Source organism: Sciurus carolinensis, chromosome 2, assembly GCF_902686445.1.
Source record: "Sciurus carolinensis chromosome 2, mSciCar1.2, whole genome shotgun sequence".
NCBI lineage: Eukaryota > Metazoa > Chordata > Mammalia > Rodentia > Sciuridae > Sciurus > Sciurus carolinensis.
Window position 1 is genome coordinate 5,697,559 of NC_062214.1, and position 124,419 is coordinate 5,821,977.

Below are 124,419 nucleotides of genomic sequence, written 5' to 3' on the forward strand. Positions count from 1 at the left end.
CCAAGTCTGCTCAGAAACAGACAGTAAGCATGAAAGCAGTAAACAACCTTCCAGGTACAGATCTTCCTTGTGAGAGCAGGACAGAGAGAAGCTTGAGTGTCTTGTGTGTTTGGGGTCTGGTGTGCTATTCAGAGAGGGCTGAGAAGCTAGCCTACTAGCTAGGACTAGGCAGGAAGAAGCAGCGGGTGCAAAGACCAGAGACCTGAAAGAATCTGTCCAGTCTGTCATACTGGCACATGCCTACAATCCCAAGCATTCCAGAGGCAGTGGCAGGAGATTCCCAAGTTCAAGACCAGTCAGAGCAGCTTAGCAAGACCAGGTCTCAAAACAAAGAGTGAAAAAAGTAAGGATCTGAGAATCTTGCTCAGAGGGGAAACGATCCCAGGTTCAATCCCCAGAACTGAGGAAAGAAAAGAAAGGCAGGAGGGAGGGAAGAGCGGGGAGGAGGGGGGAAAGCAGTGAGCACCAGGAGGAGGCCAGGTGTCTGCAGAGCAGGGAGCAAGCAGGTGAGTCCAGAGCCGTGCAGAGAGCTGAACGTGGCGGTCTTTGGGGCCAAGGTGGGATGCTCGGGTTCTGCTCTCTGAAATGGGATGTCACTGGAGGGTTTTAACTTTTCAGTGATATGACCTGGTTGACTGGAGTGCGGAAAAGCTGAGCAGTTTGCATACGAAGACAAGGACAGAAGACTGGTTAGGACCCACCAGTCCAAGTTAAGAGATGAGCGTGTCAAACCCAAGGTTCGGGGTGGGCGTGGAGAGCAGTGGTCGGGTGGGGGTCGCATCCACACGCAGCGCTGGAGGAATCAAGGGTCTGCCGCAGACGGGGGTGCTACTGGCCAGCCCGTGATAGGGCCACAGATCTGGGGTGAGCTGGCGAGGAGGGACCAATGCTCTGACCGGATCCTGTTGGATTTGAAGCACCTTCATTATCCTGGTGGAAATACCATGGTGTGAGATTCCAGAGGAGATCCGGGTAGGGGATCTGCTAGAAGGCCATCTATCTAGAGAGGGGCTTAAAGACCACAGGGCGGGGACTCCCCAGGGCCCATAGACACAGCAATGAGAAGGGCTTGGTCATGAACTCCAGGGTGGAGAAAGAGCCAGCAAAGGAGGCTGTGAAGGAACAGCTAGCGGCCTAGGAGGAGCACGGGGTAGGTGGGACACAGGAGGTCCCTCAAGGAGGGACTGCCAGTCACACTGGCTCTCCGCGAGGTCGGGGCACTGAGGATGGGGAGCCAGCTCTAACCAGGAGTGCCGCCTGCGCCTCAGCCGTCTCGGCACAGCGACGGGACTCCGGGAGAGAAGCAGGTGGGAGAGAAGCGGGCCGGTGAGCTCAGTCACTCTTCCCCAGGGTGCCCACGCTGTGCGGGGAGCAGGGAAGTGCCACACGGGGTGGGGAGGGGCCTGGATGCGCGCTAACTCCATGGCAGTGGTCTCCCAGTGCTTTCGTCCCAACGTCTGGAGACGCTTGTGGCTTCACCCTTGAGGAGCAGCACTGGCAACGGAGAGGGAAGCTGCTCGGCACCCACCACCCCAGCACGTCCACCACCCCGGGACGTCCACCACCCCGGGACGTCCACCACCTCAGGCGTCCACCGCCCTGGGGCGTCCACCACTCCGGGATATCCACCACCTCAGGCATCCACCACCCCGGGACGTCCTGCCACAGACGCAGCGTGGGGTGCCGAGCACAGGGATCCACAGTCTGCAGCAGCCGAGGGGCCTGGGGGACAAAGCAGAGAGGAGAGGAAGGGGCATTTCTGGAGTGAAGTCCCCAAAAGGCGACTGGCAGCACAGACCAGGACCAGGGCAGGGGTGGGGAAGGAGGGAAGTTGCCCTGTGCCTTCCTGAGAACCGAGGCCACTGCTCCTGCAGGGTGACAGAGGCCACGTGGCCTGCCAGCCGGCCTTGACTTGTTGGCTTGGGATGGACCCTTATCCAAGCTGGCCGGGTTCCAGGCTTCCTCCTGGGAACTGGAGGGGCCCATAAGCTGGTTGCCTCTGGGGGCCCGTGAGTGACAGGCTGCAGGAGCCTCGGGTGGCTGTGGCCCATCTCAAGCATAGAAAGCACTGGAAGAGGGGAGGGGCTCGCCACCTGCCCTTGACCCCAAGTGACCCTTAAATCCTTCTTTAAAAAACGTTTTTGTGCTGAAGCTAATTTAAGTAGGTGTCATTGCTTGCAACCAAATGATCCCTGACAAGACCATGTTCCTGTTGAAAGTTCGGGGAGGACTAGAAAGAGGAACTTTGATGAAAAGAATACAAGCACACTCGTGGATGTCAGTTGGTGGAATAGTGACAAACAGCAGCAGTTTGGCCTGTCCAATTGGCACTGGGTCTGGACTTCTCAGTGATGAAATAGAAGCTTGAAATTGATGGTGGATGTTTCACAGGGATCTGCCTTAGAATGAGGCCAAAAGAGGAAAGCGATATTGAGAAAGAGAATGGTTCCTGATGGCTTCTTTAAGCCCCTGGATCTAGCCATGCCTGAAGTCACTGACATTTTCAACAATAGGAGCAACAAATTCCCTCTTTATCTAACTCAGGTCACATGGGGTTTCTGCTCACCTACAGTTAAACTTCATGAGGCTTCGGGAAGCCGTGCTAAAGGATCCTAACAGGCTCCTTTTCAACTCCGAGCCGGGGCTGGCGAGCTGAGGGCTGCCGGGCTGTGCGGGCCTGGCCCCTGTCCAGTTTGTCTGTGGAAAGAACAGGTTGCGTTTTACCTGCACTCCGAGGATCAAGAGGGGGCCGAGAGGAGAGCCCAGGAGGAAGACAGAAGCTTCTCTCTGAAGAATGGGGACATTGCTGGCACCAGAAAGGCCTGGTCAAACAGGAGGGCCGCGTTGACGGGCTTGCTTGCGGCTGCTGCCCAGACCAGACGGCAGAGTGCAGGGCCCGCGGCCGCCAGCCCAGGTAGGAGGGGCGGAGGCGGGACCTCAGCCTGGCCAGCCGGGCTCCCTTCCTCCAGGCCCCAGGTAACATCCTGCTTCCAGAGGGAAGGGACCTCGTGAAGGACAAGTGCCGTGCTCGCTGGACGGCAGGCTCCTCCCACAAAGCACTGTCCTCCCGCATGCAGTGGGGACGAATCGGACGTGGGCAGTTCCAATATAAATATACCAAACAGGGTCCTGGATGACACGGATCTGGGCAAGGGTGGGACATCACTGAGCATGGAGTGGGCGAATCCTTCCAAGACGCTGGACAACTCCCGCGCCCCCCGTGTCCACTCGAGGCTGGCTGCCGGTGGCTGTCGGCTGCCTCACTGACCACAGAGCTGCTGGCTCAGGACGGGCCCTCTGCACACGGCCCTCTGGGTGTGGTGGAAGTCCTGCCTTCCACCAGGACTCCACTTCCTGCTCCCCCAGACTCCCCTTAGCTGGAGGGGAGTGTGCCTCACAGGGGAACTTTTATTATTTTATTTTATATTTTGGTACCAGGGATTGAACCCAGGGTGCTTAGGCACTGAACCACATCCCCAGACCTTTTTTTATTTTGAGACAGGATCTCACTAAATTGCTTAGGGTCTCACTAAGTTGCTGAGCCTGGCCTCAAACTTTCAGTCCTCCTGCCTCAGCCTCCTGAATTGCTGGGATTACTGGCATGTGCCACCGCATCTGGCAGGAATATTCTCATTTGTAGAATTTCTAACTCATGGGCCATATTCCATGGGCATTCCTGTAATGCCAGCCCAGTGACTAGGGAGTTGAGTGAAGCAGGAGTATCACAAGTTCAAGGCCAGCCTTGGCAAATTAGTGAGACCCAACCTCAAAATTAAAAGAGGGGAGTCTGAGGAAGTAGCTCAGGGGTAGCATGCTTGCCTAGCACATGGAGGCCCAGGATTTAATCCCCCGTACCACAAAAAATAATGATTCCAACCTGTTCCCCATGGTCAGTTCTGGGCCAAATCCACAGACGTGGTAGGCATCTAAGTGAGGCCCCCCTCTGTCTGACGGAACTGGCCGAGGAGACCGCCCGAATGCTCTCAGAGCCCTCCTCCTCTCTCAGGTCGGCTAGTCTAGAGCAGAGCTGCCCAGCCTTGGCACTACTAGGGCCCTGGCTCAGCCCAGGGGACTCAGGATTTGCACAAGGGTTTCTGGCAAACCGCAAGGCTCGCAAGAATGTCCTCCATTCACATGGATGTCCCATGAGCATCATCCTGGCTGAGAGTGGAACTTGGCCAAGAGGACCTGGACACAGGAAAGACAGACTGGTCGGGGAGAGGGTCACCCCAAACCTGGTACACAGTACCAGTCTGTCTGAGGAGTACTGCTCTCGTCCCGTGCTTCTTAACAGCAGATGGCCTGGGGACTTGGTTGTCACAACTGGGGAAAGGGTCACAGGTACCTCTGGGTAGAGCCAGGGATGCTGCTACCATTCCACCAGGCACAGGACAGTCCTCACCCAAGGGAGCCATCTAGCCCGAATGTCAGGAGCACCACGGCTGAGAAGCCCTGCCCTAGCCATGAGCTGGGTCTGCGGGGAGGGCCCAGGTCTGCTCCTCTTCTTCTCTCAAGAGCCCAGCAGTGCCCCCAAAGGCCACGGAGGAAGCCAAACAGGGGGCATAGGGTCTCACTGGCTCAAAGCCTTGCACCCTCTAAGACTGGTAAGAGTGCTCAGGGCCCTGGGCTGTGCCAATTAGGACTGTTTGGGGCTGCGTTTTAAGAGAAGACCTCTCTGAGCGTAACGTAAAGAAGGCTTGTTCTTTCCCCATAATGGGAACCTCTGAGCTACATGATGACGTCAGAGGCTAAGATTATCGGGCTCTCCTTGTTTCTCGTGGCTTCTGCTCCTGCTCACAGGACGGCTGCCCCACGCCCCTGAGCCTCGCTCAGCAACTTCCCAAGCTGGAAAGAGGAGGGCTCCTTACCAGCCTCTCTGCTATTGCCAGCAAGGGGCGTCTTTGCCAGAAACCACCAGCGAACGTCTCCTCGCCTCTCACCGGCTAGGTCTAGGCACTTGGACTTGCGGGGTGGTGGGCTTCTGGTGTCGGTCATCTGGTGGAGGGGCTCTGGCTGCATGAGACCTGGGGAGGAGCAGAGGTAGGCTGCCACCAGGTCTGCCACTTCTCCACGGAGAGACCGGCTCTGTATTCCCGCCTCCTGGGTCGGGAGGCTGGGCGCTGTTTCCATAAATTGAGTGAGGTGTAGCTGGCACTGCTGGACTCTGTGACCTGCAAGAAGCAGTAAAAGGCCAGGCAACTTCTGCCTGGTTCCCTCAGGACGGCCCCTCTTGGGAAAGTCAGCCACTCCTAAAGAGTATCAGCACCTGAGACCACGTGTAGGGTCTCAGCGGTCACAGCTCACTCAGCCGTCCGGCTGTCCTCAGCGAGGACCACGTAAGTGATGGAGCACCCTGGGCCCTCCAGTCCAGCCCATCTGCCACCTGAGCACCAGTGAGTGCTCTCAGCTGATGCCCAGGAACAGAAGAGAGGCCCCCTGAGCCCTGCTTAAAGCCCCTCCCACCTCATCCATGGGATGTGATAAACCAGCCTTGGCCTTAAGCCTCTGTTTTGGGGGACTCTGTTTGGCAGCAGCAGATTCCTGGAGCAGTAGCCAGCAGGTCCATCGGTCACAGACCACCCGGGGGAGCGGAAGTGTTGCCAGGGCTTGTGAGGTAATTCCTAGCGACTCTCAGACACAGTGCGGGGAGAGGGCAGGGGCCCTTTGGGGAGCCTGCTGAGTGTGGGGGACAGCACTGGAAGTCCGAAGCGCCTTGTCCAGGACGACAAGACATTGTATGTTAAATAGCCCGGGGAGGCTCCTCTCTGTCAGAAAAAAAATCAAAGAAACTCTTTGGATACCTTGAAGAGCAGATGGAGATGGGTGATGCTCAGTGCCTCACAGAAGAATGGTGTTCACCCCAGGGTTGAGCCTGAAGCCACGCCAGTCTTCACTCAAGAAAACTCTGAACCAAGAACTCTCTGTAATGACCACTTTCTACAAGTTTTGGGCAAGTGATTAAGAGAAAAACCTCCAGAACAGACCCGCCTGAACTCAAAGCCATGGCTGACCCTCCAGTCCTGGAGGCCCTCGGGTGAGAACCTGCTGCTCCGTCCTGTTCCCTTCTCCTACAAAGGCACCTTGATTTATTTCTTTAGAGAATGTGGTTGATCAATCACAAAAGCGACCCCAAATCTTCAGGCCATTTTCTACGTCTTTTTGCAGAGTGAATTGACATCCCTCCCCGCAAAAGTGGAGCCAGCTTCCCTTCCCCTGGCCTGGGCCTCACTTTGGCCAGCAGATTCTGCCAGCAGTGGGTGCCGAGTCAAGTCTGTTCTCCAGGGAGTTGCTCTCCCCCCCACTCTTGGACCTCGGAGTGACGTGGAGTGAGCCGGGGCTGGCCTGTGGAGGATGGAGGCCCACAGCCAACCAGCCCCAAGAAGACCACTGCGGTGATGCGGAAATCACCCAGCCCCCAGCTGGGACCAGAAGGATTCTCCTGTTAAGTCCTGCCTTAGTCACCAACTCACAGCATCATGGACTCAATAAGCAGTCACTAAGTTTGGGGTGGATGGTCACGTGGCAAGAGTCATGCCATTCAAGGAACAGCTCCTCCGTGTCTTAGCTCGTGTGGTGCAGGCATGACCCTAGTGCCACAACGTCACGCCTGCCCATCAGAGTGAAAGACAAGGCCTTGGCCACTCCCATCAGGAGAGAGCTGCTCGGATTGCTGAGCTGCCTGCCCACAGTCCAGCCGCCTGGGTCCCCTGCCAGCATGTGGAGGCCTGAGACTGGAACCGTGCTGGAGGAAAGTGCCACGAGTCAGAGCCCCAGCTTTTATTTGAGCTCCTCAATCCAGCCAAGCCCGGGGCCAGACCGCCCTGGTCTAGTTACTCACATAAATGAACACATTCCACTGGGTTTCTGCCACTCGTAAGCAAAAGATGGCTGACACACAGGCAAGTGATCTGTACTACCCAAGCCTCAGTTTCTCCCTCCATGCACTAGGAATAACAGGAGGAGCCACAGCGCCCAGGATGGACACGATGGGTACCTGAGCCTCAAGGTGGGCAAGGCCTAGTGTGGAGTAAGCACTCCGTGGACGTCATTGTCACTGCCGAGACCAACACTGTTGATTGTATTCTGTGTCTTCAGGGGGTTGTTTTGTTTGTTTTCTACCAGGGATTGAACCCAGGAGTGCTTAACCACTGAGCTACCTCCCCAGATCCTTTTTCTTTTTTATTTTGAGACAGGGTTTCACTAAGTTGCAGAGCCTGGCCTTGAACTTGCTACCCTACTGCCTGAGCCTTTCAGCTCACTGGGATCACCGTGTGCACCACCATGCTCAGCTCATTGCTTGCAATCTGAATGTAGGGACCCCAGAATTGGAAGAGGGCCAGGCTTACCTCTGGGCCGTTGTCTGATTATGTCTTTGATTAAACCACCCACACACAGAGCAGAGGTGGGACAGGTAGATTGGAGGCTCTGAGCCCTGATCTTGAACCTCTGACATCTTAGAGACCTCTGGGATAGAGAAGGTATGTGACCCATGGGTAATAAAGGGTCCTTTCTCTAGCTGCAGGATCTTCCAGCAAAACTCTAATCCAGTAGCTCTCAAAATGTTTAAGACCTCAACAACTTGTGGCCCAGTGCACAGGGACAAAAATGAAAGCTAACAAACCTATCCCCCTTCCCAGGAGAGCTGGGCTGTCCTGAGGACGTATTCTCCTCCCTTTACTGTCATGATATTACTGTCCATCATAACACCTTCTCAGATTCCATGAGCCATGCCAAGTATTATGGTTTGGGTCTGGAAAGTCCCCAAAGATCCATGTGTTGAAGGTGACCCCAAGGAGGCCACATTCAGAAGTGGGGCTTTGGGGAAGCGACTGCATCCTGAGGGCTCCGACCATCGGTGGTTGGTCCGTGGCGGACTCCTGATTGACAGCATCATTGGTAAGTAGTGAAAACTGAGGGGGCGGGACCTGGTTGAAGGGAGTGGTGTCCCCAGCTCCTTCCTGTCTCTCTGCTCCTGGCCACAGTGGGGTGAGCAGCTGTCACATGCCCTCTCAGCCACAATGCTCTGCCTCACCCCAAGGCTAAAGCAATGGGTGCAGCTGACCATGGACTAAAACCTCTGAAACCACAAGCCAAAATAAAGCCTTCCTCCTCTGAGGTGACCTTCTCAGGTGTTTTGTCACCAGGAGAGAATCGTGACTAACAACACGAGTCCTCACTTTCCGTTTGAAAAACACCGCGCTCATCTCTGGGGTTTTTAGCACCGACGATGGGCAAACCCCAGGAAGGACTGTCTTGGCCTCCACTCAGAGAGTCGGGTCCTCTGACCGCGAAATGCTCCTTGGCGGCCGGGCATGCGCTGCGTGGGGAGAAAGGCAGGTGAAGCCACACCTGAGGACTTTCCCATCGGCCCCAGGCATTGCCTCCCACGCGGAAGAAAGTCTTCTACCTCTAAAACCCAGAGGACTAGCTGGAGCCAAAAGGCAGGTTTGTTCTAGGCAAAGAGACTTTCTGGAACCCAGTGGGTAACCAGGACTCCTAGTCTCTTCCCAGAGGCCCTGGGGATCCAGCTGGCGCCAGTTCATGGACGGAGCCCTGAAGCCCCGTCCTGGGGACCTGAGCTGTGGAGAGCGCCTCGGCATGGCCGGTGCTGCCTGTGTGACACGGGCCAGGGTCAGCCTCCATCTGCGCTGGGGAGCGGGAAGTAAGGTGCCAGCGGAGACACACACGCCTGGCACTCAGTGGACACTGGACACTATCACTTAAAATAGTCACTCATGTGACGGGGGAAGGTCAGGGGAAGAGCAGCCCTGGGTTCCACCCCCAGCCCCGCAAAACGAAAAGCACAGGCACACACCCGGTGCGAACGCGTATTTCTCCCTTGAGCTCGTGGGTGCCGCTGGAGTGCCAAGGAGGTGGAAAGAGGGCACCTCGCCACTCGCCCCACTTGGGGGCACCTCCCTGATGCACCGTAAAGTGGGACTTTGCTTTTCCCACTGGTCAGGACACCTACCAAGGCCCAGCCCCGTCCTTGTCATTTTCAAGGATACTGGGTCCTTGAAGCCTCGCATACTTGCACTACCACGTGGAGGGAAACCTGGGTCTGCAGCTGTCCCCCTGGGTCACCGTGGGGAGCTGTGGTTTGCTGGGAGAGGCAGTTCCAGGCAGGAACAGCTGCCCCTGGGCGCTTCTGCCCTTGCATACTCCACCCACAGAGTCCAGGCTCCATCCAAGTGCTCCTGAGTTCACATTTGTCCTTTTACAACCCCTTCAACGCGGCAGCCAGAGAGATCGGCTAAACCCGGAATCCGAGGAGACCACTCACCAGCGCATCTTGAATAAAATCCGAAGCCCCACCTGAGGCGAGCGGCCAGGCCCTGCCTGTCCCTACAGCCAGGAAGGCTCTGCCCGACATCTGTCTCAGCTCCTCTGGTCACATAGGTCTGAGCTCGGCTCCTGTCCTCAGAGAAGCCCTCCTGACTGTCCGGCTGATGCTGCACTCCCTGCGCAGGCGCACTGTTGGATCTGGACCCACCTGAAGCCATCTCGGCTCTGAGAATGTCAATTCCAGCAGCAGGGGGAGCCAGGACCCCAGAGGCCTGATCCAGGGACGTGGCCCGGGCCTGTGTTTTCCTAACTCCTAAGCCGAAACGGGCCGCAGTCACGGTGGGTATCCCAGCATTTCGCAAACCTGCATGTGACCTTTGAAAATGCAGCAGAGGTGAAATTTAAACTCTTTGAGGAATGTAGAGTCTTGCCCTGGAATTTATTTTTTAAATAAATTTGGGTGTTTTGGCTAAAACAGCGTGACAGATGAAGAACCCGACATCTGTTCCCAACAGGATTGGTTTCCTTGGCTCTTGTTAGACTGACAAATCACTGAAGTAAGACGTCATGAGTCACAGAGGAAACCGTGGGAGACAGAGACAAGGAGATGGAGAAGCAGAGACAACGCGAGAGACACAGAGAGCACCCAGCACCCGCCCCAAGCCTCCGCGGGCCACCAGCGCCTGCTCCCCAAGGCTGCTCCCAGCTGGGCGTCCAGGGTCTCCGCAGGAAACGGCTTGTGGCCCCTGGTGTGGCAGCTCTCTCTTCCAAGAGGACCCCAGTCATCTTGGGAACTCGTGGGAGCCATCAAAACCGTAAGATGATCAAACCCGCAGACAAGTAGCCGCACCGGCCTGCCTGGTGTTTGTCTAACCCAACCCAACAACCTAAGCCCCTCGGTGGAGGCGAAATAGTAAAAAGCAGAATGCCAACAAAACAGGCCAAAATCTGCCCCAGCAATCACCAGGCTTTCGACCTTTAAAAACAACAGAAAGAAGTGCTTTCTGTCTTTCAGCTGAGCTGCCTTCCAGCCCTCGAGGTCTAAGGTGAGGGGTGCAGGCCAAGACCACAGGGCGCCTCCCGACCCGGGCAGCACGGGAGAGGCTCTGCCGAGGCCAGGGCGGTGTGCGCCTGAGCTCTGCTCCTTCGGAAGGCCTGGCCCTCTGTCCATGCTGAGTGTCCTCTGTTCACTCAGGTGCCTGAAGTGCAGTTCTGCTCCATCAGCACGCATTTCCTGAGACCCTACTGTGTGCAGGAGGCCGTGGAGCCAAGGCAGGTGAAGAGCCCGGACAGAGCAAGGATCCTGGGCCAGGAGGGCGGGTGTGCCACCCCACTTGGTGACCTGGGCCAAGCACTCGCCGTCACGGCCTCTCCGCCTGCCTGCCTGCACCTCAGTCTCCCCTGCCCCGGGGTCATGAGGATGAAAGGAGATGATGCCCGGGAAGCACCCTGGACCACCGGGGAAAAGCCTCTGTCCCAGGCCACCGGCTGAGGCGCCTCAGGCCTGTCCTCAAGCCCCAGTGTGCCCAAGATCCCCTGGGACCCGGCCGCAAGCAGATCCCCATCTGGTGGCTCTGGGTGGGGCCTGAGGTTCTGGATTTTTATGCAGTTCCTGGGTGACGCAGAACCTGCTGTCTGAGGACCTTGCCTAAACAGCAAGGGACTGGGTGACAGGTGGATAGTGCTGAGTGGACACCGGAGTCAGGCAGTGGGCGGGACGGACGTGGTCTCCACCCTCGTCCACGCAGGGGATAGATGTCATCCTAAAAGCATGCCTAGGTGGGGCTCCGTGTGCTTCACCACCTCTGAGCAGGTGGCAGCGGGGGCTCAGACAAACCCAATAGGTGGCTTTGGTCACCAGCACACACACGGGTCCCCACTCAGCTCCAAACCACGCAACAGCATCACCAGCGCCAGGTGTACAGCTCACCAGTCCACACCGGCCTCAGCGAATTTCCTAGGTGGACACACGGTCATCCCCTCGGCCCCTCCCACTCAGGCCTGCCTTCAGTGGACGGTTCTGAGTCACTCCCACATGCAGAGAGCCAAGTGCCTTCCAGGGGTGAATGAAAGTGGAAGAGCCCGGCAGAGGCCCTGCAGGAGGGACGGTCACCTCCCGGGCAAGGGCTTCCTTCCTTCCTTCATTCTACCAGGAGGAACCCGACATCTATTCCAAGGTGCCTGGACCCCATGCCCAGCAGACAGGCCGGCTTCCTGCTCTCCCCCTGGGGGCGCCTCAGCAGGCAGGTTCAGAAGGGAGCCCGTGGGCCTGGGTGTGAAGACACTTTCTAGCTGTGTCTTTGGGCACCTTACTTAACCTCTCTGTGCCTGAGTTTCCTACACAGGAAACAGGACAAGATGACAGTCCCTCTGTTGTAAGGGGTTGTAAGTCTATGTAAAGTGTTTGGAACAGAATCACCGTGATAAACGTTAGCTTGATTATGTCAACCAAGTGGAGAAGACAGATATTAAGCAAGCAGGTGTCTGATTCCAAGCAGCCACCAACATGTGGCAGGTCAGCAACCTCCCACCTGCTTCTCAGGAAGCCCACCTGCTCCCCTCTCCTTCCTTCCCTGGTGGTGCTGGGATTGAACTGGGGATCTACCACTGAGCGACAGCCCAGTCCTTTTTAATTTTATTTTGAGATGGGGTCTTGCTAAGTTGCGAAGGCTAGCCTCACATTTTAGATTCTCCTGCCTCAGCCTCCTAGCTGAAGTCACAAGTGTGTGCCTTGGTACTCAGATCTTCTTCCTTTTTCTTTCCTGTTCTAGAAGCTAGAAAACTCCAACATTTTATCAGAAGGGAAGGACAGCACCCTCTCCCAGACATGGTCACCCCTTGAAAGGCCGACACTGTCCCTTTCCTTAAACACAGCCTCTCCATGCCCAGGAAAGGGAGCCCAGGTTTTGGGTGGCATTGGCTTGGACTTTGCTGTGAGTGGACCTTTCTGTCTGTGGCACAAGACACTAGAAGTTCCTGGCATTTGTGGAGAGCTGGGGTGGGGACAGGCAAGGAAGGGATGACGCGGATGGGGACTGAAATGGCTGGTGGCTGTGATTCTGTTCCAGGGAGGCCTTGCCCCAGAGGGCCCCTCTGGAAGGGCCCAGTAGGTGGGCCTTCGCCGGCCCTGAGGACTGACGAGTTTGTGTCCATCAAAAGCAGGCCACGTGAAGTCAGCAGGGGTTCTTCAGAATGCCACCCACCTCCACGAATGCAAAGTAAGTGAAGTGCCTCAGTTTCCCTTCCTCTCCCCCTACTTTTCTGAGTGTGCGTGGGTGCGTGGGTGCTGCATGCGTGCGTTGCAGATTCACCTGCCCTTCGTGGGCACAGTGCCCTGCTGGGTTACCCAGCGCGGATCTCCATGGGTCCCCAGCCTTCTCTGGGAGAGACCGTCCCACTCTCCTCCCACGTGGCGTTTTATCTTCTGTCAACTTGAGACACACTCAGGCGAGGAGCCAGAAGACCAGGCGTGGTCTCTCGCCCGTGGCTGTGTGCAGGTGGTCACGGCTTGGTGTGTGGTTGCAACACAAGGAGACAGTGGGCGAATGGGTAGAGAAAGCGCTGCCAGCCCCGGGCCTGTGCCAACACAGCGGAGATGCAAACCCAGGGACTCCTGGCAGGTGTGGTGGGAAACCCTTTGTGCCAACCGGTCCTGGCTAGCAGTGCCCTGCAAGGTGTTCAAGGGAGGGTCCCTGCCTGCCAGGCCCTTCCACAGTCCCACCATGGCCCCTTGGGCAGTTCTGGGTACTGTCACATTTTACTTCTAGAAGTTTCTTCTTTCCCATCTCAGCACCCCTGCAGTTAGCCAGCACCTCTTCAGCCCCTCTTAGATTTAGCCCCTAAAGCACTGGTTACGAGCTCTTGTCCCCCGACTGAATCCCAGCTAGGAGCAGAGCAGTGCAGTCCAGGGTCAGGGCAATGCCTGGCTCTCACGGCCCCAGAGGCCTGGCTGAGGCGACTGCTGTCATAGAGCATGCAAATCAGTGGTCCCGGAGGACCCGTGCACATGCATTACAACAGTCACTCGGCTGTTGCTGAAGACGCTGCTGCTGTTTGTCACCCACAATTTAAATTGGAAGAAATCGCGTATTAAGTTCCTTTTTTTTTAAGGCAGGGTCTCCTTAAATTGCTCCAGCTGACCCCGAGCTTCTGATCCTCCTGCCACAGCCTCCCGAGCATCGAGGATCACAGGTGTGCTCCAGTGTTTGAATCGCTTGGAATTGCCACTTTGGTGGGTCAAGAATGGTCAACTCTTGGCATCTTCACAGGCTCACATGGTGCAGTCGGCTGGGCCTCCGGTGACCAAACATTGAGCTGAGCAACTTAAGAGGAGGATGTTCAGCTCGGCTCGCGGCGTCAGAGGGTCCAGCTCATGGTCATTTGGTCCCATTGCTTTGGTTCTGCGCCAAGGGGGTTCATCATGGCGGAGGCCCCTGGGGGAGGAAACCGGTCCACCCCATGGAGCCGGGAAGCAGACAGAGGGCGGGAGGGGATCACCCCACCTGCTCACCTCCTCCCTCAGGCCCCCCCCCTTGAGGGACCCACCCCTCCTGGAAGCACCGCAGATGGGGGGCCGAGACTTTAGCATATGGGCTTTGGGGGGCTTTAAGGTCAAAAGCAGAACATTATACTAATGTCCATTGAGGTTTTCTACTCAATCTGAGGAACTGGAGGCCTGCGGCAGTGGACCAGAGCAGGCAGCGGTGTCCCCTGGGGATACCACGAGCCAGGTCACCCCAGGTCTCCCTCTCTCTGCTGTCCCGGCCCTGCCCATGCCGCCCTCCGGCTCTCCTTTGTCTTTCTTTCTTCCTCTTTTCCTCTCTGCCTTCCTTCCTCTCTTTTATGTGTCTGAACGTCTGTCTGTCCATCCATCATTCTTTCCTTCCCAGGGCTCAGTTCCATCAGGCCCTGCTCGGCACCGAGGGGCCAGCGTGGAACCGACAGCAGAAAACACGAGGACAGACAAGAAGACACAGGCACTCGAAGCCTTGGGAAGTCAGGCTGGCCGGGGAGGGGAGGAGTCCCCACCGAGAGGTGGCCTGGGGACCTGCGGGAGGTGGAGGTGGCCAGGGCCCCCGGGGAAGAGCTCAGCAGGAAGAGGGCCCAGCAGGGCAAAGCCCTAGGCGCACCCGTCTGCTTGGTGCCAGTTAAGGGCACAGGAGGCTCTTCCTCGCACTCCGGCACATGTGCAAGTGCAGAGGCCGAGGGGCTTGGACACGCGTCTCAGGCGAAGGCAGAGAGCCTGTTCTCCCTCCATCATCCCATCCGGCCACCCTTGGTGTCCCTGCAGTGTGATGACCTTTCAGGTGGGACGAGAGGCTGGGAGGCCAGAGGGAATCGAGAGCCCCTCTTCCCCAGGTCCTATTGGTAGGGTGATCAGGGACCCACTCCTCCAGGCCAGGACACTCGGCCGCTGAGCCCTTGCCACGCAGCCGACCACCACGTCCAGGGGCCCAGCTCCTCTGCACTCGACCACTCCCTTTCCACACTCAGCAGCCCCAGTCTGAGATGAGCTTATGGGGACAGGAGTTCCCCTTTAAGAAAGGGGGCAAGTGCTCAGGAACCAAGTCCCCCACATCAGTCAGACACATTAGTCAGGTAAAAATCAGGACATTGCTTCTAGTGGGAAATCAGGCATGGGGCCTCTCCAACCAGAGTGACTGTGAGCCACTGGATGCAGGGAGTCTGTCCTAAGAAACGAACCTGGAGTGGCTGAGGCTGAGGGGCGGAGCACTGGTGTAGCAGGCATCAGGCCCTGGGCCCAGTGCCTGGCACTGAAAAAGAGAGGAGAGGGGGGAGGGGAGGGGAGGGAGGAGGAGAGGGGAAGGCAGGGGGGGGGGAGGGGAGGGGAGGGGGGGAGGGGAGGGGAGGGGGGGAGAAAGAAAGAAAAGAGCCTTTCTATAAGCATGCCGATGACTCCGAGGATATTGGCACGACATAATTCAAAATAAATTTTAAGTGGAAATAACCTAAGCTGCAGGCGGTGGTTAGATACACCCCCTAACTGAACTCTGTCCCCAGGCTGGAGAATGGGACAGCACATGGAGACCCTTTGACAATACCTGGGAAAAACAACTTGGAAGAGGAAAAGTTTATTTTGGCTCCTAGTTTCAGAGGCTTCTGTCCATGGTCAGTTGGCTCCATCGCTTTGGCCAGGGTCAGGCAGATATCACGGTGGAAGGGTGTGGCCCAGGAAAGCTGCTCAGCTCACAGCAGCCGGGGGGCAGAGAGGAGCCTGGGGACAAGATGTGACCCCCAAGGGCACGCCCCACACGACCTGCTCTCTCCAGCCGTGCCCGCCTGCCCAGGTTCCATCGCCTCCATTCAAACTATTAACCCACCAAATGGATTAATCCAGGACGAGCCAGAGCCCTCATGACCCAACTGTGGCCTGAAAGCCCCGCCTCTGCACACGGCTGCCTTGGGGACCAGCCTCCAACACGTGAGGACTGGGGGGACATTCTAGATTGAAACCATCACACAGGACATTCTGAAGAGTGGGGAAAAAAGCTTCGAAGGGCCCTATACTGTATAATTCCATTTTTTTTACCTTTAATACTCATATAATAATATAATTTGCTTTAAATGACAAAGTTGTAGAGAGGGAGGACAGAGTAGTTTACCAGGAGTGGGAAGTGTGGCTTGGCAAGGGCAGCGTCGGGTCTCTGGGTGGACTTGCCGTGGACTGATGTGCCCGCGCTGACCCTGCCCCACAGGTGAGGGGTTGGGAGGAGGGGCCTCTGGGAGGTGAGGGCTCCGGAGGCCAGAACTTCATGTGTGGGACGGGGGCCTCCTGAGAAGAGGTGAGAGGTGGGTTTTCTCTCACCGTGTGAGAACGCACCCAGGAGACAGCCATCCTCAAGACCACCAGCAGCCGGTCCTCAGCAGGCGCCAGAGCCGCCTGCACCTTGGAGCATCTCAGCCCCCAGGTGAGGAGTCAGTGCGGGAGCCACCTAGTCAGTCATCTGCTTGTCATCACAGCCTGGGCTGAAACAGGACAACTCTCCACCTGGCGATGGGGACACAGGATCCACACAGGGTTCGCTGACAGATACTGGGTTACACACAGGTGCACAGCCCAGTGCAGTGGAGCGGGTGACGTCCGCCAGGGCGTGGGGACGGCATCGTGTCCGTTTTCCGGTGTGACACTGCACGCTGCTTGTGCACCTGCTGCTGGTGGAGACTGGAAGAAGGTCCACGAGGTCCCTGAATTATTTCCTACAACCACATGAGTCTACACTGATCTTAAAATCTTCTAAGATCACACGAGGAAACAGAAGGCCTGTCATCCAAGTGTGCACAGAAGTCAGGGTGCCTGGAGCCGGAGGCCAGGAGCCGGCGAGGGGCCCAGGGGCGTGACCACACCTACCGGTCAATCCACCGCCAGGCCGTGGAGGTGGGGAGGGCCGCTCTGTGTCTATGCATATTTTCTTCCAATGAATTTGTTGTTTTACACAAAGAAAAATGTGGTCTTTATACAAAGGAAAGAACCACATGTTTTGGAGAAGGAAACTCGTACAGGTCTGATGGGAAGGAGGACCACCACCCCGCCAGACTCCAAGCCTGTCCCAGGACACGCCGTCCACCTCGCAGCCACCCCACCTCTGTGCACCCCCATCTCTTCATGGCTCAGCTCAAATCTCACCCCCAGGAAACCACCTCAGGCCTGGCCCCAAGTGGCCCCCCAAGACACCCCCGGGAATTCCTCCAGGGTGGGCTGATCCTGCAGTACCAGGGAGGAGGGCAGGAGGGTGGGCGAGCCGATGACGAGACTCGCTGGGGACTCCTGACGCCCCGGGGCTGCGGGACTGGCAACGAGAGCCGCCCTCTGGGAGAACCAACCCAGCCACCGGGTCGTGGAGATACCACGGCGTGCGACGTAATGGTGATTTCATTCGTAATTGCTGTAAAATTTGAAAGCAAGGCAGGTTCCGTGCCAGTGCCGTGGCGTGCTCGGTAATAGACTGTTTTTATTAATAACACGGTGACTGAGAAGCAAGCGGTGGGTGTGGGCGGAGACGACTCCGCGCCACGCGAGCCTTGCTGGGCTCCACAGGGCTGCCTGCAAGGCCGAGGCCGCAGCCTTGGAAGCAGGACAGCCCAGAGGAGGGGACGAGAGGTGGGGAGGTGGAGGGAGGGGAGGGAAATGCTCCTGAGCAGGTTTGCTACAGGCCTGACCCAGGCAGCCTGTCATTTCAGCTTCCAAAGGCTGTGGGGCGGTGGCCTCCCTTCCCAAGTCACCTTGCGGTCCCACATGGCTGCTCAGTCTGTCTGTCCACAGTCTCCCGCCAGCATGGAGCAGGGGAGAGACACCACCCAGGACACACGCCAGCTCCTGCATGTGTCCCACTGGCTGGAGCTTAGGCACGTGGTCCCGTGAAGCCCTGGGAAAGAGTCCTGGCCCAAGGGACCCTGTGGACAGCTAAAGGTGGGAGCGCCTTTTATTGAAAAGTAGAGTCTCAGCCAGGCGCAATGGTATATGCCTGTAATCTCGGTGACTCGGGAGGCTGAGGAGGAAGACCCCAAGGGTGAGGCCATCCCCAGCAATTTAGCCAGACCCTGTCTCAAAATAAAAATTAAAAAGGGTCTGGGGGTGTAGTTCTGTGGTAGCACCTCCCACTTCAGTGGTTCAGTCCCCAGTACTGCAACTTAAAACAAGATAGTAGAATCTGTGTGGAACTGAGGCAGAGAAGACAGGTAACTCGTCCACACGACCTGTAAGTAAGAGTGGGAGAGGGGCCCCCAGAGACAGAGCAGCTCACAGTCCCTGGAACCTGTGCAAGTTACCTTATCAGGGGAAGGGGTCTTGGTCTGGGGTTGCCCACCAGTGGTTGAGCACTGGGCTGGCAGGCATGAGGCCCTGGGTCCCACCACAGCAACACCACAAGCGGGCACCTTTGCAGCTGTGATCAAGGACCTGGAACCCGGAGCTTATCCTGGATTTCCTGGATGGGCCCTAAATACAATCACACGTGTGGAGGAGACGGGGGCGTAGGAGAGGCAGGCTTTGAGGGTCGGAGCAGCGAAACCCTGAGTCCCAGAACCGGAAGCTGGAAGGAAGGAGCAGATTCTCCCGGGAACCTCTGGAGGGAGCTCGGCTTTGCCCAACCACACTGACCTCAGATTCCAGCCTCCAGAACTTCGAGAGAACAACTTACTGTCGTCTGAGTCTCAAGTCCATTTTCCTGTGTCACAGCAGCCCCTGGAAAGCCATGCAGACTCAGCCGCCCGAGCGGCCGGGCCCCAGCCTCGCGCTCTGCAGCCGTAGGTGTGCCAAGGGGAAATGCCATGCCGGGAAGCCGGGGCCCTCCCAGCACTTTGGGTCAGAGACCTTGACCCTGAACACCTGCCCTGCCCCCAGTGCCAGGCAGTGTCCTCAGGCAGCGAGGGGGACACCTTCCCCCACTGCAAGGCAGTCCCTGTCCCAGGGCCACGGGAGCTAGGCAAGCAGGGGGGCCCTGACCCAAGAGCGCCCCCTGGGAAGGCTACTTATTCTCCCGCTGGCCATCAGCAGCTGCCCAGCAGAGCCCACGTGCCCAGCTGAGGGGCTTTGGAGCATGCCTGGCGCCTGTCCAGCCGGGGGCAGAGCTCCCGTGGGGTGAACAAGCCCCCTTTCTTCTCTCTCTCCTGCAGATGTATTTTCAGTCACATCCTAAGCCCTGGGGAATCACATTCCCTGACGACAGGCCCTGGGAGTACCCCCCACGCCGCCATTCACCCCACGTCCGTCCAGCATGGAGTCCTGTTGACTTTGCCTCCTGAACATCTTCCAGCTCCACCCACTTCCTCCACTGCCACCCCCACCCCCGACCGGTCTCCTCCCCAACCGGCCTCCTCCCGGCCCTCCAGCCTCCAGCCTCCATCTCCTTTCCACTCTGGCCTCCTTCAAGCCCTTCCTCCTGCGGCCAGGTAGAAATCTCATCAGGCCGCAAGCATGGATTGGACAACTTCCTCCCGAAATCCACATCCACCCAGAGCCTCAGAAGGTGGCCTTATTTGGAAATAGGGTCTCTACAGACATAATTAGTCGAGATGAGTTCGCACAGGATTCAGTGATTCTTGAACCAAATGGCTAATATAAGAAGAGAAGGGGGGACCAGTGTTGTGGCTACACCCTGTTATCCCAGTGGCCAAAGGTTGAAGCGGGAGGATTGCAGGTTCAAGGTTAGCCTTAGTGAGACCCTGACTCCACATAAAAACTTTTAAAATGGGTGGGGATATAGCTTAGTGGTAGAGCATCCCTGGGTTCCAACCCCAGCACTCCCTCCATCCCCCAACACAGAGGACCATGGGAAGATGGAGGCAAAGATCAGAGGGATACGGCTAAAAGTCAGGGCATGTCCAGGCCTCGCAGGGACAGCAGATACTGGACGAGGCAGGGAGGGCCAATCCTTGAGTCTTCCAAGGCAGCATGGCCTACCCACACCTTGATTTCCAACTTCTAGCCTCCAGATGGTGCCAGAGCCCACCTGCACCCTCACATCCCTGTCCCCAACATGTCAGGCCTGGGAGACAATGACGAAGCCCTCTCCCCAGCCTCAGACTCCCTCAGGCTGGGCCTGGCCCACCTCCCTTCCCCAGTTTCCTCCTGCCGTCCCTCACTCTCTGCCCAGCCTTGTTTCCACAGTCTTGTCACCAGCTGCTCACTCTGCCTAGAACTGTCCCCTGAGATGGGGTCCTGGTGGCAGGGGAGCAGGGCACTGGGGCTGAGTCCTGGTGCCTCAGGTTCAGAGTCCAGTGGACCCCTGCAGTGACGTGAAAGCTGGACAGGAACCTGGCTTCCCTCAGGAACCGATTTTTCTAGAACCTTCCATGTGTGCTCGTTTTCAAGTACCTAACCAGCGTCCTTCACTTCAAAACAGTGCACGGGGAACGCCAGCCTTATATGGCCCTTCAGAATGCCTGCTTCAGCTCCAGCTCTGAACACGGCCTGTTGGGTGCTTTCCATCTGGCACCTCGACAAGCAAATTCTGTGACTTCCAGGCCATCCCGCAGGTACTTGCTTCACTTTCTCCCTGTGAAAGGCCCTTTGTTGCTCCCAGGAAGTGTCACAGAAACAATGGACAGTTAATTCCACTCCTCTCCTTGGGCTGGACTCAGACCAGGAGAAGGAGGAGACTGAGGCTCCAGCCTCCAGGGGAAGGAGGAAACAGCCATCAGATAAGGGTCCCCCTAGGAGGCCAGCTTCACGGGGCCCAGGCCCCGCCTGCCCCCGTTGCCTCCAGAGTCCAGCACTGAGGTGTGGAGCCGATGCACATGGTGGGCTTCTCTTGCTCTGTGCCCAGCATTCACTAGGCTATCAGTGTCCCTTGGTTTCCTTGACTTACTGACCCTCACTTCACCTTGCCCCTAATTTCTCTCGCTCAGCCCTTGGAGAACATAGCCTGAGTCAACTGGACCCTCTGCTCCCCACAGAGGGGGTGAGCAGGTGACCCCATCAGAGCCAAAGAGTCTCTCCCAGGAAGCACGCGGGGCTCCCTGTACTGGAATCAGGGGGCCCTCGCTGTCCTAGGGTGCTGGTGCCCTCTCATCAGACTGCAACAGAGGAACGAATAGGGGAGAGAAACTCAGCCCTTTTGTACTGGTCCAGCCTGGATCCAGCTTTCCCTGAAGGCAGATTTCCTCTAGTACCTCGATTCCTATTCTGCAGTTTAAGGCATCTATTTCACTTCTTCTTGTCTGTAAATCAGGTTGACAGACACTCGAAATCAGACCTGCCCAACCACATGAAGACCTGACTAAGCTCCTGCTCCAATTGACAGATGTGTCCAGCTCCTGCTCAGATGCCCGGACACAGTGCTTCTCACAAGAGAGGTCTAGTGTCCTGTGTGAGTTAGATGTCCAGGGTCCTGGGGAATTCCAAAGTCCTCGCCTGGATGTCTGCAGCTCCCAGCGCAGGTGAACTTCCTGGGGTCCCTCTGATTCCAACCCCCTCCCCTGAATTAACATGGCAGGTGGGTCCTCTTGCCACCTCCGTGTGCCTTCTCTCCCACTCCTCGGAGACCCAGATGTGAAGAGCAGCCCCTCCCTCCACTAGCAAGCACTGCTCCCTTCTCCAACCTCCAGAGACAGGGAAGCCAAGTGGGTGGGGAAGAAGCAGGCTTAGGACTTGGGCCTACAGCTCAGAGCTTGATGCACACTAGTTGCTCAGGAAAAAATTGTCAAGTGAATGAAGCCATCAATCAAGCTGAAGAATGAAAGTGCCAAATGCTGAATTCTCTACAGCTCCCCTTGGACCTAGATCATGGGAGCCCAAAATCTTTCCTTAAGGGGTCAGGGTAGTAAAATGTGAGCTTTGTGAACAACACAGTCTCCATCATCACTACTCAGCTGTGCTATAATAAGCAGCCTTAAATATGAACATGAACGGGCAAGGCCAGGTTTCAATAAAACTTTATTTAGGAAGATAGGTGGTGGGCCACTGAGCAGTTTGCCAATCTGGCCCAGACCTGCATGGGGACTACCGAGTGGAGGCAGCGAGGTGGGTGGTGCAGACCTCAAAGGCTCGGCGCCCAGGGGGAGGACGACCAGGCAGCTCCTGGGCTCTCCATCCTCATGTCCCTCTTCCAAGAGGAACAAAAGGAAGCTTCCTGAAGTGGCAGAGCTCCTTCCTCAGATTTGGGGGGCTGCTTCACCAACCCAAGGAAGTGGTAGAGGAGCCCAGGTTCCCCCGGCTTCCAACCCTGGCCAGGGCACTGAACCAAGCCCTGGAGCCAGGAATTCGTGCCCACAATGGAACCCATTGATGGGGAACAGAGTGGTGTTGAAGGCTGCTGCATTTCTTGTCACAGCTCACCAAGGGGATGTGGTGAGCCGGGCCGGCCCCACATCCTGAGTGCGCTGAAAGCTGGTGAGAGGGACCCCGGCCCTGCCGCCGGGGGGAGAGCCCCTCGCGAAGCATTGAGTCCCTCTCTAGCCGAGGGAGTCAGGAGCTGGGGGGCACCAACTCTAAGAGCCTCTGGTCTGGAGGGACCCCAGGGACATCCCCTGCCCAGCCTCCCTACCCCAGTGAGAGGTGCGGGATTTTTTAGAAACGCTCCCTGGGAATGGGTGTGCTTTGCAGCTGTCTGTTTAATCGGCGCGTCTGGCTTGGTGTTGGGTAAGGGGACTTTCTTGGTGGTGAAGGCAGCTCTTTGTTCCACAGGTTGGCATCAGAGCAGCTTCCACTGTGGCCTTGGAGGCACGCGACCTGAGGAAGGGGAGAAGAGGAGAGAGGACCCTCGGCACTGGGTCCTCGGTCCTCCCCTCCCTCAGCCAGCCCACCCCCAACCACTGTGATCCCAGCCCGCAGAGGATGCCCTCAGTTGTCCTGGGGCAAGAAGGTCAAAGTCAGGGGCTTCCCTCCAGAGGGGTGGAGTTGCAGCCCCATGCAGACACAGGGCGCGGCAAGTTGGCAATCACCCCGCCCGGTGGGGACTCTGGCTCAGCCCTGGCGGACCCAGGCAAGTGCCATTGCCTCCTTGAGCCTCAGCATCCCACTTAGAGATGAGGACTCTCATGAATGCGGAAAAATGCATGCCGACCTTCCTAGGGAATGTCCAGTGCGTGGGGTCCTTGCTCTTCCAAGGGCCTTCCGCTATCCTTACTTCTCTTGGCCAATCGGTTTTACTGTCTCAGATGTGTCTCCCGAGGCTAGCACCATAGCCACCCTGAATTCAGCCTCGCAGTCTTCACCAGAGATTAGGGGAATCCCAGGGAAGGACTCTGACCGGCTTAGCTGGGGTCAAGTGCCTGGACCCTGGTCATGCAGTTGGTGCAGCTTGGTCCCCTGACCAGCGCTAGGCTTAGTGAGACCACTGTGAGGGGCCAGCCCTACCAGAATCACAGACATCCGTGACCCAAAAGGATGGCAGCACCATGCAGGGAAGAGGACGAAAGGTGCCCACCACAGTCCCCTGCGGACACCTCGTGGTGGCCTGGGGGTGGGACAGCCATCCTCCAAGGACGTTAGGACAAGCCCAGGGACAGCAGGAAGCTGCCCTGGTGATGATTCAAGCGACACCTGGCAGGAGGGGGCGGAGATTGGGGGCTACACTGAGGCTGTCAAAATACCCCTGCAAGTTTTAGGTCCATGGAATGATACACACCTTTTTATTTTCCCTGCTAAAAGTGAATCCGAATTTAGGTTCTGTCATTTGAAACCCAGATTATATTAAAGTTCAAAAATCTCCAGATTGCAGAAAGACAGAGTGCACATGCTACTTAGTAGACGTCACCCGTGAAATCTGCAGAACACCCCAGGCTCAGCTGGGCCACGGCTGCTAGAGCAAGACGGGGCACTCACGCCAGCTGGATGGATGACAGCTCTAAGGTGGCCATGCCAGGGTGATCCCAATTACAAGGGACGCTGAGGCAGGAGGATTACAAATCAGAGGCCAGGACAGCAGCTTAGAAAGACTGCCTCAAAATAGAATTAAAAAAAAAAAAAAATTTAAAGCAGTGCAGAAGTAGTTCAGTGGTCAAGTGCCCCTGGGTTCAAACCTCAGTATTAAAAAAAAAAAAAAAAAGACTTTTAAATAACATGGACGTCTCTGGGGATAGCATGGGGCAGACCAGCAGTGGCCCACCCGATACTCCCGAGCATGCAAATGGAACATCAGGAGCCTGCTCCCTGGTGAACTGATTCAGCAACTGCTGCTGGTGACAGACACAGCAGGATTGTGACAGACATCCCTGTGGAGAGCGCTGCCTTTGGTGGGAGCCACGGGGGGACTGGCTGGGCTGGAGTGCAGACGCTTGCACCCCATGAGTCTCTGCCTCAGGACCACTGGGGATGGGAGCAGGAGCAAAGGCCCTGCAGGGTTCCCTGAGGACCTGGGTCCCCACAGATGCCACTTCAGCTCCATGGAGTCCGGCTTTCTGGCTTTCCCGGGCCAGTGATGCCTCTCACCTGCGTCGCGGAAGGGAGCAGTGAGGTTACTCTGCCGTGGGGGCAGCTGGGGAGTCCACTCTAGGGGCAGGTAGGCCAGAGTTATCCTGGGGATTTCAAGGGAGGGAATCCGTGAGGCCCCTCCCAGGGCCCGACAGGAGCGCAAGGTGAACGCTCCTCTTGTTCTCCCGAAAATCCGCCCCACAGCGCCGTCCTCATAACAGAGACCTCGCAAGTTAGATGGGAGTCTGCTTTGGTCTCTGTCAACAGAGAACTGTTACAGACAGAGGTTCACTCGAAACCACCTGAGCGATGAACACCCCACCAAGGGGCTGAACCAGGAGGACGGAGGATGTCCCCGCGGTGAGGACACGGAGCAAGTGGGACACGGCCTGGGATGGGAGGGCGTGTCGTGCACTTTAGGAAGCCATCTGTCCACTCAGGTGAGGCCCGGGTGCTCGTGATTCCAGAGGTGGACACTCATGCCCACCCCACCATGTACGCAAAACCTTCAGGGCCACATGAGTCATAAAAGCCGGAAGCGGAAACAAGCCAGGGTTTCCCCTATAGGAGGCAGGCCCTGAGGGAGGCTGGCCAGGGGCTGCAGCCCAGCCCTGGCTCCGGATTGAGGTACCAGTTCCCAGCTGGAGAGGGCGGGGAGGCCTGGGGAAGAGGCAGCACGTGGCAAGGTCAGCAGACCCTTCTCTGTCCCACCAGGTTGGGGTGGGGAGGCAGGGCGCTCCGGCATCGAGGGCATGGAGGCCGGGCACGCAGCTGAGCCCTGTGCAGTGCAGGGGCGACCCCTGGACAGAGCACTGTCCAGCTCAGCGTGTCGACGCGGGGTTGGGCAACCCAGCTGCGAGGGGCGGTAGGCCGAGGGACGGTGGTGGGCACGGGGCTGTGTCGTGAGGCTCTCTTCCGGCAGCAGCATGGAAAATGAAGCCTCCAATCCTGAGGACGAGGCCGGGAGGGAGAGGGTGAAGAGGAGGGTACAGCTGCCCTCCGCTGGGCACCGGGGTGTGCCAGCGCCGTGCAGGGTATGGAAGGAGCAGCACCTGCCCCGCCCACAAGGCGCCCTCACAGATGGGCAAGGTGAGGGCCGGCCACGGGGCGAGTCCAGCACCTGCAGCCTCTCAGCTGGAAAGCCAGGCACGTGGGGCTGGAGCCTGGCTGACGGGCTCTGGGCCCCGTGAGGCTTCTGCAGATGACGGCCCTTCCTCCGGGCGTGCAGCAGGGACAGGACCCACTGGCCTGGCCAGGGCTCAGAGATGCGTGCTTCGCCCTGAGGACCCAAGGGCGGGCTCCTGGGCAGCCTCATGCCGCCCAGCCACAAACTGTTCGGACACCAAACTTCTCCCCCACAAATGACGTGAGGATGACATGAGCGATCACCCCTGCCTCGCGGAATTACTTTGGAAAGTAAACAGGTGGAAACCCACTCCGTGGTCAATTAGGACTGTCCTTTAATCCCGCCGGCATTGTCAAACACGCTGTATTAAGACCACATTTTTTGCAGGCACAAAAGAGGGCACCACGTGGTGGACCCCAGGAAAGGCTCCCGCCCTCAGGCAGGCCCCTCAGCCCTCCCCGCCTCCTTTGTTCCCTTTCTGCAGAGGGAAGGCGGCCCCAGCACCCACCAAAGGCTGGGAGGCTCCCTGGATGGCGGCCCAGTGGGTGAACTTCTCCAGGGGAGGTCAGTGCGCTGAGGACAGAGTTCTGGAGAGATGTGGGGGCCTTCTCTGCGATGGTGACACCTCAGGAGAGAGGAGGAGGAAAGCCGTTGGGGCGGTTGGGGGTGGCCCCTGACGCCCCCTTCTGATGACAACACCCACATTTCCACCTCTGCACCATTTCAGCCCTGACCTCTCACTCCAGGGGTCACCAGACCTCATGTGGCCAATCAGCACCTGCCATCCCAGGCTGGGGAATCCCGGCAGCCACGGTTCCTGCCCAGACAGCCGCTGGTCTGCCATGATGCTCGATCCAGATGGATTGTTTGTTTATTGGAGGAATAAAAAATTCTTCACTCTGGGATTCCTAATTGGAGGGTCTTTGTTTGATCAGGGATCACTCAAAAGACAGGCAGCCTGGGAGCGAAACAGAGAAGCCAGTGGAGCCCAGAAAGTAGAAGCCACAGCCTGAGAAAAATCCACCTGTGCCTGAAGCCCGTGTATATTCTTGGACTTTACACACGCACAGACAATAGATTCCACTTTGGGCTTAGGCTACTTTGAACTGGGGTTCGGACACTCACCACCAAGGAGTTTCAGTAGTGATCCCAACCAAGTCCTGGGTACCTACTGCATGCCTGTCAGGCTCAATCACTTCAAGACACTGGGGATCCTTCAAGTGAAGTCAACTATGGGGTCCTCATCACGAGGGTGCAGAGGGGTAATAAACCAAATCAGAGGGAGAAGAGGAAGTGGTCCAGCTTCTTTGGGTGGTGGTGAAAGTAATCTGATTCCCACGTGCTTAAGAAATTAAGGATCTTTATAGGCTCATCTAACAATAAAGTCGACTTCAGGAATGGCTGAACCCAGGTGCTTCAGGAATCTCTCTCTCCTTCTTCTCCCTTTTCCCCACCCTGCACATTCTCTTGCTTGCACACATAATACTCTGATTCTCACATTCTCTATCTCTTTCTCTCTCCACCCATCCATTTGTCTACACATTTCACTGATTCTTTTTCTTATGGTATAAAAAATAGTATCTATTTACATTCCATTTGCTTCCAAAAAGAGAAGAAGCTGAGAAAAATATATTTACAAAGGAAGTCGTCTCACTTTCCCTAACCCACTTGTTTTTTCACAAAAACTTCAGCGAAAGAAATTATGTAACAAAGATTCAACTCAGAATTAGAGGTCTAAGGATACCCAAAGAATGTTTCCAATTCAACCTTACATCTTTAGATAATTCTGGAACTATACCATTGCAGGCAGATGAAAACCTTCTTTGCCTAGAGGTAAAAGTCACTAACACGTGCATTCTGAAAGACCCAATTTTAGTAAAATCTGTCGTAGCATACAAAGAATTGTGCAATGAAAGGAACAGCCATCATAATACAGGACGTTAGGAATGTCTGAGCAACAGTGAAAGTGGAATTTGCACAGGAGGAATGACAGTGGCTTCTAAGTCATAGTATGAGAGTAACGGTACCCACGTCTCCTACTCAAGCACGTAGGGTCTCGTGGTAACAAAGATAACTACATCGTACACACTGTTATTTTATAAACGTCATGGAAAACAACAAATAAAAAGATAAAAAATATACTTTGCTCTTAAATTTTGTAACAGTGCCAAACCTGTTACCGTCACCACCATCGATTTGGTTCATGATTTCCTGCTGATTTGCACAACTTCAAAGGCGGCCTGAATGTTGCGAGCCTGCTGAAAGCGGCTTGAGGTTTGGGTCGGCGGGCCTGAGTCTGCACTCAGGGCCTGGATGCTGTGCTCTGCTTTCTTCTGTCACCAAACACGCCCACCACCAGCACATGGGCCCCTAAGAAACGCCCCCAGAGGAGCACTGCGTCCGAAACCTCTGGTTCTTCTCAACAACTGGAAGGACGTTCTCCGCGTCCACCTGAGCCGCCGTGGTTTCGGCCTGGGTCTTTCAGGGAACAGGAGTGCTGGCTGGAGAGTGACATTGCTTCTGACTCCCACGAGGCCACCAGAGGCTCCTGAGAGCCAGATGCTCTTTGCCATTCCAATTCCTTGGGACTAATGCGATGGCAAAATGGAGGAGCCGGTGAAGTGACACCCACGTGGGCTCCTGCGTGTTTTATCTGGACCCCATACGGCTCTCCTCCACAGAGTCGGCAAGCCCAAAGGGACTTGGCAACCTCCTGTAACTGTCCATCAGGAACGTCCCCAACCAACAGCTGAGAGCTTCTCCGAGTCCACTTTGCCCCTGGAACAGAAGATGCAATGGGGACATGTGGGAATACCAGTGTCCGGGGCCCACGCCCATCACACAGGGGGGACATCCCTCTGTCCAAGCAGATCCCCGTGTCATCCTCCGCAGCTGCAGCTTCCTATTCCAAGGGGGCAGGAGGAGGCAAGGAGGGTGGAAGGCGTCAAAGACACCTTCTCTTTCCGTAGCCCACCCGACGCACCGACAAAAGCATCCATGAAATGTGAGCAGTGACTCTTTCGAGCGACCGTAATGACCTGCTATGGCTTTAAATGCCTCTTTTCAAACCCAGATGCACAGGCTGTGTGGGATCTGAGCAGTTGGGCCGCCGGACCAAGCGCTGCGTAGCTGAGGGCACGGCCGGGGATCTGCTCCCTGCGTGCTAACACCATTCACTCATGGCTGAGGAGCTCGGAGTTGGAGTCCAGTGTCTGAAACTTCTCCCAGGGAACCAGGCCAAGTGTTTTTGGTAAACGCGACAGCTCGCAGACTCCGTATCCCTTCTACATCAGCTGTCTGTGGGGGAACGGCCAGCAGGCGCCGTTCCAATAGCTACGCTGTGGCGCTCTCTTGGAGGGGCTCTCTTGCAGGGACCTGATGGGGATCGTTCCATCCTGGAACTTCAACGGGAGTTGGCATGGGGGCTTCTTAGGGCGTGGTTTCAGGTGAAGAGGAGGAAACCTGTATAAGTGCCCTTTGTCTTCATCTTCCTGACCCCATTTCCCCTTTATGTCTTCAATGATATGATTCTTCAGGAAAATTATTAGCAGTTAATGGCTGGTGAGTCGGTTCAGGGCTGAAGTTTTGACTGCTCCTGAGGAGCCCGTGCCGCCAATCCACAGCTTCCGCGGCTGCAAAGTGGTGCACCTGTCTTGAAACCACATTTCCATAATGACATCCTGGCACCAAAAAGCTCCACTGTTTTACTACAGGTTCCAGAGGCTGGGCAGTCCAAGACACAGCGCCAGTGCCAGGTGAGCTTGGTGCCCGGGAGGGCATGGGCTCCACGATGCCATACCTCATGTCTGCACGCAGCCGTGGCTGTGGCAGAGACAGCCCTACCGCAGCGTCACACACCTTTCATACTTAATATCTCTGAAATCAGGTTGTCACTTACGACCAAAGGCATGTCATGCTTTAACTGGTAAATGCTTCCCTTTCCTTTCTTTGGGGTCTTGTCAGGATTCTCTGGAGACACAGAACCAAGAGCCTTATAGGACTGGCTCACACAGGAAGACCCACGACCTGCCTCAGGCAAGCTGGAGCAAGAGGGAACTTAGTGTGGCATCCAGGGTCTGAGGACCAGGGGCTCTGGTGACCTGGCAGCTGGATGCTGAAGCTCAAGATCAGAGAGAAGGGAATCCATCTTTCTCCCAGAGTTCTGTTTGGACCCCCGAAGGCTCAGATGATGCCTGCCACATCGCTGAGGCAACTCTTCTTGACTTAATCCACTAATTCAAATGTTAATCTTTCCCTGAAACATTCACAGAGGGAGTGTTTTACCAGCTACATGGATATCTTTCTGCCCAGTTGACACCAAAACGTAAGGATCACAGTTGAACATAAACTAACGAAGTGTAAGTTTTGCAACCACAGGGACTCTCAGGAATCCTCAGGGACTCTCAGGCATCACAGATGCCTGAAAGTGCAGATAGTACCAAACCCTACCTACGCCATGTTTTTTCTGCAATTGCTTACCTATGACAGTTTAATTTATAAATTATGCACAATGAGACTAATGACAACAACCAATAATAATAAGATACTCCGTTATGGTTCAGATCTGAAGTGTCCCCAAAGCTCACATGTTGAAGGCCTGGAACCCAAGCCAGGAGTGACCAGGGGTGGGCCTTGGGAGGTGATGGGTCACAAGGGAGCTCACCTCATCAGGGGATTCAGCCTTGATGCATTTATAATATATCAAGCTATTGGGAAGCCATGGAAACTTAGGAGGTGCCCCAGCTGGAGGAAATAGAGCTTGGAGGTTGGTCCTCAAAAGCTTTATGTTCCCCCCTGGCCCCTTTCTCTTTTTCTCTTTGCTTCCCAGCTACCATGAGCTAAGCAGCTTTGCACCACCGTGAGCTCTGCCATGACGGTCTGCCTCATCACAGGCCTACAAACAATGGAGCCACCTGACCGTGAACTGAAACCTTTGAAACGGAGCCAAGATAAGCCTTTCTTCCCTTTAAGTTATTTTCTCAGGCATTCTGAGGCAGCAATGGAAAGCTAGCACTTCAATGTTATATGAATGCAGTTCTTCCCCTCCCCACCAAGATACCTTACTGCAATTTTACCTTTTCAATTAAAGGAAGTGTTTTATGGCTTCTCTTTGGTACATCCAATGCCAACATCACTACTCTTGCACTTTGAGGCCGTTATTAAGTAAAATAAGGGTTGCTTGTTAGGCATCGTAGTGCACACCTGTAATCCCTGCTACTTGTGGGACCAAGGCAGGAAGGTCAGAAGTTCAAGACCAGCATCAGCAACTTAGCAAGACCCTGGCTCATAATGAAAAATTTTGAAAGGACTTGGGATGTAGCGCAATGGTAGAGCACTTGCCTAACATACGCAAGGACCTGGTTTGAACTCTATTATGGAAAGAAAAAAAAAAAAGGAGGGAGGAGGCCGGGAGGGCTACTTGAACACAGCAGCAATCTGTGGGACAGCCTAGGCCGCTGCTAGGTGACTACCAGGTGGGTAGCATATGCAGCACAGATACACTGGACAAAGAGACAAGGCGCGTCCCAGATTTCACCACACTACCCAGACGGGTATGCAATTTAGAACTAAAAAACCGCTCATCTATACAATTTTTCATTATGATTTTCAGACCACAACTGACCACAGGTCAACTTAAACCCTGGAAACTGAAACCACGACAGGGGCTGCAATATTTTCACAGCTGGCTGTTTCTCTCTCCTCCACCGCACCCCTCCAGCTTCTCTGGGTACCAGTCTCTCCCCTGCATGGGGTTTCTCCCACGTGGCAAGAGGGAGGCGGCGACAGCACCTGGGAGCAGAGGAGGGCTGATGGCGGTGTGGGCAGAACACGAGGCAGAGCGGTTCTGATTGGCCCAGCACGGTCGTGGGACAACCCGAGGTCTGACGGTGCGGTGCGTGTCGGGGTTCCCCAGGGGGCAGCTCCATCGCAGCTCCCTCCGCGCCGAGAAGCAGGCTGCACCGACGCCAGCGACCCAAACGAATGCGCGCTGACCGGAGAAAATGCGCGGAGGCCAAGGGATGGAAACAGAAATCCCCGGCCCTGCCCTGCGCCCTCGGAAGACCGCCCGCTCTCCAGCTCTCCAGAGCGCGGCGGGTTGGCTTCAGACCAGCCCTGCTTCCAGGGGAGCCACGCGCATCCCTTGTCGCTCCAGCCCGGCCGTGGCCCCTTCCCCGCAGCCTGAGACGGGAGGCCGACAGGGGGCGTCGCAGCCTGGCCCACCCAGCGGAGCGGCGGCGTGGCGACCCTGCCTCTCCGCCACGCAAGGAAAGGCCATCTATGGGAAGGGAGCGGCCTCAGGGGCACCGCAGGCAGCACCCCCTAGTCTTTGCCTTGCCCTGGTGGGTGCGCTGCCCCGGGTGCTCTCCTGAGTGTCCACACCTGCAGGGACGTGCTTGTGCACCCACAGCCTGACCGGGTTGTGGCTCACCTGGGAGGCTCTCCCTCAGCCGCCTGCCACCAGGCCCACCCACCTGTGCGGATGGATTACATCGCCCTTCAAAGACTCCACCTCCCCATCTCATGATGGCTGGATTCCTAACCCTCCACGGAGGAGAGCTGAGAAGGTCGCCTGGGCGCCTCTATTCTCCTTTACAGGATGAGGGAGCGACGGCCCAGAGAGCCGACTTCAGGGCTGCTGCCCAGCCTACATCACAGGGTCAGTGCTGCTGGAACAGGCCTGGTCTCCAGACTTCTGGGCCTGGGATCTTCCTGCAGAAAGTGCTCAGACTCATTCAGATGACAAAACAAGACAATTGACTATCTCAGTCCTCACAACAGCCCCTCTATTTTGTGCAAGGAAGACTCAGAGAGGTTAGGCAGCATGCTCAAGGTCATCCAGCTGCCGGAGTGGAACTGGGGTTTCAGATCCACCCTCCAAGACTGAGGTGCTCCATCCCCTAGCCATTGGAAGTAGGGACATCCGCAGGTGGTAGCTGAGTCCGCCCAAGAACTGCCCTCAGCCTCAGAGGGCTGCCTCACCTGATCCCAAGGCCCCTTGCTGGGGGCGGGACAGTTTGCTTCCTCTGATTGCTAAATACTGGCCTTGACTTGCCTGGGGACATCTCTGAAGAGCCTGGCCAGCACAGAGCTTCCACTGGGGACGGACTGAGAGCTCAGCATCACAGCTGAACTTCCTCTATCCGGGTCAAAAGCCCACCCTCCCTCAGGTGTGACTCCTGGAGTCCTGCCCCCCTAAACTGCCTGCACGTGAACCTCAGGTGCAAAGTGTTTCCCAGGGATCCGCTGAAGACAGGCAACAGATGCATGTTGGGAACACTGAACCTGAGCCCAGCGACCTCCAAGATCCTGGACTCCGCCTGCCCTCAGATGCCCATCTGGGGCTGACCACTCACTCACCCTCCGGGGAGAACTGCCTGGCGGTTAGGGGAAGTGGCGGGCTGTCGTGGAACACAAAGCTGCCTGGAATTCTGGCAGAAGGCCACTCATTTTCCTGGAATCTTGACTTGCCAGGCTGATTTAAAGCTTTGGGGGCCACACTGAGCTCTCCTCCTGCCTCCTCCCACTCTGCCCTGGCCAGCTTCACCTCGAAGCACCTCAAGTCCCTCCTTGAACCCCAGCACCCCGGGTTCTGTAGCTCCCAGGGTCTCCCCAGCTGGGCCCTCACAGGGCCCACTCCCTCAACCTTGAATTCTCTTCCATACACTTGGAGGCTGACCCCCCTGATCCTTCGGGTCTCAGCTCAGGTCTCCCTGCTTTCCCGATACCCCGACAAGGTCACAGCACCTTGGACTCTCTTTGCCTGATACTCAACACTCTTCATCTGAACTCCCTGCCGTGGCAGGAGGTCACCTGCTCCACAAAGGCAGGGCCTCCATCCACTGCCATATCCCTGTGCCTTGCAGCAGCTAGTAGCTGCTCAACAAACACTTCCCAGTCTACAACCTCCACTAACACAGGACGCCATGCTCTGGCCTCCCTGATGTTCAGGAGCAGCTCACCTGGAACGAGGGTGGAGGAGGTGCTTTCCGCCCTCAACCCCCCTTGCACCCCCCACCCACACAGAAATGAAGCCTATGCTCTGTAAAGAGTCAGCCTGGCCTTTGCATCAAAGTTCTGTGCAACCTGGAGCCAGTCCCTGAGCCCCAGGGAGCCTTCCTTTCCTCATTTGTAGAGAGAAAACGGAATCTAGCCCCCTGAGGACTAAGGGGGACTAAACGAGCTAAGCAATTGGGCTGAGTCTTCAAGTTCCATTTTAAAGTACATCTCAAAACCATTTTCAAAATGTAGCAAAAATTAGCACCCATGTGTCCTCTCTCCAGGTGTAAACCCTGGAGGTCCCCCAGGTATTCCCTGCTGTAGGAAGGATGATGGGTGGCACCTCAGTCCTGGCCTCTCGCACCTTCAGCCCTGTCATCCCAGCGCTGGCCCTGTGGGGTCACCTCAGACACTCCTAACACCCCGTGCCAGGCTGTGAGGTCAGATCTCCCAGGAGGGGGCGTGGGGATTCCTTTACACCCCCAGGACGGGGGTCAGCAAGCTTTTTCTGCAAAGGGCCAGATGCTCAGTACCCTAGGCGTGAGCCCCTACGTTCTCTGGTGCAGCGATTCAACTCTGCCCAGACACAAAAGAGCAGTCACAGACCAAATGTGGGCATGTTGCTGGGCCAGTAAAACTTTATTGACAAAAGCAGGCTGCTTGGATTTTAGTTCTCCACGCCTGCCCCAGGGGAGCCGAGACTGAACTAGTGTTACAGACAAGCTTAAAAAGACCTGCTGCCGCTCTGGGTGACTCCGGACCACCAAAGCACAATTAGAAAGACGTAGAGCAGGACAGGGCAGGGCAGTGGGCCTGCTGGGTGTCCCAGCACAGGGAGCCTGAGACCACAGCATCCCTCGAGCCCAGGAGTTCAAGACCAGCCTGGGCGACACAGCGAGAGCTTATCTCAAAAGAAAAGGAAGGGAGGGAGGGAGGGAGGGAGGGAGGGAGGAAAGAAGGAAGGGAGGAAGAGAGGGAGGGAGGGAGGAAGGAAGAAAGGGAGGGAGGGAGGAAGGGAGGAAAGAAGGAAGAGAGGAAGAGAGGGAGGGAGGGAGGAAGGAAGGGAGGGAGGGAGGAAGGAAGGGAGGAAGGGAGGGAGAGAGGGAGAAAGGAAGGGAGGAAGGATAGGAGGGAGGGAGGAAGGAAGGAAAGGAGGGAGGGAGAGAGGAAAGAAGGAAGGAAGGGAGGGAGGGAGGGAGGAAAGAAGGAAGGAAGGGAGGGAGGGAGGGAGGAAAGAAGGGAGGGAGGGAGGGAGCGAGGAAGGGAGGAAGGGAGGGAGGGAGGGAGGGAGCGAGGAAAGAAGGAAGGAAGGGAGGGAGGGAGGAAGGAAAGAAGGAAGGAGGAATGGGAGGCGGAGTTCCAGACACCATGCGTCGGCGGGCGGTCACGTGCTCCAGTTGTGTGGGACTGTCCCTCTTTCTAGCTGTTTTTCCAGCATAATTCCTGAGAGTGCTCAGTGGGCCGTCCAGAAACGCACTGGCATCTATGGTAAAGGAATGAGCTGGTCACCCTCGGGAAACTGCTCCTGTCTTGTGCTGCTTTTGCAGAACTGGGAACTGAGTGCAGGGTCCCTCGTGTTGGATGAGTGCTGTATCCGGTCCCTGAAAACTCCTATTACAGTTGTTCGTGCAGCCAAAACAACCTCGCTGTTCTTTCTGATCAGTCAATAAAATGAGTGAAACTACCCATGGGAACATATCAATTTATACTAATCACCTAAGAAACTTTAAAACGCAGGCAAAGGAAATGCTCTTTGGCTGCGGGTCTGGTGAGCGAGGGGTGTTGGGGAGGCTGTGGGTACCTGGACGGGAAGGCATTGACCAAGATTCTGGAGAGGAGCATGAGTGGACATTGCCTGGCTCGGCCAAGCCAAGAGAGGGCAGCGGCGAGGGGCACGTGGAGGGAGGGGTGTGGCGTCCACTTGAGAAGGGTCCAGCTGGCTCCATCCCTGGCCCCAGGCCAGCTTGGATGGGGACTATGGACAGGCCCTGGCTCCGGGACATGAGGCGGCTACAGCTGCCAGGGTCACTTGGCAGAAACCCCAGGTCAGCTGCAGCTCCAGGGAGGCCAATTCCTCTAAGCTGCCAGGGACAGCAGGACAAGGAGCCAGGTCCCGATATTCTCCTAGGAACACAGAGCCCTTTGGTCCTGAGGGAAGGAAACCCTCGGAATGACTTATGCACCCAGCGTCCGGGGGCCGTAGGCTGTCCTCTGCACCCAGAGGCACAGCAGGAGGGCTCCGTCAGAACTCGCGGGGGACCGTCCCTTGTCCCTGCTCCTCTGTGGCTCCCCTCTGCTCTTTGCATTGTTTCTGCCCCTCTGAGCTCCTCTTTCCACGTGAGATCCTGAGGCTCTGCAAGGCTGACTGGATGCTCAGGGCATGGCCGTAGCTTATGCATCCCTGGGCCTCCCTGGGCTCAAGGGACCAGGCCATTTCAGTGGGGACGGAGCCAGGGTTGGCACCCCAGGACTTTCCTTCAGCCTATTAGCCTCTCATGAAGGCATTTCCAGATTTTACCAATAAGAAGTGGCAACATTTGGGACAAGCTTAGACTAAAACAAACAAAACAAAACAAACAAGCGTCTGTTGCTTCTCTGAAATGCAAACACTAGTGTGCATCCTGTATTTTATCTGGCAGCCCTACCTGAAGAATCCTCCAGTCTTGGGCCCGGTTGCCAGCTTCTGGAAGCTGGGTTGGGAAGAACCGGCTTTACACTGCTTAATTAACAGACTGTCCCACGATTCTGCTTTCTGTACCAGGTAGGCTGGAACCTCTACATTCAGGTCCCCAAGTGCCAACCTGCCGAGGAACCCCATGGGTCTCTCCCCAGATGGAAAAGGGAAGATGTCCAGTCACCCATCACCCCAAGTGATGGAGGAAGATCTGGGGTCCACCTGCCCACTGGCAAAGATGCAAGGAATCCTGTTTTCCCTCCTACCCCAGAAGTTCCTGATTACCTCCCCCCATTTCTTGCCATTTCTGGGCTCTGTGGCATGAGAGCCCCCACCCGCCCACAGACTCAGCTGTGGAATGATCTAAGTGCCTAACCTACTGTCCTCTGTCTGCCAGCTTTCCTGCTTGCAAGTGTCTGGACATCTGTGGGTGCCATGGTCGCCCCTCCAGCTCCTGCCTAGGGAGCAGAGACCGCTTTTCCTCCCCTCGGCCGCCTCATTATTCGTGATGACCATGTGGGCTCCGGCGGCTGCTGTGCCTGCCGTTCCTGCTGTCTGTCCAGGAACTTCCCTGCCCCATTACACATGGCACCGCATGCCACTCAGTCCACAGGCCAAGCCAGGTGCGCCCGGTCCCATAGCTAACCGACCCGGGTCTCCATATCCAGACTCCAGATTTCCAGGAAAGAGGCTCTGCTCCGTGCCTGGGGGACAGGAGACGGCACCTGCTCCAGGCAGCCATGCAGAGGCAGGCTCAGCAGGCATGAAGGAGGGGTCTGTGAAGCCAGCCAGAGCGGTGTTCTTTTAAAGTCCCAATCTGACCCTGTGGACATTTGCCTCACACCCCTCCGTGGACTTCAGCTGCCCACAGGAAACTGCCCAACTCCACCACTGGCCCCCTCCCACCACGGCGCACCCTCCTGGCACTTCGGCTTGGGGGCAGGAGGGTCTTCACGAAGCTTCCTGCCAGCACACCCCCAGTCTCCAGGACGCTCTGCCTACGACGTGCTCTGCAGGGACGCCCCTCCTCCACCTGGTCCCGAAGCCTCGTCTTCGCACCACCTCCAGACCCACCCAGGACTGTGGGCCTCGCCTTTGCTCCTCTGTTGTTCTGGGAGTGTCTTTATCACACACTAGGACCCTTACCCAGACTTGTGGAACACTATGTGGTAGGACCAAGAAGCCACTGAGCTCCTTTAGATGAAAAGCCCTAACCCATCAATATCTTAAAAACACATGATCAGTCAGGTGGTGGCCACACCTATAATCCCAGCAATACAGGAGGTTGAAGCAGGAGGATCACGAGTTCAAGACCAACCTCAGCGTCTTGGAGAAACCATAAGCAACTTAAGGAGACCCTGTCTCAAAATTTTTAAAAAAAAACATTAAAAAGGGCCGGGGAAGTAGCTCAGTGGCAAATCACCTGGGTTCAATCCCTGGTACCAAAAAAAAAAAAAAAAGAAAGAAAGAAAGAAAAAAATCCAATAGAGAATAGAAAAACAAACCACAAAGAATGTGAATAAGAAGCTCACAAAGATTAAAAATATATATGAAAACAGTCCCGAGCTCATAATCATAGAAATGTCAATGTAGGCGCTGGGCTCAGTGGCGGAGCACCTGCCTAGCGTACATGAGAGCCTGGGTTCAATCTCAGTGCCGTGAAACACAGGAAGGAAGAAAGAGAAAGTCTGATGGGCCGGCACAGTGCACATACAGTCCCAGCTACTTGGGAGGCTGAGACAGGAGGATCCTTTGAGCCCAGAAGTTGGAGACCAATTTGCTGGCAACATAGCAATCTTGAAAAAGAAAAAAACAAAAACGAAAACAAAGCATCTGATAATGCACAACCTTTATAAGGATATGGGGAGTCACATTCATGAGATTTTGGCAATAAGCACTGATGCCATCTTTCTGGAGGGTACTTTGGCAATAACCCTAATAGTTTTAAGCAGACAGGCCCTTTAGCCCAGAATCCTATCTAACGTATCAGACTCTACAATAGAAAGCACACGTTCCGAAAGACAAGTATGTGTCGGATGCTTTGCAGCATATTTTTTTTTTTATTTCATTTTATTTTATTTTTTTTGCGGTGCTGGGGATTGAACCCAGGGCCTTGTGCTTATGAGGCAAGCACTCTACCAACTGAGCTATCTCCCCAGCCCCAGCATAATTTTTGTTAGAAAAGGAAAGAAACAATGACCAGCATTGACTCGGTCTTCACACACATGCACAGTGGGCCAGAAGGCAGCCGTGAAGACGGGCGCTGTCGATTCAGGGACCGGAAAGCACGGCCACTGGCAGAGGGGGAGGACCGGGTGCCACGCCCGGAGCCCCGGGATCCCTGGAGACGCGGCCTGCTCGGGGGAGAAGGCCAGTCCTGCAGGAAGGGGAAGAGCTTACTTCCTGGCAAATGTGTTCCTTCTGTTCCACTGGAATGATTTTATCAGGCTGATTTTTTTAACCTAGCAATTTTAAACATTCGAAATAGGGACCCAGTGTGGTGCCTCCCAGTCCAGCTGAGAGCTGCCCTAAAGGTAGAAACACTCTTGCTCTCTGCGCCCACCCGCCATGACCTCAGTTCCCAAGGACCCCCGCCCCAGCCGGAGGTCCCCGCCCACACCCTGCCTCCTCTGCGCCCAGGTCTCTGCACGTCTCAGGAGTGTTAAGCCAGGAGCTGGAGGGCGAACCTGGCAACCACGGCAGCTGGCAGGCTACCCTCCGGCCGCAGCGCCGGGTTCTCGGGCACTCCTGCCGCTGCCCTCCTCGCCATCCCCACGTTGCCTGGGAAGACCTGAGCCAGCCCAGAGAAGGTCTGAGCAGACCCTCCCCTTCTGCTGCTTCCTGGCCTTGCGGCCTTGGGTGGAATGTCCCTGGAGGAGGACATTCCTCCACATAGGGATGTGGCCTAGTGGCGGTGCACTTGCCTGGCACACCCAGGCCCTGGGTTCAATGCCCAGTACCACCAAAAAATTAAAGAAGCAGCGCTTCATTTGAAGAATATCGACAGAGGATCGTCCACCCCTCTGGATATGTGGGCCCGCCTGACCCTCCAGGCACGTCCTAGGCACAGCTATGAAATAGCCCCATGCCCCGAGCTCCTGGTGGGTGCTGGAGGATGGTTCTGGCCCTGGGTTTGTGTGGAAGGAAATGAAGTAAGAGACTGTGTGCAAGAGGCCTGGCCTCACGCCTGGCCAGAGTGAGCCCCAGCAAAACCCAGGTCTTTAATAGCACTATGCCTAACTCAAGGTGGATCAGGAGAGCTTTGACAGCGGGCGCCCTGGGCTGCTCTTCTTGGACACTATGGGCAGGCCAAGGGCAAGGACACCTGAGCTCCGGCGACCTCCTCAGGCACAGGAGAAACCTCCTGATGGACGTGGATACCGCATAAACCGGGAAGGGACTCGAGGGACTGATGGCCGCAGCGGGGGATGGTACAGGGAAAGAGCTTCCCACGCTCCTGGCACACAGTCAGCTTCCAACCAAGGATTTCTGTTTCTATTTGTTTTTCTTTTAACCCACAGGGTCCCTTGGTGCCGCCCGCTGGTCCGGTCTCCTAATTCCAAAGGGAAATCTCTGGCAGGATTCATTCACAGCAGCAAGATGCCGCTTGCTCTGTTGGCCTGAGAGAGTCCTCCCTGCCCCTGAGGCACAGTGGCCCTTAGGCAGAGGGAGCGGGGAGCACAGGCTGGGCCTTCCAGCCCTGGTGAGCAGCTGTGCTCCAGGCTCGCTGGCCGTGCACTTGGGGTGAGCTGGGAGCTCTGGGCCTCGGTTTTCACCCACTGGGGAAGCAGACAAGTGCGCAGGGTTCTGGGACGGCCCGTGTGTTCCACACTTAAGGCAGACTCCCCTCCTTGCCCACGGCCAGCCTGCACCCGCGCCCACCCTCAGGTGCCTGTGACTGAGATGAGGTCCTGAAACCTGGGGTTCCCTGGTGCCCTTGGCGCCTCAGAGGGAACAGCTCCCGGAGACTCGCCCTGCCTGCATGGGACCAGACCTCGTCCTCCTCGTGCGTCTTACACGGTGCCAGGAGCTGCCCGTCAATACCTTCCAGCTGGTCAGGGTGGAGGGGACCAGGTTCCTCCCTGCGACCTTACTGTTTCCTGGGGGAAGCTTTGAGACCCCGTCACTCTCCACCTGGGGCTGGTGGCTGAGCACAACAGGAGCGTGCGCTCTCACCGTCGGCAGCATCCCGCATCCAGGTGTCACAGGGCAGGCGCCCTCCTGGGGCTGCAGGGACAATCCAGCCTCACTCCCTCCGGCCTTTGGAGGCTCCAGATGTCCTCATTTGTGGCCACATGGCTCCAATCTCTGCCTCAGGGCCCTGTTGCCCTCCCTCTTCAGGTGTCATGTCCTCTGTCTGCTTCTTACAAGGACATAGACACTGGGTTCCGGGCCGTCCAGGTATCTGGGACCTCTGACCTAAGTACATCCCCAAGACCGTTTCCCCAAATGAGGTCATTTCGCAGAGGCTGCGCTTGAGGCCTGGGATACCTCTTTCAAGGGGCCGCCGCTCCATGCACCACGCCCACGACTGGCACCCCTGGTGGTTCTTGCCTGGTTCATGCTGTGCTGGCCTCTGAAGCTGGCCTCTGGCACCGTCTTTCTGCCTGCATTACTTGTCAACCTCCTGGTGAGGACAAACCTCCCCCCACGGGGACACGCCGATCTGGTTCTATTTAATAGCTGATAGTCCTTTACTTCCATTATTCATTCTGAGCTCAGATTTCTGCCAAATCTGGGTCCACACTCTGAGCCACCGTTACTGGTTGTCCCTGGGGAAGTCCCTCTGGGGTGGGAACGGGGAAGCACCAACAGCTCACTGCCCGTCAGCCTGTGTGAGCTTAGGGCTCCTCCCCAGGAGGTGCCTCCACCTCCCTCCAGCCCGGAACCGAAATCTGAACCCAAACCTGCAGAGGATCCCAGACCTTCCAAACCCCCGGCCTCGACCTTCAAGGCACTGCCTGATCCAGATCTGTCCTTGTCCAGCCTTGTCCCCACTCCTGGCCACTTGTGCCTGGTCAGGTCCACTCAGCACCTGGGGAGGGCTCTTCCCTCTTCCAGGAATGCTCCTCCCCCACCCCAAGTCTTGGTCGTCCTTCCAGTGTCCCCTGTAACTCCTCCAGGTGTCCCAGACTCCTGGCCCCACCAGCAGTCTCCATTTCCTTCTGAGGTCTATTTGGGGACCATAAATCTCTCTGCAGGACTGGAGCTCAGATGGAATTGTTTTTGTCCTGGGGATTGAACTCAGGGGCACTCTACCACTGAGCTACACACCTGGCACCCCCCCATCCCCGCACACACGCTTTTTTTTTGAGACAGGGTCTTGCTAAGTTTCTGAAGATCTCACTAAAATGCTGAGGCTGGCCTCAAGCAGAATTCACGATCCTCCTGCCTCAGTCTTGCGCATTTGTGTCTATTCCCCGCCCTGAAGGCAGGAGGGTCTCCAGCGTTTTGGAGAGACTGAGGGATGGAGTCCTCAGCTCTGAGCTTTGGTTGCACACAGGTCCCCTGCTGGCCTCAGTGGCCATGGTGTGGTGGGCCTTCCACGTGAGGCAGGGCTGCATGGGACCTGAGCTCCCACCCACCATGGGATGATGGCACCTGGAAACGGGGACGTGAGGGAGACTTCGTCAGGGCAAGAGTCACTGCAGGGACACCATGAGTGCAGCCAGTTCTCTATGACTTGTGACCATTGTCACCACTGGACTGTCCCCTTCACGGCAGGGACCATATCTCTTACTCGTCACTACCTCCTGTAAGGAGCTGGCATACAGTAGGTGATCAATTAATACTTTATAAACAGAGGGATGATACTGTGGTATCCAGAGAGACTTACTAACCAGTGACTTCAAGATCCCAGGTCCCCCAGGACCACGGTCAGTGCTTTGCCGTGTGGGGCAAGGACGACAGAGCACGCTGGAAAGGGGCATCGGAGGGGAAGGGAGCAGCTCTAAGTCGTGGGTCTCACCCAGCGGGGCTGCCGGGTCCCTGGAGTCCCAGGGCAGGCGCTGGCTGGCCCAGGGCAGCCCCGGAAGCTGTGCAATGAGCTGAGAGGCAGGGGTAGGAGGGGGAGGGCCCAGCAGGACATGGCACCCAGAGACAGGCTGCAAACTCTTCCCACCCCCCACGGGCCTCATTCTTAAGAAGGAGCTTCCGGGTTTGGAGGCGGAAGGGAACCCCAATACGCACTGGGGCACGCAGGTCAGCCTTCCTGCGCTCCAGAAGCTCAAAGGCAAGGAGAGGTGGAAATCCACCGAGGTTCGCTGGGGATTCACAAACTGGGGACTTCACCCCAATGGGTAGCCGGCCCGGGTTAGGGTCCTCTCACCTCTCTCCAGGGACGGTTTCCCGAAAGCCTCAATTCATGTAACTGTCTCCGCTCAGAAACTACCCAAGTGCTTCTGGCCAGCGGCCCCCATGCCCTTTGGGGTGCAGGTGTGGACCCCCTCAGCTCCCCTGGGCGGAAGCTCGGCCACCTCAGCCTCAAGTCCCACTGTGGGCAGGAAAAAGCCCGCAGCTCCCTCTCCACCTGCTCCTCTGGGGTCCCCAGACCTGAGTGACTTGCAGAGCTTGGCAAGCTCCCCCGTGGGCCTGGGAGACGGCTGCTTGGCACTGCTTCTTCCTTCTGTTCTTTATTACGTGGTGCTTTGGGGGGTGAGGTGGTTCTGTGGTGCTGGGGTCAGAACCCAGGGCCTCGTGCATGCTAGGCAAGTGTTCTGCCCCCGGGCCGCATCCACAGCCTTGGAGGCAGGGCTGTTTTTATTTTGAGAAAGGGTCTCCCTAAGTTGCCGAGGCTGGCCTTGAACTTGAGATGCTCCTGCCTCTTGGTCGCTGGGATTACAGGCGTGTGTCACCACGTCCTACTTATGGTTTATTGAAACACCTTGATGGGGATATAATTTACATATCACACAATTCTTCCATTGTAAGTACCTAATTCTGTGACTTCTAATAACTTGGAGTTACAGAATCATTATCACAGTCCAGTCTGTAAATATTCCCGCCAGCCAGAAAGTTCTGAATTTGAGATTTTAAAAGCCATTCACCACCTGCCATGATTCACGAAGGCCAGCTCCAAAGACCCCACGGTGGAATGTTCTGAAGGACCAAGTCACCCGTCTCCTTCCCTGAGAGAGTGCTCTAGAAGGAAGAAGCTATTGAATCAGCGTAATGGTGATGTTGAATTTGCATACTCTGCCCTTGTCCTGGGAGATACATAAAGACATTTCCAGGAGTCCTTCAAGTCTGGCAGATGCTATTTTATCATTTCCAGGTGAAAAATGGAAAGAAAACCCTTGAGACTTAAAGGAACAAGTCAGGAATTTCCACCCAAGAGAGGCGGCTTCGCTCGTGGGAAGGTAGCAGTGTAGAGAGATGCTGCCCGTGGTGCCTGTGTCCAGTTGCCATCCCGGGCTCTGTGTTGCTTAGTCTGTCGCGTGGCAACCCTCTTTCACCGAGGGTGGTGGTCTGGAACTGGGCCCTGGGCCACTAAGCAAAATGAACTTCCTCACGAAGTCATCCTCTCAGGACGACATAGGAAGCACTCACTCCTAAGTGGGGGCGCTGGCATGGTGAGCCATTGCGGGAAGCTCGTTTACCCAGCTGCGGGTAAGTAAGGCGATCCATGCACAGAGTGAACACGGCACAGCAGAGCGGTAGCCCCTGTAACACCATAGGCGGGCGAGTCCCAAGTTCAAGGGCAGCATGGGCAATTCAGAAAGACCCCGTCTCAAGATGAAAAGGTCTGCAGATGTGGCTCAGTGTGAGAGCGCTTGCCTAACACATGCAGAAGCCCCGATTCAACCCCCAGTGCTGGGGAGAAAAATCAAAAAATAGTTTAAAAAAATAATTCCTTGGAGGGTTGTTTGGAAGATTTGAAATGAAATGATGGTTATAAAACATTTAGCTTGGACCTTGGTGCATAATAATTGCTCAATAAACTATATGTTGTTACTTTAATTCTTTTAAATATATGTACATAACACAAAAGCAATTTGCCACCTGCACATTATTTCCCCAGATCAATGGCTTAGACAAAGACCTCTAAGGTTCCTCCCAATGTTGACCCTCAACACTGTTCTGAGCCCTGCCCTTGGGCTCACCCCTGTCCCACATCCCTGGGTCACTTAAGCTCGAGGAACTTCCTTTCAGTCCTGAGCAAGACCATGCCAGCCCTACCCTGAGTATTGCTCCTCCTGCACAGTCCTGGTGGAGGGTGCCTGGGGGAACCAGGCTTCAAAACCAACATGGAAACCCTCCCAGTCACAGGTCCAGCTCGAAGATGCTGGGGGCAGCTTCCTTGGGAAGATTTTCCTTCCCCGTGACTCACTACGGGCCTTAGTGCCCAGGGCTGGCCAAAGGCTTTGCGGAGGCTTTGCGCCCTCAGTCCCGCCGTCCCTCGCAGCTCCTCATCCCACCTTGTAACGGGGGTCACTTGATGCTTGTCTATATCCCTTTGTGGCTTTGAAACTGACATGGTTTTTTTCTTCTTCCCAACCTTCTTCTCCCTGATCTCCTCCCTACTCTCATTTTCTCTGGATCACCTCTATAAAAGCCCCCGTTCCTGCTGATGGGCAGAATCGCAGCCTCGGGACAGGAGTCTCTGTGTGTCTCCTTTGCTAGCAAAGTAATTAACCATCCTTTTCTTTTTTCTCAAAACCATCTCCTGGTCATCGATGGGCATGGGGACGAGGACCGAGCTTTGGACAACCCCGGCTCCATCCACCTCTTCAGCCACTTCTGTCAGCTCTTCCTTCCCAGCTCCCGGCTCCGTCTCTGCCCACGCAGCCGGCCAGCCACCAGCCTCTCTTGCTTAGCACCTGTGTGGCCTCGGACCTGGGCCCCTGCTCCCAGCAGGCCCTTCATGTGGACGACAGCATTGTGAAGGGGGTCACCAAGAAGAGGCACGGGCGGGCTCTCCCAAGCGGCGTGGAGCTTCAGCTTCCAGGGTTTCACGGTAGATCCTGAGAGAAGCCACCGGGGAGCAAGCAGGCTTCCATGGCAGCGGAGGGTGGACACGCGGAAAGCCCACCGGACAGGAGGAGGGTCTGTGCCTCAGCGCGGCGCGCCCCGCAGATCTAAGCGGCTTTGTGCGAGCGGCTAGCACCCATCAGGGTGAAAGAAGGCGAATTGCCAGAAAACGCGCACAGTTGGGGGTCTTCGCCTAACCGTCTCTACCACAGCTGACCCGGAGCCTTGTCTCCGGGCAGGGACCGCGGGAGTCGGCGAGGGAGCCCAGTGCTGTGTCTCCACCCTCCGTTTGTGTGGACTCCGGTTTATACAAAATGAATGATAATGGCAGATGCCCGTGGTCCTGACGTGGCCTTGCTTGTTGACCCCAGGTCCCTCTGGCTTGGCCCTCTGAGAGCCAGCCTGCCCGCCTGCAGAACCACGGATGATGAGGACGCCTTCTGCTTCACGTGATGGCAGGACTGGCCCAGGGAGGCCTCATCCAGGCAGGTATGGCCTCCGCGCCCCCCCACTCACATCCATCCCTGCCCATGGGGGCCGAACTTTGAGGAGTTCTAGAACACTCTCCCACAGCTGAGGCTCACCTGCAGCCCAGCACGAACTGGGCTGCAGCAAGGCAACCCGGGTCATCCAGTGCAGAAGGCAGACTCAGGGACAGGCCAGGAGGAAGGATGGAGGCAAAGCCTCCCTCAAACACGGCCAGGTGGACAGCGAGAACCTGCGGACCCCACCCCAGAGCAGAGGGGGCCGAGGCGCGAGGATCCTGCCCAGTCCTTCCTGTGACCTTCCCCAGCGTTCCTCTTCCCCTGCGACGCAGTTTGGCGGCCCAGGAAGCACAGCATCAGCCTCAAGGTGATGGGTGGGGGCTGGGGTCCCTGGAGCCCACCTGTACTTGTAGGACGTGGTGGGGACACACAAACAACTCCTGATTCTGTCTGGGGTGACAGGTGGGCTGTGCCCCAAAGGACATGACTTTAGGATAAGTAGCCGCAATGTCGTGGGTGCCAGAACCCTGCCCTGGGCCAGAAATGGAAATGAGAAAGGTCTCGGCAGCCCTGATGGACGCTGGGAATGCCACTGTTCCAGGGGTCTCTGTTGTGAAACCTGCCCTTCAGGGTCTCCGTTCTGTCCCCACACGCACAAGCCAGGCCGGGAGTCAAGCAGCGCGTGACTGGGGATGGGCCCCACATCGGGGCCGGGCAACTGTAGCTCAGTTAATGCACGCCAGGGCCAGCATGGCGGGTGGCCGGGTCGTGTGGCGGGCGGGAGGAGGGGCGGGGTGCGGTTGGGAGCGGCCACGCTGCCTTCTCTGCTTCAGCTACTCCCTGTCCTCCTGGGCAGACCCCTTCGTTCTGGGGCATTGACTGAACACCTGCTAACAGTCTGGCCTGTCCCCGTTGCCATGTGAGGGTTGTGGAGAAGCAGCTCAGCCTCTGAGACTCAGTTTCCCCTCTGAAACTCTGGGTGTCATAAGAGCCATGTCCAGTTGGAGGAGTCCATGGTCGAACACGCAGGGAGGGTCTAAAGCAGAGGCTGGCCTGTTCCCAGTGCTCAGGAACGTGCACTCTTGCCCAGGGGGTCACAAGCACAGCCCCCGGAGACGCCTGAGGCCCTCTTGAAGCCAGCTTGCCTCGCCCAGGTTGGGGAGCTAAGCCCCTGGCCGGACCCATCACAGTCTCCAGGGCTCGTCTGCAAAGTGGGCTGAGACAGGGTCCCTGGGGGATGAGGGGACGCGGGGCGTGCTTTCTGCCCTCTGTCTTTTCTCAGTGAGCCCCGGTGTTATTCTGGGTGTTGTCACCATACCTAATCGTTCCTCGGTTTGAAGGGGTCTCATTGGCTTTGGCGGCTCAGGGACCTTCCAACTGGCCCACACGAGGTGCGGTGATTGTCAGTCTCCGGCCCGAGCCGTCCCCGAGGGTGTCCCGGCAGAGCGCGGCCACCCTCGCCCTCACCAAGGTGCGCACGCTGCACGCGGGCCTGTTACGGGCAGTGGATGGTCTGAGGGTGAGGGGACCTGTGCCGCTTTGAGCCCCCTGCCACCAGCCAGAGACAGGCAGCAGAAGGACGGGGAAGCCACAGTGAAAAGAAGCAACAAGAGAGTCTCTGCATTTTTTCTGTCTTGTGGGAAAAGATACTAACCAATATCAGCACCGCACGCAAGTCTCCTGCTCTCAGGAATCCAGATTTCTGGCCCAAGAGATGAAGACGGAGGAGGGAATGAGACCAGGCTCTGGGCAGGGTGAGGGCCTGGGAGGGCCACTTCCTGTCCTCCCTGTCTCCAGATGGGGCTGAGGACAGGGCACCGAGGGACAGCGGCCCTGCACCCGGGCTCCCGCACCAGATGAGGACCCCGCACTGCACCAGTCCCTTCTCATCTCCCCCCGGATCCCAGTGGGAAAGGATAAACTCCAGCAGGTTCGCTGGATCCACCGGCAACATTGATGGTGCCGCCTGGCTCAGGCTGAAGAGCCAGAAAGTCGCTCCAGCCCCAGACGCGTACAGAGGACAGAGCTGGGCGCTGCTTTCCTCACTCAGAGTTCAGCACGGGCGGCCTGTAACCGTTCCTATGACACTTAGGGGTCTGGCTACCTTACCTGTGTTGCCCAGGCTGGCCTCGAATTTGCCATCCTCCTGCCTCAGCCTCCTGAGCAGCTGGCATGTGCCACTCGGTTCAGCTTCATTCCTAAGACATTTGTTGACTGATAAAGACCTTATTTGAGTGTTGTATTGTTTATGGTGCTGGGATCCAGCTGTACCGCAGAGCTACGTCCCCAGATCCCAGTTCTTTTTTAATTATGAAACTGACACATATTTGTCCTTTAGATGTTTTGAACAAATAACGTATCCAGCGGAGGATGAAGTCCCAATGGCTTTGAGCGAAGCCTGCAGTGGTCGTATGGTTGCTCCTTGGCTGCTTCTCCTTCCAGCCATGCTGAGAAGGAACCCGGGCCTGCAGCACACGGGGCGAGCCCCCTGATGCAGCGCCGCGGCCTCAGCCTGTGGCTTCTCAGTCTGCAGCAGCTTTTCTCCTGTGCTGGCTGTGGCCGTGGGCCGGGGGCTTCTTCGACGCAGGGAGCTGCTCTGTGCTTTGTTGGATGTGTGGCATGCCAGTTGCCACAACCAAAACTGTCTCCAGACATTGCCAGCTGTCACCAGGGTTCAGGGAGATCCCACCCCTCCCAGAGCCCAGGGACACAAATGTCACTCCCACCGGCTCACAGCAGAGGCGCTGCCGTGAGGCAGCCGGGCCTGGGGCAGCACCCACCTCCACCCCAAGGACAGGAGGAGAAAGACACGAACGGGCTGCAGAGAATGGGACTGGCACACAGGGACCACGGCCACCGCCATCTTCAGCATCTTGGGAGAAACCGGGGGCCCCACCCTGTCCCCTGCAGAGCGTTTGGGCCAGGAGATGGGCTGGTCATTTTGCTTGAAAGAGCACAAATCAGTGGCACAAATCATGACCCAGGAGAAGTGCCAAATCCCAGAAGCCACTGTTTAGTTCACAACTGCCCGCAGAGTGCTAAGGTGTCCCCCGCCCAACCCGGCGGGAGTCCTGCTAGCTCCGGCAGCAAAGCACGGCGACACCCACGCCCGCCGGGTCAGCACCCCAGACCCCGCCCGTCTCCTGGGGTGACTGGCGAGCCGCTCACCTGGCCTTCCTGCCCTCAGAGGCCAGACAACCTGCTCTCCCAGCAGCGGGCATCGTTGTAAAGCTAGGTGCCAGCCGGGCGCAGCGGCCATGGCTGTGATCCCAGCTGGCTTTTACCTTCTCTTACTTTATTTACTTGTTTGGGGCACTGGGGATTGAACCCAGGGGTGTCCTACACTCAGCTGCATCCCCAGCCCTTTTTGGTTTTTGTTTTTTTTTTATTTTGAGGCAGTGTCTTGATGAGGTATCCTTGAACTTGTGTTCCTCCTGCCTCAGCCTCTCAAGTCCCGGAAAAGACAGGTACGTGCCACTGCATCTGGTTTCTACATTTTTTTAATGGTTGAAAAAATATTGAAACAAGAATATTTCAAGACAGGTGAAAATGAAGTGAAACTCAACTTCTCAGCACCTGTGAATCCAGTTTGCCAGCTCACTTCCACGGTCTCAGGACCACCTGACGCTCCATAAGAGTAGCTGGCCCACCTGGTTCTGGGCTGGGACACACCAGTGACACGGGGCACTTTCTCAGAGCTTATGCTCTGGGCAGGAACACCTTGTGCCACAGACAAACAAAAGTCTCCAGGTTCCGATCAACTCCAGTGAAGACTCCAGAGGCGGCTTGGGAGCTGGCTGAGCCCATCATGCCCCTGCTACTCCCTCAAAGACTTAAACACAGAAGGTGCCAGGAAGGGGCAGGGGCGGCAGGTGCCCTTCTGAGGCAGGACGGAGCTGGGGCCCAGCCTCGGCAAGGAGGCAAGGGATGAGGAGGGCCCGAGAGCAGGCAGGGAAGGGTCCGCACCTCCTCCTGGGCGGATGAGCCTGGTGGAATGGCGGTAGCAAGCCTGGCTCCATGTCCACAGGATCCCCCGGGCTCGCTTGAAAAAGGTGCCTAGGCAGACCAGAGGGGGCAGAGGGCACTGAGGACACAGGGGTGGCCATGTCAGAGAGGACAGTGGCATGGACTGAGAGGTGGCATGGCAGGAAGGAGACAGGCTGAAGTGAGTATGTGTGGAGAGCGGTGACTGAGGTTGGGGGTCTCTGATGACCTTGTGGCTGTGGCATCCCTGTGCCTGGGAATGTTCCTGTGCAGGGGCACGGGATGCTTAGCCGCTGTGGCAATGCCCTGCCTGAGGAGGCTCTGTGCAAGTCCTACAGCTCTGACCTCCGTCTCAGGCACACAGCTCCTGGGAAGAGAGGGATTCTTAAGCTAGACAACAACAGCGTTTCACCAGCTCTGTCTCTCCTGAGTCTGCCCAGTTTATAGTAACTTTTTAAATTTTTTATTTGTTCTAATTATTTGTACATGACAGTAGCATGCATTTATACATTTTGATAGATCATACATAAATGGAGTGTAATCTCATTTTTCTGAGATTGTAGGATCACATTGGTCACGCAGTCATACACGTACATGAGGTCATAATGTCTGTTTCACTCTATCATTCCGTCCCCCATACCCCTTCTCCTCCCTTCACTCCCCTCTACTAATATAAAGTAACTCTGTTCTTCCCTACCCCCCCATTATAGTAACTTTTAACAATGGACCTTCTTGAGAGCTACACAAAGCTCCTAACATTGCACTTTGCAACTGTGGATTGCAACTGTGGAAAAGCTACACAGATGTCCTAGTTTCTGGAACCTTCCTGAATAGAAAGAATAATGCCTGCGTAGGGTTTAACCTGATGAGACATATATAAATAAAGATTGCTGGTGTAACTTTAGATCTGCATCTCCATCAGAGAGCAGAGCTCCACCTGATCCCAGCTTTACCTTCAAAATGTGTGTTGGTGAGTCTTTATTTTTCTAACCACCCTGCTTTGCCCCTCACTGGAACCACAAGTTTGGCCGTGCTGGTTGTGGCAGGTCTGACTTGGGGTGGTGGCAGCTTTGCCCGATGCCAGTCCTGAGAGGTTCCATTGAGGGGCCCTGGGCTGGCCAGGACTGGGTGCCAGAGGCTGCGGGGGTCCATGTGGTCTCACCCCTTCAGCTCCCCTGTCTGGAACTCGGGAGCCCGCAGCACCCCACAGGCTGGGCACAGCCCTGGATGGTAGAGGACGGTAGAGGCTGCCCAGGCTCAGGAGGGCACCAGGCTAAGTCACTCAGAGTGGACAACCTCTGTGTCCCCCTTCAGCGGCTGCCATTGTTCCTTTTGCATCACAGTGTGGTGGTGGCTGCCTGAAACCCTACGCCTGCAATCTCATCCCAGGAGGCCAAGGCGGGAGGTTCAAGGCTAGGCTGTGCACTGTAGTGAGACCCTGTCTCACAACAACAGAAAAGGGCTGGGGCTGGGGTTCCGTGGAAGAGGCCTGATAGCGAGGCACTGGTTTTGATTCTCAGCACCACATATAAATAAATAAAATAAAGGCCAATCAACAACTAAAAAAATTAAAATTAAAAAGAATAAATAAAACTAAAATGGCTGGGAGCGTAGCCCAGTGGTAGGGCATCCCTGGATTCAATCCCAGTACAGAAAAACCAAATAAAAATCCTTGCCGCTCTTCTTGGACTGATTCGTTTTCCTCCTCAGACCACCCTCCATCTGCCCTGGCTGTCCTCCTTTTATTATTCGACCCTCTGACAACTTGGCAAGGTAGGCATTATCTGTGAACTCAAACTAATAAACAGAGGTGGAGAGCTGGCAAGGCCCAGGATGGTCACAGAGCCGATGGGCGCGGGGCCAGGGCCAGCGCCCAGGCCAGGGTCTCGAGCTCCCAGGTGAACGTGGACTTCGTTGCCCATCTGGCTGCCATTGAGAAGAGGGAGAAGGTGGGAAAGGAGGACAGACACGGGCTGCCGGAGAACGTCAAGTCCCCAGGACAACAAGGGGTCTGACTGCGAGAGAGGGAAGGTGGTGGCCTGGCCAGCCCTGTCTGTCCCTCCGTCTGCAGTGCCTGCTCCCAGGAGGGGCACACTCCATGCAGGCTCTGCGGCCACCGGACCCACCCAGACAGAAGGGTGTCCCCCGAGGTGTGCATGGTGGTCTCAGCAGCCCTCCGTAAAGAGAACACCTGGAAGCCCACAGGCGTCTCTCAGCAGGGGTTAGCGGTACGAACTGCGGCAGACCCACGCTGCAGGACTGCGCGGGGCAGCAGACAGGCGGACCTCGCCGCGGCCAGCGGGGGACAGCAGCGGGGAAGCCAGCCTGGAACTCTACTCCCAGCGAGGCAAAGGAATCCCACGGGGGGAAAGCAGGCGAGGGGCGACGGGTGCAGCAGTGAGCCAGGGCGGAAGGACACGGGCCGTGCTGTGTGGCCGAGGGACGTGCTCTGGTGGCAGATGTCACAGACACTGGATTGCACACTCGGCATATGCGCTTGGAGTGCACTCACTCTAAATTACACGCTCACCATAGGGCATGTGCCCTGAGCTCCAACACAGCTCTGAGGGGGTTGGAGAGGAAAAAGAAACAAAAGAAGTTTTTTTCTGAACAATTTAGCGCTATGGGGTGGGTGTGGGGAGAGCCCTTCCCCGGCACTTGGGGCGGGAAGATAACCCCACGGACACCTGCCTGTGCAGATCGCGTGTGTCAAAGCCATCACCACAAGCGTGCACCAGGGATGGACGCTTTTCATTTCCTTGGGATGCTGGAGTCCGAGAAGTAAGACTGGTGGCTGAGGTTCCCCTGGGATTCATCCCACAGTGGTTCACAATCATGCAAAGTTGGAAACCGTCACTGCTGAGGAGAGCGAGTTGTGTATGTTCATGAAGCTAAGCAGACGCTACAGGCCAGCGAAGAAGCCACGCCAGGCTGTGTCACCACCACATCTGAACACAGCTCCTGCCACACACCCAAACTGAGGGGCTGCTTCCCCTGGCTGTGGTCATGAAGGCGATAGAAGCAGGTTGAATCCAAGTCGGTCCTTCCTGGAGTCTGCCCGCTCCATCACTGAGCTATGCTGCTTCCAATCTGGGCACAAGGAGGGAGTCATTCTGAGCAAGGGACCTTGCAGAAGAACATGAGGACAGAGGGGCAAGGGGTTGACGATGGGCCAGCCAGATGGGAGCGTGCGCTCAGTGGAGACAGCAGTTAGTGAGGGTTCAACAGACAAGAGCTACCCACCCTGTGCCATGCGCGTCACCGTCCCCGGAAGTTTGCCTTCCTACGTGTCAAGCAGCATTTGTCACACACACAGAGGCACCACAGACACAGCGTCTTTCGCCCTACATCAGATGCGTGGTACGTTACCGTGGACCACACATCTCACTCGGCCTGCACGCCAGGGCAGAACTAGGTTGGCACCGGGTCAGGCTCCATCCTCCACCCTGGCCGCCAGTGGCACCAGCAGGTGGAATACCCAGCCCTCCATTAGCATCTCTCTGCAAAAAGCTGTGGACACCTGTGGGGTTCTGCTGGGTGCATGCCACTCAACTGTGCAGGGTCCAACCTGAGGCACTGCCCTGGGGGGAGGAACCCAGGCCTCGAACATGGAGCCATGTGCTCTACTGCCGAGCTACATCCACGGCCCCCTTTTCTTGAAATTTTACTTTGAGACAGCATCTTACCAAGTTGCAGAGGCTGTCCTTGAACTTGAGATCCTCCTGATGGGATTACAAGGCTTGTGCCCCTGCGCCTGGCTCGTTGGGGCTCCCTCTGCTTCCTGGGACACAGCATGCCTTGGGCAGCGGAAGTGAGGCAGGTGAAGCCAGCTGTTCAGACAGGAGGCAAAGTGCTCCCGGGTTTGGATGTGCAACATCCGCACATCCCTGGGAACTCGGCTGCAAGCTGCACACAGGAAGCTCTTAGACCTTTGCTAGACCAGCTTCTTTCTGCCAGGTAGGGCTCAGCTCAAATGTCACCTCCTCCAGGAAGCTGCCTTGACTGCACCTGTCTGAAATAAGCTTCGCTCCTGTTCTCTTCTTCCAAGCACCACTGCTATCTGAAAATGCTGCCTTTTCCAACAGCACTGGGACTCGCAGTACTGTGCACTCTACCACGAAGCCACGTTCCGAGCCCTTTTATTTACTTACTAAATAAATATATTACCTTACTAAATTGCCCAGGCTGGCCTTGAACTTGCAGTCCTCCTGCCTCAGCCTCCCCAGTCCCTGGGATCACAGGCACACACCACACTCAGGCTGAAACCATTTGTTCATTGTCTGGTTCCACCAGCAGTCTAGGTTCCCTGCCAGTCGAGCCGCGTCCACCTCGTTCACAATTCTGTCTGTTAGAACAAAGCTCAGCATCCAGGAGGCCTTCAGTGGACGTTCGTTGATAAATGCAACCAGAACTGGCAAGCCTCCACACCCCCGGCCTCCACCGTGAGCCTAGACAAAGGCGGGCGCAGTCCTCGAGAGAAACAGACGGAGCCAGGGACACACATACCCAATCTGTTTGCCACTTGGCATTTGAGTGGCCCTTTCAGGAATGTGTGTGGTCTGAACTCCACTGGCCTTCCCACGTCACCGTCAGATCCCCGTCCTCCCACGTCACCGTCAGATCTCCGTGCTCCCAGGTCACCGTCAGATCCCCGTGCTCCCACGTCACCGTCAGATCTCCGTGCTCCCACATCTGCTGGCACCACCACCCCGCCGCATTCCAACCCTGGGGTCTTCTGGGGTTTTCTCTGCTCTGTGGTGAACAGACCATGCACATTCTGCCTCAGGGCCTTTGCCTACACTTTCTTTTTGGAATTCTCCTCCCAATATTTGGTGGCTTACCCTCTCATCCATGGGTGTTTTGCCCAATTATTTTTTAGTGATTTCACCTGGAATATTTTTTTCTTTTTCTTTTTCCAACCATTCAAGAGAGACAGATTCTGGAAACTAAGGCATGTTAGAACTGTGGAAAGAACCAGAGACGGTAGGGTGTGGGAAAAGATGGCTTTGAAAGAGTGAAAAATTCCTCTTAAAATGTTTGAAGGGGTCGTCTGAAGAGTGGTTTGTTTGTTCTGCGACATCGTCTGCTCAAGTGGGCTCCCACTGTGCAAGCTCTGCAGCCAGTTTTGACCTTGAGTTCTGCTGCCCTTGGGCGCCACCTCGGAGCTCCGAGGACCCCAGGACAGCCTGAAGATGCTGTCCCCTGCCTCCAGCTCGGCCCAGCTCCCCTCCCTGGTGCCCCCCACCCCCCAAGCCCTCGCCCTCCTAACAAGCCAGCGTCTGCTGCGCTCTCCAGGAGCTAGCTCCCTGCAGGTGAAAGGGCTCCACCTTTTCTTCCCCAGCACCAGCTGCAGGTGCTCAGTGACAAGTCTTCCCCAGGAGGCAGGTCCCAGAGTGAGGTGTGATGGCAAGGCAACCCCGTCCTTCCGAAGGTCCAAAGAGAATGAAATGGGAGGCGGTGCAGGGCCTTGGGAAAGCCCCTTCTCTGGGCCTCCGTTTACCTGTAAAATGACACGCTGAGACAAGTTTTCTCGGATTCTGACAGTTTGCTTAAGTGGAAGAGAGAGGCACCGAGAACGTGACCAGAGACACGCCTTCCCCCAGAGCAAGTCCCCCCTCTGAGCCACCGACCTCAGGAGGCACAGGATGAAAGCCCTCTGGGGGGCAGCGTGGAGGGGCCGGGGACCGCTCGCCCCAGTTTGGCCCTGCTGTTCAGCGACACGCTTCCTGAGCGTCTGCGCTGTGCCGGCATTGAGCTAGTCAGGGCATCGTGAGAACCTCGAGGACAAGACAGAGCAGCGCTGCCCTCGTGAATTCAAGGCCTGCTGGAGGCCAGCAGAGTGTCCCAGGTGCTAGAGGCCACTGGCTGCAACAGGAGCTCCAGAACAAGAGCACGTCACCTGGAGGATGCTGGGGACGCAGCAAGTCACACCACCCCACCTCCACTGCAGGATGCGACTCAGTAGAATTTCAAAACTAGGAGGTCCTGGAAGACAGTATTCCTAAATTCATCCCAAGGTCAGGATCGCCAAGAGGAGTTTGTGTGAAGTACAGATTCCTGAATCCTCTACCCAGCGTTCCTGCTCCCGTAGGCCGAGGGCAGGGAAGAACACCCGCGTTAGGTGCTCTGATGATCGACGGGCTCAGGAGTCGCAGCTCAGGACTCGACGGCGGGAGACACAGACGCACCCACCGACATGGAGCAAGCCGAGGGAGGAGGGAGAGGGACCGCAGAGCCTGGGTTTTCCTGGGACAAGGATGCCGACTGCTCTGGAAGGACTAGCTTGCACGTTGACAGGTGGGCCTGACCCGGGCAGCAGGCCCCGTTCTTTGTGCAGATGGGAAAGACCCCAGGGCAAGAAAACAACCAAGGAAAATGTCCTTCTGTGAGCACTCGCAAGAGGGCCCCACGGCTGACAGGACACAGTCCCACAAGCATGTTGCTCAAAACAACAGAGATGCACGTCTCACAGTTCCAGAGGCCAGAATCCAAAGTCGAGGTGCGCGCAGAGCCGGGCGCCCTCTCAAAGACCGAGCGGACACATCCGGCAGGGACACATCTCCAAGCCCCTCGGCCAAGCTGCACCGCAGCGCTCTGCTCCCGTCCTGACGCGGTGCTCCCCTCGGGGTCTGCTGCCTCTTCCTGTAAGGACAGGAGCCCTGGGATCAAAGGTCACCGATTCCAGGATGACCTCAACTCAATTACCTGCAACGACGCTATTTCCCAAGGCCTCATTCTGGGCTACTGGGGGTTAGGGCTTCAACATGCCTTTTGGGGGACATGATTCAATCCATAACACCCATAAAATCCCAAAGGCCTTCAAGCCTCAGCCAAGGCCAGATGCCAAGACCCCTCAACCCACTCAGCTCTGCTGGCTCAGGAGGCCGCTCCTAGGGCTAAAGTTCTCTTCGGAAAAAAATGAGAAGCCACAAGCAGCACCACGTGTCCCGATGAAAAGTCACACTGAAATCGGCGAGAACTTGTAAACATTCCTAGCAAAGCCGCCCCTGGAAGCAGGCCTCTGGACTCGGTTTCCGCGCCTTTCTCCTTCCCATCTCCTCCATCGAGATGTTATCCAAAGGGAGCAAGGAAATCACAGCGCTTCTGACAGTGCCAACAATAACCGAGCATTCCATGCAACAGGGGCTCTGCCCGAGAGCAATTCTAAAATCGGAAGGTCAAGTTTGTTTCTGCAGAAGATCACGTTCGGTGTTACCAGCGGACAGCACTCTCAAGGCGTGATGTGTCTTGCATCAAAAGGGACCTCAGCACAAGGCCAGCCCAGGCCCGCAAACCAGGAAGGTGGCAGGTCTTTGTGAATTCACCTATCCCCAAGGCTCCCAGGGGGTGACCTGAAGATTTCAAAGAAGCAAATGAGGACTGTCGCCTAGAACAGAAACCCCAGGTATGCTAAGACCTGGGAAAGGCAAGTCCAGTCATCCAAGAACAACATCTGCTCCGGGAGGACAGAGCCCACGGACTGCAGCAGTCAAGCGTGCAAAGCGGACCTTCCTGCATCTCCAGCTAGGGGGACAGCCCAGGCCACCCCTGGGCTCAGCTGGCTAGAGACGACTTGGCCAAGGGTGGCTGCTCTGCAGGGCCAACAGAAAGCTCCAAGCATTGCTGTGGGAACCCCAGGCTGCTCTTCCCCTCGGAGGCCAGGTTCTCCCCCTGCGTGTAAAGGCGAGCAGATTCACTGCCACCTCATGACACCACTCTACCCACCTGCAAAAGGGAGGAGACTGGGGAAGCACCTGGAAGTAACAGCAACCTCTTCAGCAAAGTGACAGCCGGGAAACCAGGAATGGGTGCCACAAACCCAATCCCCGCTGAGTCCCGCAGAAGTCTCTCCTGGTCCGTGACCTGGTTCATTACGGTTTTCAACATTCAAATCCAGGAACTCTGGGGGCTCAGAGCTCACCCTGATGCTAGACCCCCAAAAGGAAGAGGATGACGGTCATTGCTGTGAAATCATTTCAAACGAGGAACGAGACTAATCATTCCTTTCCTAACCCACAAATCCAATCACACAAACGGAAGACAGCCAGGAACTGCCACAGGAAACGCTCTCTCTGACCTTCCTGAGACCCTACCGGTGTGCCATCTGCAGGGCAGGACACTTCCCAGGCACCAGGTCCCTGGAGGCCAAGTCTCCAGCTGCCCAGGAGTCCCGCAGGTAAATCAAGCAACTGACGGGGCTTCCTGCAGTGCAACCAGGGGCAAAAGGAAGCCCCTATTTCCTCCCCCAGGGCAGTGACATCAAGCACCTAACAGAAAGCAAGCTGTCTGTGGAACAGCCAGCGCGCAGCCCTGGGGCAGGGACAAGGGAAGACATGCTCACACAGGGCTCAGAACAAAGCCCACACTGGCCCCTGAGGGACAAGGTCCAGCGACCTAATGCCAGGGGGCAGGCCCACACTCACTGCAAGCAGCCAGTGGTCAAGGGGTACTCTTGAGGGTACTCGGTTCTGTTTTCCGTGGCACTGAATCAAAGAGGTTGGGCAGAAAACTCTGTCACTGCCGTGCAACCCTATTCCCAGCGAGCCTAGTGACTGCCTGCCACCAATAACAACCAAGATCAGGGAGAAGCCAGCACAGAGTCAGGCACAGGGGCCCTGCTCTCGACTCTTCCATCCTGGGCCGATGGGGGCGGGGAGGCAGTGAGTTCAGAGCACTCTCTGCATCGCAATGCGGCACAGCTCCCACAATCCTACCTCCAGTTCAGACGCAAGTTTGCAGGTAAGAAAACAGGCCTTCTTCCTCGAGCCCTTTGCCCCGGTGACTTTCCCTAACACCCAATGTCTTAAGCCCTGATTGAGAAATAACTACCAACCTAAGACCTCTTTTTGCTGCTCTGAAGGAGAGCAATTGTCATCCTGACTTATCAACCAGATAAATCCAACTTAATGGGAACGTTCGGTGGCCAAGGAAAAGCTGCCAAGAGAAAGTATTGGGTTGGCAGAGCTTGAATTACTTAATAACAACCACTGGCAACACCAAGTGCGGAACGGCCGAGCACGAGGTGGAGAATCACAAATGAAGGACGATGAGCGCGGAGCTGCGGGAGTGCCCTCATCCCACGTGGAAAAGCCTTGCGCGCCCACTTCCTTTGAAGCCTGGCCACACATGCCAAACCATAAACATATCACTTCCTGGCGGATATGCCAGGCCACTTCAACTTGAGATGAGTGCCAGCAGTGTTCATCCAAGACCTCTGCAAACATCCAGCGAGGACACAACCCCTGCCAGACTCCTCCGCTCCTGAGATGCATGAAGACCCGATCTCGGGTTTGCCCTGCAGGCAGACCAAATGACTAGGATGCCTTGGGCAGAGGCCCTGTTCCCAAAGATGGAGAATTGTGATTCATGAAACAGGGACACCCTACCCCTCCACTGCCTGCATTTGACAGAACGCCAAGTCTTCTGAGGCACGTCTGCCCAGGAAATACCTGTGATCTCATGTCCACTCCTGAGCAGCATCCAGCATCTCAGCATGCTGAGTGCAGGGCAGGAACACACCCACCCTCAGGGGACGGACACCCTTCTGGAAACCTGTGTCCTGGGCTCGGGGTGTGTAGCTCAGTGCTTATTAGCATGCCTGCTGCCCTGGGTTCCATCCCCAGCACCAAACAGAGAAAACAAAAAAAAAGTTGGTCTGTCGCTCTCAAAGTCAAAAAACTGCCCCTCACACACTTCCCAATACTCAAGTGGGGAGGATGGTCCCATCTGCTGTCGAGATACTGGTGTTAGTGCAAAGACCCGGGGCAGCTGAGAAGTCTCCCCAGTGAGAGAAAACAAAACTCAAGTTTCCTTCCTGGCAGACAACTTTTCTGCCCAGTCTACTGTATTAATAAGCCACAGTCAAGCCATAAATTATCTTCCACTCATCGTAGGGACTTAAAGAAAACAAGACCAAAAAAAAAATCAAGTTAGAACCAGACTTTCAAGGATTCTATCGAGAATACTTTTTATTATACAGGTATCATATGCACACAATAATTTGGGGAACATTTACAGGCACGGAGTTCAATTCCAAAGCTCCATTTCACCCACACTAACTATAACGCACATTCACCTTGAGGTTCAGCCCCATAGGAATGAGACGCCAAGTTATTGCTTTCTGAACAGAGAACTCCAATTAAATAGAATCTTCCAAACCAAGAACAAAGCCCTGTATCCTCTTAATTCTTCATACCCTGTGTACAGATGAATAAAATCTAAAGACGTGTTATAGATTACCCCACCACCATTAAAAGTTAATATTAAAATCGAATCCCGTTTCTCAAAAAGTCATAAGAAGTGCATCAGTATTTACAGACCCCATTAAATTATGCATAAATAAAATCTGTACACTCAACACACTGTTTCTCAAAACACAGAGCCTCCACAGGGACTTGGGGGTGACAGGCAGCCAACGCTTCATGTCCACCCTTTTCAAGTTTATCAAAAAATCAAGATCTGAAATAAATATGCAAATAAAGCTTCAGTACCTTACAGGAACCTGTCATTTCTAAGAGTCGCCCATTTAAAGAGTTAACTTTCAAAGTTAAAAAAAAAAAAAAAGAGAGAGAGAGACAAGAAAAGAAAAATGAAATCGTCAGCAGGCATTGTTTCTACAAGTTTCCTACAACCAGAAGGCCCCTCTGGGCACAGGGTCTGCACCCACCCGCCAGCTGCTCACTAGACTCTGAGCACAGGGCACCTGGCCTCCTCCTGGAGGGCACGATGGCTTAAGAAGGTAGGTAAAGACTGATTTTTGAAAAACTATTTAGTGGACGTAAAAACCAGCCATATCTTAACACTGAATAAAATAAGTTATTGTTGATCTGAATCGCATCGATCTGACGTCTCAACAGCTGGGCCCGTGGCTTCTTGTCAGCCCAGGGAACTTACAAAAAGGTTCTAAAACTTGTAGCACCACTTTCAGAGGAAGAAGGGACGGGGTTTCCAAAAAATAAACGTTCAACAAGTAAAAAAACCAAAACCCAGTACTTGTCACCTTGGGATCATGTGTCCAAGGTCAGACACTGCAGTGCTGGAGAAGCCACAGGGATCCAGGAGGGCAGGTCAAGATGGTACAAGCCTCCAGTAACAAGAGGCCTTAGGGTAGGTGGGTAAGGGAGGCTGGAAGCTTCTCTCCCCCGCAGGAGCACTTCCCAGTCTGTCCCAGCGGAGTAGGAATCTCGGTCCTTTCCCTTCCCGCCCTCTGCTCAGCCTCATTTTACTTCCTGTGCTTCTCCATTTTCTCCAGGGTCTTATTAGAATCTGCTGGACTCTGGTCTCCGGGGTTCATATAGGATTTGTCTATGACAATCAGAGCTTCTTTGATGTAGTTCTGCACCGCAGACACAGCGGCGCAGATGGCCTGGCTGCCAAACCCGTGGGTAATCAGGCTGAAATGAGACAAGCAGTTCTGCATGTTCGTTTCCAAGATTGGGGAGGGCCTGTTGTTCCCGTTGGGTGTTCGGTCTTGATTGAGGAGGTCTGTGAATTCTTTACACACTTGCCTGTGAAGACATCAGTAGAGTCCAGTGAGCTCTACCCAGCTCTTTAGGGAAGGAACGCAGGACAAATGACCCTGAGGATGAGCAGCCTAGCCGAACCAAGCAAGGGGAACAGAAACTACCGCCAGCCAACTGCTGCACTGAGCACCTATTACGTGCCAGACCCTGAACTAGGCTCTTTTCAAGCACTACCTTATCTATCCTCAATGAAATTAGAAGTAACAGGATTAACCCCACAACTAGGCAAGACTACCAGGACTCTGAGGTCAAGGCAGGGTTTATTTTGGTGCAAAGTGGTTCCAATAAATAAGCACTCATCAGGAACCCAGAGAATCACGAGTCCTCCTGAAACCCACACTCTGTCCAGGCTGGTTCACTGCACTCCTGCCTTCTCTCCTGGACTTGACTGGTTCTGCTTCATTTAGCTTGATTTTAAAATCAACCTACTGTGGGTTTCCATGAGAAACTCCGCAGCTGCACTGAGTAGCATTTGAGACAATTAATTGGTTCAGGACTCTCTTTCAAATCACCCTGAACTTTGCATTTAAAAAACAGTCTGTTATCAGGAGGCAGAAGACAATCTCTTTACAGCCTGTGACAAAACAAATTTTTATAAGCTATGCAAATATAGAAATGGAAGGGGGCTGAATCAGGTTGAGCTGAGTAACTAGGCAGCCCAGACCTTGCAAACCCTACAAGAAGGTTAATGGCTTTGACTTGGGAATGGGGCTGTCTTGGCGTCTTCCTTCACCACACCCTATTTCACCACTGGCTCCTCTTCTGAGCTGCAAGGACTGCACCTGAAGGTCTGCGACAGCAAGGACACTTACTGAGCGGCCAGCAGCATGTTCTTCCTGGTGGCCATCTCGTTCCGCCCGCCCAGGTGAGGCCTGGTTAAGTATTCGGCCACTGGTTTACTAGGAAACTCCGCTTCACAGACATAGGCAAAGTCGCGAGCCAAGTGAACAGCTTCGCCTAGAATCATCAGCAAGGGCGACAGGGTTAGGTTTTGGATGGCTACAGGAACTGCCAGCAAAATGCCCCTTCTCTTTTCCCAGCACGAACTGTCTGCCAGTCACTTTGCATTCTAAGATGAATTCACGCGGGGCAAAAAACTCCACAGCAGGCAGGCAGGCCTTCCGGGGTGCCCTCCGCAGATGCGCTGCCTGGGACGAGAGGGTGAGGAGCACAGGTCAGGGCGAAGCACCTGAAGTCTGTTCCTGTGCTGGGGACAGTTCCCCGGTCCTCTACTCCATGGTTATCAGAGGCCCACACTTTCTCTTGCTAGTAAGTTTTTGTGGGGAAGCAGGAAAATGAAGGGAGATGAGCACCTCTCATCCCAGGAAGGAAACCGGGAGTCGTCTCCCAGCAGAAAGGCGCCTTTTCTGGCCCCGGGGGAGCAAGACGGGAGGGCTTTGCAAAACCCCAGATGGTGCAGGGGCCCTCGTGCCTAGGGATCAGAATCTGAGAGCCATTGTTGGGCACGTGCATTCATGCGAGCCCCCTGCCTGGCTGGCCGGTCAGGAAACCTGGCAGAGGCACCGAGCTCTATGCAGAAGCCGAGCTTCCCTGCAGGACAGCTGTTCCCAAGCAGGCAGCCCTTCCTCCCTGCCCGACTTCTGAGGCGCAGGGGCTCTGCCAGGTCTCTCAGCACCACAGTCACACCCGGAGGCCAGGGGAATAAGGTGCTCAAGTGACCACGCGGCTCACAGAGCCCACTGCTCACTGGCTTCCCCAGCCTGGGGCCTGGCCGGCACCCCGCTGAGGGCGAGGGGCTGGGGCTCCGCCCTGCCTCAGGCCCTCGCTCCAGCTCCACCAGCTCGGGTTCCTGCGCAGTAACAGTGCTGCTGGCTTTGTTTTTTATCTTTTTTTAATTATTTACTTTTTCCTCACCCCTATTAAAGGCCATATTGCATTCTTGGCTACTTTCCAGGTCAGGGGAAGAGTCTCCCATCCAAGAAGCTAAGAGGCACATACTATGATCTGAGAACGGGGACTGGGGGCTCGTTTGTGGGCTGGAGGTCTGTTTTCCCCCCTATAATGGGATTGAACCCCAGGCACCCTGTCATGGCTCACCCCTCGCCCTTTCTTGAAATTTTATTTTGAGACAGGGTCTCACGAAGACTGGCCCTCAGGCTTATGCTCTTCCTGACCAGCCTGCCAAGTAGCTGGGAGGACAGGTGTGTTCCCATTTTGATGGAAAGAAAGGACGGAATTAAACTGGGCACCTCCCATTGTGTGCACTGAGCACAATCCCAAGAGTCCACAGCTCCAAAACCATTTCAGAAGTGTCACTTTTGACCACCAGTAAGTAAGCTGCTTTTAAAAGCCGTAGCTACTGATCAGCTGTACCCTTCAAACACCGGTTCATGAAACAGGAAATGTTTCTTCACCCCTGTAGCATTTTAGGTCAGGAAAACCAAGTTCTCTGTCAACCAATAGGCTTTCTGGGGAACCCAGAGCAGAATGCATGAGCAGTCATACACAAGTGTTAGCTTACTTGATAAAATTATGGTCAGGTAAAGGACGTGACAATTCACACTGCTTTCATCTTTACTTGTGACCGAGTCTTATGAATTGTTTTCTGCCTCTTTACTGACAAAGTCCTAAAGACAGCACACACTTAAGGCACCACAAAACAAGAAGGTAATAGCACCGACCTTCCACCAAGGATGTCAGGAGGGTCACGTGAGCTGCTTTCCGTCTCCCCGCTGGAAGATTCAGCCCAATCTTGTCCAACTTCTCCCGCAGCGATCGGCCTCCATTTTTGGACTTGGCTCTGGGTAAAAGAAAGTCGACTATTCTCAAGAAACCACACTCTGAAAATTCTACAGTCCCTATGTGCTGCTGTCAAAGCTGAGTCCATCAAAGCCTGCATGATGAGAATCAACATCCAAAGTGCTACCTGGTCCCTGTTTAATTAATCCCTGTAAAATTCAAAATCAAAACCCTCCCCTAACATCACTTCCCTTCTGCCTTAGGGTTTTGTTGTTGTTTAATCACAGAATACTGCAAGTCGTACTGGAGTAGATAAATTTTCTCTCGTAAAATTGCAACAATCTCCAAAAACTCCCTGGGGCAATGAAGCCACGCAGCCCCCCTTCTCCTGGTACAGATGCTGCTGCTTCATGCACAGAATCAAATCCCAAGCAAATGATAATTTGTGAGCGCTGTTTTAGCACTTCCTTCTACATTTGGCACTTTCTAAAAGAGAAGAAAGAAATGTACTGAAAACCCTCCCTAAGCCCATTACAATTCAGTGTTAGGTATAAAAGTTACATAAATGTTAAAAATACCTCCAGGCCCTTTTATACATTCACCTTCAAATCCCCAATCTCAGAGCCCAGTACCTTCTGAGAACACCTCCCAGCAATGAGGCATTTAAGCATTCAGGCGGTGACAATCGCCTCTGCACTTCAGCCACCGTCACTTTATACTTGGACGTGGAGCTGAGGAGGGACAGTCTTCCGGGAACAGAGCAGAAGACCTCACTGGGATTCATCACGGCTCCTACCAGCTCCTTCTGACAGGGAAGACTCAGGGGATTCTTAGTCATAGAAATGGGACCTGTGAGACAAGACCAGGTCTGGTGGTCAGAGTTGCAGACATTTGGGGGAAAAAAAAAACAAAACCACTAACCAAAGGTGAAAGCACTTTCAGACAGCTTCACATGCTGGATTACAAACTGCAAGCAGTTCTTTCCCCACCCGCACTGGGGATGCATCCCAGGGCCTCGCACACGCTAGGCAAGCACTCTACCACTGAGCTAGTTACCGGCTCTTTTTTACTTTGACACAGGGTTTCACTAAGTTGCTGAGGCTGGCCTCAAATTTGCAATCCTCCTGTCTCAGCCTTCTGGGTAGAAGGGATTACAGGCGTGTACCACCACACCCTGCTCAGGCAGATTGTTTAAAGCCTTGTTCTTTCTTTATTCAAAGACAAATCAAATCTGAAATTCACAAGGTAACACCTTGGAAAGTTAATTAGTCAAGATTTCAAGTGTGGAGGTTTTCCAGTTCCTGGCCATTGCTGCAATCTTTTTAATTAAATCATTTGTTTTCAGACGACTGCTTAAATATTAAATACATGGTGATTTGTTCTCCCTCAATCAATGAACAACTAATAAAAGCACAGGACAAATTCAGATCCATTGCCAAAACCCTTTAATGCAGCTGATCACAATAAATTTAAAAATATAAATTAATCCCTTTCTTTGTTAAGTTTACTGGGAAATTTTATTTTCCAAGTTTTTCTCCAAATTCCATTTCCCCCACTCCCCAATCTACTCAAACAGTTCAATTTCAAGTAACAGACCTTGACTACCTTTAATTTAGGTCTATTCCAATTCCCCAAACAGTCAGACTGGTAATCCTGTCAGTATGTAACTTAGATTTACTCACTCAAAGTAATCCAATTTTCTCCATCTCCTCCCTCCCCTGCAAAAACCCAACTTCTGACTGATCACGGAGCTCGGTCCCTTTCAGGTCTGTTCGTTTGGTAGGCCAAACTGTTTCGAAACTTTTCTTGCAGGTCAGAATTAACTACTCCTCCCCTATGCGTGTTTGAAATCACATCAACTCGTTCTACAATTAAAACTGTCATCAGAACCAACAACTAAGGTGTGAGCTGCAGATGTTTTTTCCCACCCCCAAATTAAATCTCAAGACCGACTCTGGAAGACTTTCTCCTCTAGCATTCAGAGGGTCACGTTTCCCCCGGAGACCTCTATGAAGCAGGGACGCAGGAGATTGAGAGACAGCTCCCGAGAGTTCCACCAGAGTGTCCCTTTCACTCAGATCAGGGATGCCCTCTTCTCACTCCTACAAACCTAGCCTCCCTCAGTCCTGTGGGTCCCCTCAATCACACAGTGTTCCATGTTGGCCACCCAGGACCCCCATCCTGCCAGCAAGTTGGTGACTTCACAAGCTGGGCTGCCTGCACAGCAGCCAGAGGATGAAAAAAAAAAAAAAAAAGAAGAAGAAGAAAAACAACCCCCGGCCACTCTTTACCTTTGCGGATTACAGTCTGATCGTGCCCAAGCAGGTGTGGGTCGTCGACATTCTGAGGGAGAAATGACAAAGTTTCCTTTAAGTTGGGGGGCAACGTGGCATGCGGGGTGGCTGTAGGGCAAAGTCCCCGCCGGGCCTTGGCGCCGCTCACCTGCACCTCTTCCATCTGGTGGGCCATATCGTGGAGTCCCAGGTTCTCGGCCAGGCCGGCGGCGTCCAGGGCGTGAGCGTGGGGCAGCAGCAGGTCCGAGCGGCGGTAGGCATCCCTGCGGGCACCCACGGTGCCTCCCTCCAGCCCGGAGAGGTGGGGGAGCAGGCCGGCCGGGCGCCCGTGGTGCGAAGGCAGGCCGGCCCCCTCCTGGCTCTGGCGGCCGGGCCAGGCCTGCTGTTGGCTGCCGGCGGCCGCAGGCTGGTGCAGGGGGTTGATGGCCGCAGCGTAGGCTTCTCCCAGATGCGAGTAGGGATCGGCCGACTGCGAGTAGGCCAGCTGCTGGTAGGGCGGCGGGAAGTAAGGCGGCGGCTGGTATTCGGCGACTCCCGCGTGGGACAGCGGCGGCGCGGAGCTGTACAGGTGCTGCCCTGCGGAGGAGAGGTGGGGGATGCGCGGGTTCCCGTTGCTGCTCGCATCGTGGCGATCCTGGAAGAGAAAAACGGAGACCCGGTTGGTGCGAAACCCTGCTCCTGCGAACCAGCGGGCTGGCAGCGCCAGGGGCGCCGGGAACCCCAGGAGGCCCGAGCCTTGGAGCCCGGGGGCACAGCGCCGCGGGATTTCGTTGTCCACCGAGTGCAGTGACTTCCAGTGAGGAAGGAGCGGCTGGTTTGAGACCTGAGGGCACGAGTCCTCGCAGCCCGGCGGCGAACATCTGGGCGCTCCGGCGCCCGAGGCGCTCGGAGGGGCCAACTCGGGACCTCGGGTCCTGGGCCGGGGAAGAGCGGGGCCGAGGCAGCAGCCCGAACTCGGGGAGCAAGCCGGCCTGCGGCGAACACCGTGCAGAGCGCGCTCGCTCGTCAGCCCGCACATGTTGCAGTCGCGCGGCGAAAGGCAAGCAGCTGACAGGGATAATGCGCACCGCGCCGGAGGTGCGCAACTTCTCCGCCCCAGGGACCCTCCCTTCCACGCCCTTAGGACAAAGACCTCCGGGCAGGTGACGCTCCCAGGCACAGCCTGCCATCCAACACCGCCTGAGGATCTAGGGAGGGAACGCGCGCGGCCACGGTTGTCCTCCCTGCTAGCCAGGCCCGGCCAAGTGGAGCTAAGAAGTGAGATCGCCCTGCCCGGCCAAGGCCCTTTCCCACACATCCGGGTGCAGAGGGAGAATGAAAAGACCCTGAAAATTGGGCAACCTTGCCTGCTCCCGTCCCCTCGCCCCTCGGCGGCCCGACTTAATTCCTAAAAGATGTGTTTCCATCTGTCCTGGGGTCACAAGGGTAGCAGGGAAACAGGAGAAACATGGTACTGTCGCCCCCTAGCGGAAGTGTCCGGGCCTGCGAGCAGGGGCAGCCCCTCCAGCTCCAGGAGAGCCGTGCGCTCCAGCGTCCGGGCCGCCCGGGCTCCTCTCTGCACGCGCCCGGGTGCTCGACTCCCGCCGCCTGCGTCTTCTTCCTCTTCCCGCTCGCCGCCTCCCTCCCTCCTACTCTCCGAAACTCTAGCTCAACCTGTCCGACAGGCTGGAGCACTCCCGAGCGCTCACGGCCCCATGTGGCCTCGGCCCCCCCAACACGCCCAGCCCCCACTTCTCCTGAAAGCCACGCTTCGGCTGCTTTCTTGCTTCCCTGAGAGGCAGCGGGGCAGGTGACAAGCCCGCCTTGGAGGAGGCTCTGCACAAGTGTCGCCGGCAGGTAGTCTCACTTGACCCCCTTTGGACCAAGGCTTCCTGCAAAAAAACCACGTCTAAGGGTTGCAGACGGGCGCTCTTCCGTGAAAACGGGAAGAAGGGCTGTTCTCTTCGGAGGAAACCGACTGGTAAGCGTTGTGGGTGGGATCTGCCATTCACTTTCCAGGCCTTGTTCCCTAGGGCTGGATATTTAGGAAAAGGCCCGGTACTGGAAAGAGGGCCCGCAGAAATGGGCTAAGGGGGTGTCAGGAGGACTGGACCCCGATCCGCCGAGAGATGAGAGTTCTTGCTCACTCGTCCCGGACCTCGGTCTGGTGTCCCTGCCTCCGCGACTGTACTCCGACGGGGCGGGGCTGCGCCCCGCGCCCCTGCGCCCCTGTGCCCCGCTCACCTCGCAGTCCTCTTCGTACTTGACATTATCGGTTATTTTCCACAACATGGCGTCCGGCGTCCCCCAAAACAGTCGCCAGTTAAATCCAGACTCCCCCCACCCCCCGAGCGGTAAATCCAAAATTGGGGTCACGGTGACCAAGCGCCTGCCGCCGCCCCGCCGCGCGCGCGCGGGTCTTGCTGTCCCGATCACCGGACGCGCATCGGGGGCCGTAAGAGCGTAGATGTGGCCGCCGCGGGTGTGGAGACCGCTGCCGTGGACCCGGGAAGCCGCGCCCGCACTGTGTCCCGGCGATAGCCGCGGGACCCGAGTGCCTTAATGAGAAGGAAATTATCATAACTCCTCCCCGGGGGCCGGCGCGAAGGCCCAGGCGCCGGGCGGGGCGGCCCCCAGCCAGTCCCAGCCTAGCTCCGCCCCGCACCCCGGCCTGGCGTCGCGCCGGGCCCCACGTTGCGAGGGGCTAGGAGGGGAGTCAGTAGACTGTACCTCGCTGGGAACCCCAGACCAGCGAGGCCTGGGCACCCCCACGCGCCTTCCTCTGCCACTCCCACCCCGCACACACCTGAGATCGGCAGAACTGGGAACCGGGATCCAAGCACCTATGAGCTGCTCTCTTTCACGTAAAAGGCCTTTTCACAATGTCCAAAAGACCGAGGTCACCTGGAAGTGGAGACTGTGCATGCGGGGTTCTCACGGTTAGAGCGCCCGTATCTCTAACAACACACCCCATCCCACCCGCCAAACGGGGACTTAAGAACTAGGCTGGGGTCGTGCAGCCGGAGCCCCGATCGGCCCCAGTCACCCCTACCCCTCTCCCAGGGTACTGCGCCGTCCTGACCCAGAGGGCCAGGGGTGAGGCATGGTTTCTTGCGAGTCTGCCCTAGTGCCTAAGAGGCAGCAGTCTATTCTACCGGCCCAAAAGCTGAGACAACGGCGTATCGCCGCTGTTGCCCGAAGCTGCACCTCCCGCCGCTGGGCTGCAAGGTACGCGCGTTCCACGGCTCAGCCCCACTTCTCTGCCCGGTCCAGCGCCGGATCCGCAACTGCCTCGGGCGGGTCACTAGATAGCCTCAACTCGCCATGGAAAAGAGGTGCCGGCCGAATAAAAACCGAAGCTCCACGGGAGGGTGGGGTAAGGGGGTACGAGGAAGAGGGAGGGGGCTTCAGAGAGAAGTGGGCATGCCCGTCCCACAGGTGGAGGGAGAAAACGAAACTTACTTCTGCCTCAACTCTGCCTCCACTCCCTCACAGTACTCGACGCCCACGCTAGAAAGCCACGCTCAGTGTTAATTTTTAAAATTTAAAGAAACGAAATTCATTGACCCTATTATTATAATTGACTTTCTCATTGCAAGAGGAAAGCTGTTAATTCTTGAGGGCAAAATGTGGTAGGACGGCCCAACTGGCTTCCGGGTCTGGATTTAAACATTCTCAATTGATTCCTAATCCAATTTTGTAAACCTCAATACTCATCCGTACAGTGCCTCCTCCGCCTGGGGTGGACTTGACTCCCCCCATCCAAACAGGACGGCTTCCTCCGCCCTTCTGCTCCTCCTCGGGTTGGTTTGAGCATTTCTTTAGACCCAGTTAGGCCTCAAAGTAAGGACTAAAATAAAAATAGATGTCCTCCAAGCGAAACGTTCCCCCTCTCCTTAGAGAGCAGCCAGGTCCGAGGTGATTTTTTGACCTGAGACCCAAAACCTGAAGTTTGAAACCATTGGGACTTTGCCGGCCAGGGATGTCTGCGGAGCTTTGAACTAAGCACGAAGGTCAATGAATTTAAACGACAAACGCAACCCTGACGCCTCACTTCCAAAACAAGCGCCTGGGGCGCGGGGTAAATAACGGCAGAAACAGCCAGCGCTCCTGGTATTCTCGGTGAGGGAACCCCGGCACCTGCTGGACCCAAGAATTTACCCCAGCGCCGCTAGTGCTCAGGACTAGGAAGACTGGGGTCCCAGGGCTCTCGCGAGAAGGAGGCTCCGGCGCCTCCTTCGGGCGCCCCAGACTCCCCAAAGGGTGACGCTGGGCTTTCCTCCACTCTGTTCCTTCTAGCCTCGGTTCTTCTCCAAGACCGACCCGGGGAGCAGCTTGAGAAAGTTGGGCTGTGCCGGCAACTTTACCTGCAGTCTGGGGCCAGGAGTGGGAAGGAAAGTGCTTGCCCCTACCCCAGGCCCTAGCCGTCCTTCCTTCCCGCGGCAGCTCTCGCCCGAGCCGCCGGGAGGAACAGATTTCTTTCTGCCTGGGAGTGCCAATGGCGGAGGCGAGGAAGTGGACGGGCACCGAGGGTCCACGCGCCGCCTCTCTGGAAGACCGAAGGGCGCAGCGACTTCGGAACCTCTTGATAAAGGTCATTCATTCGCGCTCGCACTAGAACGAAACCCGCGATGGGGAAAGAGACTGAAAAAAATCATCTTCCCGCCTTTGGAGACCCTGCCCAAACATGCACACCGACTGCTTCTGGGCCGGAACCAAGGCTCGCGCCCCTTAAGGTGCCGGAAGCCTTAGCCTTCCGTGAGCTCCACTTCGTAGCCGATTGCCCTGGCACCCAGAACAAACTTCTCTCCGAAGTCCCTGTCCCTCGCGGCACAGCGGGGCTGCGCCCTTAGACAGCCAGCACCCCGGGTACAGTGGCCACTCCGGACCCCCAGAGGCCTCGCAGCAGCGAAACTAACTGTAAGGATCCACGCCCGGCGGAAGCAGGGATGCGGAGGTGGAAGGTTGTCAGGGGCTCCGCTCTGCCGCCCCCTAGGGAGCCTGCAGTCACACACACTCTGGCTCCGGAGCCTCAGGATGGCCCAATAAAGCACGGACCAGGGGCGACCAGGTGTCTGCAAAAACAGCAGCACCCCAATTGTGAGCCACCTCGGAAGAGGGTGGGCCGGCGCCTCTTGGAAATACGGCTCCAGGCCCCAGGCCAGAATCCTCAGCCGCCCCAACGTCCACCCCCGACCCCAGGCCCGAACAAGGCAGCTCCGCAGGTAAAGCCGGATTGGAACCCAAGGAGGGGGCGTCCGAGCAGCAGGTGGAGGCCCCTGTGCGATTTTGCGGACCCCGCGACGCGCGCGGGACCTCGGCCCCACCCCTCGCAAAGCCTGACCTCAGTCAATGGCTAGCCCGCCGGGACCCAGCAGGGCTCAGAAGCCGGAGGCTGCCGCAAATCCGGGAGAAGGGTGACTGTCGTCGCGCTTCACCCTTTAGCGCCTCACTAGGCACACACTGGGCTTCACAGGAAACGCAGACCTATCTAAGCCCTTAAGCCGCACCCTCCAGCGCTACAGACATCAATTCACAGGCACCCCAAAATATTAACAATCTTGATAGAAAATAAACAACAGAGTTGTTCACAGCACGCAAAGCGGTTGCCGCACACGCACAGAAGCCTCCGGTCTGGTCCAACCCAACTCCCTTTACAGGGCTCCTAGGGAATTGCACCAGGCCGCAAACTGGAAGCAGCTTCTCAATCTTTAATCTTCCTCACAAACAACGCCTTTTTGCAGACAAGCAAAGCAGGGTGCCAGGTGAGGGTACTTGGGGTTCCAAGTTTCCAAGGAGGGCCCAGTCCAATTCTGTCCAACGTCTGGTAATGGTGCGGGCTCTCCAAACTGAGACCTCGCAGGTATCTGCCCCATTTGATAGCAGCCCAGGTGGGTTTCGAGTTGTCCAACTACCTCCAAGTCACAGAGTTAGTTGCCCAGTATCCAAGCCACTGCTACTCGAAGGGACCTGTTAAGCGAGACAGGCCTGGCTCTCCCCAGCCCTGAGCCTGGGGACCCCAGCCAGCCAGAGGCCACTCATGCTTGGCCGGGTGATGGTAGAAGCCTGCCTATCTCCATTAATGTCCCGAGGCCGGGCAGCGCTTGACCTAACTGCTCTGAGCGCGGGGCGGGGGGCCCTGTACCTGGAGGCCTTCGGAGCTCAGTGTCCTAGGTCACCATACACCTCCAGGCCAGCTAAGCCCGGAGGCTTTAACTCACTTATCTTGTTCGCGGTCAAGCGAAGAGAAGGCCCACTATGGCCAGGCGCTGGCGGCGGCACCCGGCTTCCTGCGCCAGTACTGGCCAGGATAGGCAACCCCTGCAGCGCCTGGGAGCCACCCTGCACCCGGCAGGCACCCTCCGTCTAGCCACCAGCCCTCACGCTTAGCAGCGGTCTCTGGGCTCTCCTCTCCTCCCGGCCGGTGTCGGGAACCGCAATTGCCCTCCACCCAAACAGCACTTCTCACCCTTAGGAACTGGAAATTCATGTTGCAGGTCTTCAACTCTGGGAGCTGGGGTTTTAAGAGCAGGCTCAACGCAGGAAACAGGTCCCCGAGGGCCGAGTCGTGTGCTGTAAACTCACGCTCGGAGCGTTCATTTAATTAACGCAAGGGGGAAGGGGTGGGGGGACAGATTCACAGCCAAAACCAGCTATCGCGATTGGAAGACACACCTGGAAGGTCCTCCTTCCTCCTCCCTGCCCGCCTCCCTCCTCTTGGAAACTGTAAACTAGCCATTTGAAAGGGCCTACCCCGTGTTTTAAATGATCTTTACATATGTATATGACGTGCAGGACCAGAGTTCATCCAACAGATTTTAAACATAGTGTTTGTCTCACCGACAAAGGATACTTTTTAAATCCATGTAGCCTCCAAAGCCGGAATTATTAACATTTCCGTGAATTCTCAGCCATCATTCCTAGCTTTGATCTGACTTCAGGCACCACGCAGGTTCCCAGGTCCTGCTGAAACTGAGCAAGTCACAGTGAGTGAATCCTCTGGGAAAGAAGGAATAGGGCGGGGGCGGGGAGGGTCCTCTTGGAGTGCCAGAGAGCTTTCTTTACACCTTGGTTATCTGAGGCTGTTTGCCTTGTGGAGAAACGCAAAGTACTTGGGAAACCCAACAACAACACGGCGCGGGGGCAAAACCAAAAACCCCTAAGAGCTCTCGGTAAGATAGACTTGTGGTAAGGAAGACTGAAGTACGTGCTGACAGTTGACCAGGACTCCCTGCTCACCCACGCTGGGCCAGAGGGGGCAATGAGACTTGCAGAGACTGCTCCTCATTTTCCAAGTCCTTTCTGGTTTTCACACAAACCCTGCGCAAGCCAGCCAAACAGCTTCTTTCCCAGGGAGATGAGTTGAAAATGTCTCCCACATTTCTCTAATATATGTGCCTTAGAAGAAAGAAGTGTCAGGAGAAGCCACCTCCTGCTGACCTCCTCCTGTGTGGCTTCTGCCCCAGGAGCCTTCAAAGGCAGTTTTTTAAATGCACCAAGGGATTTTTATGACAGAGCCAGCCATAGAAAGACATGTAAATTTTCACATTGTGCAAAACAAAAAGTTTTTGTTTAAGCACAGCCCGCAGTTTCATGGAAAGGGTTTTAAGCATTTTTATCTAGCCACCTCTTAGGCAGAGAGGCAGAAGACAAAAACGGAAAATTAGTTGGACAGTGTAAGTCTGGTGGGGTGGGGTTTTGTTGTTTTGCTTTGTTTTGTTTTGTTTCTGTCTGTTTTTGTTTCTCTGGTTTGGGTGATGGGGATTGAATCCAGGACCTCATAGGCTGGTCACCCACCCCACCACTGAGCTGCACTCCCAGCCAGGAAACTAGGATTCTAGGATTCGGAGTAATCTTATTCTAAGCGTGACCCATGCCATGCTGCAGGATCCTGCCTTGGGACACAAGCCACACCTCCTTGCCCAGCAATAGCATGGGTGTGAAGGAGGGGGGAGTTTGTGTTCCTTGGGGAGAGGTTTGCAATTAACGTGTCTTGTTATAATTAATTTTCAAAATGAACACACTCATCACTATGGAACATATTGATTTTATTTTAAAATTTAGTCCAGAAAGGAAGTTTGTTTTTGGTTTTTGGTTTTGGTTGTTTTTTTTTTTTTTTTTTTTTGGTTATTGTTATAAGTTATTAGTCTTTGTGTGTCATTTCTACTGTGATTGTATCTTTAAACCAACAAAAATAAAAACCCAAGAGATGCAATAACCACTGCTAATGCCCATATATGTTATCTGCCTGGCCTGTCACAATACAACATTATGAAAAATCAGTATTGGGGTCTGGAGGAGGTCTGCATTCAGTCCTCAGCACCCCAGAAAATAACTGACACTTGGACAAGTCCCAGGCTCCCAGGGCCCTTTCTCTCCCAGGTCCCAGGCCTCCCTGGACCATGCCCAGTGGCACTGCCTCCTCTCCCCTTTGCCTACTTCTTAAACCTCCACCAGCCAGGCTGCAATATGGTCTGCTTCCTCCCGCCTCTCCCTCACCTGGCGCACCAACCTTGGCTTCCCAGGCCCTGGCGCCAAGCTTGGAGTCCTGCGTGCCGGAACTCATTCCTGGGGCCGCCAGCCCAAAAACAACACCACCACCCAAAAGGCCAAAATGTCACCATGGCAACCCAGGGATCCAGAGGGAAGCTCTAGCCAGTGAAACTCAATGCCAGATTAAAACCAGCAACAACAAGAAAAATAGATTCTTCTTTAGATCTAGTTTATAATCTAAAAGAAATATCAGTCTTCCAAACCCATCTTAATACCAGGCACACTAACCAAAAACTCTTTAGCAAACACACACACCGGTGTGCACATGTTTCGAGAGCATAATTTCTCCCCTTCCCTGATCAAAATCTTTAGCCTCCAAAACCAAAACTTGGAAATGTCTTCCACCACCGTTCCCTTCTCGTAAAAAATAAATAAATAAATGCACTTAGATATGCACAGAGAAGACTCCTAACTGCCCTGCCCTAATTTATCCTGTGAGGCAATAACACGTTTTCATTCTGTTGAAAGATGCTCTACTGCCACGGAAGTAGACCTGTTATGACCACATCCAGGTTCATTGATTGGCCAGCTGGAAAGTTATTATCCATTCAAACCCTGAACTTAGCTGAAAGCAGGGTTTCTGAAAGCGAGGGACAGTCCAGGGGCAGCAGTGTGGCAAGGAAACTTGTTAGAGCTCCCAGTTCTCAGGCATCCCGCTGGACTCCTGGATTAGGAGCCGTGGGTGGACCCCTGAAGTCTTCAGGTGATCCCCGGTAGCTGGAGGCCACTGGCATACACGATTCCAAGAAAACAAGCCTGAGACGATTTCTTCCCCTGTTGTCTGTGAGACTCTGAAGCTGTTCATAGTGAGTCAGATCTAAAGCCACAACTGTATACGTTAAGTGATGTTTTGGTCCTGATCTTGTAAACTGATGTTGTTCTTTAATCTTATCACAAATTGGCCTTTGAGACAATCAGTTTACTTAACTCAAAACCTCTCATTTAGACCTTAGTTTTATTTCATTTTAAAGAAACACTCTTTCATTCATATACTCAGTGTGGTAAAAATTCTGTAATTCATATGGATTTGGAAGAAAAAAGAGGAAAAGGCAAGGAGGTTTATCTTATTAACTCCAACATGATATTTTAAAAACAGAATTGGGTTGATTCTCCCTGTCTATGTATTGTTCCTCATCCTGCCCATCTCCCCTCCCATACCCAAAGGATTAGATTATAAATCCAATTTTAGGTTTTACTCAGGAAAACAGTAAGACCTCAAAAGAGATGAATAGCCGAAACCAAGACTCCCAGCCCCTTCCCATCCAGAATAGCAAGTCACCTGCATCTTCTTCTGGACTCCAGTCCAAGGCAAGAAACCACCCACAGGGGACCAGCCCTCTGCCCCAGGACTGCTGATGCCCAAGGAGAAGATCATGCTCCCAGCAGGGTGGGTCATGGTGTGTGGGGGGGCAACTAAAAGGCTAGAATTAGGCTAAGTGAGCAGAGGCGAGAAGAGACCCCAACCTCAGTCTACATCGTAATGCAACGTTTCAAAATTTAATTTAAAAAATCAAAATGAATGTAAAAAAAAAAATCCATGAAGAGCAAAATACCAACATTTTAAACAAGGACAGTGTTGCTTGTTTTACTGACCTGTGTGGCTGTGCAGCGGAGGAGGCTCTTTCCAATCAGCTGCAAGTTCCAGTCCCTCCTTTTCCTACCAAGTGAGTAATAACAGTTGAAAGTGGTGAGCAGGTGGGCGGGAAGGCAGGCCCTAGGTAGGGGTGCTTGCTTGCTTGTTTGTTTGCTTGTTTGTTGCTGGGCTCAAATCCAGGGTCTGGCCCAGGCTAAGCACAGGCGCCCCCACTGGCTGCGCCCCTACCCCACACCAGAGCTCCCACAGGGAGCCCTGTTGATAAGCACAGGAGGCACAGGGTTTCCTTTGCCTCTGGCTCAAGCGTGGCTGAAGGCGCTCTGGGAACTCCCGCAGGCCGCAGGCAGAGGGCAAAGGGAGGCCAGGGCCTCACGGGGTGAACTCTAGAAAACAGGAAGCCTAATGCCTCCCAGTCCTTTCTCTGTAGGGTTGCCATGAAGGAGGGAGGCTGTGGCCTGCCTTTCCTCCAAGGTCTCCGCTCCTGTCGGTTCTCCAGCCGTTGAGACTTAGTGAGGAGCCGGGCCTGGTGCAAATCCTAACGCTGCCGGATCTTGAGCCAAGTGCTTTCCTCTCATGCCTGCTGTTCACTTCTGCAGCATGGAGACCACAGAGCAGAGCCCTAAATGAGAAGGTGTGTGGAGTGTCGCCCGAAGCGATGCCTGGCTTCAGATGGCGTCACTTAACGTACAGCAGACTTGTGAACCTACATGCTACGTGATATCAGGGTACACATATTATTACTGTCGCAGTTGCACTCTTACCAATGTGCCCCACGTCCTGGTGACGCTTAGCGCTGTTGGTTTTCTCTCTCACGACAGAGGCTGCTCTTCCTGTCCCAGGCTGAGTCCTATTTCTCAGGTGAACCACTGACTCCTTTAAACCCCCCACCTCCAGGCCTCCGTGCCCCACCCTCACACTCAGCCACCTCCCTGCGCCCTCCTCTGCCAAGGTCACCCACTGGATCCATCAGTTCATCAGCAAGCGAGGGGCGCGTGAGGACGTTCCTCCTTCACTCAGCTCTCGGGGCCTCTGCAGGGCTGTCAACAGGCAGGAAGCCTGCCCTCTTTAAACTTCAGTCACCCACTCCACGGCTGCTGGAGGGCTGCAGCGCGCCAGGCTCTGTTGTGGGTGCTGGAGAGACAGCATGAATAAAACCGACAAAATCCCCAACTCACACAGCCTCTGTTGGCCTATGGAAAGGGTTAACCAACCAGGTGTGGCGGCCACACTGGAATCCCCAGCCCCTGAGGAGGCTAAGGCAGGAGGATTGCAAGTTTGAGGCCAGTCTGGGCAACTTAGATCCCGTTTCAAAAATTAAAAAAGGACTGTGGATATAGCTCAGTGGTAGAGCACCCCAGGTTCAATCCTCAGTACAAAGGAGGAAAAAGTGTTAAAATAGAAGGCAGGAAGGAAGAGAGGGAGGGGAGAAGGGATGAAGGAAGGAAAAGAGGAAAGAAATGCCGAGAACGAAGGCTGAGCAGAGGCCAGCGTGCGGCACGCCTCTGGGCTGTGCCGTATGTAACGGGGCCTGTTGAAGGCTGACCTAGTCTAGGGGTTCGGGCAGACTTTGGAACTGAGGACAGAAGGAGGAGACCCTAAGACCAAGCTGAGATCGGGACAGGGGACCCATCCTCTGCAGGGAGCTGGGGCTGAGAGGTACTCACTCAGGCCACACGTGCTGTCCCATGGAGCGGTGGCCCAGAGGGGACCTTTAGAAAGGAAGATGCTGTGCCCCTCTTCGATGGTCTCACCAGGGAGTGGATTTCCTCATGCACTCAGCATGTAGCTTGCCAGCACCTCTTACATGCCAGTGGGACACAGAGGTCAAGTCCTCGCCCTGGAGAAGGGCAGGGCTCTTGAGGAGCCAGACTACGAACACCATGTACACGTCAATACACTGGAATAGGGCCAGAGGGGCTGGGAGACCGCGGGGCGGGGGCTTCTTCAAAGAGCCACCCAGGCAAACAAGGCCATCCTTGAGCAAAGACCCGAACGATGTGCTAGTTTACAATCCACGCACAAAAGGAAAAAGGGGAAAAAGACCCCAGTTTTCCCACACCCCCGTTCCCAGAGACCGACAGGCGTTTCTGTTCACAGCCGCGTTATACACTGTGCTACAGCAGACTGCAGACCAAGGCCTCGTCGGTTAAACACCGTGCCTTTCCGTAGCAGTAGTGAGTCCGTGTAGACTTCACCTTCTGCAGTTCGCTCTCCTTGTTCCCTTTGGTGCTGGGAAGTGGACGGTGGCCTCCTTTGTCCCAGCTGTGGGTAGCAGCAGCCTTCCATGCTAGTGCATGTGGACTCTTGCTTCTTTTCTTCTTGTTTTTCTCCATGGTTTCCTTCTGCCTTTCTTTCTACTCCTCTTCCCCTTCCTCCTCCTCTTCTCGTTCTTCTGTCCCACCCGCCTCCACTGGTTTCAATATTTTTATAGGTTCTCATTAAGTCACCCAGGCTGCCCTTGAACTTGCAATCCTCCTGCCTCAGCCTCACCAGCTTCTGGGATCACCAGGCCTGCGCCCCTGCACCCAGCTCACTCGTTTTCAGTTTCACTAACATTGATAATAGTTGCCAGTAGGATTTTATGGCTTTCATTTGGCTTTCCCCGTGCGCTGCTTATGTGCCTCATGTGATTCTAAGAACTTTTCGCGTTTTATCTCATTTAGTCCACATGTGGACCCTAGGGGGGAGCTACTACTGTTTCCATTTCACATCTGAGGACTCCAGGAACAGTGGTTTCAGAACTCAACCTTCAAGGGCCAGACAGGTGGCAGAAAGGGGGGAGTGAGACACTGGGTGTGAACATGTCTTTTGGAGGCTAAGCACATACCCTAACAATCTGAGTCAGGCTGTCTATTAAAATAGCCTGTGCAACACAGAACCTGGGCTTCCAGAGGCAGGCCGGCGGCCTCCTGGGGCCTGCAAGATGCAGGCGTGCTTCTTCCAGGAAGGGCTCGGAATTGGGCCAGGTGGCCAGAGCTGAGGGCGTCTAGTTTCTAAAAAGGTCCCACTCATTAACACTCCCAACAGCCTTCTAGGAAAGGGGCAGTTCAGTGTCGTAGACAGGACTGTATCAGCCCTTAACTGTTGCCGGTAAGACAGCCCCTTGGGAAGAAAATGTCACATTTGATGGGTGCCTTTCCTTCCCTGGTCGTGGGGGTTACTTCTTCTGTTTATGCTACTTGCCCAATTTTCTATCAGCTTATCTTCTCTTTGATTTTTCCCCCAACGACTTTCATCAATTTTCGTTGGTACCTAGGGTGATAATCCCTCTGGTTTGGGCGAGGGACCTGAGAGAGGCCACGGTAGACAGAGCTGCAGCTTGCCGACCGTCCTACCTGCTTCCTTGATTCTAGTCTTGCCATGCTCCTTCTTTGAGTGTTCCCAGGCCAATGTCAGACTCTTTCCATATCCGCCTCCTCCATATCCCCCACAGGAGGCGCAGATCTTGCTCCAATTTTGAGTGGAATGGCTCAGAGTGTACAGAGAGAAAGACCTGATGTCTTTCGCTGGTGAGCTGGAAGGTCTTGCTTTGGTCGAGGAAGGCAGTGGGTCTAGAATGTCCAGCACCTCAGGCAGAGCTGGGGGATTAGATCAGTAGCTCCCAAAAGAGATCATTTACGCCCCCAGGGGACAAATGGCAAGGTCTGGAGGTATTTTCTGCAATCTAGACTAGGGAAGGTGCTCCTGGCATCTGGCATCTAGCATGTAGATAATCCCAAACCGGAAACAACCCAAGTATCTACTGATAGTAGGATGAGCACATAAATTCTGGTATCTACATATAATGGTTCTCTCCACAATAAAGAAGAATGAGAGAGCATTTCTGAACCTCACAGACATAGTGTTAAGCAAAACCCCCGCCAAGAACAGCTGAGCCTGGGCTGAGGGTATAACTCAGTGGTGCAGTGCTTGCCTAGCAGACAAGGCCCTAGCTTCCATCCCCAGCACCACACACACACCAAAAAAATAAATAAATAAAAACAAAACAGGTGCCAGGCACAGTGGCCTATGCCTACAACCCCAGCAACTCAGGAGGTGGAGGCAGAAAGACTGCAAGCTCAAGGCCGGCCTCAGCAACTGGACAAGGCCCAGAGCAATAGCAAGACCTGTCTTGAAATAAAAAATAAAAAGGGCTGAGGAGCTAGCTCAGTGGTTAAGCGCCCCTGGGTTCAATCCCCGGCACGAAAAACAAACAACAGGTGACCTTAATCAGTGTTGGTGAAAGTCAGAATGCTGGTCAGCTCAGCTGGGTAGGGCAAATGGACTGCAAGGAGCGGAATGTTCTAGATCTTCATCTTCGTATTGCTTATGAGAACTTACTGATTCTGCATGTTGGTTGAGCTGTACGCTAAGGTTCCGGCATTTTAGCATAGGTGCCTTATATCTCAATTTTCAAAAGTGAAAAGATAAAGTGCTTGACCCCAAGGAAGAAAGTAATTAAACCAAGTGTAGAAATCATGTAGAAATGAACTGGTCTTGTGCATATTTTGTTTTAAAAGGGTTTAGGTAGACATATAGGGATAACTATTTTTTTAAGTATTTTTTAGTTGTCCATGTTCTTTATTTAGTTATGTGCAGTGATGAGAATCGAACTCAGGGCCTCACACATGCTAAGTAAGTGCTCTTCCACTGAGCCACACCCCCAGCTTAGGGATAACTTCTGTAATTTGTATTTTCTGATGATACCCTTTATAAGTCTGTCACCCGCTGGGGATGAGACAGCTGGATATCCACATGCAGAAGAATGAAATCAGACCCCTCTCCCACAGTTATACAAACATCAACTCAAAATGGATTAAAGACTTAAATGGAAATCCTGTAATGTAAAACACCTAGAAAAAAACATGGAGAAAACTCCTTGATCTTAGTCTGGACAATGATTCTTTGAATACGAGCCCCAAAGCCAAGCAATAAATGTAAAAATAGACAGGCTGGGTGCAGTGGTGCATGCCTATGATCCCAGCCACTTAGGAGACTGAGGCAGGAGGATCATGAGTTCAAAGCCAGTCTTAGAAACTTAATGAGGCTGTAAGCAACTCAACAAGATCCTGTATCTAAATAAAATGTTAAAAAGGGCTGGGGATCTTTCATGTTGTGGAAAATTGCAGGATTTGTTCTTTTTAATGGTTGAATAGTATTCCATCACTGTATATTCCATATATAAGCTATATGCCATATTTTCTTTCCATTCATCTGTTGTTGGACACTTACGTACTTCCATATTTTGGACTTTGTGAATAGTGCTAACTTGGGAGTGCAGAGAAAAAAAAAAGGGCTGGGGATGTGGCTCAGTGGTTAAGTACCCCTGGAGTCAATCCCCAGCACCAAAAACAAGCAAAAATAAACAATGAGATTACATCAAACTGAAAAGCATCTGCACAGCCAAGAAAACAACCTGTGGAGCCAAGAGACGCTATGGAATGGGAGGAAAGGTTGGTCATTTGCTCGTCTGAGGCATCCATGTCCAAAATGGAAAAGGAACTTAACCTCACAGCAAGACAGCACTCAACCCAGTGAAGAGCCACGCAGGATCCGAGGAGAACTTCCTCACCAGAGGACATACAAATGACCAACAGGGAGACGCAAAAACGTGCGACATCACCAGAGCAATCAGGGTCACTGCACAGACACTCACAGGGTGGACCTGTCTTCCGAGTTCCCCAGGTCACGCACAGAGGGGTACTTGGCAAACACTTGTTTTATGAAGGAAGACTTTCCTTTTCTCTAAAATACAGAATCCCTGGGGAGGGGATAAGGGAAGAATGGAGGCATTTTCGATGGTGTAAGGGAAATGGGGGGGAGGGGAGGGGAAGGAGGGACGGACATCGTCACCCTGTGCACATGTATGATTACACGAATGGTGTGACTACACTGTGCGCAACCGCAGAAATGAAAGGTGTACCCCATCTGTGTACAATGAACCAAAACGCAGTCTGTAAAAATAAAAATAATTTTAAAAAAAGTAAAACAACAACAAAAAAGAAAAAGTAAAAAAGGCAGGTCAGCTTGAAACATCAAAACGTCTCATCCCTTGACTTTAATGGTTTGTCTTTGGATCATCTCCGTTTGACTCAAGAGTGGTAGATAGAGCCTTCAGCCAGTCGTGTAAATTATCTGACTGAACAGTCGCCTGTGGTAACAGATTTAGTCTAGTAAATAACCTGAAGGAACCTGATACAGAGCAAAGCACAAAGAATAAAATCCTAATGGTTAAAAAATAAAATAAAATAAACAAAATATAGAATCCCCAAAAGTCGAGGACTTGTTCCATTCAGGGTGCGCTCCCTGCCTGTGGAACTCACCAGGAGGAGCCGAGTCACAGGTCTTGGGTTGGCTGTAGACTCTCCAGCTCTACAAAATGTCCCCTGAGTCAGGGCTTAGTTTCCTCACCTATAAAAGGGAGTAAAGGAGGCTGAGAAGAGCCACATAACTTGCCCAAGGCCACAGACCAAATACAGAGCAGAGCTTCCAATTTGGACGAACCAGGGCTGGCCGAGACTGGAGCCCCCAGGGAGAGAGACAAGACCCAGCCATGCTGAGGAACAGGAAGGGGAGGTTTGGAAAGAGGAGTGGGAAGGAGAGGAGACCAGGGAAGAGCCCAGGAGGCTGAGGAGGGAACTGGGAAGGCTGCAGGGTCACCAGGCTGGTCCCCCCACCCCTGGAGAGCCGTCAGCACCCGACTGGAAGCTCCATCGGCACTATGGATCACTCAGCTGGCTTGTCCCTTAGCAGTGGGGTCCACGAGACTCTTGAGAGGGCCCTGAGGTCACGACTGTTTCCCAACAGCATCAGATGTCACTTGCCTCTTGCACTCAATACAGTGGAATCTTCCAGAGGCTGCCTGGCGTGACATCACAGCAGATTGAAGGCTGAGGCAGAGGTGGGAATACAGTTGCCTTCCATTAAGCTGCTGGACATTTAAGGATTTTGCAAACACTTTTTTTTTTTTTTTTTAATGTTATAGGCCAGAGTAGTTTGCTTGTTTGTTGGTGCCGTTCTGCTTGAAATCATTGGGCGTAGGTCCCGCAGCTGGGCTCCTCACGGGCCCCCGGACGGAGCAGGCCGGCGCTTCAGCAGAACCCGCAGGACCTTCTCTTTGGCTTCCTCCTTTTTCTGATCACTTCCCTCCACCGGCTTTGGAAAGTGGTCCCGGCTCTTGGAGTGCTTACTGTGCTCAGCGTGCACACGAGGACAGTCCCAGCAACCAAGCAGCCGCTGGACTCCCAGCTTTGCCCTGTGACGCCTGTGCTGCCCGGGACGTTTCCCTTCCTGTCCAGAGCACCACCCTTCCTGCCAACCCCATACGCAGGGCCAAAGGCACAACTCCGCATTTTCTAACAAGGCTGGGATCACGCAAGGGTACCTCTCCTCTCTCCCTCCGTGTCCCTCATTGTGGTGAATTGAGGGAAGATGGTAGTTCTGACAAAATTATTCTTGTTAAATTTTTTTGCAGTTTTTGGAAAATGTGGTTACCTCTTGTAAAATAAAATGCTTGGGGGTTAATATGTAATGGGCTTACTGTCACTTTCAAATAAAAATCTGTTACATTGCTCAGTAATTTAGTACCGTGAATATTGATAACCCACACAGTCAAAAGCTTTTTGAGGATTTCAATCACATTTTAAAATGTAAAGAGGTCCTGGGCTGGAGGTGGCTCATTGGTAAATTGCTTGCCTGGCATGTATGAAGCTCCTGGGTTTGATGCCCAGCACAGAATGAAAGGAAAGAAAGGAAGTGGGGTGATGGGGAGGGGTCCTTGGGTGCCCTTGGTAAGTAGCCACCAGGCAGGTGGCACTCACGTACTGCATGATTAAGTGGATAGATGAAGGAATACACAGATGAATAAGTTAACAAATCATAATGATGCACCGATACCTTTTGGGTACCAGATCTATTGCTCTAAAGGAAGGGGGCGGAGGGAGCAGGCTAGCTGAGCACCACCCACCAGGCCATTTCCCTCCGGCACCCACAGTTCCTCCCCTGAAGGATGTCCTGCTTAGCCGACACAGTGGTACACACCTGTGGTCCCAGCTATTGGGAAGGTGGAGGCAGGAGGCTTGAGAGTTCAAGGCTAGACTGGGTAACAACCAAACAAAGAAAGGAGGGAAGAAAGGAGCTGTGCTCAAATTAACAGCACTTAGCAGGGCTTAGCAAAGTCAGGAGCCGGGAAGCGCTGGCTCACGAATACAATGGAAATCTGCACCGGGAGGCGGGGCTGTTTGCATCTCTGAGGTGACCTGGAGGGCGTGGGCGGCATTCTGCATCTGCTCCCCCCTTCCCCCACGCCTTCCTTCTGAGTTTGAGAGTCTCCTATGGGACTGGCAGGAGCGGGAGGGGGTGGCAAGTGAGAACTTTGACCTTTACCAGGAATGAGGTGTCCAGGATCTCTGTGGTTACAGTGTGGGCATCTGAGCAGGCCTGGCAAATTGGTCTCCTCTGGACTGGGTGTCGGGTCACCTTCCTCTCGGACTGGCCACCCAGGCTGAAGAGGCAAAGGGAATGTTGCCAGGGAGTCTAAGGGGCCCAGCCTGCCCCAGGGATCAGCAGACCTTGCAGAGGGGGTGACACTGAAATCCCAAGGGGCCCTCGGAGGATGCGGAGTTGGCCTTAGAGGAAGCAGAGGGAGGGGCCGGAGTGCAAGGCCCTAGGGCATCAGAGCAGCTGCAGAGCTGGGACTCTGGAGGTGCGGGTGGGAGCTCCTTCATTCAGTCTGCAACCGCGCACCCATTCCTCTCCAGTGCTTAACAAAGCATGCGGGCCCCAGGGATGTTTGGTAAATAAGATGCTTTCCTGGGCCAGGTGGGGTGGCCCAAGCAACTGGCTGGGGAGGCTGAGACAGGAGGATTGCAAGTTCAAAGCCAGCCTCAGCAAAAGTGAGGCACTAAGCAACTCAGTGAGACCCTGTCTCTAAATAAAATACAAAACAGGGCTGGGGGTGTTGCTCAGCACGGGGGGTGGTGAGCGAGACCGAGGCAAATGCACTCTGAGCACCTGCTGCCTTCAGGGCTGACTGGGGGACAGTGGGCAAAAGCGACACAGCCCTGATCTCACAGAGCTTCGTGGAGGGGTGTGGCCGGGGGACTGATAACCACGGAGGCCTAAGACCCAGTCAGGCTCTCTGTGAAAGGAGGGAAGGCCTCTGAGGTAACTCCACACAGCACACCTGAGGGACCCTAGGCAAAGAGGTTTACAGCCAGGCCCCTCAGGGCCAGGCAGGTAGCTCAAGTGTGACCATCTCACACCAGGTGCTAAGCCAATTGCCTTAGGACTCAACTATTAACCTTCTTGGTTGAGACACCTTTTAATATAGCCTGTGGCCCAAGCAAAACCACCTGCAGGCTATTCAGGACCTGGGCAGTTCTATGCTATGGAATTTCATGGATCAGTTTCCCCACAGAATCCACAGGACTCGCAGAATTGCACAGGTACACTTAACTAGACACCCCCAGCAGGGTAGAGGAGGGCCATTCCCCCCAAGTTCACTACACCAGTGCTTGACGGGGTGTGTCAGAAGCCCCTTAGCTTCTCCTCCACATAAGACGTTTGTGCCTGAGTCCCCTTTCTGTTCCCTGTTTTTATCCAGGGACCTTTGCTGTTCTACATCCAGCCGCACCCTCGGCCATTCTGTTGCAGGGTAGCCGCAGCTCCTCCTTAGTATGGGCACGGCCGTCGGGGGCAGCGTTACGGTGGGCGCCTGTTGTTGGGTTTTTCTGGTCCTAGGGATCGACCCCAGCCGTGCTTTACCACTGAGCTACATCCCCAGTCCTTCCCTAAATGTTGAGACAAGGTCTCGCTAAGTGGCTGAGGTCTCCCTAAGTTGCCCAGGGTGGCCTCAAACGTGTGATCTTCCTGCCTCAGCCTCCTGAGTCACTGGGGCTGCAGGTGTGCGCCATTCACCTGGCTGGTGGAGACAGCCTTTCCTGTATTTCTCAACCGCTTGGATTTCTTCTCTGGCGAACCTCCTGTTCCTGCTGGTTGCCTGTATTTCCACTGGACTGTCTGTCTCACTTCCCTTTTAGGTTGGGGTCTAGAACCCTTGTGGAATGGCAGAATACGCTTGGGGCCCAAGGGGAAGCCTAGTGTCACCATTTCCAAATGGAGGGACCTGGGTCGATCGCCCGACAGCATTTATTTTGCAAACGCTCCCATCTGGAGTACCACCTGGAGCCCCTCGTGAGTGGCCTGTGCCGGGCCCGTCCTGCTCTCTGCCCAGGCGTCTGCCACCGGCGCCAGTGTGTGTGCCTACACCACGTCTGGTCGCCTCCTGGCTGCATCCTCCGGAAGAGCTCCAGGATCTGATTTTCTCCACCTCCCCCAGCTTGGCCTCAGCGTGGAACAGAATCACAGACCCACTCCGAAGACGTGTGGATGCGTCCTAAGACCTAAGATCTTTATGCTAATGAGTGAGGCCAGGTCACTCTCGGGTCTAGTGAGGATGGTAACTAGCCAGCTCCCTGACCTGAAGCCTCAGGTGAAGAAAATAAAATTCCAGACAGGTGACCCAGAGGATGGCCACAAGGGCATAGAGTCCCTAAGTGGCTCACCCAAAGCCCTGGCCTAGGGCTGCTTCTGCTCTGGGCGGAGGTGTGGTGGCTCCAGGCTCCAGCCTGAGGCGAAGTTGCCCCAGCACCCAGGGTGGGGTACAATTTATCTCCAGGTACAGAGTTGTTTGTTATCAGCCTCTTTGCTGATAGGAATCCTTGGCAGGAGGGAGCCGGTTCACATATTGATCATTGTTAGGTACTTTGAAAAATTACAGTAGCTTTCATCAACGAATCTTCAGGATACACCTGCTGTGCTCGGAGCACGTACGCCTGGCATGTGAGCTCACATCGTGGCCAGGGAGTAAAGCCTGGACCCAGAAGCAGACCCCTGGGGAGGAGGCCACAGCACAGGAGACCGGGGAGGCGGGGGCAGGGTCCGAGCTGGCTTACTGGTATGTGGACAGCCGCAGCTTGCAGGCACTTTGTATATTTAGAAGTTTGTTCCTTTACTAGAATGGGAGTTGTATCGGGCCCCATCTGTCCCAAGGGCCTGGATGATCCCTGCTGTGAGATGGGCCCTCACTGTCACTGGAAGTAAGGACCCAAGAAACTGGAGACGGCCAGCAAGATCCAGACTCAGGGGTCACTCCATTCTACAGTGTAGACAGCAGCCACAGTGACCCAGGGTTTTTATAAGCGGGTGGTTCAGTTTCACTGGGTCAGGTGGGGCTGGGATTTTGGTTTCTAATGAGCGCACAGGAGGTTTGGGGGAGCCCACCCATGGATCTGACTTGGTACACAGCTTTAAAGGCATTCGTTTAAATGTTTTCAGCATTTGCCAATTTTTCAAAGCTTCTCAGGTCTTGGGTTGGCCTGATTTCACAATCCCAAGGTGGAGGGAGTGGTTTTTACATGGCAAGAGCTTGATATTGATTCTGTTGGGAGCGATGAGCATGCTGGGACCAGGTAGTTGAAGAACAGACAAGCAAAAAAGTGTTTGTGTGTTAGAGACACAGAGTGGGGGTGTTTCTGGGTGAGCCTGGGGTGTGTTCTGATACCCTGGCTCACCACCGGGAGAGGGACAGATGAACTGCAAGGGGCGGGAAGGGTGGTGGGGCCAGTGAGGGTCCAGGGGAGGGGGCATCGTCTCGTCCTCTCCACTATCAGATGCATTTGAACATTTCAATAATAATAATTGGAAATGGAAATAAGATGTGATCCTGGTTCTCATGAGGCAGAGGGGGTGGTCCAGCCAGAGCTGAGCAGAACCAAGGCTCAGGACAGCAGCAAGCTTCTGCCATCAGATCAGTGTGTGCGGCGGGGGGTCATGGGGATTGAACCCAGGGGCACACTACCATGGAGCCACATCCCCAGTCCTTTTTTATTTTGAGACAGGGTTTCACGAAGTTGCCCAGGCTGGCCTTGAACTTGAGATCCTCCTGCCTCAGCCTTCCCAGTTGGCTGGAATTAAAAAAGCACAACCCCACCCAGCTGATTAGCATCATTATTATTTAAAAGGCCGCAGCCACTCTTGCCTTTGTGTGCCCATCCTCCCTCAGATCAGGTAGACGCTTTCTTTTTGTGGGTAGCCCTGTCTCTCTTCTTTCCTTCCTTTCCCCTCTCTTTGGTTGGAGTGGTGGTTTTGTTCCTTTCTCCTCCTGTGGCCCCACCCCAGGTGTAACCATTCAGCTTTCCTGCAGAAAACTCAAGCCATTAACATCGTCTCTTAGCAGCAAGGTCTACTCACAAGGAAAAGAGGAGCCATTACCGCCTCAGGAACCACTGTTTATGGCAGCTACCTGGAAGGAGGCGAGTGGGTGGGTGGGGACCTGGTCCTGCATTTGTCCCCTTTAGTAACTTTCAGTTGGGCTTTGGTTTTAATGCCAGGTGCTTTTTGAAATTACCCAATACTGGGTACATATATTTTGGTTATAAGATACCCTTAAACTATGGCTGCTTGTACGGCTGTGCTGCAGATAGCCCTCTCTGGTCTTTCCTCAGAGGTGAACGTGGCTGCTGTGGCCAAGGACACCCTCCCTGGAGTGACGGCTCAGCTCTTTGCTCTCAGACACCTTCCTGGGATAATGAAGGAAGTTGCCTGCTTTCTCCCCAGAAGGGACCACAGCGAAGAAGGTTGTAGGCATCCTTGGAGTTGTTTTACACTACGATTCTCCGCACACAGTTTTTAGAAGAACATTTTATTCTTTGCCATTTTACATAAAACTACCATTTAGCAACATTCTTTACCATTCCTCTATTATTATCTGTCCCCAGATCTCTCTCTCTCTCTCTTTTATTAGCCTCCCTCCACCACCCCAAAGCTTTATTGAGGTATAATTGACAAATAAAAATTGCCTATCTCACAGTGTGCTACAGAAGCGTTGCTGTATTATACACCAGGAATGATTAAATCAAGCAATCGAGCGTATCCATTACCTCACATGCTTATCATTCTTCTGTGGTGAGAATGTTCAGGATCCACCCAGAGCAATTCTCAAGCACACGGCCGTTGGCGTTAGGCACAGTCTTCTCCCTGTGCAGGAGATCTAGGACTCATGGCCTGCCCAGTTAAAACTTGGTACCATTGACCGTCTCCGCTCCCACCCCAACTGTATCTAATTTCTTAACATCTGCAGAAAAGTTCATCCTGTGGGATTTAGATTAGTCAATAAATATAAACAATAATCTTCTTCTGGGATAGAACACCAGGACTTGCAAGGTTTGTTACTCTAGTAACAGAAAATACCCCAGAAGAATCTAGAACTTGCATCTTATCAGGTGGCAGCGAATCTCTGAGCTCTCCCCAGGCATGCTGATGAAGGGAAAGTCCCAGGAGCCTGCACTGCACGGCAAGAGACCGGAAGCCAATCAACCCTGGCACAGAAGCGGCTCCCCAGCAGTCCCAGGGCCTGGCAGATTCCTCTCCACCTCCGGGTCTGGCTGGTTGTGAACGCTTAGCTAAAGAGCTCAGGCTCCTGGTTACCCGGAGGCACAGGATCCTGCACTTACACAGACACCTGCAGACGTAGGTCTGTGCAGAAACGCGTGCCAGCCAGCGGACTTCCAAACACCTCAGAGGCCCTGGGAGACGGCGCCTGTCCAGGGGCGAAGCCCTGTGGCATGCCATTATGAGCATGTCAATGCCGTGCCCAGGCACCAGGCAGCAGGATGAGGAGCTTCCTATCAATCCACAAGTGTCCACTGAGCACCTACTATGCGCTCTGTTGCAGAACAGTGAACAAAGCAGATGTGGCGTCTGCTCTTTTGAAGTTTCTGGTCTACTGGGGAGAGAGCAGCAATCAAATGTATAACATAACAAAGGGACAGCCAGAGGGAGGAGGGAAGATACTCCAAGAGAAATCGCACATGCCCCACTCTGCCCCTTGAACTTGAAGGAATTCGCCCACCCTCAAGCAGTGTGATTTTGGACGAGATAACCAGCTGCTTAGGACCTTATCTGCAAAGTAATAACAATCACAGCTCATCTTCTTGCCAGCCCCAGAGACGCACCATTTCCAAGAAACCCCCAAAACCAGAACCCAGAGGCCTGGGGAAAGGCGGGCCCCTTCCCATTGCTAGCCCTGAGACGGGCGCTGCTCCAGATCAAAGACTGGGCTCTTGTTCCCTAATCCTGCTGGAACCCTAACTCAGAGCTGTGTCTCCAGGAAGTGGGATGGGGCAGCGGGAAATCAGACTCTGTTTGTACTGTTTTAACGTTATTTACTATAAACACGTGTCCTTCTGATAATGCTACCCATTTCTAAACACTAAATGGCCTGTACTGGTGCAAGGATAACCAGAAATTTTAATGGAGTAGAGTAAGTCATTCAGCTCTAGGGAGGTTTGGTTGATAGTAAAAGATATCATGTCACAACAGAGGAGACAGGCAGAGGGATCAGTGGGTGTCAGTGAGGACAGGGGTCTGGGGGAAACTTAGCTCCTTGTTTCAAACAAAGTGCAGATAGCCAAGAGTTAAGGGCAGAAGTTCAGTAAAAATACACCAGGAATTTTTAGAGTTGAACCATGGATGCGACTTTTACTCCAAGACACATAGAGGTGAGCAAAATTGACCACATAAAAATTCCAAATGTGAAATATCTTAGATACAGCAGTCAAGAAGAATGATAGAAAGCCCACCTCTGTACTCCCCCACCCCACGGCATCCGGAGGAAAACATTAAGGCAAGTCACCAACCCAAGGGACAGAATGGGGCCTTTCCTTCTGGGTGTGGTTTTATTGCTTTACTCCCCTGGTAGGGATGCATGGATTATGTGTAAGTATGCAGTTCCACACAGTGCCGAGCACAACAGCGCAACTCTGTCATCCCGGAAACTTGGGAGGCTGAGGCGGGAGGGTCGCAAGTTTGGAGTCAGCCTCAGGAATTTAGTGACATCGTATCTCAAATTTTAATAAGGGTTAGCGTTGTTGTTCAGTGGTACCTTGCAGGCAGGAGGCCTTGGGTTCAGTCTCCAGCACTGCACCCAAAATAGGTATCGTTGCTAGCGCACCATCTGCGTCCATCCAGAGCTCCAGCTCCCTCTGGGTTGAAGTAGGTAGCTCCGTGACTGCGTAGGCAGCAGCCGGCTGGCGCACACTTCCCCAGAATCACCTTGATTCTCACCAGGTCCGACCCTGTCCGGAGTCCAATTTACACCCCATTTAACAGATGCTTAACTGAGGCATGAAAGAATCCACTATGCGTCTAGACTGTGCGCCGCCAGGATCCGGCGGCTCCCCAGGTGAGCAGTTGTGCATACTGATTCCCCAGAGAGAATAACAATAGGCAACATCAACCCAAGAAAGGGCTGAAGTACAGAGGATGCCTCAGAAGAGGCCCTGCCCCTCTCCTGCTGGGCAGCAGCCCTTTGACTGGCGTGTTCTTCCCACACTCTAGAACAGCAGCTCTCAAAGGCGGCTCCCGTGGGTGCCATCTGCATCCCCTGGGAAGACGTTAGAAATGCAAATGTTCAGGTCCCACCCAGAACTCCCGAATCGGGAACTGGTGGAGAGGCCGGGACAGCGCGTTAGCCGGGAGATTGTCGCTGATGGCGCTCACGTGCCTCAGATCGAGCTGTGCGTTCTTCTCCTTTAGCCGGTGCGCACAGCGCATGTCTCCTGATCTCTTACTAATGTGCCACCACGAGATGGACCAGCAGTGAATGCTCGATATGTATTGCTAATAATTCTGTGTACAGGGGTCTTGGGGTGTCTCTACCTCTGCACCCTGGAGGTCTGGGACCTGTGAGCCACCAAACACTGCGGGCACCATCCCAGCTCAGAGCGTCTGGGCCCAGGGAGCGGGAGGGGGTCCGTGGAGGTGAAGGCTTGAGCCGCCGCCTGTCTGCACCGCCCATGCCAATGTATCTGGATGGCATGTAATAAAATAACTTTCCTAATTATAAAAAAGAGAGAGGCATGGTCTATAAAACACAAGAGAACAGGGCTGAAAAATGGACCTCTTCCCTCCAGCCATTTACCTCCTGATTTTTACATACTTAAAAAAATGTTTTGAAGTATCCTATCAATTGTTAACTTGAAAAAGAAACGGTCCCTCTGCCCAGCATCCCTGCGGCTGGAAGGCCTTGCGTTTTGTCAGCCAGCCGCGCTTCAGGAGTGGCTTAAGGTCTGCAAAGTTCAAATGTCCTTTGGGGCTTCCAATAAGGATGAGCCCCCGGGCTTGGTTCAAGTCAAAACAAACCCAAGACCAGGGGCCCTAACCCTGCCCCGGACCTCCCCTGGCATCCTTGGGTTCTGCCCACTCACCCCCAGGAGCATCCGTCGTCCATTCCTTGGTCCCTCCCCCTAGGGCACACACCCTCCCACTGCATCCAGCAATGGGTCCCTCATCCCTTCTCTGTCCCTTTGCATGCACACCTAGCTCAGCTCCCTCTGCGCAGCCTCAGCATTTCAGAACCTGATGCAACGGAGTCAGTGACGTGCAAGGAAGAGCGTGTCCTGGGCACAGGGGTGGGTGGACTCAGGAGAGGCGTTTGATAAACAGTCAGCATTTAAACCATCATCCTCATCCTTCCACCAGAGCAGGAGGAGGACACGGGGCTTCTGTGAATTGAATAAACACTTATTAAGCAACTGTTGCATGCCAGGAACTCCTGTTGGAAGAATTTGGGGCATGGGGGACACTACTTATCAAATATGGGCCTTCCTTCCTTCCTTCCTTTCTTTCTTTTTTTATTCCTTTCTTTCTGGTGCTGGAGATTGAACCCAGGACCTTGTGCTCGCGAGGCAAGCACTCTACCAGCGTTGCTACCTCCCCAGGCCTGGGCCTTTCTTGACTCCCCTTTCTAGAAGGGTCTGTCTCAGGCATTCCCATCACCCCACCCTGTTTTCAAGTCCTACAGCACCATCTCTATAGGAAGTTATCTTACCAACCCGTCTGTCCCCATTCACTCTCCCAACAAGGATCTTCTTTCTGCACATCCTCTCACACTCGAGTTCACAAATCACATGGATGATGACCGATTGCCACAGGTGGTATTTCTCCTGGCCACCAGTCAGACTGGACTCCAGACTTTACAGGTAGGTCACCTGGGTTTTCTTTGCTGTGAATTGCTCACTTTGGTCTATTTTTTCCCTGCTATCTCTCCTACAGCTTGGGCAGAACAGAATTTTCCTTTTTCTTTCTTGAAATGGGCTCTCAATATGTGGCCCAGGTTTAAACTGGATGCCTGCGTGGAAAGTTTACCAAATGCTTTTTAAAATCAAACATCCTTAGGGCAAAGGCCACCTCTGATTTGACCTCCAGTGCCTGACCTGGTCGGTTCCAGAACTGGTAGCTAAGAAACTGAGCCTCAGGAGCCACCATACAAGTGACCCCCCAGCTGGCTCAGAAGAGGCCGCAGAGCTCTCAGTGGCTGGTGACTGTGCTGGGGTTGCAGGTAAGACACAGGCATCCTTAAATCTGAATTTCAGATAAACAACACGAGCTTCTTTGGTACAAATAAGTTACATGAATATTTCATGGGGCATACTTACACTGAAAAGTAAAAACTATTTGTTATCAGAAAATCAGATTTGGGGCATCCAGCATTTTTATTTGCTACAGATGAATGTAAAACATGAACGAATTAAGCCTTTCAACCCGACTTCCAGTTTACAGGAAATACAGGGAGCAAGTTGGAGACATCATAAGGGAACCATGAGGTGAGCGGTCATGTGGCACATTCCTAAGATCTGCTGATGAGGTGGAGGGAGGGGACAGTCCTAGATGAGCAACCGAGAAGACATGACCAGCAGATGCAGTGTACTAGTCTCGCTGGATGCTGGACCGGGGGGCGGCCAGCAGAAAACACGTTCCTGCAGAACCCTCCAGAGCATCAGTAGGACGCTAGGCCAGGCTAGAGGAGGCCTCCCAGCCTGGGGACGAGGGGTGGTGTAGGCAATTCCTTCTGCAGACTCGCTGCTGCTGAAATATTAGCAAATTTACAAAACCGTATGAAATCGCCTCAGGAAGTGAGCCACCGGGGGCGGATGGTGGCTTTTTCTTTTTTGTCTTTTTATCTTTCTGTGCTCTTGCACGTTGCTTGATTTGGATCATGAACTTATCTTATTTTTCTAATTAAAACCCAACTATTTCATTAAAAATAAGACCTAACACACAAGTAAGGGCATGCACGCCCTCCCCTCCGTAGCCAGGACTCGTCCCAGGCACACCGTGCCCTCCTGAGGGGCTCCCTCTGCTTCCTTCCTCTTCGACTTCCCCCTAGACTCTGGATCCCCTGAGTATGGAGACCCTCTTCCTCCTTATTTCAGGAAATCCCACCACAGGCCCCGCCCTGGGCTGAAAGGGAGCAAGTGTGTCCACTTCTAATGGGACACTTTAGTTAGATAAACACCAGCACAGGAGTCCCAGTGCACAGGACCAGAGCCTGTCCCAGCAGGAGGGAGAAGGCTCTTTCCTGGGCCGTCTTGGCTCTGCACGCTCTCATTTCCCAGTGGCCCCTGTGGGGGTCCAGTCAAACAGAGACATATGGCGGCTGGCGTCTGCTCTCCCCAAATCTCAAAGTGGTTACGAGAGAGGAACCTAAACACAGCTTAGGACCAAGTGCCTCTTCAGTGCCGTTCTTTGGAGAAAGAGGATTATGCGAGGGGATGGCGGAGGCTGCTCTGTGGACCTTCTCCAAGGTCTCACCTCAGCCTCGGTCTCCTCACCTGTCAAATGGGGATGCTAAGGCGCCCAGTGTCCTCAGGTCAATGTGACAGTAAGTGAAATGTCCTCCATAGGGAGGGCAGCCAGGCTCCGGAGCTGAGCACACAATGGCTGTCAGCGGCCTGTCTCTGTGGCCAAGCTGTGTGCCTTGCAGCCTGTGGAGCAAGAACGCTGCTGAGAGAAAGTTCCGGAGGACGCGCCAGTTCTGCTAGGATGGCTCTGGAGGGAAACGAGTAGAAGAGAAACAGTGAGCGTCCATGAGGATGTGCAGAAATGAGACCCCTGTACGTCGCTGGCAGGGAGGGAAAGGGTGCGGCCTCCGTGGAAGCACACAGAGGTCCCACAGAGAGCTAACCATGGAATCTCCACGTCGCCCAGCAATTCACCTCCAAGGCACAGGGCAAAAGTGATTGGAGACAGACGCTCCAATGAGAACCTGAACGTGAATACTGGTAGCAGCACACTTCACAATAGCCCAAAGGTGGGAACAACCCCACGACCATCCACATGAGAACGCAGTACATGCCCACAGTGGAGTGCTATGCACCCATGAAAAGAGAAGCAGTGTGGGGGCATGGATGTGGGAGCCCGGGCCAAGTGGAAGAAGCAACCCCAGAGCACCTGCTGCGCCAGGCCGTTCACATGAAATATCAGAGGGGGCAATCCAGGCTGCTCTCAGAGGGACCGGGTATCCTTTTGGTGATGAAAGTGTCCTGGAAGCAGGTGGAGGTGAGGTCACATCAGACGGTGAGCGCGCTCATGCGACTGAAATGTGTGCCCTCGGTGGTTAAAACAGCCGACTGTGTGACATGTGACCTACCCTTGAATGCAAAGTGATACCAACACGAGAGCATCTATGCCGGCGCTGCCGTCTGCTGGGGACCGGCCACACCCGAGCGGGTGGAAGGCTGAGAGCACCAAGGGCCACGCGTTTTCCCACGGCGCTCGGCGGGAGGTCAGCTGGCACCCTGGCTGTGCGGAAAACGGGTGCCCCTCTCTCGGGGGGCCGAGCGCTCAGAGCCCCAGTGCCCGTGCCCACCCTGGCTTCCTGCTTGGAACAGTCACCTTTGAAATCTGCACACACGACGCACGTCAGAGTCCCGCCAGGGCCTGGGCTCCAGTCTCGCCGTGGGTCCTCCCCCTTTCTGCCACTCTCCGCCGTGGGCCCCCTTTGTACCTCTTATACATCCGCCTCTTTGCACATACGTCCTGTCTTCCCAGCGTCCAGTTCAGGTCATTTCCCCATTTCCTTATGTATCGTGATGCTGGGGTTGAACCCAGGGCGGCCACCCTAGGCAAACAGCCTGCCCCGGGGGGCAGCCGGGCTCCGATGTCGCTTCTGAATCCCCGGTCACCTCTCCTTTCCTGTGAACTGACGCCCTTTGCCGCCTATGGAACCACCCTCAACGTGTCCGATTTTGCTTTTTCTGGTGTCGATTTACTTGTGGAGCAAACATTGGAAAGCTCGGTGTTATTCCAGAAGGACTCGTGATTCTGATAAAGTGGAGCACAGTCTCCTGCTCCCTGGGCCACCGCACCCCCTGGGGCGGAGGTCTGGGTTGGGCTTCGGGCAGGACTAGGGTGCCCGCTGGGCTGGGCTGGGCTTGGCTGGGCGCAGGCGTTTGCAAGGTGGTCCTGCTGGCCCAGTGCCGGTCATGTCCAGGAGCTTCTGGTTGGTCCTGTGCTCCCACTGGAGACAGACCTCCTCCTCCTTGACCTCTCTCACCTGTGCGCCCTGCAGCTCCACTGTGCCGAGCCACCCTGGCCAGCGTCCATCTGTCCGTCAACACTGGAGGCAGCCACCTGCCTGGGGTCTGGCTGCGCCAGGCCCCGGGATCCAGTCACCTCCATCCTGCACTGGAGTTACCTGCCCTCTCTGTGCCTCAGTTTCACATCTAAAATGGAAACGACATTGTCAATCAAGCTCTTGGGATTTGGGGCAGGGGGACCTGAAAAGCAAAGCCCTGGGGCTGGAGCCCAGCCAGGGCCTCCCCTGTGGCGTCCAGGTCTGCATGTCTGTGTGGTGTGGGCACCCGATGAGGCTTGGACCCCTGGTCCTCGGGGACATCGTGGGGCCTTGTGTGCTATTCTCAGATTGGCCCATCTCTGTTTTGTGTTCAAATATGTACTGAGCGTGGACAGCATGCCGAGTGGCCCGCGGGGATACAGCAGAGAACAAAAGGCACCAGAGACCCTGCCCCTCCGGCTTCGCCCGGCTGGAAGGACCTCATAAACCAGTGAGCCAAATGTCCTGTGGCAGAGGATGCTGAGGACAGAAGAGGCCAGTGAGCAGGCGGAGGGCCGGGGCGCCGGGCGGGGCACCTCCTGGGCTTCCACCTTTCGCAGGGCTTCCTTTCTCTGCGCTGTCTTGTCCATTGCCTGCGGGCCTCCGTGGGCCTCTGAGCACCTGCTGCCCTCCACCTGGGGCAAGCGGGCAGGGACTTTTCCATAGGTTCGCCATTGTATTCCTGGGGGTCACCTCAGTCCCTGAACTTCACAGAACTGCAGGGGAGACGGCACCTGCAGCAGCCCCCAGACCCGGAAAACAGGAACGTTAGTGAAGCAGCCTGGGGCTGGCCGAGCGCGGGTCAGCACCTCACTCAGCTCCGCGGGGTGCTGTGCCCATTCCTCGCCACTTCCTGGTTCACTTTGGCCTTCAAGACAAGTGGGAAAATATAACTGGATCATGGACGAAGAACGGGGCACCTAGACCTCAGGAAAGGGCGCGGGTAAGGAAAGTGCGCCTATTGGGGGCCACGGCCAGGCTTGCGACTCCCAGGTTGACACCTTCATCATCCAGGGACCTCGTGCCAGACCGGGATTTCAATGGGGAAAGGGCCGGAGTCAGGGAGACCCTGTGGCTTAGCAGAGAAGGAAGGAGAGTGCTGGTGATCGCCCCTGTTCCTAGGATGGCGACCAGGAGGGACCCCAGGAAGTGGCACGTCTCTGCTGCTTCTCTGGCAAAACGGTGGCTGTGAACACCCATTTACACCCAGCGGCGTTGTAGGGGTCCCTCGGGGGTCTCCAGCCCCACTGGAGGCTGCTACTCCATCTCTTTGTTTGTTTTAATGCCCTATGTGTGATTTTTTAAATGGCCTGAGTCCCGTGTAACTGTCGTCTTCTCTTTAACAGCAAAGAGGTACCAGATGGGCACACTTGGCGGCTGGGGCAGGTCTGACTGAGCAGGCTCCTAGCGCAGCCTGGCTCCCGCCTCCTTCCCGCTGGGCATGGACAGCTCGCCTGCTCCTCCAGCACCTGGCGGCAGCCCGCCGTGTGCAGACCCGGTGCCCAGGAGCCTCTGCCCCTCGGCGAACCTTTGGGTCGTTCCAGGTTTTCCTGCTCTTACCCAAAGGCCACGGGAGCATCCTCGTGGGTGCACGCGCCTGTCCCTGCACGCCGGTCCTGCACGCGGTCTGGCCTCATAAGGACAAGGACCCAGGAACCGCCCCTGCTGAGTCACGGGGTCTGCACAGGTTTCAAATCTTGTTAAAAACTCACAGGAAGAGGCCGCAGTCTCAATGGCAGGACACACCTAACCTTCATCTTAGCACATACGTGTGCGGGTGTGCGTGTGCGTGTGCGGTATTTCCTCGTGGAAGTGGGACACCTGGAAGGGAAGACCAAGGTGTCGGTGCTCCGGAACCGGAGCACGGTTATTAACCAGTCCACAAAATCCCATCTGATGGGGTGGCGGTGGTGGCGAGGGCCAAGCTGCGGCCGCTGTGAAGCCCAGTGACAGGCACACTCTGTTCCTCCCACTTCAGGTGTCAGCAGGGAGCTCTGTCTTTACAAGCAGGTGACGGCGACAGTGATGGCAACAGCGGCCACGGCCTGTAACGGGCCTCTGAGAACTCGGTGGGAAGAGCAGCTGTGCAGACAGTCTCGGCCTCTCGGGGCACGTCCCAGGGCGGGCCACGGGCACGTCCATCACTGTACACAGTCGCACACATGTACAGAAATGTACAGCTAGTTGTTGTCACCGTAGTTGCCGGGTCGCTACAGAACGTCAGCAGGCACTGCGACTGGTACCTGTTGGCCATCCTCTCTCCACCAACCCCTCGCAACCACTATCCAGCTCCATTTTGATAAGAGCAGCATCCCCCCCACCTGCCAGGGACTCAGCGGGATTAAACAATGTGCTCTACCACGTCGCTACAGCCCAGCCCTATCCCCAGCCCTTTTTATGTTTACTTTCAGGCAGGGTATCGCTGAGTTGCCAAGGCTGGCCTCAACTTGGCAATCCTCCCGCCTCAGCCTCCTGAGCCCCTGGGATCGCTGGTGTGTGCTCCTACACCAGCAGTGAGGTTGACTTTTTAAACTTCCACATATGAATGAAAACATGGTTTGTTTCTTTTTTTTAGTTTTTGTCCTTCTGTGCCTGACTTATTTCACTTAACGTAATGTCTTTATTGGGTTTGGATGTGAGGTATTCCCCAAAAGCTCAATGCAAGAAGGTTTAGAGGAGAAATGATTGGGTTATGAGAGCCTTAACCTAGTCATGAATTAACCCCAATCACGAATAATCCGTGAATTAAGCAGTGCCTTGGTCCCCTGATGGGATTCGCTGAGTGGTAGCTGGAGGCAGGCGGGTACGGCTGGAGGAGGTGGGCATTGGGGGCGTGGCTTTGGTATATACATTGCATCTGGTGAGAGGAGTCTCTCGCTCTGCTTCCTGATCACCAGTGTGGGCTGCTTCCCTCCACCACACTCTTCGACCATGATGTTCAGCTTCTCCTTAAGCCTGGAGAAATGGAGCCAGCCGTCTGTGGACTGAGACCTCTGCAACCATAAGCCCCAACTAAGCTTGTCCTCCCCTAGAATTGTTCCCAGGTCTTTTAGTCGCAGTAGTGAAAAAGCTTGTCCACTTTTGATCTCCTGGCTCACCCACTTTTCTTTTTTTGGTACCAGGGACTGAACCCAGGGGTGCTTAACCACTGAGCCACATTTCCAGTCCATTTTATTTCTTATTTTGAGATAGAGTCTTGCTAAATTGCTTAAGGTCTCACTCAGTTGCTGAGGCTGGCCTTGACTTTGCTATCCTCCTGCCTCAGCCTCCCAAGGAGCCTGGATTACAGGCAGGTGCCACCAGTTTCATCCATATTTTTGTAAATGACAGGATTTCATTCTTCTTTATGGCTGAATAATATTCTTTGTGTACAAATGCTCCATTTTCCTTATCCATGCCTCCACTGAGGGACACCTAAATGACTCTGTACCTTGGCTGTTGTGAGCAGAGCTGCAGAAATTGTACAGGTGCAATGTCACGGTCACATACTGAGCCCTTTCTTTTGCATATATACCCAGTGCTTGGACTGCTGGATCCTAGGCCAGTTTTGTTTCTCATTTTTTTAGGAACCTCTGTACTGCTTTACATATGGTGGTAATGATTTGCAACCCCGCCAACAGCGTATGAGAACTCCCCTTTCTCTGCTATGCAACTTCAACTTGGAGAATTCTGCCTGCCTAGCAGTGTGGCTTTGAGCAAGTCACCTAACATCTCTGTTCTGCTCCTCCTTACCCAGAGTAAAAATAACTGCAACTTCACTGTGTTAGAACTGTGCACATTTATCATTTAAGGAGGACAGTTTTGAAACTAACGGAAGGACAGGCGTGCCCAGGGGACACAGGGCAGACAGGAAGCACAGTCCCTGCTCTTGTGTTCGCAGTGTGCGCTGGCCAGATGCGAGCCCGCTTTTCCCCAGAAGAGCAGCACCCTCACTTGACAGATGAAGAGGTGGAGCCTCACCCAGAGAACTCACCTGCGTGGTCACCTGGCACACAGGTGGAGGAACCGGAATGTTTCATCCAGGACTTTTTGACTCCAAAATCCAAGAGTGGAATTATACTGTACAGAGAATATATTGGAATATCTGCCCTTCAGGGCGGCTGTAATTGCCAAAATGTATTGACGTCGCCTTACCTGTAGGAGGCGCCCCACGAAGTGGGAATTATTATCATTATTGTAATCCGTGAGGACTAAAGCCTGCATAATTCCTATGTTAAGCAATACTGAGACGAGGCAGAAGTCACTGAGCTGCTTGCTCCAAGAAATATGTGCCCTGGAAGATAAGGTTATGTGTTAGCTCTCACTTCCAAGCCCCACCCGGGGCCCACCTTGCAGAGGTCAGAGGTCAGCTCAGAAACAGCCCAATGCCAGCCCATTTCCCGGGTGAGGCCCACTCCCAGACCGCCCCGCCAAGGCCCTGCAGCCCTGTAGATGCCATTCCCCAACCTCGCCAGCTGGGGCCTGTGACAAGGTGCTCTCCTTTGCTGCAGGAGGTTCAATAAGCCCAGTTTTGCCTGACTAACAGGTTTTCCTGGTGGAATTAAGCCAGTGGAAGTAAGGACTACTTTTGAAGGCATTCAAAAATGCTTTTTGTTGTTATTCTGCAAAACAGAAAAAGTCAAACGTGGCAGGCACAGTAAAGGCCACCAAAAGACGTCCCTGGCGATCTCTGCAATTTGTGGCTACATGAACCACACCTGACAACGGGGACTTTGCAGGTGCCATTGAGGAGCTGCAGATAGGAGATTATTCTGGATTTTCCTGCACCCAATGTCATCACAGGGATGTGAAAGAGAGAGAGAGAGATAGAGACAGAGACAGAGAGAGACAGAGAGCCCATGGGGAGACCCTGGTCCCTGCAGCCAGGAGACCTGCGTCCAGCAGCGCACACCCCGCCACCACTCCCAGGCCCGGGAACAGGCCAAATTCCTGAGGTCTTTCTCAGCTTTGGTCTTTCCGTTCATGAGGGTGACTCCACTAGCTGCCTGGCAGAGTTATCTTGGCCACACGCAGGAGGGGACTCAGAGCTAGTGCAGAGCAGCGCTTGGAGAGCTCGCCCATCTCAGCAGAGGAGGTCAGAAATGCCGGGCTGGGAAGTGCTCGCCACACGCTTTCTCAGAACTGAAGGAACAGGGAGTTATCGGGGTACAGCCGCACTCTGGCTCTACGTCCCTGGGCCCATGTCTAAGTGTGTGCATGGGCGGGGGTGTAGATGGGGATCGAACCCAAGGCCTCGCGCCACCCCGGAGCTACACCCCCAGCCCAACGCATCGCTTCTCAGGGCACACAATTAGTTGTATGTCCTGCAAAAATCACTCCCACGGATGCACTGCCTCTGGGTCTAGGTGCACCTGTCCTATAGGTAGGGAGCGCTCTGGCAGGAGCACACAGCAAGGTGCAGAATGCCTCGGTCCAGGTGGCTGCCCTCCTCCCCTCCCCTGCCTCCCCTTTTGCCTCGCTCCATGGATCACATAAAACATTTTGCACATGGAGAAAGACAGGAGCAACAGGGTAGCTCACAGGGTGGTGGGGAAGCGGGGAGGAGATTTGAGGAGTTTGAAACAAAGTCCCAAAACCCTCACAGAAGAGGGGACTCCAGAGCAGGTCCTGGAGCAAGGCGGACGGCCCTGCCACCTCTGGGAATCCATGTCTGGAGATTTCTAACCCTAGAACCTGGGAGTGGCTTCAGGCCTGGGAAAGCCTTGGTTCCTTTGTTCCTTTTCCTCTTGAGACATTTCCACGAGGCCAGCCTGGGGGGCAGTCCCGCCTCAGGAGTCCTGCGCCTCTGACGGGGAGGTCCTGAGAGGGCTGAAGCCCTGGGCCCACCTTCCTCTCCCTGGGCCCTGGAGGCTCCTCGGAGGCCTGGACGCAGGCGCAGCCTGGCATCGTGCTGCCTTCTAGAAAGGGGTCCCTAACTGGTGGGCACCTTGCCACAGGGTGGATGTGCACATTGGCTCCTGCAACGGCCAGAGGCCTCCCACCCCCACCCTGTGACAGGGGCAGGCTCGCCAAGCTTGGGGCAGGGTGCACCCTCCCAGGCCTGGTCCCCAGGCTGGGCACGGCTCTCTTTGGGATGCTGCCTCCCTGACTCGGCTCCCGGTCCCTGATCATGAGCCCTAACTCTGACCTTCGTCTCTGACTTTTGGGACTGGTCAGAGAGGGGGCTCCCGCCTCGCTTCAGTGTTGTCTATCACTTTTGGAAAAAAAAAAATTACTTATTCTTAGCTTTACTCTGAAGACAAGATTTTTCTGGAGCTGGGGAGGTGGCTGGGTGGAAGAAGAATGCCCGCCCGGCATGCACGAGGCCCTGGGTTCGATCCCTAGCACTGCAAAGCAACAACAATGAAGAGATATTTTTGAAGACAACTAAATAATACGGTCCTTGATCAAAGATAATTGAAGACATTCAATAGACGAGGGAGTGAACACCCAAGTATTCACCCAGATCTGGTGTATGGTATCAGTGAAAGAAGAAATGGTTCTCAAAGAAATCACACACAGTTCCTTTTGGAAACAGAGAAATAAAGTCAAGTTTTAAAACAGGGAAAATGGATTTTTGCCTTAAGCACACCCCAGCTCTCCAGGTGGGGCTGAAATGTGAATAACAATGGGCAACTCCAGCCCAGGAAGGAGCCCAAATTTTGTCTGAGCCTGGGAAAGGGCTCTTCCCTCTTCCTGCTGAGAAGGAACCCATCGGCCCTAACTGGCTGTCTTTCAAAACCCGAGGACCAGGACTTTGTTCTCAAGGTCGGTTCCGCAGAACCCCTGTTAGTCAGGCTGGGTTCCACCCCAGGGTTTCTGGTTCAGCCTTGGGTGGGGCCCAGGAATTTGATGACATTGATGCTGCGGACTCGGGACCACATTTTGAGAACTACTTTTCTAGAATTCAAGACTGCAGAGCCCAGCACGGTGCCTGGTGTAGGCACCATCATGGAACCAGTGCTGGTGCTCAGTCACCACTCGCGTGTGACCCTTCCACTGACAATTCCCAAGTGCCCGCTGCGTGCCAGCATTTTGGCCCAGGGAGCCGGGAGGCAGAAGTCTCTGAGTCCCCAGGAGCTGTCTCTGAAGGCTGCATACCAGCCGGCTCAGCGTGGGAGTTTGAGCCCAGTGGGTCCAACAGGGGTGCAGAGGGCCAGAGGGGACCATGTGGGGAAATAGGCAGACGGACAGGCGGCTGGAGAAGCCAGCCTCTGTCGGGACTTGCACCCAGCAGGCTGGCGTCCTTATCTGTGTGCGTGAGTTATCTGTCTGTTACCCCAACGCAGCCGCTTCCAGCAGAGTCCAGATCTCAGAGCCTGGAGGGATCACGGCTGAGCTGCATAGCTGGCCGGTCCAACTCAGGGTTTCTAGTGAGGCTGCGTCCTCACGTTGGCTAGGGGTGGGGAGTGGAGGGTGCCGCTGTCCCCTGCAGTCCTGTCCCAGGCTGGGGGGTCTGATTTTGAGATGGCTCCCCTACATGGGTCAGTCATGACGTGAAGCTGGCTGTTGGCAGGCCTCACGTTCTCTCCATGGACCACCAGTGTCCCCACAGCTTGGGGCTGGCTTCTCCTGGAGGGGGTGATTCAAGAGGGAGCAGGAAGCGTCCCTGTCCTCTACAACCTCGCTTTAGAAGTCCAACTCCACTTCTGTGTGTGTGTGCAGTGCTGGGGATTGAACCCGGGGCTCCGAGCACATCGGGCAGGCATTTCACTACCGAGCCAGGTCCCCAGAACCCCATCATTTCTGCAACGCCCTGCTGGCTACCCAAGGCAGCCCCGTTCCACATTCTGCGTGGGAGGGGACCATACCAGGAGGGACCGGGAGGCAGAAGTCTCTGGGAACTTCTGGAGGAGCTCACCTCAGTCCTCTGGCCCCCCAGGAACCGTGGGGCTCACCCCCAAAATGGCCACCACACCTGGATGTTGAGGTATCTCGTCTGAATTATGACTACGATGGTGACCCCAGAGTGGCCGACCAGCTCGAGCAGCCTCTGTATGTCGCCTTGCACTGGAAGGAAAGGGAGAGCCCTCCTCTTCCTCGCCTGTGTACGCGCCCAGGACTCCTGCTTCGTCCAGCGGGCTGTGGTCTGTGTCTCTCGTTATTTCTTTTGAAATTCAAGTTGCCTCGGATTTGGAAGTGGGAGTTCTCTCACGCTGGCTTTGGCGACTTGACCTGTTCTCACCCGCCTTCGAGCGCTCCTTACAGCCTGGCATAATGAGAAGTCTCAGTTTGTTTTGCCCGTTTCCTGCCCAGCGCGAGGACCACGCAGCTGTCCATGGAGTCCTGGTTCCTCTTAGCGAAGGATGACATTTGGAAACCATGAGCTGAGCCAGCTGCAGTGGCACCCACCCGTGGTCCCCGCGATTCAGGAGGCCGAGCGAGGGGATGTGGCTCACGGCAGCGCTCGCCTCGCACGCCTGAGGCCCCGGTCGCACTCCCAGCACCATAAACAAGAACGCCTAACTTACGTGATCCTTCACATATACTTATTTACAGCCAAGAGTATTTTAATGTGTGTGGGGTGAATTTTAATTAGTTGGGGGCTGGATCACAGGACAGATGTGTGGGCCCTACAAAAATCTTCACCTGGACCTCAGAGGTTGAGAAAAAGTCCAAGATGGATGTGGGTCACTGGGAGACAAGATGACCCTGGCCCCAAAGAACCCGAGGACGGTGCGGACAGAAAGCAAGCACCCACGCCCGCCCCTCCCCCTCCCCAATTTCCCCATCTGTCGCACACCCTCTCCCAGCCCAGGGAGCTCCCTGGGAAAGGATTCCTGCCGCTCCATGTCCCTAGGTCAGAGGTGCCTTTGAGGAGACAGAGAGAAGGGCAGATTCGAACAGGGACTCCCTGCCCTCGTGTTTTTGGATTAAAGGAGCCCCGAGGACCCATTTCTATGAGTGGACACCAGGTGACCCAGCAGTGACCCTCCAGGAAAGTGGGCTGAAGGCTACATGTGACTGCGGCCTGTTCTGTGGGGACTCAGGCTCCAGCTGACCCTGCCCAGTGGTGTCCACCCGAGCCCTCCTGCCTCACGGCCACAGGCCCTGCCGGGACTTCTGTTGCTCTGAGTTAATTGGCGGGCGTCATCTCTCCAGGGAACTGGGGGATTTCCAGCCAGGGATGCCCCGACTCCTTCCCAGGGGCCTGCGGCCCGGCGGCACTAGGAAGAGGTCCGGGCCATCCTTCCTGACTCTGAGCGCCAGGGTGTTCTGACCACCTGGTGGCCAGCAGGGCGTGGTGGGAGCTGCTGGGGCGCGTGGGACGGGGTCTTCAGTCAAGCGGCGAGCGTGCCAGGTGCTGAGGCAGGAGTGCCACCACCTTGTAGCCTTTATTTCATTTTTCAACCCAGTGAAAAGTGAGGCTGATGAGTTTTCTCTAAGTCGCAAAGCAGATCTGAGTCCTGAACAGGCCCGAGCCCTGCCCTCTGCTGTGTCTTTATCAACCCTCCGGAAGAGCTCCACCCCACACCTTGGCGTCTGTGGGCCCAGGGTCTGGGGTCTGGAGGGGCCTGGAGGGGGCCAAGCCCACCTTTTCCCCGCCTCGCAGGGAACAGCGTCTCCCGGAGCTGGTTTCCTCATCTGTAGACGTGAAGCAGCCCGTGCGCCAGGCTGCCGGGAAGATGGGACAGAGTGCAGGTGAGCAGGCACACGCCCCGCGACCCCTCCCGAACACGAGGCTCCGTCGGAACTGCACAGGGGCCGCGACCTCACACCCAGTTCACAGCTGCGATGCTGCTGCTGAAGATCGCAGAGTGACCTGGGGCCAGGCCCGCTCCTCTCCAGCTCAGGTTCCTCTTGGGTAAGTGAAGGAGTGTTGGGCAAGTCTTCCCTAAATGCCTGAGATTCTGCACACCCGAGACGGCCCCGGGGCACAGGCCGGCTCACGGGACCTCTGCATCAGCAGGAAGGAGGAATGGGGGGGGCGCGACTTCTGGCCTCACTGGCCCCATTGCTGATCCGCATTCTGGGGCGCCCCCGGGGACTGCCACCTCCACTGTCCTGTCCTGACCTGGAGCTGAACCCAGGGTGTGAGGCCCTGGGCTTGATCCCAGCACCCCCAAAATAAATAAGGTCAACCTCAATAACACCCCAATCCCTGCTAGGGCTAAACTTCCGAACCACGTGCACATCGTTTTCTTGTTTTAAGGTGACATTGAAGAGAGAGGTGCATATTTCCTCCTCAGAAAACCCCCTAGAGGAGAGTCTGCAGACCTCTGTCCTCTCCATCCCCTTTCTCCTGGGCCTTTTCCCTGGGAAATGAGCACTGCTGTCACCATGACTCACAAACCTGGGTCATATGACTGGAAAGTTGGCCGTGTGGGGCCAGAGTTTGAACTCGGGCCTTTAGGCTCTAACTCTGGGGGGAGGGTGGACTTGGGTGCAAATCCTGTCTTCTGGCTGCGTGGAGCCCTGCAGCCAGGACGGGAAACGTGCAGTCCTTGATGTCACCACAAGGTGGCAAGCCGACCCCAGGCGGTTGCTGCCAGGCATTGACCTCAAAACAGGGGCCGGGGGTGGATTCACTTGGCATCACAAACAGGTGTGAGGGTTCTGTCCCTTTCCTTCCTTTCTCTTTCCAGTTCTGGATCCGGCTTTGTAGAGGTTTGCAACAATGCTTTTAAAAGAGCCGGGTGCCAGGTCAGATCAGACGGGTAGGTCTCCCAGGGCTTCTCCCTGCACTATAAAAGGGGCAGGGCCAGGTGTGACCTGGGCCTCCCTGCTTCCTCCAACCCCTTCTCCACCCTGCAGGCAGCCTGTGGCTGAGCTGAGCGATGGCTCAGCGGGCTCAGTGGTCCCTTGAGAGGTTGGGCCTCAGGAGCCCCAGGGACCCTCTTGTCCTGCCCATCCTTGGTTCTGATGGTCTCGTCGTGTGCTGATGAATTAACCTCTGGTCGGGGAGGGACTGGAGCTCAGTGGAAGAGGATGTGCTAGCCTGCGGGAGACGGGGGTTCATCTTCAGCAAAACAAAGAGGGGCGTGGTGGCCGGGAATTCCAGCACTTGGGAAGCTGAGGCAGGAGCAAGTGTCACCTGTTGAGCCCAGGAGGTCCAGACCAGTCTGGGCACCATAGCAAGACCAGGAAGGAAGGGAGAAACAGATGGAAGGAAGGAAGGAAGGAAGGAAGGAAGGAAGGAAGGAAGGAAGGAAGGAAGGAAGGAAGGAAGGGAGGGAGGGAGGGAGGGAGGGAGGGAGGGAGGAAGGGAGGCCCTGGAGACTAATAACATCAGTTCTGGAAATCTGTTTCAAGACTGGCTTCATTTGAACCAGGCACAGTGGCATATGCCTATAATCTCAGCCTCCTGATGCAGGAAGATTGCAAGTTTGAGGTCAACCTGGGCAACTTAGTGAGGCCCTAAACGACTTAGCCAGACCCTGTCTGAAAATAAAAAGGATTGGCCATGTGCTCAGTGGTAAGCACCCCTAGGTTCAATCCCCAGTACCAAGAAAAAAAAAGTATCTTTTATTGGTTAGTCCATTCATTCGTCAGTATCTCCCCAGCCCCTCCCATCTGCCAGACCCTTGGGATTCAGTTACTGGTGATGCGGAATCACGTCAAGGGCTGCCACCCTCCGACTCCTTCAGTGTCTCAAGTCTACTGTAAGGATAATAACACAAATTAGCCTGGGATGTGCTTAAAATCCCAGAAGATGGTGTTGATTTAATATAAGAAAAGCAGAAGCTAGTTCTACAGTCTGTCATTAGAATAATTCACCACCTAATGGGAAGCAAAAGCCCAGTTTCCACTAAACACAGTTGAGCATCTATTTATGTGAACAAAGCACACATTTCATTAATCTCTGCTTTTATGATCTGTCTCCATCAGTTATCAGTCACGGACCAAGTAAATCCAAGTAAATCTAATTTTTTATGTTTACACGATAACTTGACCTCACTTCTACTGACCAGAATAAAGAAGACCAATAATAAGGACGTTCTTGTTATGCAAACAGGGCTTTCCCGTCCCTTCTCAGGGAAGAGGGGAGGGAAGACCCGGTATTTTGATCTGCTCTGATTTTGTTCTGAGAGAATGTGGTGGGTAAGGCTTCCCAGAGGAAATCACATCAAGGCAAGGAAGAACGGGATAGGAGGAGTTAGCCAGATGTGGGGAGCCGGAAGGGCCCCCAAGAAGGGAGCCGCAGATGCAAAGACCTGGGAGAAGGGACCTTCTGGGCAGCACAGGAGGAGGGAGAGGTGGGCAGGACCCGGGGACAAGGGGGTGCGTGACTCCAGCAGAGGAGGTGAGACTTCACCTGAAGCGCAAGAGGAAGTGAGAAATGGCTTAAAGAGGGGCTGGCCTGATTCGATGATTATTCTAGAAAGGTTTCAATGAGACTGTGCAGGTGGGAGGCGACGGTGGCTTGGCCGTGGCAGCAAGGGGGATGGGGAAGTGAGACCACGCTGGCAATGGCAATGGATAAGCTGCCCCATGAGAACGTAGCCAGAGAGGCCCTGGGGCCATGTGGAAAGTCAGCCTCTAGAGACAGGGTGGAGGACAGGCAAGGAGGCCAGGCAGGAGGCAGAAACCCCCAGCAAGTTCCAGACGGAAATCGAGAGAATTTCGGGTCTTCGGGGTCCAGGGTGGCCCAGAAGACCCCCAGCAGGAGGTGATCGTGTCCGTCGCACTGTGCCGACCGGATGCTGTTGGTGACCTTGATAAGGGTGGACTGGGGGAGGCCGTGGTGGAGGGCTGGAGATAGGTGGGGACTGAGGAGATGCGGACAGGTCACCACGGAGCAGGGTCCCGGGGAGGAGGACGGAGGGGCGGAGGAAGGCCAGGGAGTGTGGTTTGCTTCAGGACCAGGTCTGCAGGCTGAGTTGAAAGTGGGCGGGAGAGGCGGATGAGTCAGGAGAGGGAGAGGAGAATGGAGACTGGAGTCCTCGACGAGGTCACAGAGGTGGGGCCCGGGACGCCGGTGGAGGACCGGTGGATCATGCAAGAGCAGGCTGCGTGGAAAAGAAGAAACGAGGGACAGAGGGCCCGCAGGGAGGAGCAAGCCGGGCTGGCCCTGCTGCACCCTGGGCAAGGGAATCAGGGGGCGAGACCTCCTGGCGTGACACAGCTTGTCTCCAAGTCTGAAGCCACAGGCCCGAGAGGCAGGCCGACCAGGCCCAGCCTGGAGACCCAGCCCAGTGCCGAGCCATGCGCCCCTGCCCCAGGGGAGCCCCGGGCCGCTCCCTCGAGAAGACGGCCCACGGAGGGAGCTCCGCCCAGACGAGGGAGGCCAGAGGAGGCCCTGGAGAAAGGGGCGCTGCCAGGGCACCGCAGCCATCCCTCGGGTCTTGTCTGCAGAGGAGAGGAGACTTAGTCCTCCCCGGCCCCTGCTGGCCACTGGCTGGGAGCACACAGCCTGCCTTGCTTACTCTTCAGAGAGGTATTAGTGGTCACTGGGCATTTAAAGAAGAAAGGGAGGAGGGAAGGAGCAGGAGGGAAGAGGGGAGAGGAGTCTTCAGGGTCAAGGCCTCTCGGGGAGGATCGGGAGTGTCCACTGTGTCCCCCCACGGCCAAGCTCTGCAGCAGACCAGCACCGGATCACAGCCTCCCCTGGACCGTTTGGAGAGGCACGGACGGCAGAGTCCTGGCACGATGCCCACTCAGGCCTGAGTCGGCAGTGACCATCGCAAACTCCCTTCCGCGAGCACCATGAGTCAGTGCTTCAGGGTCACCCTCCCCAGCAGGTGGCGGACCCAGGCTCTGGGGAGGCTCAGCCAGACAGCCACAGACCCAGGCCTGCCCTTCAGAGGGCAAAGGAAGGCTGGGCAGCAGGCGTTCACGTGAGTCTGCTGCAGCCCGGCGGCCTGGCTGGGAGCCCTGCCACTTGCCAGCTGTGTGACCCTAGGAGGTTGGCGTGAGCCCCCTGGGCTACTCTCCTCCTCTGGGAGGTGGGTGTGGAAAGGACCTACCTCACAGGGTTGTAGCGAGTTCACAGGAAAAATCACAAGTGCTGTTTGTGTTTGGCTGTTATTACTACCGGGAAGTTATTTCTCTGTCCCCCTTTGCATCGGAACCCCCGAATCAAGCTGGTGTGGTTTGAATGGGTCACCCCAAGAGTTCGTGTGTTGGAAACTCGATTCCCAGATTTGTGTGTCAATGGTATGTTCAGGTGGGGCCTTTGGGAGACAATTAGGATTAGATGAGGTCATGAGGGTGGGCCCTGGCAATGGCATTAGTGACGGTAAGAGGAGAGACCTGAGCCAGCAGCTTGCTCTGCCTGCCCAAGCAATGTCCTCTGCCAGGTGATGATGCAGCAAGAAGCCCTCACCAGAGGCCGAGGAGCTGCCCATGTCATGCTCTTGAACTTTCCAGACTCCAGAACCACGAGCCAAACAAGCTTTTATTCTCTATAAATGATCCAGTTGCAGGTACTGTGTTATAGCAACAGAAAACTGACTAAGACACAGGCCAAGCCAAATCAGCACACAACCTAAACAAAAGAACATGCTTTCTAAGAAGACACAGTTTCAAGACAAATCCTCTACATTCCAAGTAGATCGCCACCCAGCCCCCCTTCCCTCACCCTTAGAATTTCTAGAACAATCAGCCTATATTCTCTTCTTTACCTTATTTGCTTCCAGTACTCTACCCAGTCAATTCTGCAAGACCCACGTGAAGAGATTTTTTGTTGTTGTTATATTAAAATAGAGGCTTTAGCACTTTGAAGGGAGGAAAAGTGAAGGGCACCTTAAGGTGAGGAAGCAGGTGCTAGGAGAATCATCTTCGTACCCAGAACCCTCCAGGTGGGTAGGCAGATGGCGCTGCCTGACTCCTCCGTGTGATGTAAGATGAGCCCACCAGAGTTCTTCCCTAGCACTCATTTTTCAGTTTTTTCAAGTCTTTGCAGTTCCTCCTCTTGCCTCCTACCAAGGAGAAAGACTGTTCTGATTAGGTCAAATTCCCAAAGGCCAGGTGGGCCACGTTTGCCAACAGTGCATTATTAGTCAGTTTTCTGTTGTTGTGACAAAATATCTGAGATGATTAACTTACGGTTTGAAAGAGTTATTTTGGTTTCCTTGTTTTGCAATTTTTTTTTTTTATGTGCAGGGGGATCAAACCCAGGGTCTCACGCTTGTTGGACAAGGACTCTCTACACTTGAGCTACATCCTCGACCTGGAAAGACTTGACTCAAGTCTTCAGAGTTTTCAATCAGTTGGTTCCGTTGCTTTTGGGCTTGTAGTGAGGCAGGGAGCGGCTCATCGATCAATTGATCAATCAATCAATCAATCAGTTGAGTAAATTAAAAGTAGCCTGCTGTTGAGAAGGGGATATAGCTCAGTGGCAGAGTGCCTGCCTTAGCATTCATAAAGCTCTGTGTCCCATCTCCAGCACTGCAAGGAAGCAAACAAACAAACAAATGGAAAGAAAAGGAAAAGACCAACCCACTGACTTCCAGGGCTACGTCATAGAAGCGCCATGCAAGGCTGCCTTGTTCTCTTGGGACTCTTATTCTTGGAACCCAGCCACCCAGCTGGGAGGCGGTCCAAATAGTCTGTGGAAAGACTATTTTATTTTTTCTGGTTTGAAATGCAAAAAGTGGTGAGCCCCCGTTCGGTCTTAGAAATATGCAATCTCTGTCATATTCACATTCTTTGCACAAGGCACTGGAAGCAGCATGAAGCCGCCTCAGATCGCTCCAATGCTGCCACTTGGTGGCTCTCGTGGCTGCATCCTTGTGGGCTCCTCTCGAAGTTCTCTGGTTGCTGGTGCAGCAACGTCGGGGACTTTTTCCATATACTTATTGCGTTGTCTTCTGGGGAAAACTTGGAACTGTTCTTGGTTTGGTCATATCTATGCGAGTTCACTCGTTTGTATATTTCTATGGATTCTCCCCTGCGCGTGGACAGAAGGTGAAGGGTCCAGAAGAGTTGACAAGTCTCCCTCTGACTCCTGAGTCCCCCTCCTGACTTTTCTCCCCAGAAGCCATGGCTGTTGCTTCACCGACCTTTCTATCTTTTTATTTTTTTCATTCGGGGACTGGGAATGGAGCCCGGGGTGCCTTACGCCTGAGCTACATACCTAGCCCTCTTTATTTTTTTATTTTGAGACAGGATCTTGCCAAGTTCATGAGGCTGGCCTTGAACTTGCCATCCTCCTGCCTCAGCCTCCCACGTCACTAGGATTACAGGTGTGCACCATCGTTCCAAGCTCATATAACATTTTAAAGCAGTGGTTTTCAAGTGGGGGTCAGTTATCCACATCTCAGATGCACTCAGCAATGTCAGGGACACTTTTTGAAGGTTTCACTGGGGGGAGGAGTAGGCTGCTGGCATCTGGTGGGTAGTCAGAGATCCTACAAAATGTCTGATAATGCACAAGACGGCACCCACCGACAGGGAATTACCTGGCTCCCGCCCCTGGGTCGGCAATGCAAATTTTGAGAAAGCTTGTTCTGAAGAGAAGCTGTGCGAACATAGGACCAGGAGAGGACTCCCGTCGCCTCTTTGAGGAGCTGGTGCTGAGGACACTCTTGGATTTCAACATACAGATGGTCCCCAACTTAGGATGGTCCCACTCCGTGGTTTTGGACAACGGTGTGGAGTGGAGGTCCTTCTGGTTTTCACTTTCTGTACTGTATTCCACATTTTATTATGAAAACACCTTTGTGTTAGATGATTTTACCCAACTGATGTCCAGGCAGAAATGTCCACTCGGCCGTGCAGGGACGTTCCGAGGTGCAGGCATGATGAGTGTGTTTGACTGGGTTTCTCTGCAGGTAGCCCATGTGCCCGCGTCGGGTGGGGAGCACTGCTGTCCAGGAGTCTCCTGCTAGACTGTCCTGGGAGGGCAGAGCGAACAGGAGCCGCATGTTCCCTGAGGCCTGAGGGCAGGTCAGGGTCACCGAGGCCTCTGCCATGCTGGGTCCAGCCTGAACAGAAGGCTGGTGGCCTCCCTGACCCAGGAGGCAGTGGAGGCCTGGGAGAAGGCTGTCTGGAGGATGCGAGGCTGGGTTACCATTCACTTCATGGGACAACAGACAAGAACAGGAGGGGGCGCTCTGGAGCTGCTGGAGCGCAGAGAGAGACCAGGGAGAGGTGGACACCTTTAACATCCGCATGGAGGTTGACCTGGCTGTGCGCGTCTTCATTCGCCTTTCCACAGGGGCTGGCAAAATGCTATTCTAGTTGCATTTATTTATTTGTTGGTACCAGGGATTGAACCAGGGGCACTTCACCTCAGAGCCACATACCCAGCCCCTTTTATTTTGAAATAGTCTCACTAAATCGCAGAGGGTCTCACTAAGTTGTCCAGGCTGACCTTGAACTTGTGATCCTCCTACCTCGGCCAGGCTCATTCGCTTTTAATTGCCCCTTGGAGACTATGTATCTTTAAACGCCACACTACCCGGAGAACAAATGCTGGAGGTCCATTGTTTTATTTGGGTTAAATGCGTGAAGAGAGCCCTTCCCCAGCCAGAGATGGTGAAGATGGGCCTTAATGACAACACGGGACAGCATTCCAGGTGGAACAAAGAGACAACGCTCAGAGTTGCGGACAACTGGTAACACGGTAAAAGATCCCTTTCTTCTAGGCCCGGTGACAGTTAACCCTTATCAACTCAATTCCAACCCTTCAGTTTATTCCAATCCTATTTTAGTTGCTGTTAATATATTCAATTGCCAAATTGTGCAGCTTCTCTTCTTATTGTTTTTTGTTTTGAGTTGGCATCTGGTTATGTTTTTCAGGTTGGCCTCAGATTCCTGACCTCCAGAGATCCTCTTGCCTCAGCTTCCTGAGCAACTGGAAGCACAGGCAGGCTGGGCTCACTTAGCTCCCTGACTGTGTCCACTTGAGAATTGGTCCCTGCATTTCTGGCCCCCTTAGCATCACCTGGCACAAATGTAGACTTTGCCATTCTCCCATCAGACTCTCCCCGAGGGCCCTCTGGGGGCTTCCCCAGGAGGGGGCGTGCTGCAACAAGCTAATTAAGCCCTTCTTTATTCAAGGACAGGTATGTTCCTAGTGGATCTGGTTAGTGGGTTCCAACAATCTGTCTGTCTTACACACACAAACAGGAGCTGCTGTAAATTTGAACATTTGAGCATCCTGATTACTCTTTATTCTCTTCTGGTTTCATCAAGTGTCTGCAAGCTGGTGGGGTGCCACTTGCATTTAGAGGGTCTCATGTGATAAATGGAGGCTTTAACCAGGCTTGAAACTCCCACTACTGGTAGAAGAAACAGTCCCCTGGAGGAGGAAAGCTGGTGAAAGATCACTAAGGACACTTGGCAGAAGTGCAAGGTTAAGGGGGAGCAAAGACTTTAATTCCTTTTATTAGAGAGAAAGGAAGAAAAGCCCAGGAGATCACACTTTCCAAACAGTGTTACCCCTCCCACGTCGTTTGAAACCCAGGTAGGGTTTTTACCTAAAGAAACAGACCCACAGAAGAATCTGGAAGTGACCGTGAACTAGAAAAACTAGCCCAAGCCTCTGCTGAATCCTCCCTCCATTCAGCAGAAGACCCCCGGCCAGCTGGCTGCCAGCCAGCAAGCGATCCTTTGCTCCCCATAGGAGCAGCCGTGATGAAGGGGCAGATCTCAAGGTGCTATAGGGCCCACGCTTGGAAACAGCTTCTCGTGAATGGGGCCAGGATGCAGGGAGCAGAAGGGACTGCCCTGGACCACACTCGGCAGGGGCCTTATTGGGTGCTCCCTGGCAGGAGGCCCAGGAGGCCGCAGCTGGGCAGCTTTGGAAGTACCTGAAGTTCGGAAGTGAAATGCAGCCACTAAAAACGGGGCTGAGGCAGGGTGTTTGCTGACTTGGAAGACGTTCAAGGCGGCGGGTTTCTAGGAAGAGCCAGAGAGCAAACGTGGACGTTGTAGCCCATATGGCTTCAAAAGCAGCCCCAGACAACATCCGCAGAGCTGAGGAGTGGTGACAGAGACAGGTGGTGGCGGGACCAAAACACTTACGTTCCTGGCCAGTTCAGAACAAGCCAGGGGAGGGAGTGAAGCTCACAGGAAACACAGCCTCTGTGCAGAGCCGCTACTCCTTCATCACCATCAGACGAGAGAGCCTGGAGCAGCCGCGCATGCTGAGGCGGGCTGGGGCCGGAGGGTCACAAGTTCAAGGCCAGCTTGGGCAACTCAGTGAGGCCTGTCTCAAAAGAGAAAAAGAAAAAGGTCTGGGGATCTGGCTCAGTGGTGGAGCGGCCTGGCTCCCAACCCCAGTACCGAAAAAAATAAAATGAAGAGAGAATTAATTCTTCTCCAAGATGAAGCTCAGGCTTGAGCTACCTCCACCTGAGCCAAGGAGCCCTGGGAAGCCGAGATCTGGGGTCAGGAAGACCTGGGTGCTGGGCCTGGGACTTGTACTCTCTGGGCTGAGACCCAGAACACGGCCCTCAGGTGCGTCGAGGCTGCAGGCCCGGCTCCCTGGGCTGCGAGCGCGCCTGGCTCTGTGGTCCTCCTGACCTGGTTCCGCCGCCCTTCCCAGTGTTATCCCCTCCCTCCAGGTTTGCACTTCACGTTCCCGTGAAGACCTCCTTATAAGACTCTGCACCTGAAATACATTTTTGGGGGTGCTGGGGATTGAACCCAGGGCCTTGCATGTAGGCAAGCACTCTGCCACTGAGCTACATCCTCAATCCCTCAAATGCACTTAAAAAAAAAAAAGACAATTAATAGGAAGGTTTGATTGGGTGACGGAGCTCAAGATAAATATACAAAAACAAATTGCTTTCTGACACGCTAGCCAAAAACACATGTAAGTAGAAGAAAAAATACTTCATTCAAAATGCAGACGGAATCCACAAGACACTTAGAAATAGCTTTAATACTAAATGCATGGAACCTTTTGAGGAGAATAATAAAATGTTATTATGTGACATGACACAAAATTGAAACAAGAGACTCTAATGCCCTTTAGTAAGAGGAAGTCCAACTCCTGAAATTCTCATATAAATTGAATACCATTCTTATTGATTTTTTTTTTCTTCTTAGAGAGTTAAATTGTTTTCTCAAAAAGAAAAAAAAAAAAAGAAAAGTTAATTTCGAACCTCAGGGCCTGTGGTTATGACTGATCTAGAAACAGGGCAGTGGGAGATGTAATTAAGATGTGGGTTAAGATGGGGGAGGGTCTGCAATCCAATAGGACAGGAGGGGCAGGCAGGCCCTGTGGGTGAGGAGGGCGCAGTGCCACCACAGGGCAGAGGTGGGCAGGGGCATGGAGAAGCCGGGGAAGGCCAGGGTCACCTGCCACACCAGACTGAGAAAGGCACAGAGCACCCCAGGCCCCTCAGAGAGAGAGCAGCCAGGCCTGCCGGCCCCTGCACTTGGCGTCCAGGCCGTGAAGAGGCCTGAGCCTTGCTCTGCAGGCCCGCCAAGCCGTGACAGCGGGAACGGATGCGTGCTGGATGAAGGAGGGAAGCTGAAGTCCCCCCTTCAGATGGGCGGGTAAAAATCTCCCTTGCCAGGAGAGCGGAACCTAGCCAGCCCCCGGCCAAGGGCTCAGAGCTAACCGACCACATATTGGGGTGGGGGGATTCTTTTTTAAACTGCAAAAACACAGAGCAGGATCTTGGGTGTGCTCACCTGAGCTCCGCGGGAAGCCCCTCCTCCAGAGGGGAACCCGAGCTGCTGGCAGACCCCCATCTGGGAGAGCCAGCCAGTGTCGGCGCTGGTTCCCAGAGGACAGCGGCCTTGGCCCGCTCCCCGCCGCCCCCACACACCCACTTCCTCCTCTTGCTCCCTTCCATGCAGAAGATGGAGACAGATAAGGCGGCTTCAGACTCTCAGAGCAGAGGGAGCTGCGACCAGAGGAACGCGGCGCATTGGCCACCCAAGGGCTTTTCCTACCTGGAAATTACGAGAACTTTCTTTTCTCCCTGGGCTCCTGGGGCCCTCATTTCCCAGAGGCCTGACTGCAGGAGAGGTGGTTCCCAGTCGTCCCGACGTCCACCCGCTAGAACACCATCCAGCCGTGAGAAGGAAGAAGGGCTGAGGGCGTGTGACCGCCGTACGTGGGCCACCCACAGGAGGAGAACCGGGGGAGACAGAAGGCAGAGTGGTGGCGGGGGCAGAGTGGAGCGCAGGGTCGGGTGCTGTTGCGGCTGCCTCTTTCTTTTCGGTGCTGGGCATCGAACCCAGGGCCTCGCCCGTGCCCAACGCCACTCTACCTCTGAGCCACATCCCCAGCCCTGGGGCATCTTTTTAAGGTGATAAGTAAATTTAGAAATGTAGACTCCCTGTAGTGATGACCACGCGCGCCTGCAGAGGTAAAAAGTTCCCAAGAATTTCTAACGAGGGCCCCACGTTCTCACTTCGCGCCGGGTCCTGCAATCATGGAGCTGTTGCTTCCTGGCCAGAAGGAACGGGGTGCCCCAGTTCTTTTCGCTTTTGTTGGTGGTTCTGGGAATCCAACACACGGAGGCGCCAGTGTGTGTCGGGCAAGCGCTGTACCACTGGGTCACCTCTCCATCCCGCTTGTCCTTCTCCTTCTGCGTGGCGCTGAAGCTGCCGAGGACTGGAGCCCTGAGGAAGAGGCAGCCTCCCCGCCCGCCTGCCCTCTCCAGCAGGCACCTGCAGCCCAGGGGAACCCGCAACGCCTCCTTCACCAGCCAGTCAGCCTCCCAGGGCCAAGGACGCTTGCAGGAGCTGGGAACTGAAAATCTTGGGCTGGGGCCATGTCCCCTCTGGAACTCCAGCGAGTGTGTGGCCCTTGCCTCCTCGCCTGTGGCCGCTGCAGACAAGGTGTCACCAGGACAGAGTGGAGACCAGGAAGAGCAGGTAAGAGGTGGCAGGAAGTCTCTCAGGCCCCACTAGCACCTGCACTTCACCGAGGAGGACACCAACACCTCAGAAGGCAGGTCACCTGTCCACATGTCCCCTGCGGGAAGCGACGGAGCCAGGGACTCCTGCCGACTCCTCCACCCAGGACTCTCTCCCAGAGCCTCAGTGAGCCCCGGCTGGTGTGCAGTTCCAGTAAATGGTGACGTTTGCACAGATGTGAGTGATGCCAGTCAGGGGACCTTTGACCTGGTGATGACAGAGTGAAAACAAGCCGAGGCGGAGGCAGGAGGCGTCCTGCCCAAGCTTCCCGAGACGCACCGCCTCGCACCATCTTGGTTTTGAAGACTTCAGGGCCGGGAGGGAGTGGATGTCTGCTGTTTTAAGCCTCTGGGTTTGTGGTTGTTTGCTGTGGCAACCCTAGAGAATCAGCTGGGAGTGTTTAATACACGTGCTCAAAAGTCGAAGCTGGTTTTGATCTAGAAACCCAGGGCCCAGCAAGGTCAGGCCGCTCTCCCTGGACACACAGTGCATGATGGGATTCCAGACTGGAATGCTGCTGGGTCCTTCCCCCGTAGCCCTGCCTCTCCACCAGGAAGCAGCAGAGACAGCAGGGTCGGGGAGGATGGAGCGACAAAAGGGAGACCTCAGCCTTTGTCCCCTCGCTGAGGCTGGCTGGGGAGGCGGGATCTCCACTGGAGGCTGGAGGTCTCACCCTTCACACCTCCAAGAGTTCGCTGCCTGTGGAGAGCGACCTCCCGCGGCACTTTACTGCTCTGCGAGTCATGCTGCTTGAGGGTAAAAAACACTGTGAGGCTTTCTTCTTCTTTGTCAATTTGCAAAAACCAGGTTTGTTTGGCTCCCGGTTCTGGGGGCCACGAAGGGCAGGAACTTGGCACTAGCATCTACTGTGGCCTTCACGCTGCGTCACAACATGGCGGAAGGGGATGACCTGGCGCCCTGAGCTCATTCTTCAGGCCAACGAGGAGGGTTTCTTATGGGTATAGATTTGTTTTTCCTTATTAGAAAAGTGCACTGATTCTCAACAGAAAATCTGGGGCAAGACAGGAAGTATGCAAATAAGAAAACCAACAATGACATCATCTGTTTGTTTACCTATACATAATGAAATGATGACTTCAGAGCAGCAAACAGCATCTCCATCTCCTCCCATACTTCCTCTCTCTGTATGTGGTGAGAGCCCCTAAAATGTGCTACTCTCTCAGCATATTTCATGTGCTATGCAATATTACTAACGAGAGTCCCCATGGGCCTTGAACCTCTGAACTCATTAATCCTGTATCGCTGAAGCTTGTGCCCTTTGACATACTTCTGCCCTCCCCCTGGTAACCGACATTCTTCCATTTCTACATATTTGGCTTTTTTTATAGTCCACATGAAAATGAGGTCAAGAGCAATGGTAATCCTGGGCGCAGTGGCACATGCCTGTAATGTGACCTCGGAGTCTGAGGCAGGAGGATGGCAAGTCAAGGCTTTAAACGACTTAGTGAGACCCTGTCTCAAAATGCAACATAAGAAGGGCTGGGATGTGCTTGTAGAGGGCCCACTTTATGCTTCGAATGCACCCCTTGCTGCTCGGCCACTGCAACTTATTTTTTAAATGGACCTGTTTTTTTCTCTTCCTCTCCCCCTGCTCCTCCCTACTCTCTACCCCTCCCTAATCTCAGAGGAAACAGGGTCACCTTTCTTCCCCATCCTAGGCAGAGTCATCTGTCCCTGAACACACACCCACCACAGGAGCGAAGTCATCCAGACTCTGGGGATGGCACCAGCAGGTCTCAGAAATGACCATCTCCCAAATTAACCAGCGAATCACACTCCGACAGAGAACACGTGGCATGGAGCCCTGGATTCACCTCTGTAAAAGTCCCCTGTTCCTGCTGATGGGTGGAATCACAGTCTCTGGGACAGGAGTCCCCTGTGTTTCTCCTTTGCTGATAAAGCAATAAACCTTCTTTTTCCTTTTTCTCAAAACCGTGTCCTTGTTATTTGGCATCGGGAGAGGACCAAGCTTTTGGCAACATGCTCAGTGGTAAGGGTGGCAAATCAGAGCTGGCTGTGGGCAGGAGGCCTCAGCTCCTCCCCTGGTGAGCGTCTCCAAAGGGCTGCATAGAGGTCCTCAGGTCTGGGCAGTAGTGCCCTGCAGGCTGAGCACGCCAAGAGAGCAAGGCCACAGCCATATTGCACTTCAGAGTTTGGTCTCAGATGTTACCTTCTGTCATCTTAGCTGAACCTTTAACCACAGAAGTATCCACATCTTATAGGACTGGTTTTAAGATCTTACTAGTTTCTTCACTAACTAGTGTGTTAATTAAGATCTTTGATAAATGGTCATTTTACATTTGCCTGAGTCATAATTTTAACTTTTGGGTGGGGGGCTGGGGATTGAACCCAGGGTGCTTGACCACTGAGCCATATCCCATATCCCTAGCCCTTGTTTTTTTTTTTTTTTTTTTTTTTTTTTGAGACAGGATTTTGCTAAGTTGTGCTGGGTGGCCTGAAACTTAAGATCCTCCTGTCTCATTCATACCATATCTTGTTATTTCTCAATGGTACAGATAGATCCACCTCGATCTTTCTAAAAATGTTCTGGAATTCTGTAATTGATTTGCTGTTGTCTGTTAGCTCCACCCCAACTATAAGCTTTGCGCTCCTTGTGGTGTGAAAAATGCTGCAATGATTGCATTGGATTGCACTAGTAAAGAAATCAAGAAATGGAACTGCTAAGGTCAAGTATTTTAGTTTTTTTTTTTTTTTTTTTAGCGGTACTGGGGATCAAACCCAGGGCCTCGTGCAAGATTAAGTATTTTCAATTAATGATTAAAATAAAATAAAAGAGAATATGGGCAGCTTCCTCTTTTGCAAATAGAAACTCAAAGTAGCATGAATCGAAGGGCTGTCAGCCTTCTGAGGAATGCCGGACTGTTTTCAGATCACTGTCCTTTCCACTAATGCTGTTTGAGGGACCCAGGTTTCCTACATCCTTCAAGACACTCTTATTCCTCTTCCTGATCCTAGTGAGTGTAACGGGGCGTTTCATTGTGGATTTGATTTGCAGCTCCTGCAGGCTAGTGAGGTTGAACGTGTGCTTATTGGCCATTTGTGTATCATCTTTAAAGAAATGTCTACTCCAGGTCTTTGCCCAATTTAAATGAGTTATTTGGTTGTCATTGTGATGAGCTCTTCCTCTATTCTCAATGCTAGAATCCTTCCTATGGACTTGTGTCCCCTTTGAAATTCATATGTCAAAGCCCCGCCCCTCCATGTGATGGTGTTTCGAGTTGGGCTTTTGGGAGGGAATTAGATTTAGGAGGGGTCATGAGGGTGGGGCCCTCACGATGGGTCAGTGCCCTTATTGGAAGAGAAACAGAAGATATCTCCCGTCCCTCTTCCTCCACGTGGGCTGCGTGAGCACACAGCAGGAAGGTGGCCTCTGCGGGCAGGAAGGGAGCTCTCACCCGCGCCCCCACCAGCATGCTGAGCTGGGACCTCCGGCTTCCAGAGCCCCGAGAGGCTAATGCCTGTTGCCCAGCCCTGGGTCTGTGGTGTTCAGTGACACAGCCCTGCCAGACTGCGCCGGCCCTTGTCAGACACAGGATTTGCAAATATGTTCTTCCATTTTTGTTAATTTCCACTTCCTTTCAGTTTCCTTTGAAGCACAAAAACTTTTGATTTGGATGAGACTGACCTGTCTTTTTTGTTGTAATTACTTGTGGTTTTGATGGCATTGCTTTGTAGTGAGAAAAAGAGGGTGAAATTTCACCAAAAAAACCAAAGAAACAACAACAACAAAAAACCCAAATCAACAACAACAACAAAAAAACCAAAGGCAGACTTTGTGCGGCTTCTTCCCGCAGGACAGCCCTGTCCTCAGGGAGCCGCACTCAGCTGAGGAGGCGGGCGATACTCTGTAGCTAGAAACGCTTTTTCTTCCTCTTTGGCTCTCTTCCAGCCTGCTGGCCAAGGTCTCTCACATTCCCGGGAGCCATATGGTCCATCAAACAGCTTTGGATTTAAGAGGCATGAATCATCACTTAAATGTACTTAGAAAGTCTAAAATTAGCCTGGTGTAAGACGTCCTGCGTTTTGTTTGCAGTCTCTCTGACGGGCTGTGCCAGCAGTGTTTGCTAACTACAGAAGAAACCCAAACACTGGCAGATGGTGGTTGTGCGTTTGAGGCGGAGATCAGCAAGGGACCATGTGTGTTCACAGAAACACAGCACTGGGGAGAAGCGAGGCACCAGCACACAACTGACTCAGCTCTGTCATCCAAACTGCAAGGAAAACAGCAGAAGGCACCAAGATTAGAACATCGAAAATGCTGGGGGAGAAACTTCTCTGTAACTTCTTATGTTCTGTAGGTGGGGTCTGCGAATTAAACTCACGAAAGATGGATAAACAGGAGAAAAGGCACAACATTTTAAATCAATACTTGCATGCACAGGAGTTCAAACAAAAGAAGTGACATTCACTTAAGTGGCTGGACTTGGGGCCTATATACTGTTTTAACAAAGGAAATAGGGCTGGGTGTCAAGGGATGATAAATCATTGGAAAGTGACCTGAAAATACGTGGGGAACTAGTAGAAGATAAGAGCCAGTTTAGTAAGTTCTGTTTACACGAGCTCATATCTCAGCTTTAATGTATTAAGACACACAGGGTGAAACCAGTCATCCAGGACAACATGGATAGAACTGGAGGTCGTTGTGTTAAGTGAAAAGCCAGGTTCAGAAGTCCCATGCCACATGACCTCTTCCAGGCCCAGAGTCCAGCAGAGCTGATCTCATGGACGCCGAGAGCAGATTCATGGTCCCCAGGGCCGGCTAGTGGGGGCGGGTGGGACGGGTCAGGCCAGCCCCTGGCACTAAGGTCCAGTGAGGCGAGTACGACTGGTGTTTGTGGCAGTGGGTGGCAGAGGGGAACATGTCCTGCGTGTGTCAGAAAAGCTGAAAGAAAGGATTTTGAAAGTTTTGCGTTTGGGCAGGTAGATGCGCACGACCTGATTTGAATGCACAGTGGGTACAGGAGTCAGAACTCCATGTGGCACCCCAGAGGTGTGGACAGTTCCCAGGCATCAGCGGAAAATTTAGATGGACTCCTGTTCAGGGGCCACGTGGCCAGCCTATTATTTAGGAAAATTATGATAACTTCAATTATTACGCATCTTACTCTGATCCTGGTGCTGGCTGAACTTGGCACTGGAGACCCAGTGCTGGTGGGCTTGGCCCTCACGGAGCTTCCCTTCGATGGGGGACTCGGACGGGGACCCAGCTGAAGGAGGCCGAGGAGTTCTTCCTGCAGCGACGGCCTCCCCTCTGGAGGGTCTGTTCCCAGGGTCCTCATGTGGTCTCCCTGAGCGCGAGCTCAAGGCCTCCTTCTGGGTTTCTCTTCACAGCCCTGCGCTGTCCTGACGGGGGCCACGTGCTTGTGTTTACAGCCAGTCTCTGCCTCCTGCTTGTCTGAAGTTCTCCAAGAGGACAACTCGCAGGACTGGACAATCTGAATTCCCGGTGCCCCGAGCGCCGGGCTCATGGGTCAGCAGGTAATTTTGGAATGAGTGGGTCTCTCAGGTAGGGGGTCTGAGGCCAGGGGGCTGCTCGGGGAACTTGCCCATCTTCTAGGTCACCTCCTCGCCCTCCTGCTAATGTCCTGAGCATCACTCGGTGCTAAGAGCAGCCAATGAACTCTCATCTCCAAAGTATGATGATTTTTTAAGAGTTGAAAACATGACTTGCACACAAGCAAATTAAACCTGAGTCAAGGATCTTATTCAGCGTCTTCATTGTTGGGCGGGATCAGTGAGGTGGTAGAGCTGGTTGGAAAACACTGGAGGAGCAGGCGCAGTGGCACCTGCAATCCCGCAGAGCAAGGGGAATCAGGGGGTGTCCTGTGAAAACCAGGAGAACAGAGAGGCAGAGGAGAGGAACTGGGGGGGACAGCAAGTGGGAGGAGCCATGGAATGAAATTCAGCAGACTGTTCTACGTGCGTATGTGAATACACCACTGGAATGTCACCTTCATGAGCATCCATAAAGCACAAACTCATGAACAACAGGACCAAGACCTGTGGAGTAGGGGAAGCGACCAGGGGCAGGACCGGGAAGCTCTAGGGACTGAAATGCCACAAGTCATATTCCACGCCTGTGTAACGATGTCAAAATGAACCTCAGTACCACGCATAATACGCTAATAAAAAAAGAAGAGCAACAATAACAAAAGAA

The 124,419-nt window shown here is 54.6% G+C and overlaps 1 protein-coding gene and 1 pseudogene across 1 annotated transcript; both read right to left on the bottom strand.

The window, feature by feature from the left end:
- Positions 1-27,702: 27,702 nt before the first annotated feature.
- Positions 27,703-47,364, bottom strand: LOC124974999 (DEP domain-containing protein 1B-like; annotated as a pseudogene).
- Positions 47,365-59,352: 11,988 nt separating this feature from the next.
- Tfap2c (transcription factor AP-2 gamma) lies at positions 59,353-68,409 on the bottom strand. Its single transcript, XM_047540009.1, has 7 exons — positions 68,134-68,409; positions 66,059-66,544; positions 65,908-65,959; positions 64,249-64,465; positions 63,559-63,677; positions 61,729-61,873; positions 59,353-60,901 (listed from the first exon to the last, which is right to left on the bottom strand). The coding sequence occupies exons 1-7, from the start codon at positions 68,179-68,181 to the stop codon at positions 60,616-60,618; spliced, it is 1,353 nt and encodes a 450-aa protein (XP_047395965.1). The 5' UTR covers positions 68,182-68,409; the 3' UTR covers positions 59,353-60,615.
- Positions 68,410-124,419: the final 56,010 nt, after the last annotated feature.

What these genes read in the sequence shown, in the direction of transcription:
- Tfap2c (XM_047540009.1), bottom strand. Translation starts at nt 68,181, where the DNA reads ATGTTGTGGAAAATAACCGATAATGTCAAGTACGAAGAGGACTGCGAG. An exon ending in AGTACGAAGAGGACTGCGAG is followed by an intron (nt 66,545 to 68,133) that starts GTGAGCGGGGCA and finishes TTTCTCTTCCAG; the next exon opens with GATCGCCACGATGCGAGCAG. An exon ending in ACCAGATGGAAGAGGTGCAG is followed by an intron (nt 65,960 to 66,058) that starts GTGAGCGGCGCC and finishes TTTCTCCCTCAG; the next exon opens with AATGTCGACGACCCACACCT.